The 144,179-nt window shown below is 33.6% G+C and overlaps 9 protein-coding genes, 1 long non-coding RNA gene and 2 pseudogenes across 18 annotated transcripts in view; 5 read left to right on the top strand and 7 right to left on the bottom strand.

Moving 5' to 3' along the window:
* Nucleotides 1-23,901: 23,901 nt before the first annotated feature.
* LOC106395605 (transcription factor bHLH19-like) lies at nt 23,902-25,454 on the bottom strand. Its single transcript, XM_013836009.3, has 3 exons — nt 24,932-25,454; nt 24,409-24,792; nt 23,902-24,276 (listed from the first exon to the last, which is right to left on the bottom strand). The coding sequence occupies exons 1-3, from the start codon at nt 25,367-25,369 to the stop codon at nt 24,208-24,210; spliced, it is 891 nt and encodes a 296-aa protein (XP_013691463.1). The 5' UTR covers nt 25,370-25,454; the 3' UTR covers nt 23,902-24,207.
* Nucleotides 25,455-46,892: 21,438 nt separating this feature from the next.
* LOC111203041 lies at nt 46,893-48,218 on the bottom strand (annotated as a pseudogene).
* LOC125586326 lies at nt 48,133-49,159 on the bottom strand. The gene is made up of 2 exons (XM_048756332.1): nt 49,046-49,159; nt 48,133-48,951 (listed from the first exon to the last, which is right to left on the bottom strand). The coding sequence occupies exons 1-2, from the start codon at nt 49,085-49,087 to the stop codon at nt 48,268-48,270; spliced, it is 726 nt and encodes a 241-aa protein (XP_048612289.1). The 5' UTR covers nt 49,088-49,159; the 3' UTR covers nt 48,133-48,267.
* Nucleotides 49,160-56,666: 7,507 nt separating this feature from the next.
* LOC106394283 lies at nt 56,667-57,140 on the top strand. The gene has a single exon (XM_013834864.1). The coding sequence runs from the start codon at nt 56,667-56,669 to the stop codon at nt 57,138-57,140; it is 474 nt and encodes a 157-aa protein (XP_013690318.1).
* A 12,501-nt stretch (nt 57,141-69,641) lies between these two features.
* Nucleotides 69,642-73,178, bottom strand: LOC125586142. Its single transcript, XM_048755960.1, has 4 exons — nt 71,240-73,178; nt 70,563-71,119; nt 70,172-70,363; nt 69,642-69,890 (listed from the first exon to the last, which is right to left on the bottom strand). Exons 1-4 carry the CDS (start codon nt 71,466-71,468, stop codon nt 69,642-69,644), a joined length of 1,227 nt encoding a protein of 408 aa, XP_048611917.1. The 5' UTR covers nt 71,469-73,178.
* A 5,194-nt stretch (nt 73,179-78,372) lies between these two features.
* On the bottom strand, nt 78,373-80,483 carry LOC106392115 (transcription factor bHLH18). The gene is made up of 4 exons (XM_013832893.3): nt 80,341-80,483; nt 79,730-80,203; nt 79,049-79,426; nt 78,373-78,826 (listed from the first exon to the last, which is right to left on the bottom strand). The coding sequence occupies exons 1-4, from the start codon at nt 80,386-80,388 to the stop codon at nt 78,761-78,763; spliced, it is 966 nt and encodes a 321-aa protein (XP_013688347.1). The 5' UTR covers nt 80,389-80,483; the 3' UTR covers nt 78,373-78,760.
* Nucleotides 80,484-95,647: 15,164 nt separating this feature from the next.
* Nucleotides 95,648-101,773, top strand: LOC106392112 (histone-lysine N-methyltransferase, H3 lysine-9 specific SUVH6-like). Of its 3 annotated transcripts, XR_007322825.1 has the most exons (4): nt 95,648-95,907; nt 96,159-98,452; nt 101,041-101,441; nt 101,541-101,773. XR_007322825.1 is itself a non-coding variant. In XM_013832887.3 (2 exons), the coding sequence occupies exon 2, from the start codon at nt 96,221-96,223 to the stop codon at nt 98,528-98,530; it is 2,310 nt and encodes a 769-aa protein (XP_013688341.2). In that variant the 5' UTR covers nt 95,648-95,907; nt 96,159-96,220; the 3' UTR covers nt 98,531-98,637. The 3 variants fall into 3 exon arrangements, 2 of the variants coding, with proteins under 2 accessions (XP_013688341.2, XP_048612284.1); XM_013832887.3 differs by lacking the exons at nt 101,041-101,441; nt 101,541-101,773 and having other exon boundaries at nt 96,159-98,637; XM_048756327.1 differs by lacking the exons at nt 101,041-101,441; nt 101,541-101,773 and having other exon boundaries at nt 95,706-95,907; nt 96,278-98,637.
* A 3,205-nt stretch (nt 101,774-104,978) lies between these two features.
* On the bottom strand, nt 104,979-107,989 carry LOC106392113 (probable sphingolipid transporter spinster homolog 3). 5 transcript variants are annotated; one of them, XM_013832888.3, is made up of 14 exons: nt 107,810-107,989; nt 107,478-107,609; nt 107,285-107,386; nt 107,088-107,192; nt 106,911-106,986; nt 106,767-106,841; nt 106,588-106,690; nt 106,460-106,504; nt 106,190-106,375; nt 106,041-106,117; nt 105,723-105,956; nt 105,510-105,638; nt 105,351-105,429; nt 104,979-105,273 (listed from the first exon to the last, which is right to left on the bottom strand). In XM_013832888.3, the coding sequence occupies exons 1-14, from the start codon at nt 107,950-107,952 to the stop codon at nt 105,176-105,178; spliced, it is 1,584 nt and encodes a 527-aa protein (XP_013688342.2). In that variant the 5' UTR covers nt 107,953-107,989; the 3' UTR covers nt 104,979-105,175. The 5 variants fall into 5 exon arrangements, with proteins under 5 accessions (XP_013688342.2, XP_048612285.1, XP_013688344.2 ...); XM_048756330.1 differs by having other exon boundaries at nt 105,243-105,273; nt 105,510-105,661; nt 105,712-105,956; XM_048756328.1 differs by having other exon boundaries at nt 106,767-106,986.
* Nucleotides 107,990-108,142: 153 nt separating this feature from the next.
* Nucleotides 108,143-111,358, bottom strand: LOC106392114 (protein spt2). Of its 2 annotated transcripts, none has more exons than XM_013832892.3 (9): nt 111,070-111,358; nt 110,513-110,566; nt 110,217-110,440; nt 110,021-110,123; nt 109,737-109,938; nt 108,929-109,635; nt 108,715-108,842; nt 108,540-108,623; nt 108,143-108,450 (listed from the first exon to the last, which is right to left on the bottom strand). In XM_013832892.3, the coding sequence occupies exons 2-9, from the start codon at nt 110,528-110,530 to the stop codon at nt 108,342-108,344; spliced, it is 1,575 nt and encodes a 524-aa protein (XP_013688346.2). In that variant the 5' UTR covers nt 110,531-110,566; nt 111,070-111,358; the 3' UTR covers nt 108,143-108,341. The 2 variants fall into 2 exon arrangements, with proteins under 2 accessions (XP_013688346.2, XP_013688345.2); XM_013832891.3 differs by having other exon boundaries at nt 108,715-108,845; nt 111,070-111,357.
* A 12,354-nt stretch (nt 111,359-123,712) lies between these two features.
* Nucleotides 123,713-127,992, top strand: LOC106391747 (annotated as a pseudogene).
* A 4,691-nt stretch (nt 127,993-132,683) lies between these two features.
* LOC106392111 (cytochrome P450 71B2-like) lies at nt 132,684-134,469 on the top strand. Of its 2 annotated transcripts, XM_013832886.2 has the most exons (3): nt 133,024-133,100; nt 133,174-133,630; nt 133,732-134,469. In XM_013832886.2, the coding sequence occupies exons 1-3, from the start codon at nt 133,024-133,026 to the stop codon at nt 134,341-134,343; spliced, it is 1,146 nt and encodes a 381-aa protein (XP_013688340.2). In that variant the 3' UTR covers nt 134,344-134,469. The 2 variants fall into 2 exon arrangements, with proteins under 2 accessions (XP_048612283.1, XP_013688340.2); XM_048756326.1 differs by having other exon boundaries at nt 132,684-133,630.
* A 9,393-nt stretch (nt 134,470-143,862) lies between these two features.
* The window catches only part of LOC125586325, an 851-nt gene continuing 534 nt past the window's right edge, over nt 143,863-144,179 (top strand). The window contains exon 1 of the long non-coding RNA XR_007322824.1: nt 143,863-144,179. This exon is cut by the window's right edge and continues 76 nt beyond it. This is a non-coding gene — a long non-coding RNA (uncharacterized LOC125586325).

Here is a 144,179-nt window from a genome sequence, read left to right as displayed (position 1 = left end):
ATAGTATAAGGTGATTGTGACCACGTGATAGACTAACCACGTGATATATGTGAGTTACCAAAATCAATTATATTTAAAATATCGTGGATTATTACTGTTTCAGTAGTAGTTTATTCAGTGCGGAGGGAGGAAGGGAGTACGGGTGCTTACTAAATTATATTAAATTTCTTTAACCAACTATATGAAAAATATGAATATTCAAACAATTCTTAATTCTTATATATTCTGTTAAATAATATTCTGTGCATTTTCCCACATCAATTATATAGTGACCCAAATTAATAAAAGTTTAAAGTAAAAATTTAATTATATAATTTATTTCAAAATTAAAATTGTTCACTTTAATTCTTGCAATGGTTAATTACATAAGTATATTTAATAAAATAAATATATGTAATTGCCATTATTAAAAAAAAAAAAATTTCGCTTTAAAAAATGAATATTTACTAGAAAAGTAATATTGTTTATATTTTAACAAAATACATGTATGATAAAAAGGAATATCTACTAGAAACGTAATATTTTTAAATAAATGTGTAGTTTCATTAAAACAGAGGAAAATGCACAAAATAAAATTTATACATAATTATTAAATATCTACTACATTATTATATTAAATTTTTTCAAACAAATGTATGAAAATATTAATATCCGAACAAATCTGAATTCTTATATTTTGGTTAAATAATACTTTGTGCATTTTCATACATCAAAATGATATAATGATCTGAATTGATAAAAAAATAAAAGCAGAGAAATTAATTTTTTTTTTGAAATATTTGTATCCTCGTGTGAACTCTTAAAATATTATTAGTAAAATTCGTTTATACATCTTCAAATCGATAATAAATGAAATATTAACCAGTTATTATATAAGTTAGCTCCTTTACAAATTATAAATGTTAATAATATTCCGAAGAATAAATATAATCTAATATATCCAAATTATAAAGAAGCCGACTATATATGTTACCTAAAATTACATGTATAACTAAAATAATATTATAATACTATTTAAAATAATATTTAATTTTTATATGTAAATCATATTTTTTATAATTTATAAATAAATGAAAGAAAAATAGAAATAAATTAATATAATTTATTTATTTTGTAAAATATTTAAAGCCGCACATATGCACAAGAATATTATCTAGTAAAAATCTATTTGTACTGAAACGGTTTATATAACCAACTTGATTAGCTGAAAATTTATTAGATAGATTCCAGTTCCACCGTTTATATTTTATATACTCAGACGTAAATTATAACTAAAGAACTTAGTTTTCCTTTGTAAGAAAAAAAAGAACTTAGTTTTTGATACTAAAATAACATTTTCTAAATCTTTGATTATTTAGCAGATCTAAAATAACTTAGCTACCAAGTATCCCTTTGAATCTATAATTTTTTCAGTCATTCTATTTTCGTAAATATGGATCATTTGTTTTGGAGAGTCGTACACACATGGATAATCATCAATTTGCATGGATACCCTGATATATTTGAAAAAGTCGGAACAATATAGTTTTCGGTAATATAGCCATTGATCACAAATATACTCTTCAATTTGCAGAAACTAAAGCAATACAATGGTTTGAGCCACAATCATCGATTTATCAAAGACTTACCCATATTAGGGAAATATAGCCTACACCACTACTCTCGGTTCCGGTACAATGGTTTTTTTACGGATGGATCATGGAAAATTCAAGATAATTTTCCAGGACAAAGATGGTATATCACTCTAGAAGGTTTTGATTGATTAATAGGGGAGAGGGCTAGTATGTCACCCTTCCATGCCGAAATATATGTCCTCATCTAAGCAATAAAAAGCATGAGGAATTTACGACAATTTTAGATGACGTTTGTAACAGGCTGTTTTGAAATTGTAAGATGGTTTTTGAACCAACATAATAGCCCGCATACGCAAGTTATTTGGAAGATATCTGGATCGATGAGAGTTTCATTTAGTCAGAGATCATACATGTATCCCGAACATAGACTACAAGAGTGCACAGTCTTACACGTAGTGCTCGAAAACAATCATCTTTCGACGTTCACATGGATGCAGAGCTACTAAGATGGTTCACATAGTTTTAGTTGAGTATGTATGTTGATGATAAAAAAAATCTTTGATTATTTCTACTGGGGAAAAATAAACTAAAAATTCTTTTCTTTTTCTCTCTATTTCTCCGATCTGCTAAAAGGGTTGTTTCAGAAAAAAACTGACTTAGCAAAAGAAAAAAACTAAATAAAAAGTATTTTTATCAAATAAAGTGGTAGACAGAAAGAAGTCGAGTTGGTTTTGACTTTTGATAAATTGAATTGGTTAGAGACAAAGTTATAACCAGTCGTTTTTAAACGTTAAATGCCTCGACTAAGCTTCTTTCTGGGTAAGGATTTTTAAGCTAAATATTTAAAATTTCGTAACTAATTTTATTTAATATAATTGAGGAACCTTAGCATTAAAAATCCAAAATTAATAAAATATGTAAAAATAACAATTCAAATTTTCAAAAATTAGTACTTCAAATAAAACTATGCAAATATAAGTTAGATTTGTTTAAGAATCCCCACCACAAAATAGATTGTTATTGTTTTTCTAAAATACATGTTGTTTCTAATGATCTTAACTGAATACGAACCAAAAATGCATGAATGAGCTTTTTAACATATGCTCCGGAAAACCCAAACAAACTAAAATCTTGAGATGAAATGTCAGGGTGCTCAAAGCCGGTCAATCCAAGTGACTAGATAAAGCACAACCCGATTAATTGAAAGTTGTGTCCAGAAAAATCCTTGACGGAGAAAATTTATATTTTCAAGGGGCCTAATTGGTTAAAGAATTCATAAAGATTTTTATAATTGTAAGATTTCATAGTTATTGGTTTATGGATTCTTAAAATGTTGATAAAATATATTGTTATTACGTTGAGAATTACCTTATATTGCTACTACAGCATTGAAGATTTCTTTATATATATATTATGTTTGGATCATAGTTTTATGTTGTTAGTTTTAAATCCTGAGAATTGTTGTAATGTTGACCACTGGTTCTTTGCATGTTCGGTTCAGATTGACTGGCCCTTATCTTGTACTCTGACATTTCATCTTAAAGTTTTACTTGTATGTTTATAAATAGAAGATCATGTTTTGTTCAAATCATAAAAAAATATTTTAGAGAAATAATACCAATTTATATTGTACATAGTGTGAATTTTTTAGAAAATCGAACTCATATATTTTCATTTTTTTTATTTGAAGTGCAAATTTTGAAAATTTAAATTATAATTATACATATTTTACTGTGTTGGATTTTAATAGCAAAACCCTTTAACTAAGTTTTATTTGGGTTAAATTTCTAAACTATAGATTAATCGGTAAGAACAGATTGTTTTATTGGTACTATAAATAGAGGGTCTATTTGTTAAATAAAACTATTTTGAAAAATTTAGTGTTAAATATTTAATATAAAGGTTTTTACCCAAACTATTTTGTCGAAGGTGTTTAAGGACATTTCTAACTCCACTCTATTTTTTACTCTAAAATAAAATTTAGAAAAAATGCTCTAACGGTGCAATATTTTTCATTCTATAATAGAGTAAGAAATGAGTTTACTCTATATATAAAGTAAGTTATTTTTTTTGTTTATCACTCAACTTTATTATAGAATTACTCTAATTTATAGTGAAAAATAGAATGAACTATTAGAGATGCTCTTAAAGTGAAAACTAGAGTGAACCATCTCCAATGGTCTTGGGTGTTTGGGTATTGTTCCAGTTGAACTGGTTTTGATTCTATTGTAATTATGATTACTGATGCATTAAGATATTTCAATTGGGTTCAGAACGGTTATAGTATTTTAAATAAGTATGTTTACTTGAAATTTGGACTTGGATCGATTCTATATTTTGTTCCTGAATAATCACATGCATAAAGTACATAAACTGACCAGATGTATCCCAAAATCAGAAACCGTGTATGTTTAAAACCAGAACTGATAAATACATTCATAAAAAAAAAACTAACCACACATGGATGATCTAGTGATAGGCGAATTCCGGTGAGTTAATCGATCCAAGTTCGAAACAACCCTACAACACTAGACATGTGTGTCCACGTGATGTGAAGCTCTAATTTCCATTGTGATCAATCAGGTTTGTATGATGCTGATGGACAGACTCCAAGGGACTAGTCGGTTAGGTCTCGGCCGGCCGAATACCCCAAATTACAAAAAAAAACAATGCAATCATCTGGAACAAATTTTAAAAATCAATTACAAAGTGAAAATTTAATGAAAAATTTCAAAACGTAACTCCAAGTATGAGTTTATCTTTTGTAAAATTTGGAATATTATCATTTTAAGTTTGCAATATTTATTTTCAAGAGAAACTTAGAAAAAGATACAACTATTTTTGAATTTGGAAGATTATATGACTTTGATTTTTTTTTAATTAATAAATGTATTACTTTATTAAAAAACCTTTTTTTTGTAAAACTTTTATATTTTCTCAATAGATTTTTTATAATTTAAAATAAACAAATTTATATCAAAATTGATTTATCATCAATATCTTTAATGAATTATTAAAATTTCAACATGAACTAAATGTTAGTTATATAGTATTATATTTTGTATATAACCATTTTAGATATTATATTGTTGTGAGTTTCAAAATAAATGAATAATAATATATGATTGTATATATGAGAATTTAACATATGCAGTTTTATGTTTCTGTATAAAAATATTAACTAGTTTTCGATTTTTAACTAGTTTTAATGGTGAATGATATTCTATTTATCTTTAACTATAATAGGTTAATTGTTTAATTCAATATAATTTTGTTATATTTAATTTATATATCACTTCTATTTTAATTTATTATAGGTTATAGTTATGAGGAAATTTTATGTTTTTTTCTTAATGATCCTGGTATCCGGAGCCTCGAGAGAATCCGACTAGCGCCAATGACCATCCACCGGAGCTTAGCCGGAGAGCTCGCCGAGGCATCCAGAAGGGATGGTGATCACCCCATGAAAGTTCCACCAGTGGCCACACGTTAGCAGACTTCTCCGTATTGGGCCCGAAGGTCTCTTAAGATAATCACCTCCCAGCGGCACTCGAACCCATGACTTCCCAGGTTGAGTTTAACCACTGGACATCTAACACGTGATTGAAATTTTATGTTTACCACTTTCATGGTATCACTTTTTATCTTTACCAACACTAAAATGACATTTTCAAAAATATCTTCTTCATTAAGTGGCAAAAAACTCTTATACCCTTGTTATCTATATATATAACAAATAATTATTTAAATAAATAATTAAATATTTTTTTTCTGTTTTCGTATTATACTTTTTCAAATTCGAAATTTTTTATAATTTTTTTTTGAATTTTTTTTCGAAATTTTTTTTAGTTATTTTTTTCAAATTTGTTTTTTTGAAAATCGAAAATTATGTTTGAAGCTTTTTAAAAATATTTTATATTTTTAAGTACTTAATTATATATTTATGTGAATCCTAAATATCACATTCCAAAAACCTTACCCCACCCCTAAACTCTAAATCCTAAGTCTAGATTAGTTAACCCTAGGGGTATAAGTATCTTTTACTATTCATTAAAAGTGAGAGTAAAAGTGATTAGTGTAACTGTAAACATGAAAAGTGATACTATGAATGTGGTATTTGTGACAATTTTTCTATAGTTCTTAAAATTATTAAAAAATAGCACAATTTTTTTATATAATAAAATTTTAATTGATTTTTAATTTATAATAATTTTATATTACTAATTAGAAAATTAATTAATGCATTAATTTATAAAAAGTATTTAAAATTTAGTAAAATTTTCTTATAGTTTTCTCAACAGATTTTATTATAACTAAAACTAAAATTTAAATATATATAGTTAACATTGATTTACTATTAAAATCCGTATGAATTATTAACAATTTATAGAAATATTATATATTTTATTGATTAATGTAAATAATTAAATATAATTAATTTAGTAGTTTTATCATTTAATTAATGCTATATATAAGATTTTCTTCTTATGTGCTATTTTATCATAAATACTTATTTGTGATATCTAAAAGATTTACTGATTTGATTTTAAATGATAAAAAATAATATAAAACGGTAAAAATATTTTTTTTTGTATTTTAATAATTATTATTTTAATTGCATTTTATTCTCTTCTTGTTCTTCCAAAATGAGCGTAATTTACTCCATCCATTTTATATTAAGTGTCGTTATAAAGCCACTTAATCTAAAAGGACATTTAAAATGAAATAGAAAAAGTATATATCAGAGAAGAAAATTAGAGGAACTTGATAAAAACACATATAAGCAACCTAATAAAGATGAATTTGGCGAGACTATAAATGAATGAAAACGAGGTGTGGAGGTATGACTATGCTTTTGCAGATGGAGAAAGGAGAGAAGGAGCAACTGGTTTTCACAAAATAAGATTGATGCAAAGAGGAATGAACACTGGATCATGAGAATTTCGCTTACCACTAAATCAACAGACCTACTAGAAGAGCAATACTGGAGTTCCGCTCTTTTCAAATTATGTACCCCACAACATGAAAAATGAGGAGGTAAATCAACTTGAGCTTTTTGTTAGAAGATGGTCTTTGTATCCAAGTAGTGACTGCAGCAAGTGATGGTGGAGTGAGAGATCTATGCTGAAAAAAATCAATTTGATATCACTCAAATTATTTTAAAGAGTGAATTTACTTTCTTAAATAAGAGATTTAATTATAGTACTTAGAGATCGAATCCACAAGGAGCTGGGGCATACAATAGATCGAAACAGTTAGTGATTAAGCTAGGTAAATAATGTAAATAGTAAATTGCAAGGTGAACAAGGCAATTGTTCAGTTGATTGGTTTGGGGTTTTGTAAATCGTTATTAGAAAGTATTAGATCTAGGGTTTATATTCATGTAGTTGGGATTATAGAGGTATATAATATTTAGGTGTCAATCCTAGAACTCGACTTCATATGTAAGGATATCCAGCTTTCGCATGCGAGTCTTATGTTTTGAGTAAGTCCAATATCTCAGTTGTCGCTTGTTGTTACGGATCAAACGTCGATCGATGTTATGGTAAGAACGTCGATCGATGTTCTATTAGACAGGCGTTAGCAAGTTGATCGATAGGTTCACTAGTATTGTCTAAATCAGCTTCCGTTTGTTTCAAGCAGTACTAGCTCAAAGGAAACAATTCTGGTGCAAAACCTACCGTCGTAGTTGTCCACGATCCTAAGTTCAGGGTTCTAGTTAGCTACATTAGAACACATGCATTAACCACAATTCTCTGAAAGATATTTATCACCTTAGCAGTTCTATATTTTGGGCTAATTCCTTTTAACCTATTTGAACCCTAAATCTAACAAGATAATTACTCAGATATAGTAAAACAATTCATAAGCATAAACTGAATAAAAACATAAATAGATTAAGGTTATAAATACTGGAGTTCCAGTACAAATCTTTGAAGGAGTCTTGGATCTTCTCTCCAAATCTGCTAAAAACTCTAAGTGTTGTTTGCTGTGAAAAAATAGAAAATAAGAAAGCGTTTGTTGCCTATAACAATGGCAGATCACATAAATATTAGGATAAAAGTCGGCCAGGGGTATTTCTGTAAATATATCTTCACTTGGGTTTTAAGCCGGCTGGAAACATAGCTGGGTTTTGCGCACTTCGCTGTCGACCGACGACACAAGGTGTGCATCGATCGATGTTCGTCTCTGATCGTCGACTTTCAGACAGGTTCGATGGTCAGCTACAAGCTTCCTCTTATTTTATCTCTAAAATGCACCCAAATCATCACTTTTCTTCAAAACACTCATGAACCTGTAAATGTGCTAAAAATACTCCAAAACATAGTAAATAGTTTCTAAAACATCTATATACCATGACTAAAAATGGGTAAAATCCATGGTATATCAACTTTTCCATACTTAACCTTTTGCTTGTCCTCAAGCAAAACAAAGAGTAATCTTTATGAAAGAAGTTTGAAAACAGCAGGGGTTCACACAATTCAAGAACTCACTATCATCACCTCTACAATGTTGCGAGCCACATCAAATCAATTCTAACTTTAGAGATATTTTATACACCATATCCTAGCTTAGCAACTAAATTCATCTAACCAGCAACTTAACTAATACTGTTTGAATTGCCCCTCTATTGATCTCATTTAGTACATATATAAAATGTGTAGCCTTTACCTTGGGAGTATCGATCAAAAGACACATGAACTCTTACTCAAACAAGTTTTTGAACACACAAGTAGTCTTATCTGATCTCTTTCTTCCCTCATTCTCTCTTCTCTCAATCTCAATTCTAATGAACAATGATGCTGATACAGTCCATCTTTATTCATCTTCTTTTCGATTTTATCTTTTATCTTTCTCTTTTTCTTTGTTTTTCTTGACAAAGTGTAGGCGAATAATAGGGTCACAGAAGACACTTCTACCCCTCGCTTCCAACGATGTGTGATCATTCCAATAGAGTAGAATAATAGGGTCGCATGAGACACTCCTACCACCTTAAACCGTAGAAAATCATTTCAATCTTTTATACTTATAGATGCTGAAGAGAGAGAGAGAGAAGGGAATCAGAAACACACAGACTTTTTACCTTTCAGACTTGCAGGAAGAATCCGACCTAATGTATACAAAACCCCAAAACAAGCAGATTAAGCTCATTTAGGTTGGAGATCAGCTTTGGTTCCTTCAATCATTCTCAGCAAGTGTGAATAATTGGCAGGTGATCCACTTTAGTATCTCAAATACACTATGCAGTTAATAAATACACTATGCTAAAGAGTGGTTAGATAATAAGTGAAATTGTAAAGTTCATTATCCCCTTCTTGACTCAATAACATTTTTTTGAAAAACATTTTATAAGGCTCAGAAATAAAATAAATATCAGTAAACCTCTCTACAGGCTTAAATTACATTGTCCCCAGTGTATATCTGATAGTCGATCTTCAGACAGGTTCGATGGTCAGCTACGAACTTCTTCTCATTTTATCTATAAAATGCATCTAAATCATCATTTTTTTTCCAAATCACTTTTAAACCTGTAAATGTGCTAAAAAGACTCCAAAATAAATAAATAGTTCATAAAATATCTATATATCTTATCCAAAAATAAGTAAAATTCATGGTATATCAGAACCTTACAAGAAAACGCCGATAATTCTTAGCAAAACCAATCAATAAGTCTATTTTACTGGCGAATGACATACTATAAAATAGGTAGAGCATTGACACGTGTTATGGTACACGTGATTCTTGTGAGCTCGCCTTTCTCGATAACAAGCGGAGTTTTATTCAAAAATTTATTTGGAAGAAGAAAGATACATTTTTGTTTTTTTTTTTTTCAAATATGACTCAAAATAAAAGGCCAAACACAAAACTAATCCATGATTTTTTTTGAAATTTTCTTTTCCCTATTCATCCTAAAAGTTCGGATTATTCACAAAAATATCATTATTTTTTTTCGAAAATGAGTGTTTTACTCTATTATCCTCATCTTCATCAAGTATTTACAATATTGTCATTGCCATCGATACACCAATCTACCATGAACAACCAATTTGAATCTCTTAATGCACCAAAGTTTTAATTTTTACTCTTCATAACTCATTATTTAAGCATATAAACTACATATCTTTCACTTTCTCTCTATATTCATAAAAAAAAAATCAAGATTTTGATTCTAAATTTTGTAGGTTCAAACTCATGATTATTTGTCATTAACAAGTGGATCTGTTTCGTGGTGAAGTTCAGTGTGATAAGAAAAGCTAATCAAGTAATCTCACCGGTTAAAAGTATGAAGTTGATATTTTTTTTCCAGATTTGTTCGTCAGAAGACTTCCGTGTAAGTCATCTGGTCTTAGAAGACTTATACGAAAGTCTTCTGGTCAATACAGAGGTTAGTTTTGCAATTGAATTTATGTGTGTTTTTAGAGACGACTTCTCTGGAAGTCTTCCAACTTTTCTTTGTTAACAAAAAAATCTCGAAAATACCAGAAAGAACTTCCTGGTAAGTCGTCTAAGTTACACAAGTTAGTTTTGCAATTGACCGGATTGTGTTAGAAGTTTGACTTTCTCTAGATGACTTACACGGAAGTCTTCTGTCGGAAGACTTCCGAGTAAGTCTTTCGAACTCTTGGTGGAAGTCTTCTCATTATCGGTGAAAGTCGTCCCGGGTTACTTTTGCAATTGAAAAATAAATTTTTAATATTTAGTTTTAATTAGACGACTTCATGTTTGTCTTCTGGAAGATGACTTACACATAAGTCTTCTGGAAGACGACTTATACGGAAGTCTTCCAAAATTTTATTCGGAGATTCTGGTCAAACCGTGGTTATCACAGAAGACTTTCATGTAAGTCTTCTGCCGGAAGACTTACATAGAAGTCGTCTAGTTAAACTTAAATATTTAAGTTTTATTTTTCAGTTGCAAAAGTAACCAGAGACGACTTACATGGAAGTCGTCTAGTTAAATGTAATATTTAAATTTTATTTTTCTGGTGGAAGACTTCCATGTAAGTCTTATAGAAAAAGTCAAATTTTTGACACAGTTCGATCAATTACAAAACTAATATGTTTATCCTAGAAGACTTATCGGTAAGTCTTCTTTGATATTTTCGAGATTTTTTCAAAAACAAAAGTAAACTGATATCTACAAAGTAAGACTTCCAAAGACGTCTGCTGTAGTGTAGACTTCTATGGATGTCTTCCTTTGTACATTTTCAATTGCAAAAATGACCTAAATGGAAGTCATCTAGAGAAAGTCAACATTTTCTTGTTAATTCATGTATATTAATTGACATTGGGGTTAGTATCATTCATGTTTATTAATATTTCTAGCTAATTCGAGAAGACTTTCGTGGAAGTCATCTACTTTAGTTTTTGTAATCTTGTTAAGTCACTTTAAGATATTTTTTTTAACTTTCAAAAGTGTTAAGTAACTTCAAGATTATCAAGTTATATGGTTTAATATGTCTTCTTATATCATAAGATATACTTTTGAATTTTCATGAGATTTAAAATTTTAATTTTCGCTTAAAATTTAAGTTCTCTGCCTAAATTTAAATTTCCCGCTTAAATTTTCCGGTTATATTTTATTTTCCCGCTTAAAATTTAAGTCTTCTGAGAAGACTTCTTGAAAGAATTCTGAAGACTTCCCAGAAGACTTCACAAAAGACTTTTAGTGAAAGTGTTATATGTTTGAAATTATGTAATGTTTGATATTTTGTGAATTTTACTAAGTTTTCTTTGAAGTTTTTTCCCTTAATTTTAGTGAATTTGATTAAATTTTTGTGTTATTTTGTTTTGCTATTGAAGTTGTATCAATAACTTCAATAAATTCAAGTATTTTTGGCAAGACAATATTTTAAACATGAACATATTTACTAAAAAATTCATTAATATCTCTTCAAATTTACAAAGTAATTCACAACTACAAGAGTACACACATAAATCACAAAACATGGCATAAATAAAACTATTACACATAGAGTTAGAGATTATTCCTCCACAAAGATAAGCTTGGACTCCACTTGATATGCAAGAAGACTCTGTCAGAAGACTTCCAGAAAGTCTCCTAGGGAAATAATGTTTTAGAAAAATCTATCAGAAGACTTCCAGGAAGTCTTCTAAAGCATTATATTTTAGAAAAATTCTCAGAATACTTCCAAAATCTGAGTCACATCTTAAAACCTGAATATCCAAAAACGTTCAAATGAGTTTAAAACAGGGAAAATGAATGGAAATTAGATAGATCTATCTTTATAGAACACAAAAAATAGATAGAAAGAATTACGCTGTAAAACAGTTTTTAAGTTCTTAATAACACTATAAGACACTTCATGCTACCCAGACACTTTTTCTTTTCCCAATACGCGAATTACTCTTCCCAATTCATAAAACAATTGAAACCTAACTAAAGTCTAACTAAATAATAAAATATTAATTTTTCTATTATTATATGTTTTTTTGTCTCTCTCCTTCTTCTCTTTCTTTTCAAACTTTCTGTTTCTTTCTAAATTAAAATCTGATTCTTCAGATTATTTTTTCAAAAGAATTTGCACTTAATTATTATCTCTGTTTCTTAATCTATATTTTAAGATAAGTCAAGACATATCTTCCGATGATGATGTAATAGTGACATATATGATAACGACATCAATGGCAGAGTAGTAATCGACTTTAGCGTAGCTACAATGGAGACGTAGACGACGGTGGAGACGTTGGCGAAGACGATGCGGAAGACCCATCATCCAACGGTGGAGATACAATTAACGTCACGCACCTTCCTCATGTGTGGTATTATGCTTTGTTTTCTGTTGTTTTTCACGTGTCTCTTCCACCGTTCTCTACCATCTCCACCACCGTTCTTCGACATCTCAACAACTGTTCTTTGTCGTCTCAACCACCGTTCTCTTGCTTCTTATGAGTTTTCTCTACCATTCTACGGCATCTCATCGGAACCCAGTGTACACGTGGACATCGAACTCTCATATACATGTGGATATTGAATCTTGGTGTACATGTGGATAGTGTACTCCAGTGTTTTAAGATGAATTGTGTTGTACATGTATATATCTTAATACATGTATAGCTTCATACATGTAAATATCTTGATACATTGATTGTTTGATGTATGTATAAACAAAGACTTCTCAAATTACAAAGCTTCTCCTACCAAAATTTCTCACTACATCCACATGCGTAAAAACTCACCACAAACATTGATGTGTTGTTCATATCTCACATACAACTACTATTATTTTGATTCATTTACATGTACACATGTACACCTCACATTGTGTACACCGCCAAGTCATATAGCCTCATACATACACATCACCCAACCCCATGAACCTTATGTAGTATCAGTGTATCCATCACACTCTATCAATTAATTATATGCTCTAGTGTATAATTACGTTTTAAATGGTTTTCTAAATATAGAAAAAAGCTTTATATTTTGTTTTGGTGTCCACGAACTTAGGTTGTACACATGTACATTAAATTCATATGTTGTCCACAGTTTTGATGTTTACATGTACACTAAATCTATATATATATGTGGCCATGTTTTAGGGTCAAAAATTTGCTTTAGGTTTAAGTGGTTAAGATTTAGTTTATTGGGTTTATGGTTTATGCTTAGGGTTTATTATAAGAGGGGTATTGAGTTGTAAATCTGAACTGTCTTGTTCATTTATACGTAATATAGTGTTTTTGTGAATGTGTACAATTAAGTTTTATAATACAATTAAGTTTTCCTGTATAATTAAGTGAATGTGTACAATTAATATATTGTTTATGTGAGAGTGTACAAGTAAGTGCAATGGTAAAGGGCTTGTTTCTAGTCTTCTTAGTCTCTGGTTCAATTAACGTTTGTATCATTTAAATTTTACTTAAGTTTTTTCTCAATGAGCGGCAATTTTGTAATAATATCATCCTCTTCGTATTAGGGATTCTGATTTTCCTGGAAATATATCTCAAGGCCACCATTGATTTTTAACATGCAATCTTCATTATATTTTGTATTTTTACCTCCAAGAGTTACAAATATTATAAATATTATATGATTTTTAACATGCAATCTTCATTACTGTGTGACTCATGATTTACTGGGTTTTTTTTATAACTGACTTATCTAAATTGGGAGAAGAAAACAGATGAAAAAAAATCAAAAGATCGGAAATTTATGTTTTAGAGGGGTTGAGGAACATTAAGTTTTCTAAAATCAATTTTCTGTTTAAAAAAAAAAAAGAACGAGATGAATGGAGAAGAAAGTCAGGAAAGAGAAGATGATAGGTCCCACTAGTTAGAAAATGTAACTTGATTTGGTTTTAGTTGAGGACATCCAAGTAAACAATCAAAATAAACTGTCCTAGTAGCTGAAATTGCCCTATTATGTAATTAAAACTTAGAAACTGTCTTATGGTGTAAAAAACTCAAATAGATATCCAACATTTTGGAAAAAAAGTAAGAGTTGTGCAACAAAAGGTTACCTAATGAAGAAAAATTAGACATGGAGACTTACCAAAACACTCAAATCTATTATGAAGGAAGAGACATGAGAGAAGACTCTGTTAGAAGACTTCCATGAAGTCAGAAGACTTCCAAGAAATCTTCTGGTGCATTATATTTTAGAAGACTTTCGAGAAGACTTTCCAGAATTCTTCGAGAGTCAGATCCAGATCTGCAAAACCTGCACATCCAAACCCAGAAATGAAAAACCTGCATATCCAAAAACGTTTTAATGGCTTCAAAATAGATAAAATGAGTGGAAGATTATATTGATTTACCTTTATAAATCACACAAAAATAGATATCCAAAATTTATAAATTTACTTTTAAATGAGTGGAAGATGAGAATCATGTGATAAAAATCTGCAAAAACAAGATAAATTAGTGAGAAATACATGAGACAAAAAATGAAAATTTGATAAAAAAAAAAGTTTGGTGTTTTTAAGTTCAAAGAGCTTAGAAAGAGATTAGAAAGTGTTAGTTTGAAAAAAAAGTAAAAGCTTTATGCAACAAGAATGTTACCAAATAAAAAAAAAATCAGACATGAAGATTTCTAGGAAGTCTTCCAAAACGCTCATATCTGTTGAAAGAGGAGACTCCGTGAGAAGACTTCTAGAAAGACTTCCATGAAGTCACAAGACTTCCAGGAAGTCTTCCATGATGTCAAGTCTTCTGGCGCATAATATTTTAGAAGACTGCGAGAAGTCTTCTAGAGTTTGACCCAGATTTGAAAAACCTTTGTATCCAAACCTTAACTTAAGAAACATGGAAAATGTTGTAACCATTCCAAAAATCACAAGACTTGTTTGAAAAAAATTCTGAAGTAAAAATTTTGTGTAAAACGCTCACAGAAAAAAATACTCCCCAAAGAAAATTTGTTGTAGCAACTTTGGGCTACATTCTCACCTCTGCTCGGCTCAGCAAGCGGAGAGCCAGATCCTCCCACTTTCAGCCTTCAAATTTATGATTGTGCAGAAGTGGTTTTCAGGAATCTTGGCGACTATCTTAACTTAAGAAACATGGAAGAGGTTGTAACCACTCCAATAATCACAATATTTGTTTAAAAAAGTTCTTGAAATAAAAAAAATTGTATAAAACGATCACAGTAAAAGATACTCCCCAAAAAAAATTTGTTGTAGCAACCCTTTGTTACATTCTCACATCTCAGCTCACCTCAGCAAGCGGGGAGAGCCAGATCCTCCCATTTCCGGCCTTTAAATTGATTATTGTGCAGAAGCGGTTTTCAAGAATCTTTGTGACTACCTTAACTTAAGAAACATAGAAGAGGTTGTAACCATTCCAAAAATCACAATATTTGTTTAAAAAATTTCCTGAAATAAGAAAAAATTGTATAAGACGCTCACAGAAAAAGATACTCCCCAACAAAAATTTGTTGTAGCAACCCTTTGCTACATTCTCACACCTCTGCTTGGCTCAGTAAGCCGGGAGCCAGACCCTCCCACTTTTGGGCTTTAAATTGATTATTGTGCAGAAGCGGTTTACAAGAATCTTGGCGACTACCTTAACTTAAGAAACATATAAGAGGTTGTAACCATTCCAAACATCACAATATTTGTTCTAAAAAGTTCATGAAATAAAAAAAAATTGAATAAAACACTCAAAGAAAAAGATACTCCCCAAAGAAAATTTGTTGTATAAAACCCTTTTTTTTTATCGTCTAACTCTTATTATATTTGTCGGTTGCCCATCGTTAAACCCTTTTATTCTTTTCCCGAAATGATTCTCTAAGTCTTCTATCGTTATACACTTATTATTTTCTAATTCCTTTATTTTCTCGTTTAACTCTCTTATCTCTTCTAATTGCTTGTCGTTTAATTGTTTGTAATTTTTTATCTTTTCTTCAAGTTCTTTATTCTATTATTTTAGTTGTTCTAATACGTTATCCTGTTTTTCTTCTATTTTTTGTATTTTTTCTACTATTATTTTTATTTGGTCTCCAAGTTTTTCTATCATAATTTTTCAGCTAATTTATTTACGGTTTTTGTTAGGTTTTTTACTGTTATTAATACGTCATCCAGTCCCTGTAATTTGTCAAGTTCATCTAGTATTTTTATATTATTTTTTATTTCAGAAATATCTTTTTGTATTTTTTCAATATGTTCAATTGAATCTATTATTTTAACTAATTTTTCTTGAACTTTTCTATTGATTTTAACTTGGTTTATTGATATGTTACCGATTATTTCTGTTTGATTGTTTAGTATTCCACGTATTATTCTCAACGAATGACTTATTTTATGATCTTCTCTTATATTTGCTCCCATCGTATATTCAGTATTTTCCATCTTATTTCTTTCTAAAGGTATAATTTTTTCTTTATAGGGTATTCCTGGTATAGAGTATAATTCTGGGTGATATTCGATACTTTGATCTATAAATTCGTCCATTTTTATAAATTTATCAGACTTTCTATTATTTTGAATTCTTCAATTTTTTTGTTTATTAACTTTCCTTCCTCTTCTGAGTATTCTAATGCTCGTCATTTATTCTTATTTATAACTGCACAAAATAATTTTATATGTTCTCGTTTCTGTTCATTAATTTTTTCAATTTTATTATTTTATTTTTTGAGTTTTGATGGCTCTGATACCAATTTTTTCTCTACTTTTTTCTTATAATTCTGAATTTTCTTTTTCATAGTTTAATATCTAGTGTTGTTATAGTTCGATCTAATTTTTTTAGTTTATGATTAATTTGTTGTAACTCATGTGAACTACTAATTGATTTTTTTTCTTTCGTTGACGGTTCTGTTTCTAGCTATTCTTGATGCACTACAACTAGGTTCTAAAAATTTTAATTGTGGAGTATATGCCTTATTTATTTGATCGCTTATATTTTTATTTTGTACAAACTTAACAGTAGTTGTTTTTTATACAAGTTTTCAAGATAGATATCATTCTTGTTTACAAATTCAATACTATGTGCGGATGAGGATAAGACATATCCAACATCATACGTAATTGATAGCGGATGATCTCCGTCTTCCATAAGATCATGTCTTTGAAAATCGTTGATAATTCCGATTGAATTGTTAAGGTTTTTTGTTGTTAATGGGATGTCATATTGACAGACCACGTTAAATTTAACAACTGAGTGTTTTAAATTGCTATCTACTATTCCGATTATTTTATCATTTTTGTCTTGAATTCTATTGTCAGTTACTACTAGTCTAATTGGGGAATTGATGTTCTTTTTAAATGTTGACCTTACTATTATTTGGATTGTTCCTATGTGTATATACGATATTTTTTCTTGATGACTCAGTTTCATTGTACTTATCTTTTCGTTTATGGCTTCAGCCGAAATTGCTGGTAATGTGAATTCACCGCGAGTTGATTCAATTGCTAAGGGAAATTCTCTTATGAGTTTTCATAAGTATAATACTTTTTTTCTTTTTAATATTTCTGATAATCTATTTCTATGTACATCTTGATCATTCTTTAATGTTATTTTTGCTTTCTTTTCAAGGTTTTTGATTTTTGATCCTTGGATTAATATATCTTTTTCAAAGAAATTATTTGTATCAATACTACTAATATAATCTAATAAGTTATTTTGTACTATGTTCTGAGTTTCTTCGTTATCAAACATACCTGAAATGAACTATAATTGAAATTTTGTTGGTTGTAATGGTCGCCCAGATTTGATTGAACTTCTTTGATTCTTGGGTGTTTTAATTTTAACTTGTGTTTATGAGTTTTGTCAAGTGAAAAACTGTTATTCAGAAGGTCTAAGCCTTCAACAGTTAGAGCTTTTCAGAGAAAAGTTTTCTCAACTCTTAAAACGAAACTTGTTCGATTTTTATTTCACTATCCCCCCTACAAGGAGGTTTACACACCTATTTATATTACATATGAGATAAGGACAGGACTATTTTACAGACTAAAGATAGACGCATGGTTCATTTTCATCCACTCTTACAAAGATAGTGTGAAATCTTATTTTTCCACTTTATTTATGTAGGTAGCTATATTAGGTCTTCATTTTTTCACGTGATTCTTGTTGGATGTCTACATTTTGTTGATTGATTCTTCAACTATTGTTTCTTCAGTCTCTTCAATCACTTCATCTTCTGGTTCTTCATCTCTGGTTCCACAAGTATGTGGCTCTCCAAGCCTAACTTCGAACTGTGTTTTTCTAAGTAGCTCACACATTAGATAATGATATCTTGGGCATTTGATGAAAGTATTGTCCCATATTCTGAAAACAAATGTGCTTGTTTCTTCTTTAATTTTTGTTTCTTCAGTTGCTCTGGTGAGTAGTAACGTCGAATCACTTTTGTAATTAAGGCGATGGTTGTTACTTAGGTACATGATTTTTCTGAGCATTCCAATTGTTAACTCGGCATCTACTCGAATCCTATCTTCGCTGGTATATTCAATGTTTGCTGGGTTGTCCTTTGTTAGATATTGTCCATTTCTTATTCCCATGATAATTACCTTCGATGCTGGACAGCTGACTCCTGATTCTCATGTTTCTGTTATTTGGAACTCCGGGTAATTGCTGTAATACTGCATGACTACTTCTTTATTTGTTCTTCATCTTCATTAGTTTGTTCTTTCCCTAGTAGGTTTATTCTGCCTAAGAACTGTGTAAAATAAAGAAGTATTCATGCAGTATTACATCAATTACCCGAAGTTCCAAATAACAGAAATATGAGAATCAGGTGTCAGCTGTCCAGCATCAAAGGTAATTATCATGGGAATAAGCAATGGACAATATCCAACAAAGGATGACCCATCAAACATTGAATATACCAGCGAAGATATGACTCGAGTAGATGCCGAGTTAACAATTGGAATGCTCAGAAAAATCCTTTACCTAAGTAACAACCATCGCCTTAATTACAAAAGTGACTCGACGTTACTACTCACCAGAGAAACTGAAGAAACAAAAAATAAAGAAGAAACAAGCCCATTTGTTTTCAGAATATGAGAAAATACTTTCATCAAATGCCCAAGATATCATTATCTAATGTGTGAGCTACTTAGAAAAACACAGCTCGAAGTTAGGCTTGGAGAGCCACATACACGCGCAATTTGCGGAACCTGAGACAAAAAACCAGAATATGAAGTGATTGAAGAGACTTAAGAACCAATAATTTAAGAATCAATCAACAAAATGTAGACATCCGGCAAGAATCACGTGAAAAAATGAAGACCTAATATAGCTAGCTACCTACATAAATAAAGTGGAAAAATTAGATTCCAAACTATCTTTGTAAGAGTGGAAAAAATGAGCCACTCGTCTATCTTTGGTCTGTAAAATGGTCATGTTCTTATCTCATATGTAGTATAAATAGGTGTGTAAACCTCCTTGTAGGGGGCAGAGTGAAATAAAAATCGAACACGTTTCGTTTTAAGAGTTGAGAAAACTTTTCTCTGAAAAGCTCTAACTGTTGAAAGCTTAGACCTTCTGATAACAGTTTTTCACTTGACAAAAGTCATAAACACAAATTAAAAACACCCAAGAATCAAAGAAGTTCAATCAAATTCGGGCGACCATTAAAAACCAACAAAATTTCAACTATAGCTCATTTCAGGTATGTCCGATAACGAAGAAACTCAGAACATAGTACAAAATAACTTATTACATTATATTAGTAGTATTGATACAAATAATTTCTTTGAAAAATATATATTAATCCAATGATCAAAAATCAAAAACCTTGAAAATGAAGCAAAAATAACATTAAAGAATGATCAAGATGTACATAGAAATAGATTATCAGAAATACTAAAAAGAAAAAATGTATTATACTTCGGAAAACTCATAAGAGAATTTCCCTTACCAATTGAATCAACTCGCGGTGAGTTCACATTACCAACAATTTCGTCTGAAGCCATAAACGAAAAGATAAGTACAACGAAACCGAGTCATCAAGAAAAACTATCGTATATACACATAGGAACAATCCAAATAATAGTAAGGTAAACATTTAAAAAGAACATTGATTCCCCAATTAGACTAGTAGTAACTGACAATAGAATACAAGACGAAAACGATAAAATAATCAGAATAGTAGACAGCAATTTAAAACACTCAGTTGTTAAATTCAATGTGGTCTGTCAATATGGCATCCCATTAACAACAAACAACCTTAACAATTCAATCGGAATTATCTACGATTTTCAAAGACATGATCTTATGGAAGACGGAGATCATCCGCTATCAATTACGTATGATGTTGGATATGCCTTATCCTCATCCGTACATAGTATTGAATTTACAAAAAGAATGATATCTATCTTGAAACCTTGTTTAAAGAAACAACTACTGTTAAGTTTGTACCAAAGAAAAATATTAGCGATCAAATAAATAAGACATATACTCCACAATTAAATTTTTTAAAACCTAGTTCTAGTGCATCAAGAATAGCTAGAAACAGAACCGTGAACGAAAGAAGAAATCAATTAGTAGTTCATATGAGTTACAACAAATTAATCATAAACTAAATAAATTAGATCGAACTATAACAACACTAGATAATAAACTATGAAAAAGCAAGGTCAGAAATATAAGAAAAAGGTAGAGGAAAAAATTGAGAAAAAATTGGTATCAGAGCCATCAAAACTCAAAAAAGAAAATAATAAAATTGAAAAAATTAATGAACAGAAACAAGAGCATATAAAATTATTATGTGCGGTTATAAATAAGAATAAAGGACGAGCATTAGAATACTCAGAAGAGGAAGGAAAGTTAATAAACAAAAAAAAATGAAGAAATCAAAATAATAGAAAGTCTGATAAATTTATAAAAATAGACGAATTTGTAGATCAAACTATCGAATATCACCCATAATTATACTCTATACCAGGAATACCCTATAAAGAAATAATTATACCTTTAGAAAGAAATATGATGGAAAATACTGAATATACGATGAGAGAAAATATAAGAGAAGATCATAAAATGAGTCATTCGTTGAGAATAATATGTGGAATACTAAACAATCAAACCGAAATAATCGGTAACATATCAATAAACCAAGTTAAAATAAATAGAAAAGTGCAAGAAAAATTAGATAAAATAATAGATTCAATTGAACATACTGAAAAAATACAAAAACATATTTCTGAAATGAAAAATAATATAGAAATACTAGATGAACTTGACAAATTACAAGGACTGGATGACGTATTAATAACAGTAAAAAACCTAACAGAAACCGTAAATAAATTAACTGAAAAATTATGATAGAAAAACTTGGAGACCAAATAAAAATAGTACTAGAAAAAATACAAAAAAATAGAAGAAAAGATAAAAAAATTACAAACAATTAAACGACAAGCAATTAGAAGAGATAAGAGAGTTAAACGAGAAAATAAAGGAATTAGAAAATAATAAGTGTATAACGATAGAAGACTTAGAAAATCATTTCGGAAAAAGAATAAAAGGGTTTAACGATGGGCAACCGACAAATATAATAAGAGTTAGACGATAAAAAGGGGGGGGGGAATAGCAATATCAACAAAAAATGGACGAACATACGGAAGAATTAAGAGAGATGTTAAAAAATATTACTCTAATTGACAACCCTCAACAACTTGAACAAAATGAAATAATAATTGATCACTCATCTTCATCGGAAGAGGAACCATATGTTCCTTTCGTAAACCCTGTAGAAGGAGAACGAACAAGTAAACAAAAAGAACTTATTGATCAAAAACCAACCATAAAAATTGACGATAGTTACAAAAATAAATGAGGATATTTTAGATCCGAAACAAGAAAGCTCGAAAAATATCAACAATTTAAACCAAAACCAGTCAAATATAACGACTTCTTGGATCTTTATTGCGTTAATCACCAAGAAGGGAAAATTAGATTACACAATTGGGTCTCTGAACAAGAAATGCAGCTACAGTTAAACGAAACAATTCAAAAAATGAACACCAAAAATTATTTAAATCTCTTAATATATAACACAACCGGAATAGTATTCACATACCTTGCCGGAATGAAAAATGCTAATAAAATTCAACTACAAAATTTTAGAGATCATCAAAAAATCCTTGTCACCTTAACTTAAGAAACATATAAGAGGTTGAACCATTCCAAACATCACAATATTTGTTTTCAAAAGTTCATGAAATAAAAAAAAATTGTATTAAACACACACAGAAATAGATATTCTCCAAAGAAGATTTGTTGTGTGGCAACCCCTCGCTACATTCTCACACCTTTGCCGGGAGCCAGACCCTCCCACTTTCGGTCTTTGAATTGTCGATTGTGTTAAAATATATATACTATTATTTTTCTTTCTTCATAACCGATGTGGGAGTCTTCCCATTTGAACTGTTTTTGGGCTTTAGAACATGTAGCCCAAGTCATTTTTCTTTTACATTTTAATAAAAGCCGATGGGCTTTTAATAGATTTCACAGATCTCTTGTACTCAAATATGTAAACGAACAAAAAATGACTTGTTTTCTTCGTAAACATACTTAGAACATCCGCATTAAAGGTTTATGGGAAAAATTCACACATAAATCAAAAAAAAAATAATAAAATAATAAAATCACATGAATCCTTCTCTCCTAAAGCTCTCTTGGATGAACTCCTCTCTCCTAAAATTCATCACTGTAGCGCGGGCCCCACGTGTCGTGGCTGCCCGCAATTGGTCTAGTTTTTTTTTTTTTTTTTTAAAAAAAATCAAAAAGAAAAAAAAAATTTAATAATAAAAAATTTAAAAAATGAACTCCAAGAGAGGGTTCATTGATGTGGATGCTCTTACATAAAATCCAATTCTAAATAACTAATACAAATCTACATCTTTCCATCTGTTTCAATATGCTGTGCTTTCGTGTGATTAAATCAACAAACTTCGGTTCCTTAAAACTTACATAAACAAACTCGATTGTGCATATCCAACTTCCGCATTATCTTCATCAATTCCTAACAATAACAAACACCACATCTAGTAATTGAAGAATCTTCATATATTATACAGCTCAGTCTGCTCAGATCAGAGCTTGGCATTATGCATGCAAAGATGAGAGGTTTCGTTATATATGAGAGGTTTCGTTATATATTTTTTACTCTCATCAGTACTCATTTCATGTAAAACCATCTTGTCCCCAAAATATGTTGTTTCAAGTTCCATCGACGTGACACCGCAAATTATTGTTTGGTAGTTTACTTCTTTGAGATCAATCGAGTGACTTTTCTATCATTTTGAATATGTGCTTCTTCCTACGCTATATTTCAAATTTCAATGTATATAAATCAATATATGGATGGCCATTTATTTGCTATCACTTTTGATTACTTTATTTAATGGGAAAATTTGGTACCACTTTTCATCTTTACCACCAATAAATGGATATTTTCAAAAATACATTGTTCATTAAGTGGCAAAATACTCTTATGCTTTTGTTATCTATATATATATATATAATAAATTATTATTTAAATAAATAAAAAATAATTAAAAAATATTTAAAAAAATAAATTTTATTTTTTATGTTTTCGAATTATACTTTTTCAAATTCGAACTTAAAAAAGAAAAAAAAATTGAATTTCTTTTTTTGAAATTTTTTTTTATTTTTTTTTCAAAATTTCCTTTTGAAAATTGAAAATTATGTTTGAAACTATTTATTAAATTTTTTTTTATATTTTTAAAGTATTTATTTATATATTTATTAGAATCCTAAATTTCACGTTCCAAAAATTCTGTCACACCCTTCAACTTTAAACCCTAAGTTAAGATTAGTTAACTTTAAGGGTATAATTGTTTTTTACCCATCATTAAAAGTAATGGTAAAAATGATTAGTATAAACATGAAAATTGGAAGTATGAATGTGATATTTGCGGCAATTTCCTTTTATTTAATTTACAGATGGGAAGGCAATATTCAACAACAAGTATTAATTTACATTAATGCTCAACGTTCATTCTCGAAAATAACCCCTTTAGTTTCAACCAATGAGGAAGGCGATAACTTCACCTAGAAAATACACCAAACAGACGTGATACTGCACATGTGAAAAAGACTATAAAGAGTGAAATTACAAGAAAACGGCAGCAAATCGAGGTAAATGGGTCGTTTCAATCTCCACAGCCAAACCATTGGCATTGGTGTATAGTCAGGTACTAAAACTTCAAAGAAGACTAAACCATTGAGAGTCTCAAGTTCCTTACAAGATCCTTAACTGCACACACTGAAAAATCTTTCCCCATCTGAAATATAAAAAAATTCAAATATTTTTTAGTATTTTCACATAGACATCAATTTAGATGAGTAAAAAATATATCCACTATGATAATGAATATATATCATTTGCAAATGAGAACTGTTAGTAAATGGATCACCTGGGCAAGGACTGTAATGTCAAGGGTAGAGTCTCCAAATGGTAAAACAATACTATTTTCTATGCGCAAATGTAGATTTTCAATCGTGTTTAGTATGTTAATCATGCACCCTTTTCTCTTCTCGCAGTGGATTCGGATTAAAACTTCTTTTTGGACTACTTTAGCCTCAATTTCAGGCAACAGTTGATCAAATTTAGCATGAGATGAAGAGGAAGAAGATGATGATAGGTATGGTTCCTCATCGAAAAGCACTTTAGATTTCTTCACAAGAATCATGGATTCCATTTCTCTTCTTGCTTCTTTCTCTTCATTGAGCTTTCTTATTTGTTCTTGGAGTTGTTTCACACGTGAAATCGCGTCATCAAGAACCGTAATCTTGTCCGCCTGAAAGAAAATAAAAGATGTTGATATCCTCAAAAGTCAATTAACAATAACTTATGATTTTAAACTTTTCACAGTGAAAATTTTTAGTAAACACGAAAGTACAATATTTATCATTAATATTATTGTTACTAGATAGTACCTTCTTAAGACCAGGAAGAAGTGCTGAGAGGGCAATGAATTTTTCGGAAAGCTTCTCACGACGCTTTCTCTCGGCTATAACATGTTCTTTGGCGAGAGTCGGAGATCTTGTGGAAGAAGAACATGCTTTTCTTTTGCTTCCACATCTAACCAATCGATCCATGAGAATATCTTCCTCAGCTAGAGAAGAAGAAACATTACTAGAGAAATCGAAAGAAATCACTCGTGGCTTGTCGTTGATCATCATCTCCTTCACCGCAGGCTTCGGCTTCTCTGTGAGCTGATCAAGGTTCATTTGATGATCGAAACTTGATGAAAACTGACCTCTTTGTGTATGCATGCTCGCTTCAACAGGTGATACATTCATCTCTTCGTAAATATTAAAGTCGAAATCGATGTTTTCGAGTGAGAAGTCGGTTAAGAAGAAGTCTGCATCCATGTCGGAATTGAGCAAGAACTGAAGTCAAGACAAGATTGTAAAGACAAATCGAGAGATGTGTTTGTTGTTTTTGTCCTAAAGGGTTTGTGAAAAGAAACTGTTTTCAGGTACTACTTTATATATTGACAACTAGACGCGGCATAGCTTTTTATTTTTTCCACTCCGTTACTACGTTGACCAGACATATAATGCATAACACGTGATGTAACTGATCGAAATAAATTACTATAGGCTATGATCGAATTTATAAGTAGTCTTATTATTGTTCGCATAATTTGTTTACTTCTAGAGGTCATGAGATGTTTGCCGCGTCAACAAGTAAAGAAAAAACGGCGCCATAATATAAAAAAATTATTGAATAAAAAAATTATTTAAGAATTTAAAAGTAGATTTGGTTTTATTTTATTTTCATAAATACGAACACATGCATAACGCACGTATAGTGGATGATATATTTTCCGCTGATAACATAATTTTTTTGGTATAATCCAGATACTGGACGTGTTAAATTTTAAGGGAAGCTCCTGACTAGAATACATACTTATTACAGTAAGATTTAAGATTCGAAATTTTAGTTAATTTAAGAGGGGGCGGTGTCCATATGAACGGAATTGTAGAAACCAAAACCGAATAAAATTAATCAAGTTTAACCAAACACATAAACCGCGCGCATGCGCGGAATGGGTTTTTTTAATAATTTTTGTTGTAAATGGTTTTGACATTTTGCAACATTATAATCTTTATCGATTATAAAATGACGAATACAAATGTTGGTATCTTAAATAAATCATCGTTGTTAAAGAGTTAACATATTACGTCTCATTTTAATTATTTTTAAGACTTCATATGCACAAAAAGAAATTAAGTTTTCCGCGCGACACGAATCACCAAAACCAAATAGACAGCATCGATTGTATAATGACGAAAGGAGACTAGGTTTTCTGCTCTCAATTTGTTTACTATTGACTTTCCATAAATGATTTCAATTTTCACATCTATAAAATTGTGTTTTCGTTCTCGTCTTTGTTTCGTTGATATGAGTTAAGTTTCTTTTCTTAACTTCTTATAAATTCGGTGAATACATAAGTGTCAATTTAAAAAAATAGACATCTATAAAAATTAGTTTCACTCCAGATACATATCTAAGAATCAAAATTTTGAAAAAAACACCGGCAAACTAGATTAACAGGTTAGTGTTCAAATCTAATATATCAAACTGTTATAGAATATAAGTGCAGACTCGAAATATAAATGTCTGTCTAGTATATATTCACCTGCTCGGTCTAAAAATCATATAATTCTAGAACAACAACAAAAATTACGTATTTCACCAGTTCGGTAATATCTGAATCCGAACGGGTAATATCCGAATCCGAATAAATATATGAAGATAACCAAACATAATTATACTTAACCCTATGTTTCTAGTTTACTTCTCTCATTTTATTCAAAATATTTATATTAATGATTCTTATTGCTCAAAATAATATACATGCTCAAAATAATATACATATAATTATGGACAAAATCATTTGCTACTCACTTAAAATACATATCAAGCTTTTGTTTCTTGCATTAATAAAATTGCATCTAAAATTTCAAAACAACAACTAAATTTCTGTTTTTCTATTTTTAAAGTTTTATCTCCAAATCTATTAATAGATCATTCTTTCAAAAATTAGAAAAGTTAAAATATATTTTAAATACAAAAAACTTAAACAATGAATAATTTATTATTTTTTCTTTAAAATTTAAATATTCGAACTCTACCCAAAATATCCGAACCCGAACATAAAATACCCGAACCCGACTCGAAGTGTAGAATGACCAAACGAGTTCTATACCTTTATAATGAAATACCCGATACGAACACAAACGTGTATCTGAACGCCCACTCCTACGATATGTCATTATTTGTATCTTGCTTGAACAAAAAAAGTTAAACTATTGATCACAAAATTTTCAATGTGAGACTTTTAGCATTTTTAGTAATTTATAGTAGTTTTAAAAAATTCACAATATAACATGTAAGAAAAAATCTAATTTTTTTTAATTATATGCTTAATATGATTGTTTAATTTCTTTTAATAATATAAAATTAAACCAAAAAGAGATAGGTTGGAATTTTTTTATTAAATATGTATTATTCATAATCATTAATTGTCATATATATGTTAATCATATTAGGTAATTCCGCAGCTTTTATTTAAGGAAAGAAAAAATATTCTTTTGTACACTAATAATTAATTTGATAGCTTGTTTAATAAAAAACAAAGTATATGTTTATATGAACCAACTTAATTTTCTAACAATTCTAAGAATCATTCTCGTGATGACACGTAGATACGAAAACATGCTGTAATGCTCGATGATTAATATATAGGGGATGACTTAACAAAAAAACAAAACAAAAACCAAGGCTTTTGCATTAATGTATCATCGTTTCTGCGCAGGGAACTTGAAGATGTAAACTAAATAACTAATACGCCATTCACTTTAAGAAATGAGAAATTGTAACAAATACCGCATTCATAATACCATTTTTCATGTTTACACTAACCACTTTTACCCTCACCTTTAATAAATAGTAAAAGAAATTTATACCCCTAGGGTTATCTAATCTAGACTTAGGGTTTAGAGTTGAGGGGTGAATTAGAATTTTTGGAATGTGAAATTTAAGATTCTAATAAATATATAAATAAATACTTAAAAAAAATAAAAATTTTTAAAAAATAGTTTCAAACATAATTTTCGATTTTTAAAAAGAAATTAAAAAAAATAAAATAACAAAAATAAAAAAAAAAAACATTTATAAAAAAATTCGAATTTGAAAAAGTATAATTCGAAAACATAAAAAAAACTTCTTTTTTAGTTTTTTAATTTTTATTTATTTAAATAATGATTTATTATATATAGATAACAAGGACATAAGAGTTTTTTGTCACTTAATGATATTTTTGAAAATGTCACTTTAGTGGTGGTAAAGATGAAAAGTGATACCATGAAAGTTTTTTGTAATTGATGTAACACTACAAAAAAACGCAATTATAACGACGACGGTTTTCGTAGTTATTTCGTCGTAAAATAGTGTTTATGAGGAATTAACTACGAAAGCCATTTTGCCGTTAAACATTTGTCGTAACATATAGTTCTTACCTAATTCGTCGTAACTTTACGAGGAAAGCTTTTATCGTAAAGTGGGGTCAACAATTTCCTCGTAAAAGCCACGTAAACTGTTTCGTCGTAAAGAACCCATAAATCATTATCTCGTAAAGTACACATAAAGGTTATCCTCGTAAAGTACACGTAAACTATTTCCTCGTAAAGTAGACGCTCGTCGTTATTTAAACGTATATTTATGACGAATCTGCGTGTCTTTCATGGTAAATTCCTCGGTAACAATTTTCAGTTTCCTCGTTAATTAGATGTGAATTAGCTACAAATTTGTTTCGATTCTTTTATTTTTTACAAAAACAAAAATATAATCAAAAATATTTTTAAATTTATTTCAAAATTTTTTAAAATTCAAATAATGTAAATAAATACGAAAATGTTTTATAAATATTTAAGTTTCAAATTTATAATACAAATAAAAAGAAGAAAAAGAAAACTAAGGGTTGTTGGAGTGGAGCTCGTCGAAGAACTCCTGACTCCTCCTCTGCACATCTTCTTCATTGTGGGATGGCTCTGGAACGGGATTTTGTGTCCGCATCTCCGCCAACATGGTCTACAACTGAGGATTTCCAGCCGCTATAACGTCTAGAAAGCCCTCGACTGAAGTCATACGAGCTGTGAACATAGACCGCGTCGAGTTCAACTCGGAACGCAGCTGAGTGACTTCATCAGCCCGTCTCTGACCATAAGATGATGTCGCTCTTGGGACATCGTTGACGGAACCAATCCCCAACGTACGTCCCTTTTTCTTAGGGACAACCTTAAAAAAAAAATGTTGGTAATAAAAAAATAGATTAAATGAATAATAATAATAATAATAAATTTAATTTTTTTTACCTTCTCGTAAACTAATCCACTTCAAGTGTGGATAAGATGACCGGTATTCCATCAGGAGACTACTGGGTCAGCTGAGTTTGGCAGTCTTCAATCCGAGCAACCACCTCGTTGTAGATTTGCTCTGACCTAGGATCTACAAATTGCCCAGCCTTGTTCTTGTGGGTTCTCCCGTCTCTTTGGCCTCGAAATATTTAAGAAGTTAGAATATATTAAAAAAAATTAATTAATTAAAATATTTACCATATCCATACGGACACCGGCGTGGGGCTTTGAACCTGTGGTGTGAAGCATCGGCCCGTTGCCCTGCTCATCTTTCGTCAGACGGGAGGCGAAGCAACTGTTGGAGACTTTAATGGACGATGGCTGGTTCCAATAACGGATGAGGCCATCCCACACAGCCGTGGTGAGCTCAGCGGGTTTTCCTTGCTCATAACCCTTCAAGATCCAATCATCCTTCCTGTTGGATACCGTGTCCAACAATCGAACTTTCGCCTTCCCTTGAAACGTTTTCTTCACCCTCTCGTTCACCCGTATGGACCAATGATATTTTTGCTGTTAAAAGAAAAATTAGATTAATAATTAGTTTAAAAATAATAAAAATTCGTAAAGTCAATATAATTAATTAATAGTAACTTACGGCGAACATTTTGAACCACGTCTTTCTAACGTGGACCGGCGTCAATTTCCAATTCGGATGAGCGTCGGGGAAGTAGCCTTTGATCACCTCGGTTACGTTCCGAGCGACAGAACCGTCAACCCCAAACCTGAAAAAAACAAAAAAAATATTTAAATTATTTATTTTTTTAATAAAATAATTGCACAATAAAAATGTAACGTACCACAAAGTTCCGTCCGGCTGGTCGGGGTCTAAGACTGGTAAACCTCCTCTGCCTGTCTGAGCGGGAAGGTCCTCGACGGTGTACATAGCATAAGGAGCACTCTGCGGCACCAGCAAATCGAGATGAATCTCGGCCGCCATCAGAGGTGGTGCCTCCTCTGGAACATGATCATGATGCGCGGGTGGCACATCAAATCGAAGAACCTGTGGCGGAAAATACGGAGGAACCCGTGGTGCACCAAAAGGAGGCGACTGAGAGACTCTCTAAGAAGACTGAGAGTCGGGGACAGTCTCCGAAACGAAGAACTGGGAGCTGAAGAAGAAGATGCGCCTGTACGAGTACCAGGCTCACTAAACATCTGACTGTAATGCTGTGTACGGTTGCTCTTGCGAACTATCTGAAAAAAAATTTAATTGTCATTATTAACCATATAAAACATATAAATAGATTATTAATTAACATTTAAAAATCATCATCCTATATTATTAACAAATTCCATAAACCTATATACAAATTCCATAAACCTATCTACAAATTCCCTACACTAACTACATAATCAACACTAATTACCCTAAACTAACCACCTAAGCTACAAATTAGAGAGGAAGAAGAGAGGAGTACCTTGTTAAGAGGAGGAGAGGAAATGACTACGAAATGAGAAGTGATTTGGTTTGAGTATATATAGACCTATATTTCGTCGTAAAACCCTAATATCACTCAAATTACCCTAAGGAGTGATTTATACTCTCTCAGATAAGAGGTCGAGTTGTAGTACTTAGGGATCGAATTCACATGGAGCAAGAGAACCAAATAAATCTTATCAGATTGATTTAGCTAAGTTGATTTAATGATTAAATGTAAAGTTGCAAGTTTGTGAGCAAGGCAATTGCTCGATTGATTTGATTGGGGTTTTGGTGGAAGGATGGTTGCTAGACTTAGGGTTTCTATTCAGGTAATCATGATTATAAGCCTACAGATGCCTAACAAGTTGTATGCATGATATTATAGAGCTCAACACTTATAAATAAACCATTAGTCTTTCGCTTTCTAGGTTGTCTATTGACCAGTGTCGATAGATGATTCTATAGGAATATCGATCGATACACTTGTTGAAACGTCGACCGATTATTTGATTGGAATATCGATCGACGCGTTCGGTCAAGCTTTAACGCGCGGGTTGAATGTGCTCACTAAGCTTCCTAAATCAGCTCTCGCTTACTCTAGCAATCTTAGCTCAATTAGGATGGATTCAGGGTGAGATGCAAGTGATGTTCTTTACCTCAAACTCCTAGATCAAATTCTAGGTAGTTAAGCTTGAAACAAGCTTTAATGACAATCCTAATGATGAATATCACAACTTAGCAATATATAGTTGGGGCTAATCCCTTATAACCTATTTAATTCTTAAACCTAACAGGTGGATCTATTCAAGCATGAAGTTTGTCACAAAAATCATAGATGAATAGATGAATAGAATAGATAAAAGGAATGATAAAACCAATGTAGTTCCAGGAGGACTCTGAAGGAGTTCCTCCCTTCTCTCCTAACTACGAGAAACAATGAATAAAATAAAGCTTAGCCGTTAATAATGGCTTAGAAAACACATAAATAGGGTTTTAGGTCGTCCAATGGTATTTTGGTAATTTGTGGTTGCTTATGGGCTTCAGTCGGTCATAAAATATGCTCAGCCCATATTCTGGCATTACCGTCGACCGACGGCAAGGGTGCGCCGTCGATCGACAATCCTTTATCTCCTCGACAGCAAGGGTGCGCCGTCGATCGACAATCCTTTCACTACAAGAAAACACAAATTTAACGACGGCCAAAATCGTCGTTATTTCCTCGGAAAAGAAGGCTTACGAGGAAATGGCGATGAAAGGCGTTTCGTCGTTATATGATTGTCGTAAGAGAAGATTCGTCGCCATTTCCTCGTTAATTAGCGAGGTTATATTTTCCTCGTAAAGAAGAATTAAGTTTTCGTCGTAAAGACCACGTGGGGTTTCCACGTAACGCGGTCGTTGTGCTTCCTCGTAAGAAACTCGTAAATGATTCGTCGTAAAAGACCCGCAAAAACCTCTAAATAAATTCGTCGTAATAAAAACGTAAGGAACACGGAAACAATTCGTCGTAATAGAATCGTAACTAAATCCACGTAAAATCCTCGTTAATTGTTCCTCGATATTTCGTCGTTAATTTTCCTCGTTAATACATCGGGAATTAGCGACGCAATTACTTTGTTTTCTATTTACTGAATTTATAAATAAAAATTATATTTATTTAATTTATTAATAAAATTTTAATTGAAATTAAATCGAATAGAAAATTTTTTTTTGCCGAATTAAAATGAAATTATATAATATATAAATAAGTTTTGAATTTTAAAATACAATAACAAAAAAAAAACTAATGCTGCATTGCCGCGTCGTAGAATTCCTCGCTCCTTCTCGAGAGATCTTCCTCGTTGACTTGCACGGATGTCTCGCCTGGAATGGGGTTTTGTTGTCTCATGGTCCTGAACATGGCCTCCCATTCCGGATTTGTGGCCGCTATGACGTCCAAGAAGTTCTCGAGACCAGTCATACGAGCTGTGAACGACGATTTTGTCGAGGCCAACTCGTTTTGTGTCGACGACAGCTGATGTTGTGTCGTCTCCAACACGTCGCGCAGCTGAGAGACTTCATCATCCCGTCTCTGGCCATAAGAGGAAGTCGCTCTCGGAACATCGTTGACGGAACCAATCCCCAACACACGTCCCTTTTTCTTGGGAGCGACCTTAAAAAACAATAAAATATATATTAAAATTTAAATTTTAAAGTAAAATGGAATTAATAAAAAATTTATATAAAATTTACCTCCTCGTAAATTCTATCCACTTCTATTGTGGATAAGACGACGGGTGATCCGTCGGCGGACTCCTGCGCCAGCTGGGTCTCACGCTCGTCAATACGAGCTGCCACATCATTGTAGATCTTCTCAGACTTCTCATCTACAAATGCGCCCGCCTTGTTCTTGTGGGTCCGATCGAAAAGTTCCATAAGAGTCGGTAAACGTCCCAACTCCTTGGCCTAAAAATAGTTAAGAAAGTTTTTATTATATATATATATATATATATATATATATATAAAAATCAAAAAGTTAAATATTTAAATTACGTACCATTTCCAAACGGACGCGGGCGTGTGGCTTTTGGCCCGTACTATGTTGCATCGCCCTGTGGCCGTGCTCATCTACCGAGTTACGGGAGGCGGAGCAAGACTGGGCGACTCTCATGGCATCAGGATCCCTCCAGTAACGGATGAGGCCATCCCACACGTCCGTGGTGATGGTTGTGGGTTTGCCCCGCTCATAGCCCTTCACGATCCAGTCACCCTTCCAGTTGGAGACCGTGTCCAACAAACGTTTCTTCGCCTTGTCGATAAACTCTTTCCGCACCTTCTCAGTGACCCCCATGGACCAATTAAATTTTTGCTGCAAAAAAAAAAATATTAATAATTAGTTTAGAAAAATAAAATTTAAAAAAATATAAATCAGGAATAAATTGTAAAAACTTACAGCGTAAATCTTGAACCACGTCCTTCTGATGTAGATCGGAGTGGATTTCCAGTTGGGATGTGCCATGGAGAAGTAACCTTTAATCGTCTCGGTTACTTCTGTTGCAAGGCAGTTATCAACCCCAAACCTGGAAAAAAAAAACAAATTCAAAGTTTTAAATATTTATTAAAGTCACAAATGAATTTTAAAAAATAAATGTAACATACATACCAAAGTGTTCCTTCAGGTCGGTCGGGGTCTATGATCGGTAAGCCTTCTCTGCCTGGCAAACCGAGAATGTCCTCAACAGTGTACTGAGAGTAAGGACAACTCGCTGGCACCATCAAATCAGCATGAACCTGATGGGCGGGCATCTGAGGAGGCACATGAGGAGCTGGCATCGGAGGAGGAGCTACCGGAGGAGGCACATGAGGAACTGATGGCGATGCCGTAGAAGAAGGCGAGACTCTCTGAGAAGATTGAGTCTCGGGGACGGTCTCCTGCTGACCCGAAGAACCGGGAGCTGAAGAAGAACCGGGAAGTGAAGGCGGGTCTAACCGACTACCCGGTGGACCGAACATCTGCGAGTAGTGAGCACTACGCTGGTGTCTACGAATAGTCTGCAAAATTTAAATTTCTAAATTAAAGTCAAGAGTAAATAAAAAATTATGAACAGTATTAACTACGTAATTAATAAAATGAGGAAACCTAAATTTTGTAAACTAATTTCGTAAACTAAATTCCCTAAACTAACCACCTAATCTAAATTCCCTAAACTACTTAGAGAGGAAAGAGAGTTACCATGTTGAGAGGAAATGGAGAGGCTGTAGAGAGGAATTAGAGAGGAAATGAAGAGGGCTGCGGTTTCGCCTATATATAGGATTAGTGTTCGTCGAAAATTCGTCGCAAAATAACGAGGAAAGACAGAGGCCCGTCTTTCGTTTTGTCGCAAGGCCCAAGCAAATTAACGAGGATATACAGAGGCCCGTCTTTTATTTAACGTCGTTCTTGCGATGATTTTTGTTTTATCATCGATTTTACGTGGGCCCGTCTTTCGTTTCGTCGCAAGGCCCAAGCAAATTAACGAGGATATACAGAGGCCCGTGTTTTATTTAACGTCGTTCTTGCGACGATTTTTGTTTTTATCATCGATTTTACGTGCAAATAGCGAGGCTTTTTTTGCTAACCCCTAAAATCTTAAACCCCAAACCTCAAACCCTATCTTTCTTATCTCCAAACCTCAAACCCTATCTTTCTTATATTTCTTATCTAATACTTCATATATTTCTAACCCTTTAACTTCAATATATATATTTTTTTGAATTTGAAAGGTTTAATACGTTGGAAAACAATTTTACAAATTTTGAATTTGACGTATCACACAACAAATCAAACACACGCTACAAATCATATATGAAAGGTTTAAAAACAAAAAAAAAAGAGAAGAAGATATTTGAATACAAATGATGTAGATTTATGTGGGCTACACTTACGTATCTCGTCATATGTGTTTCAATATCTTTCTTCTTTTTTTTTTTTAAGTTTATATAAAATTGAAAATTAATTTTTTTTTAGTTTATATGAAGTAGGATGGGGAGTTTTAGGGTTTGCACATTTGGGGTTTAGGGATTTGGGTTTCATTTTAGTTTAGGGTTTATATTTACCGACGAATTAACGACGAAAAGTAAAATAAAAAAGCTAACCTCGCTCATTCCACGTAAGTTAACGAGGCTCTTACGACGTTTTGGTCTTACGTGGAATAAGCGAGGTCCGCTTTTTTAATTATAAATCGTCGCTTAGTCCACGTAAGTTACGAGGCTCTTACGACGTTTACTGTTACCGTGGAATATGCGAGGTAATGTATTATTAATCGTCGTAAAATTCCCGTGAGATAACGTGGAAAGTACGACGACTGTCTCTAAACCCCTAAAACGAAACCCCAAATCCCAAACCACATCTTCTTTATCTTCTACTTCATATATCAAACACTTCTATCCTTTAACCTCAAGCAATTCATTCTAATCCAAACCGAAAATTATAAAAACACAATTCCTTTACTTATAATTAATGTCGATATCTTATTTATAAATAAACTCCCATTATCTTTAATTATATATAATAAATCAAACTCATACAAATATGAAATACATTAATCGGATTCATCGACATTCTCGTCATCACTTGAAACATCATCATTTACATGAAACTCGTCTTCAACAGCTTCCTCCGTGGGATCTTCGGTAAGATCTTCATACTCGTGATTATGCGGATCAATGAGAAGGATGTCATCAATTTCTTGTTCAGGTTCATGAACTTCATTTATTTGTTCTTCTTGCAATGGTGGTTCTTCTCCTACGATGATTCGTCCTCGAGGTGTAACTTTGATCACGGCTAACCAATTTATACCCGACTCTCTCATCCGTGGGTATGGAAGGAAGCTAACTTGGTCTGCTTGTGAAGCTAAGATGAAGGGCTCGAATTTGTTGTACCTCCGGCCACCGTTGACATCTACTACACCGAATTTGTTCAACCGAACACCTCTATTGACGACGGGGTCGAACCATTCACACTTGAAGAGGACGCATTTTAGCTTCAATATCCCTGGGAATTCGACTTCAATAATCTCCGTCAAGATTCCGTAGAAATCTGTTTCTCCTTTCACACAAATTCCATAGTTACTGGTTGCCCGCTGTTTACCATACTCATATGTGTGAAAAGTATAGCCTCGTGTGAAATACATCTGTGATGTGGTGACCTTTACAAGTGGAGATTGAATTACTTCGTGTAACCACTTAGGATAATCTGCATCGTCGTCATAATCAACCTATTTAAAAATAAAAAGAACGTTGAAATACAAATCATTCATGTATGAAAATTTTAAAAGTATTTGATTAATACCTGATTCTTCAACCACTTAACAAAGTGTTGATCTTTTCTTTTGTCTACGTCACTTGTGGATATACCAGGAAATGTTTCTTTGACTTGTGAAACAAACATGCTGTAAATTCACATTTTACATGAATTAATCTCTCTCAATTATATAATGTATACTCAATTTAAGTTACCTTTCAAAATAACGCATCAATGGATCCTCGCAATTGAGTAGAATATAGGTGTGTGCACTATGAGCGTCTTCTTCACTCGACCACCAAACCTGTTTTGATTTCCCACCAAGTCGTCCAATCTGGCTAAAGATTTCTGGAACACCAACAACTGCATATGTGGGCGCAACGCCACCATCATCATATCTTCTTGGAGCTCTTCTTCGGGTACGTACTTTTGACGCAAAGTAGTACGATGTGAAGTGAGAAACTTCTTCTGTCAAACTTCCAGCAATTATAGAACCTTCAACTTTGGCGAGGTTCTTTGCTTTTCCCTTCAAATATTTCATGGCTCGCTCGTACTGATACATCCATCCGTAATGTACCGGTCCACGAAGCAATGCCTCATATGGGAGGTGGATAGCTAGATGCTCCATCACGTCAAAAAAGCCTGGAGGAAATATCTTCTCCAAGTTGCACAATAAGATAGGAATGTTCTCCTGAAGCTGTTCTACGACTTCTTCTTTAAGAGTGCGTGTGCTCAAATCCCTGAAAAATGCTCCAATGCCTATTCCAAAAACAATTAAACACATTGTTAGTCAAATACTATTATTGTAAACTAAACCAATTTAATATTATTGTCCTATTGTAAACTACCTGCAAGTGCTTCATGTACGTTTGTTGCAAGTAGCTCCGCAAATGCAAATGGCAGAAGTCGTTGCATAAAGACATGACAATCATGACTCTTCATCCCGGAGAACTTTTGACCCTTTTCAACACATCTTGAAAGATTTGAAACATACCCATCAGGGAACTTCACTTCTGATGCCACCCAATTGAACAAAACCGACTTTTTTTCTGAAGACAATCTAAAAATTGGAACGGGAACTTGGCCATTGCTTTTTATATGTAACTCACTTCTTGAGCAAATATCCGGCAAGTCCAACCTCGATTTTATGTTGTCTTTTGTCTTCCCTGGGACATTCAATATTGTATTCATGATGTTCTCAAAGAAATTCTTCTCTATATGCATCACATCAAGGTTGTGGCGCAGAAGAAGATCCTTCCAATATGGTAACTCCCAAAATATACTCTTCTTGTGCCAGTTGTGATGAACACCGTAAGAATCAGGCATATTACGAGGGACATGCCAATTACCACCCCAGCGAACTGTTTCGTTAGCTCCGTAGTAGTCGATTTGCGCTTCAATTTGTTCTCCAGTTAGATATGGAGGAGGAGTGTCTCTCACAACCTTTTTGTGCCTAAACAAATTCTTGTTTCTTCGGTACGGATGGCCAACTGGAAGAAATCGACGGTGACAATCGAACCAACTTGTCTTTCTACCATTCTTCAGTTGAAATGCATCTGTCGTTCCATTACAATATGGACAAGCTAATCTCCCATGTGTAGTCCATCCAGACAACATCCCATAGGCAGGAAAGTCACTTATGGTCCACAAAAGCATAGCTCGCATCGTAAAATTCTTCTTCGTTGAGCAGTCATACGTCCTCACCCCTGTTGACCACAAATCCTTCAACTCTTTTATCAGTGGTTGTAGGAAAACATCAAGTGACCTTTTTGGATGCTTCGGACCGGGTATTAATATGGTCAAGAATAAAAACTCCTGTTGCATGCACATCTCCGGTGGCAGGTTGTATGGCGTAAGAAAGACAGGCCACAATGAATATTGTCTCCCTGACATTCCAAATGGACTAAATCCATCTGTGCATAATCCGAGGTACACATTCCGGCTATTGCTAGCGAAATTCGGATGTACTTTGTTAAAATGTTTCCAGGCTCTTGCATCTGATGGATGAGTCATCTCACCATCCGTCTGAGTATGCTCGGCATGCCACCTCATCTTTCCAGCAGTCTGCTCCGATTGGTACAATCTTTTCAATCTATCTGTAATTGGTAGGTACCACATCCTTTGGTACGGTACCCTATTACGTCCCCTTCCTTGCGGCTTGAATCGTGGTTTCTTGCAGAATCGACATTCTTCCAACTTCTCATCATCTCCCCAGTAGATCATGCAGTTGTCGATGCAAACATCTATCATCTCCGAAGGCAACCCAAGACTATAAACCAGTTTCTGAATCTCATAATAAGAATCAGCAGACTCATTGTCTTCCGGCAAATACTCTTTAAATAAATCTGCCCATTCGTTCATGCAACTTTCAGGTAGATTGTGATCAGTTTTAATATTCATCATTCTAGCAGCCAATGACAATTTAGAGAGACCTTCTCTACAACCACTGTAAAGTGGTTGATTTGCCGCATCTAACATTTCATAAAACTTTTTTGAATCTATGTTAGGTTCTTCATCTTCATCATCATGAGCTACGAATGCATCAGTTACCATATCATGAACCCTATCATAATCTACCATCGGCTGATCCTCCTGATGGTAACTATGTGCATTATGCAATTGATGATCAACCGGTTCTTCTTGAAAGTTGCTATTACTACTACTAGCTTCATTCTGATCATAACTATAACCTTCTCCATGTTGAAACCAGATATAATAATTTGGCGTGAAACCTCTATTTACTAAATGCTTCCAAACATTTTCACGATTTGCCAACTTTGAATTGTTACATTTCCTACAAGGACAGAATATTTTACCGCTTTCTTGGGCGAGCGGTGTAGAATCTGCTTGATGCATAAAACGCTCCAACCCAGCAAGATATTCTTTCGTCACTCTCCCGTTAGCATCTCTATGCATATACATCCACCTCCGCAACTCGAAAATATTTCCCAAGCCCGACATTTTTTTCACGTTTTTTTTCTTGTTGGTGTGCTTAAAATTATGTTCAAACCTCCATATATATAGAAAATTTTCGAATCTGGTAGTTGAATTTTGCTAGGAATTTACGACGAAAAATTAGGTTGGTGGCAAAAAAAACGTGTTAAGTTGGTGGATTTCTCGTTCTTTCCTCGTAAGTTATTTCCTCGTAAAAATCATGCTAAAATTACGACGAATTTGCGACGAAACACATTTTTCTCGGAAAAACCACGTCAACTTACGACGATTCTACGAGGAAAAGCTTTACTCGGTATTTTACAAGGCCATTACGAGGAAACTTTATTTCCTCGCAATTTCATCGTTAAGTCATCGTAATTTCACGAGGAATAGTTTTCCTCGTTAAATTTCCTTGCTAAAACTGTGTTTTCTTGTAGTGTTTATCTCCTCGACAGATTTCTCTCGTGAGGCAGACAGACCACTATTCAGTAAAACGGGCATAACGTCTGCTATAGGATGCTGATTGCCCTCAAACCGGTGGCGTTGGAAAGCTAACTCAAAGCTCTATCTTGTGTCAAACGATGCGCTCAATCTAATGGTAGGAAGGTCTCCATACATAGCTAGACATCTGACGTGTCTGTGCAGCTCTGCACTCAAAAGGCTCCAAAAGATACCAAAATCACCTCTTTCCTCCAAATCGTCCCTGAACCTGTAAACTCTCAAAATAGACAGTATATCGTAGTAAATATATCATAAAACACCTATATACCCTGACTAATAATGGGTGAAATCCATGGTATATCAACTCCCCCAGACTTACCTTTTTGCTTGTCCTCAAGCAAAACATACAGGCAGTCTCTCTGAAAGAGGTTTGAAAACAGCAGGGACTCACATGATTTAAAACTTAGAATCATCACCTCTGCAATATTGCAATCCACATCAAAGAAGTCCTAATCACAAAAGCACATTATACCATATCCTAGCTTAGCAACTAAATTCACATAGCCAACAACTTAGCAAATCATGTCTGACATTCCCCTCTACCAACGTCATTTCTTAACATAAATAAAAGTGCATGCTTTACCTTGGAAGTATCGATCACAGGAAGCAAGGATTTTCAAACAAGTATCTGGATCTGCAGGTAAAAGTTAGTTTCTATTTTTTCTCTCTACTAATTTCTCTCTTTAGCCAAAGTCTGATTCTATTGTAGGATCATTGACAAAGATTGGACATGCTTCCATGAATCAAGCCTTAATGGTGGTTGCCACCAAGTCCTGTTCACTTATTTTTGACCTATATCCAAGAATTCATGTGAATCGAACCTTGATGATTGCTGCCCACCAAGTCTTGTTCGAATTCTTTTTGTTGGAATCCTTATGAAGAAACCTTAATGGTTGTAGACACCAAGTCATGTTCAGATTCCACCTAACTAATACCTATTATATATATATATATATATATTTTTTTTTCTTTTTCTTTTTTTCTTTTTCGTTTTTTTTCTTTTTTTATTTTGAAAGTAAATATCTCTACTTATAAATCTAGGGTCAAAATAGAGAGAGAAAATGTTATAAATCTACACAAGGTTTTACCTTCCAGACTTGTTTGAAGAATCCGATCCCATGTATACCAAGCCTCAAGACAAGCAGTTGTGTCAAGTTTAGTGTTGGAGGTCAGCTTTGGTTCCTTCAAACAATCTCAGCAAGTGTGAATAGTTGAAAGGTTGATCCACTTTAGTATCTTTAGTACTATCTGCAATCAGTAAGTCCAGAATGGTGCTAAAGAGTGGTTAAATAACAAGCAAAAATCTAATAAGTTAATTATCCCCTTTTTGACTTAATAAAACTCTTTTTAAAACATTTTGATAAGACTCATGAACACATTAATATCAGTAAACATCCCCCCAGATTTAAATTACACTGTCCCCAGTGTATATCTAGTCGGAGTTATGGTGAGAAATAATCATAAGTACATAGTTTAACAAGTAAGAACGATGACCTGCTCGCTGATGTCAGTGTCGATCGATATAATTAAGTGACAATCGATTGTTGTTTCTGAAGTGTTGTCGATCGATATCAAGTTAGTCTCATCGGTCGATGTGCTGAGGAATCGTCTTCTCGGATCTCTTTTTTTGTCTTTTTCTAAATAGCTAACTAAAACACAATATTAGTAGAAACTCCCCCAGACTTAAACAACACTTTCTCCAGTGTTATTCAGTCTAAGAACGGTGGGGAAATAAATCATAAGGACAATATTTAACAAGGAAAAACGGTATACCTGACTTTGATGTCAGTGTCGACCAACACAGTTAAGTGGCGATCAATACTCTTGAAGCTCTGTCATCGACACAGTTAAGTGGTGATCGATCGATGCTAGTGATGCTCTGTCGATCGATGCTGAAGCCATCGTCGATCGATGCTGCGCAGCCATCATCGATCGATGCTGCGCAGCCATCATCGATCGATGCTCATGCAAACTCGTTTTCCTCGGGGCTTTTCCTATTCCCTAACATAAATAAAACACTAAAAGTCAGTAATAAATAATAAAACCAATTATCTAAAATTATTTTTTTTTCTCGATGAACAGTGACTGCTACAGTAGCCTGATACATTATCGCAACTACAGTAACTCCCGATTTTCTGCTACAGTGTCGGTCGATGTTCTTGCTACAATGTCGCACGATTTTCTTGCTACAGTGTCGCTTGATTTACTTGCTGCAGTGTCGCTTGGCGCTGCTACCGTCGTTACTGTTCACTTTTTTTTTTGACCTGCATAACAATAAAACAAAAATCAGTAACAATCTAACCTAAACTGAATGAAATTACCTAATGGTGGTTGCCTCCCACTCCGTGCTTATTTTCAGTCATTAGCTTGACTTTGGAGATCTGATTTAGTACGGATGAGAATGAGAACTTGCTCCAAAACAAGTCTCAATGTCTACTCTATGAAGCTTTATCATTCTTGTGTGAAAGCCTCCTCCATAGACTCTTCTCCTTTGTCTATTATCTCAGCAATAAGGAGTGCTCGAAGCTTTGCAAATGGCTGTGAGAAGCATCTGCTGCACACTCTAGATTCCTGACACCATCTGAAAAGCGAAGAATCAATGATAACTGAGAACCTCCCTTGGTCCTTTTCCTCTTCTTCCAATTCCTCCTCTTCTTTCCCCAAACTTATCTGATCGCGTGGTGGTTTCTTCATCAAAAAGATTTCCACACACATCGAACTCCTTCTGCTCTGATACGTGTCCAGTCTCGATCAATGGAGAAGTGGTGGCGTCGCTCGATACCGGTTTGTTGGTGTCGTTCGATGGTATTCGGTCGATGTCGATCGATGTTGCTTCTGCTGAGACCTTATCGAATCATCTCTAAATCGTAACCCTATCTTAGAATCTTCTACATGCTGATGATCATCCAACACCTCAACGTAAGAACTCAGATGCACACCTTTATTTGGTGGGATAGGAAATTCAACTTCAAATACTGCGCAAGGAACCACAATCTTCACAGGGTCATGTATCATTTTCACTCTTTTGTGAAACCCAACAGCTTCTTCTACACAGATAAGTGGTCTCTGATGTTGGTGGACAGCAGGGTATGAGGCCTTAGACATGTAAATCCTTCCCTCAACTTGTTCCAGCTCGACTATGTATCCTGGCAGTTCATCCAACCATGGGTGTCGATCGATGCAATCGGGTGGGTGTCGATCGATGATGGAATATGGGTGTAGATCAATGCTATATGCTGATTGTCGATCAATGATATAGGGTGGGCGTTGATCGATGGCGTAGGGTGGTTGTCTATCGATCTCATCAGGTTGGTGTCGATCGATGCTAGCTTTTGGCGAAGTTTCTAGATCTCCTCTCGAACTATGTTGATCGTCATCAAGCTTCTTCTTCGAATTATGATCCATATCTTCAAGCCATTCCTCCAGCTCTAAGAAGTCTTCCATAGCGACTTCTCTACTCGAATCCAAGTCTTCAAGCTTTTCTCCATCCTCCAACTCCAAGAACTCTTCTAGCTCCAAGAAATCTTCCATGGTGATCTCTTTTTCTACATCTGGGGAAGGAGAACAACTTGATACATTAGTGCTCTTATGGGTCGAGTCTGCAATGTCCTGAGGACAACTCGATCTTTCAAGGATTTTGAGTGGTATCGATCGATGACAAAAGTTCGTGTCGATCGTTGCTGAGGTGCTGTGGTCGATCAATGTTGCGGTGCTTGTGTCGATCGATGTTGAGGTAGTGGTGGTGATCGATGCTGAGGTCGGATAACTAGTATCAGCTTCTTCAGCTCTTCAGATCCGTGTTGTTTATCACCCTCTACCATAATGTAGTCGAGCATCTGTCTCGGAATCTGATCTTTCCTCTTTATCTGCCAACTTTCAACAAGCTTGTCCCACCTATCATTCTTCTCCTTTTCTCGAGTTGCTTCAGCATCATCAAAAAAATTGTAAAGGAAATCTCTTTCAATGTCCTCCCAGCTGGTTAGAGATCATGACTGTAGTTGATTGAACCAGCTGAATGCATCCCCAGAGATAGAATAGGGGAAGATCTTGCAGAGCATGTGGTATTCAGACACTTCATTCTGCTCACTCCTTGACAAGAGATCCTAGAGATCTTCGATGTGGTTTCTAGGATCTTGGTGAGGAAGTCCTTGGAAGGGGTCTTGACCTACCAATTCATACCACTCTTGGCTCAGGTCAAAGTCATTCATCTCAGCAACAACAATCACATCAGGGATCACAGCACCCTGAGCATTAATTAATTGTGTTGCGCTGTTGCGAGTGCGATCTTCTTCGTCTCTTAGCATCCCATTCCCTTCAACTTTAAGTATGAGAACTTCGGTCTTCTCTGTTACCCCGAAAGTGGTGTCGTTTTTCACCGGATGAACAGTGTCGGGATGAACAATGCCCAGATGAACAGTGTCATGATGAACAGTGTCACGATGAACAGTGTCGATCGACTCAGGATGAATAGTGTCAAAATGAACAGTACCTTGATGAATAGTGCTGATAATGAACAGTCCCGTGATGAACAGTACTGTGGTGAACAGTGTTGTCCGACACAAGTTGAATAGTGTTGTTCGATGCTTGGTTCACGTTGTCGATTGATGCTGCTTGGAGGGTGTCGATCGATTCTTCCCTCGTAGACTTACAGATCGTGTGTGAATCAGCAGGCTCCTTCTTTGAAGAACCCATAAATCCTCTCTTCATTGTTGTTTCTGGTACTAAGATGTATGTACCTGAAACAGAAGAAAATGTTTTTTCAGTTTTTATGAACAATTGTAAAAACTAGACTAAATCTAACCAAACAAGATCTAATGGCGATCATAGCTCCCCGGCAACGGCGCCAAATTTGATATCACTCAAATTACCCTAATGAGTGATTTATACTCTCTCAAATAAGAGGTCGAGTTGTAGTACTTAGGGATCGAATTCACAGGGAGCTAGGGAACCAAATAAATCTAATCAGATTGATTTAGCTAGGTTGATTTAATGATTAAATGTAAAGTTGCAAGTTTGTGAGAAAGGCAATTGCTCGATTGATTTGATTGGGGTTTTGGTGGAAGGATGGTTGCTAGACTTAGGGTTTCTATTCAGGTAATCAGGATTATAATCCTACAGATGCCTAACAAGTTGTATGCATGATGTTATAGAGCTCAACACTTATAAACAAACCATTAGGCTTTTGCTTTATAGGTTTGTCTATTAACCAGTGTCGATCGATACACTTGTTGAAACGTCGACCGATTATTCGATTGGAATATCGATCGACGCGTTCGGTCAAGCTTTAACGCGTAGGTTGAATGTGCTCACTAAGCTACCTAGATCAGCTCTCGCTTACTCTAGCAATCTTAGCTCAATTAGGATGGATTCAGGGTGAGATGCAAGTGATGTTCTTTACCTCAAACTCCTAGATCAAGTTCTAGGTAGCTAAGCTAGAAACAAGCTTTAATGACAATCCTAATGATTGTTGGGGTCAAAAACGGTTACGACAAATTTAACATTCAAAACGTCCGAGGAAGAAAATAAGAATTTCTCCGAAGAGTACTTTTCGAAATAGATTCTTCCTTACGAAAAAGCTTTACGGAAGAAAGAATCGAGATGTCCGACGAAAGCTCAAAACAGGTCGTTACGCAGCGACCGAACGTCCGTCCCGCTCGGTCGCTACGTAGCGACCGAGCGATCGTCCCACTCGGTCGCTACGTAGCGACCAAGCTCGAGCCCCAGCTCGATCGCTACGTAGCGACCGAGCGCTCGTCCCTCTTGGTCGTTACGTAGCGACCGAGCTCGAGCCAAAGCTTGGTCGTTACGTAGCGACCGAGCCGAGCCAAAGCTCGGTCGCTACGTAGCGACCGAGCGATCATCCCGCTCGGTCGCTACGTAGCAACCGAACGATCGTCCCGCTCGGTCGCTACGTAGCGACCGAGCTCAAGCCAAGGCTCGGTCGCTACATAGCGACCGAATAAAGATAAATTTCTAACTTCAGTGTTTTTAATATTTCAAAAATGCATTCAAAACTATGAACGCCAATATCTAATTACTCTAATTCTTTAACAATTCGTAAATATTATAAGTTTTATCTTTATAAATGAATAATTTTTCTACCGATTTTAATTAACTTTTTATAGAGCTTTCCTATATATTAAAAATACTGTTAATTTAGTATGTATATATACTAAATATTTTCGCAGTAATTCAATATAATTATTTTTTAATTAACATTTATTAATAATTTCATATTTTTTTATTTTATCCATAGCTATTAAAAATACATAGAAAGCTAAAAATCTATTTTAAAAAATTAAAACTAACAAACAGTCAAAAAGATCTTTTTAGAAAAGAAAAAGTTTACCTCCTACAAAGTCTTACGAATCTCTAACGCGCACTTATTGGGCTTTCTTTGTGTGTGTCAAACAAATAACGTGTAAATCAGCACGTGTTTTCGGTGTTGATTTCTGGTGTCTATGGAGCTTCATTATTATTCTCCACTCGGAAACAACACAGACCAAGAAAAAGTCCCTAAGCCTGGAAACTTACACTGTCCTTCTATTCATTCCTTCCACCTAACAACAACTCAAGTACTATTTTTAGGAAAAGTTTATTTTTTAACTACTACGGCTCCGAATGGTAACAGCGGATTGAGCGGTGCGGGACAAGCGGATTGGATAGTGCGGTACGGTTTAACTGCGGTTTTGTAAACTGCGGATTATTAGCGGTTAAACAAAAAAAACGGTACAAAATAAAATGTGAATGGTAACAAAAAGCAAGTGCGGTACATAACCAAAAGTAGAATGGTAAAAGTAGAATAAGCGGTGCGGATAAAACTTAAATTTAAATATATTTTAATAAAACAAAAAATATAATTATTATTAATAAATATATAAAATTTAAATTCTTCTTATTACACCACATAGACAAATATACAATCAAGAATTTAAATTTTCCCACAACATATTTGCAATATTATCCCTTATTCGAGCCATATATTCTCCATCTATTGTATTTGTAGCATTTAATGCTTCCGTGTCGTCTAAATCGTTCTCCGAGTTTGTGTCGTTTATTCTCGTCTCTATCATCACTTCAGCAAAATCTGCATCTGCAAAATTTGAAATTTTGATAAAATTATGTAGTCTCATAGTTGCCATTATCACTCTTTTTTGTATATCAATATCATATCTTGGAAAATCAGAAAGAATCCTCCATTTTTTCTTCCAAACCCTGAAAGTCCTCTCGATTACAGAACGTATAGAAGCATGACGCTGATTGAAGAGTTCTTCTTTATTTTTTGGAGGGGGACCATAGTTAAATTGTGACATATGATACCTCACAACTCTATTACGTGATGACCTATAGGGAGCTAGAAACCCTTGTTTATCGGGATAGCCGGAATCGACAAGATAATACTTGTCAAGTGGAGGCATAGGAAACTCATAATCACTTCTTTTGCCATGGTTAGAACAGCTGTGTCGTGACATGATCCTGGAGCTCCATTCCAAATATAAGTGAATAACATATTGAAGTCACATATTGCCATGATGTTCAATGATGCATTATCATGTCGATTCCAATACATTCCTTGTAACTCAGGAGTGACTTTGACACAAACATGCGTTCCATCCGTCGCTCCAACACAACCGCTAAAATACGGATAATTTACTCGGTCTACTAGAAGTCTTTCAGGAATTCGCTGTAGTTCTTGTGTTGTTGGAGTTCTAATATAATCACATGCAAGAAGTTCAGTTGCTGTCAAAACTTCACTAAATTTTCTCATCACAGTCTCCTGATTTCGTCCAAACCTCAAACCGACATCTCTCTGAACTTCATTGTGTCCACATATCACTAGAAATATAGCCACACTTTCTTCAATGCTTATATTGGATGTCGGTTGTAGACCGTAATTTGTTTGTAGAATGTTACACAGTGCTGTGAAACATGGAAGTGACATTCTTAGTAACTGAAGACAAGCTGCATCATCTTCTTGTAACCGATTCCAAATATTTCTCCATCCCAAACCTCTGCCAGTTCGTTGCGGCGCTCTTTGGAAATTTTGATCAGAATAATTCAAACTTGGTTGAATTACTAACTCCTCAAATTGTTCATTTTCCAAATTCCACAACTCAACTCTCTCTTCGTAGCTTAGATTGTGAACACCTTGTGACCGCAGTTGGCATATACGAAACGCCTGAAAATTTTAAAAGCAAAAATAAAACCATAAGCAACATTTCAATTTAAATTTTACAATGACATGACACTGAAAACATAAACATACAAAACATATTTTAACTCTTGGAGTGTATTAAGACATTTCCAATAAAATTTAGTATGTTTTGTAACTTGTAGATCAAGGAATAACGCTTCCGCCTTTTTCCATTCATCGTAATCATCTTGATCAAACGCACCAGGAAGAAGTTGTTGTAGACTTTGTCGTTGAAAATCTCTAAACCCAGTAATAGTTTCTTGCATTGTTGTCTCAAATGATTGTTTTCGCTGACTTCCTCGTGAACCACTTCCAACATTAGCTCCTGAGCTTCCACCTGATCTATCCAAACTACCCCCTCGTCTGCCACTAGAGTGTGAACTACTTCCACGTCTCCCACGTTGTTCACCTCTTCCAATATTGATTCCAACTGCATCATGGGTAAATTCATTTGAAGGATGTGAATCATCATCTAGGTTGACCCGATACACTTCTTCATTTTCTTGTGTGTCTGGAACTTCAGTGTCTAGCATCTCATTCCCATCAAAATCTGAGTATCCATGTGTGGAGTCATCACCTCGTCTCTCATTCATTATCTCTTGTCTTCTTTGTCGTGCAGAATGTTGGGGTTGCGAGTATACATCATGTAACGCAAAACATCGTACCATTATATCCCAAAATTTTGGCGGCTCTCGGTTGAACGATTTTGTTAATCTACATCCCTATTCAAAATATATATATATGTATAATTATGTTAATTTTGTAATATGTATCTTAATAGTTGATAATGTAAATATAATATTTAGTGGTTATTACCGCTTCGTGATTATCCCACCACTCCGGAGATGCGTAAATCATTGATGTGAGCAAACTTGAAATGGTGTGAGCAATTCAATTGCTTCCAATGTAGAACTTGATGAACTTAATATAAATGTTTTAAAAAACACTTTGAGAAAACAACCACCAACTAGAAAATTAACATTAATATATTTTACGCAATTAAAAAATTTCTATAATAATTTAACTTAAATAATTAAGTTTTGATATATAAATATATAGTAGTTTATATTGTATTATTATATTTTTAAAATAACAGTTTTTGTTTCATATATGAAAATAAAATTAAAATATATATTTTAAACTTAATTATTAATATTTATAAACTAAAAATGTGAAAAAAAATGAAATACGTTTAAGATTCATGGGTGTACCTTTCCAAAATTCAAATGTGATTTCAAGGTGCACCTGCAAAAAAAAATGAAATGACAAAAAATTGTTAATGAAATTAAATAAAAAAATAAACTGAAATAAAGAAAACCCCAGATATATTGTCATACCTTTGCTCGTTGCTTTGAAGTTGTGTCTGCAAAATTTTCCTCTTTCATATCTATTTATACACGAACAAAATTTCTGAAAGAAGAAAAAAAAAATTAAACCACTCAACCACTTAACAAACCACACCTACTTTGCTACTTCTGTGGTTCACGTGCGTATTCTAAAACGCAATTCCTGTTTCTTTTTTTATTATTTTTTTTTTACTTTTAAACCACATCATGTGTTTTGTATAGTTATTAGAGATGAATGGTACCATGATTTCTGTTCCGCCATGCGTTTTCGTTGTTCCACTCATAACATTCAATACCTACTTCTTTTTAACAAAGTATCATCAGATCTATAACATACTACTCTCTCAGTTGTTTTATAAGTGATGTTTTAGCATTTTAATTTTGTTCCAAAATACTAGTTATTTCCAGAAATCTAGTCAAATGATAACTAAAGGTGACATCATTTAGCTTTGTAAAAATTTGTTTCACAAAAAAATATATTTTGTGTTTTCTATTCAAAATTGTAAATTTTAAGAAAATTAATTGATTTTATTGAATTACTATTGGTTAAAGATATTGAAAATTAAAAATTACAGAGAATGATACTTTTATTATAGTGATTTAATGTGTTTTTTAATATGTGTGAAAATACTAAAAAAACTATCTTCGTGAAACAGACAGAGTATATAAAACGTTAGAATATGTATTATTAGTCTCCTAAATTTGTGTGAAAGACTGTAAAACGTCATTTCAACAAATACAGAGGAAGTATTAACAAAGATAAGAAAAAGCTGAATTATTTATCATGAGGGCTTTTATAAAGTAGTATCTAAACTATAAAATGGGAATTCTAGAAAATACGTGTAGAAAACAACTTAATTATCTTACAATTGAAGATATCCATTTTCCAAACCATGGAATAATTCTAGAGGGGGCATATAACCACACTTATTTTATTAAGAAATAGCTTTGTTTAATGTACGTAAAATAATCATTAAAGGCTATTAGTTCCACACTATCTTTGGATAGTAACGTAAACCAAATTTGAGTTAGTAGTTAGAGTTAGCTAGAGGTATGAGTTTCACATTGGTTGACGTAGCGATGTTGACAAGTTGTCATGCAAGATTTCGATGATTAGTCTGATTTTATTTAATTATAGTCCACACCAAATACTTGCATATGTAGGCTGAAAGTTGAACCTCATATGATCATACTTAAAGGTGTCAAGTTTTTTTGTTCTGAAATTAATAGAATCACTGATCAAATATATATTTACTGGTATTGCGTTAAGATTAAATCATTGTTTTCCGTTCAAATGTAGGCTCGAAATGGTCGGGCACTTTTGAAAATCCATTTAAAAGAAATCAAGAAACAAGACAAAAGATTGTGGGATGTCAAAAAAAAAGATTGTGGTTTAAAGTTCAAACATCGAACCTTAAGATCATTGTTAATCAATGTAAAATCAAACCAATATAAGAATATTCTTAGAATACGATCGTTAAACTTTCCATCTATCTTTTGGGTTGCGCTAGTCAAAAAGAAAGAGGGATAAGAAAATAAAGAAAAGGGAAATAAGTATTTTTTTTTTTTTTTGTCAACAGGGAAATAAGTATTTAAAAGGAAAAACTTCAACTTTGTAAAAGAAAACTCTTTTTTTTCTTTCCTAAAATTCCATTTCTTACAGAGTAAATCTGAGTAGAAATTATTTCTCAGTTTTTTTTAAAAAATTTGCAAACAGTTAGTTAGAGTAAAACAATTCCTTACCTTATAATATCTTTCATATGGTGCAAATGATCATCTCAAATGTCATCTGCCAGACGTGGATATGAATACGAGGGATATATTACTTCAAATGCAGAAGAAGTTATGATGCCATGTCGATGTCGACATCTATATGTTTTTAAAAACTGTGTGTTGGATAAATTACATATATACCATACTGTCTTGTCAAGTCAATTTGGTTCAGAGAACGACCCAGAACGGTTCCCAAAGTATGTCCCCATCGAACTGGTTATTAAGTCTCAACTCTCAACTGCTATAAGAAAGAAGGGAAACAGTCATATATATCATAGGGTCGAACAATAGAGTTTTTAGGTTTAAATTGTGGCGTCAAAGAGACACACGGCCCAGAAAAGTAGGGCAACAATGGGCCATGCTTGACCATTTTCTATAAAAGCAAAAGTCTTTCACATATATATATATATATATTTTTTTTTTTTTTGAAAAAGGGCTTATATATTTTTTATCAAAAGCCTTAATTTTTTTTTCCTTCATAAAAAAAAGTCTTTATATAATTAAAGTAAACCATCATGTAAACTTATTTTAACTGAAGTTTTTATAGAAAAAGAAAAACTGAAAAAAACAACTAACTTTTAGATATGGAAAAACGGTTATTGGCGACACAAAGGCGATTTTTTTCTCTACGGCGGTTTTTGTATTTTTCCGATCTTATCTCCACTTCCCAGCGATGGTTTTCTATTTTCTCGGTAATGATAGATCATGGGGGAGCCCACGAAGCCATTACTTGACGGTTATCTCCACGATTTACATAATCATTCGTGATGATTTTTATCTTCAGTTGATCTCCCTCTTTCCTATTTAAAGGAGATTAGGGTTCTCCTAACATATTCCTTTTTCATCAGTCTCTTTCTAGCAAATTTCTGATGGCGGAAAATTTAAGGAGAGGAATGCAAGATATCAATTTGGGAGCCGATGAACCATCGATTCTGTTACCGGTGAATGTGGTTAATGAGGCCATGGCAGCAAACCATTTCATCCTAATTGGGCGACCCGTCATGCCGAGAAGACAGAACATCCACTTGATCATTGCAACTCTTCCCCCATAATTGGGGCCACGTGGGTGTTTATGGGAGGATGATTGAAGGAAGGCAATTTCAGTTCCTGTTTCCCTCTGAAGAATCTCTGGAGGTGGTCTTGCGAAGTGGTCCCTGGGCTTTTTCAGACCGGATGCTGATCTTAGAGCGATGGACGCCATCTTTCAATCTGTTGATGCTGAACTTCATCCCTTTCTGGATTCAGATACGTGGCATACCAATCCAATTCAAGAGCCAAGACATCGTGATGCATATTGGGCGCGCTCTTGGGATGTATTTGGATGTTGACTACATTCCAGAGGTGGCAGCGAGACGTGATTATGCAAGGGTCCACATTAATTGGAATGTTGATGAACCACTCCAATTTCAAAGGCATTTCCAGTTTACTGCAGGCGTTAATACTCTCTTGCGCTTCACTTTTGAAAGACTTTGTTGCTTCTGTGAAGTTTGTGGACGACTTACACATGATTTGGGCGCCTGCTTGGTTCAGAATGGGAACTTAAATCATGATGGAGATGATGAGGACAGTGATGGAAACAATGGAGGAGAGCATGATGTACCAAACCGTGGGGTGATCATTGAAGAAATTCATGAAGTGGAGCCTAATGGTGATGCAAATGTTGTCCAAGAAGAGAATGTACAAGAGAAAGTTGAAGAAGAAGAAGATGATCTCCATGAGGAGAATGCAAATGAGTATGATGAGTTGTGGAGTAATCAAGCTATGCAAACGATGTATTCCGATGAGTTGAATAATGAGAAAATGAACAATCCTATAAACCCGTTTGGTACGCGACGTGATGGCAAGGAACTGCTGAAGAGGAAAAGCTGGATGGAATCCGTTGAGGGCAACAAGCTCATGTTCAACCGTTTGGAAAGAGGTGAATCTAGTGGCCCGAAGAGGAGTAAGAGACAGAAGGAAGAATGCAGTGATCCGGATACCTCTGAAGCATCAGCTGAAGCGAAAGAGGATAACACCACAGTGAGAGGCGCGGTGGGCCCTGAACCACCAAAGCCACCATGAGGATAACCTGTTGAAACTGTAGGTCTAGGCATTGACTTGACAGTTCGACGCCTTAAGGAGATCAACAGGTTGTATCTCCTGGACATCATATGCCTTTCAGAGATGAAGCAAGCTAATAATTATGTTCGTGACGTTGGTGCTCAATTGAATTTCCCTTCTTGTGTTTCAGTTCCTCCCATAGGTTCTAGTAGTGGTTTGTCCATCTTTTGGAAATCACATGTACAGTTGTCTGTTTTAAGTTAATCTCCTAATATCATCGATTGTACTGTCAGTTGCAATGAAGGTGATTTCTATTTTTCTTTGGTGTATGGTAATCCCAACCTTACTCTCAGAAATCAAGTTTGGGAGAGAATTGAAAGAATATGACTAAATAGACGGAATCAACCATGGCTTATAGTTGGAGATTTCAATGAAATCCTTGGCAATAATGAGAAGATAGGAGGACGAGTTAGAGCAGAGGCTTCTTTCCATGACTTCCATACCTTGGTGATAAATAATGATATGATGGACCTCAATTCAGTGGGAGACAGGTTTTTGTGGATTGGTCAAAGAGGAACTCATAAGTTTCAATGCTGTGTAGATAGGAAAATGGCAAATACGGAGTGGTTAGAAGCTTACCCTGCTTCTAAAACAAAGTTTCTTGAAATAGGAGAATCAGACCATCGACCTCTTGTGACTTATATTGCTGCGGAAAAAGAAGAACCAAGACGAAATTTTCGTTTTGATTATAGAATGGCAGACAAAGATGGTTTCTCAAATACAGTGTATAGAGGCTGGAATGGTATGGGACAAGCTCAATTGATCCATACCTTTTTATACTCTGTGCAGAAGTTCTATCACACTTAATGAATAGAGCAATGGCGGATCGGTCTTTACTCGGAATTAAGATCTCCAATCAAGCACCATCAGTCAATCATCTTTTATTTGCTGATGACTCCATATTTTTCTCACTGGCTAATCCACGAGCAGACAAAAGTTGAAGAAGATCATTGAATTATATGAGGCTGTTTCGGGACAGGCAGCTAATATGAACAAATCTTCTATTACATTTGGTCATAAGGTGTCTGCTACAGTTCGTACACGTATGAGAAATATTTTGGGAATTCACAATGAAGTAGGCATTGGTAAATATCTAGGTATGCCAGAACAATTCACCAATAAAAAAAGTGATATGTTTGCGTATATCATAGATAAGGTCAAGGCAGTGATGCAGGGCTGGAGTCAAAAATACTTATCACCTGGAGGAAAAGAGGTTCTACTTAAGGTGGTGGCGTTGGCGATGCCTATTTTCTCTATGAATGTGTTTAGATTACCAAAAGAGGTTTGTGAGGAAATTAATAGAGTGCTTGCAAGGTTCTGGTGGGGGAAAGAAGACAACAAGGGTATGCATTGGTATGCATGGAAAAGAGTGAGTATACCGAAGGGAGAAGGTGGACTGGGTTTTAGAGATTTAGAGAAATTTAATCAAGCTCTTCTAGGAAAACAAGTCTGGCGGATAATGCAAAACCTAGGATGTCTGATGGCTCGAATTTTGAAAGCTCGTTATTTTCATGATGGTGATATTCTAACAGTAGTTCAGAAGAAAAAAAGCATCATATGCATGGAAGTCAATTCTATATGGGAGAGATCTGGTTAAACAAGGATTGAGATATGTTATTGGAGATGGCAGTTATGTTAATACCTGGACAGATTCCTGGATACCGGATCACCCACCATGAGCTCCAAGGGCAGGGATTGCAGGAGCAGTAGTTGGTAAAGTACATCAGCTATTTGGACACAGAGGCAATGAATGGGATGAACAAAAAGTGAGAGAATCTGTAGCAGATGAAGATATTCCAAAGGTTTTAGCTATTAAGCTATCAGCAATGGCTAAGCAAGATCTTCTTGGATGGCATTATAATGATAGTGGCATCTATACGGTGAAATCAGGATACTGGTTGGCTACTCATTTGCCAAATCAAGAGATTATTCAACCCACTTATGGAAACACCACCATCAAGAAGAAGCTGTGGAAAACACAAATGCCTTCGAAGATTCATCATTTTCTTTGGAAAGCTAGTTCGAGAAGTCTACCCAAGGGGTCTAATCTGAAGCGACGACATGTAACAAACCAAGATCAATGTTGCAGATGCTGTAGTAGTGAAGAAACAGAGAAACATATATTGTTTGATTGTCCATATGCTCAACAGATATGGAGGGCCTCTGGTATCTCAAATATGATATTGACAGACACAAGTGCTACTCTGGAAGAGATGATGGAAGCTTGCTTACAATGATGTACATCAGTTCGATTGAGACATATGGTTAACCTCCCGTTCTGGTTACTTTGGAGGATTTGGAAGAGTCGAAATATGATTATTTTTTAGCAGAAATATGTGGATGGACGAAAAGTATTACAACAAGCGTGTAAAGATGCAGAGGAGTGGGCTAAACAATAAACAAGTACTTATTCAAAGCGGAGAGGCATCAATGATTATGGAGGAGCTATACCACATATAAGACAATGGAAGCGACCACCATCAGGGTGGATTAAATGTAATGTTGATGCATCTTTTGTGAATTCAGAAGTTCCTAGTAAGGCTGGTTGGATTTTAAGAGATGATCGGGATACATACAGAGGAGTAGGACATGCGATAGGAAGATGTGTTGATACTTTGGAGAGTGAGTTGCATGGAATCCTTATGGTGATGCAACAATGCTGGTTTAAAGGATATAAAATGGTAATCATTGAGGGAGACTATAAAAAAGACATGGATCTACTTAATTGAAAATCTTTATACTTCTCTGGATATAACTGGATTCGTGAAGTATTTTGGTGGAAGGAGAAGTTTGAAGCAAATGAGTTCGTCTGGATAAGAAGAGAAGCAAACAGAGCTGCTGATACCTTAGCGAAGATGAATATTCCTTTTAACAATTCTTATTGGTTTATAATTATGTACCAAGGTCAATCTCATCAGACCTTCATCTTGACTATGTTTCATCCATTTAATGAATAAAGCATACATTATAAAAAAAACTGAAAAGTAGTTAATCTCGAGCAGTTAGCGGAATGTCTTTTAATTAAGTGTCGCGTAACAATGTACCGACATTCAAATTTCGCACATTCATACGATTGTTGTTAACTCAACAACGAGTTTAGAGTTTGTAAGGAAACGTCCAAAACTCATTTTCGAACAGTACTAGTTGTTATGACATATAATGAATAGATGCAGAATGAATAAACAATAATATATAATATAATATTGCTCTCCAATACCATGTGCCCTCGTTGTGGAGATTTGGAATATATCTCTCACATTCTCTTCCACTGCCCCTTTGCAACCGAAGTCTGGGATCTCGGACCATGGGAATACAAGTTGGACACTTCGCCGCAAACTTCGTTCTTCGACAAGCTACAATACTCCATGACCCAAGCTCCTCTACCCCCGTTTGGATTTACAGGTAATGCTCTCCCGTGGATCTGCTGGACCTTATGGACCTTAAGGAATCAACTCATGTTTGAAAACCGGCACCAATCAGCAATAGAAGTATTTACAAGAGCCCTAGGAGCCCTCAAAGAATGGGAATCGGCGCAACCAATCAAACAAAACCCAAATCCTAAAAGCTTACCCATCACTCGTGATGCTGTCGGTTACCCTTTCGAAATCATATGTAACACAGACGCTTCGTGGAAGGGAGGAACCCGATCGGCGGGATTGGCCTGGATCTTCATTGATTTCGCCTCGGAATAGCTTCATAGAGGCTCCTCGGCACAGAACTTTGTCTCCTCTCCTTGTATGGCAGAAGCTCTAGCCATCCGAGAAGCCCTCCTCCAAGCGGCCTCACTCAACTACCGTCATATCTGTATCAAATCAGACTCTCAAGTACTCGTTCATACGATCTCTTCTCGCCGACGATCATCGGAACTCTTCGGGGTTCTCGCCGATATCGACGACCTAGCTTTTTCATCTTCCTCTTCGTTTCTGTCTTGTCATTATACTTTCATTCCACGATCCCTTAATGGACCTGCGGATGGGCTCGCGAAGAGTTGTCTACCGGCCCACTTAATCAGCAGTCCATCTATTGTAACCTAAACCCTTATTTAATTAAATTATCTTGTTGTTCAGAAAAAAAAAAACAATATAAAAACGACACAAAAATATAAAGTGGTTCACTAAATTAACTAACGTCCTGTTTGGTTTTTATGCCGGATATTGTATCTACATACAAATGTTCAGATGTTATTCGTATCGTATCATCATCTAGATGCAGCATCTTGATATATAATCCATAACATATAGAAAATCTAATTGTTTGAGATCCAAAAATTGTAGAGTTTAGATATATCATTTACATCTCAAAATTCAAAAATACTTAAACATCTTTCACTACAGTATAAAATAACTAATTTATATTAATACTAAGTATTATTATTCTATATATATATATTAAAATATAAAATTTATTTTTTTAAAAAATAACTGTGAAAATTTCAAAAATCATAAAATTGGATTTTCTCACCAAAATCGTAAAATCACATTTTCTTACCAAAACCGCAAAATATGTTTCCCCACAAAACCCGGAAAATCAATTTTTTCGTCTGCCAAAACTGTAAAATTAACTTTTCCACCAAAATTGGAAAATCACATTTTCTTGATAAAATTTACAAAATAATGTTTCCCATAAAAAATGAAAGATTACGGTTCCCGTCAATACCGCAAAAACGTTTTTTCTTGCTAAAATCGTAAAACATGTTTTCCTGCAAAATGTATTTTAAACGCATATGCCTGCCAAAACTATAAAAAAAAAAATTCTCCTTCAAAAACATATTTTCTGCCAAAAACGAAACCACATTTTCCAGCAAAAATGTGTTTCACCTAAAAATGTGCTCCCTCTCCAAAATTTATTTTCCTATCAAAACCGTAAAATCAGATTTTTTGTCAAGACCATAGGTTTTATGTCAAACACATAAAATCAGGCTTTACCGCCAAGCCTCATAATCTAATTTCCCCAGCAAAATTGCAAATTATGCTTGACATAATCTTAATATCGAGTTTCTCGTCAAAACCGTAAAATCAGTATTTTCAAAATTTATTTAAATATAATAATTATTTTTTACTAATATAATTTAGACATAGTTATTTAAATACAATAATTAATTATTAATTATATAAATTTAAATAATATCTTTTCAATGTTTTTAACCAATAGTACTTAAATGTTATTATAAAAAAAAGAACAACTTAGCATATAGATAGTGTATGGAAAATTGCCACAAATACCATATTCATAGTACCACTTTTTATGTTTACACTGATCAATTTTATCTTCCATTTTAATGAAGGGTAAAAGATATTTTAACCCTAGAGTTAACTAATCTAGACTTAGGGTTTAGAGTTGAGGGATGAGGTATGATTTTTGGAATGTGAAATTTAGGATTCTAATAAATATATAAATAAATACTTAAAAAATATAAAAAAAAATTTTAAAAATAGTTGCAAGCAAAATTTTTGATTTTCAAAGGGGAATTTTGAAGAAAAAAAAATTGAAAAAAAAAAATTCGATTTTGAAAAAGTATAATTCGGAAACATACAAATATTTTTTTTTTTAATTTATTTATTTATTTTATTTATTTAAATAATTATTGGGCTTATTTGCGAACTAGCTATATTTTCAATACAAATTAGGTAAATGTCATTGATTTTGACATAATGTAGTTTCTAACATTTATGCCATAAAGTACCTGGTTTTCTCCTTTCTCTTTACAGGTATCAGGTAAGTGTGTGGGGGAAATAACGTGGCCAATAGAATATAAGGTCAAGAACACTTGAAAACTATTCCAAATAAAAGAAAGAGGAGTCATCCACATCCACGTAGACATTTATTGATCACATGCATATGCACCGAGTGTTCTATACCATATTATTAATGTAGTCCTACGACCTCTAAATACTAAACATATCTCAACCCCAATCTTTAGATACTAAACCGTCTCTCAATCCCACCCCAACTCCTAAATACAAAACCCGAACCCAAATCAGTAAACCCTAAACCCAAACATAAAACTCTAAACCCAAATTGAATGGAACAAAAGAAATAACATAGTACATATTAATAAAATTATTAAATGTTTATGATTGCATGGAAGAAGTTAATATTGAGCCCAACCATACTCCCTCACTTTCTAAATACTAAACCCTAAACCCAAATCACTAAACCCTAACCCAAATATAAAACTCTAAACCCATATATCAAAATCTAAAAAGTACATAATATTATGTAATATTAAATTCTAACCCCAAACACAACTCCTAAATACCAAACCCAACCCCAACTTTTAAACACTAAACCCTAAATCATTATCAATAAACCCAAACAAAAATGTAAACTACTACATATTCATATTTTTAAAATAGTATAGGAAATCAACTCTATCTCAACCCCTATAATCTAGATATTAAACTTTATCCCAACCTCATCCAATCGCTAAATACTAAATCCTAAAACATAATCACTAAACCCTAAACCCAAATACAAACCATAAACCCAAATATAAATCCTAAACCCAAATTAAATAGAACAAAATAAATAACATAGTACATACTGGTGACATTATGAAATGTCTATAATTGTATGAAAAAAGTTAATGATGACTCCAACCATACCCCTCACCTTCTAAAACTAAACCCTAAACCGTAATTTCTAAACCCTAAACCCAAATATCAAAATATAAAAATATACACATTATTATGTAATATTAAATTATATTATATAATATTAAACTATACAATATAGATCATAGTACGAATTTTACAGATTCAAAAACAAGTAACGATAGTTAGACATTAAGAAAATTACAAACTATATTTCTAAACAAAATAGAACTCTCTTTATTAATCGTCAAATGGAATGGAACATGATAAAATAGTATAGTAACAAAGAGGTAGAAAACAACAAGACGCATCTAGGAAGAAGAATTGGCCGATGTTACTTCACGTTTCCGCCTCTCCTCTTCTGTCAGACAAGACACCATCGATTTCACAATCAGAGAAACCCTCCCTTCAGTCACCCACCAAGAATGTGAAGACGCTATACTGCTGCAAAAATAAACTTTGATAATCGTATCCGTCTCACTGCGCTCTCCCAAATATGAGAATCAAACGATTCAACTTCTCAAGAAAGAAGAAAAGTAAAAATTACGGAGACAATGACGGAGCGAATACGGTGGCGACGATGAAACAAATGATGCCGATGGATGTGCTGGTTGTACATGTAGAGGTGATTGAAGCTATGTGATGGAGATTTATGTGTTCGTCGTATAAAAAAACCAGAAATTTGAGAGAGAGACAAAGACATAAAAGAAGATGAAGAAACAGAGAAGAAACAATGTGTGGATGTGTGACTTTCTGGTGGACACGAAATATTTTTAAAATATAATGATTATTAATTTATTTCTTTTTCTGCAGGTTTTGCCGGTTACAATAGAGGGCAATATGACAATATTACATAAAAGACACATGATACAGTGAAAAAATATGGTTTTTAGCAATAGATTGAATTATAATTTTTTTGGTGGTTATACAGTCCAATTTCCCATAATTATTTATTATATATAAAACAAGGGTATAAAAGTCTTTTGTCACATTGCTCAAAAAAAAAAAATCTTTTGTCGCTTAATGAAAAATGATATTTTTGAAAATATTGTGGTAAAAATAAATAATGGTACAACGAAAATGGTAACATGAAATTACCTCTCAGATACAAACTACAAAAACAAACATATTTAGATGTAACATCAAGATGATGTATTCAAATATCATCTAAATGCTGCAACCAAATTCAAAAACGAACATACTCTAAATCTACAAATACAAAAAAAAAATCTTGGAAATGTTTTCAATTACAGAGTGCAAAACTTAAAACACAAGATCAATATATGAGTATCTCGTACCTAAACCTATCGGTGACCAATACATAGGAAGATCCTCGTCTTGTCTAATGCTATTGTTTAATGCTACAAGGTCAGAAAAATTCAAGACATATATCACCACTAGTATATATGGATTAAAACATAAAATTAGGTACCACTTAACATTTCTATTAGACCAACGCATACTTTGCTCTGCATAATCTATTGTGAAAAACTAGTCCGAAATCCTTAGAAATTTAAATAAAATTTGTGTAAGTTGCTCAGGGAATTGAAAACAATATTATCAAAATATATATAATTTCATGGATCTTTTTATATTGTACAAACATAAGATTTTTGATCACTTTAAAAATTTGTAACTTTAACCATCAGTCCATCAGATTCCTAATTCACATCCAACCTTTGTGAAATTTAGAAACTTGATCTACGTAGACCACACACATTATTATGTTATCATTATGAAATATCGTGAACAAAGATTGAACTGAAGCTGGGTGGAAAATAGAAGTTATGATTTATTTCATTTGTGATGTTCTAAATTCACTTTCCCTTAAAAAGTTATTTATATTATTTTCAATATTTTCATAATAAAATCATAACAATATATTTCTTATGAGTAGGAATCAGATGGGGGTAGATATGGATGACATTTTACTAATAATGGGAAATACACGATTCAATCAGGGTATCAAATAGAAAGGATCTATCCGGATAAGGAAAAACCACCAGAATTTTATGGACCCAACGTGGACATACTTAAGGCATTATGTTGGACAGTGAAGTGCCCTCCGAAGTTAAAACATTTCTTATGGCAGCTACTGACAGGCTGTATAGCGGTCACAAAAAATCTAAAAGCGCGAGGAATACAAGGAGATACATGGTCTGCACGGTGTGGAGATCCTGAGGAATCAATAAATCATGTGTTCTTTGAATGTCCCCCGACACGTCAAGTGTGGGCACTATCTAAGATTCCGTCGAACCCAAACCTTTTTCCTATTAGTTCTCTATTTGCTAATATGGACTATCTGTTTTAGAGAGTTATTCCAAAAATGGAGGATCATCAGTTTGCATGGATATTATGGTATATATGGAAGGCCCGGAATAATAAAGTGTTTAGTAATCTTGATATTGATCCGAGAGACACACTTAACTTAGCAGAATTGGAATCAACTCTTTGGGCTGAGGCACAGGTTATCAATACTTCCAGGCTGGTACATGAAATACATAACAAATTTAATTCAAGGACTACAGAAAGATGGTGTTACACAGACGGTTCTTGGAAAGATAAGGATGTATTTTTAGGGCAAGACTGGTTCAGTACTCTACCGGGGTTTCAGGGTTTGTTAGGGGCAAGGAATGTAAGGGCATGTCTTTCACCTCTTCATGCAGAGATAGATGCACTAATTTGGGCAATAGAAAGTATGAAAAATCTAAGACAGTTTTGGGTTACGTTTGCTACGGATTGTTCTCAATTGGTGAAGATGGTTTCGGAACCAGAGGAATGGTCAGCATTTGAAAGTTACCTGGAAGATATTAAGCTTTTAAGAAGAAGCTTTACCAACTCAGATATTGTTCATGTACCCAGGACGGAAAACATAAAGGCGGATCTCTTGGCACACAGTGCTCGGAAACAACCGTCTTTCGTCGTACACATGGATGCAGAGTTGCCACCTTGGTTTACAGAGTCTACATGAATATGTGAATGTTTGCTGTCAAAAAGAAAAAAAAACAATATATTTGATTCCTTTATTTATTCTTATCCATGAATTTAGGAAGTGTTTATTCCTTTATTTATTCACTTTGGTAACCAAATTTTAACTAATTTAATGTTATCCATTATATTTTAAACCTACGTGTTTTAACCACAAAAAAAAACTAAATACATAAGTGAGTGGCGTATGTTTTGGTTACCAAATGATACTCATATTTATCATTCAAATGACTAATTCGTTTATATACATCAAAACCTAATTAACTATTTCTAAACAAATTCATATAAGAACCTGACTTGTCTGACCATTACACTCTTTGGTCGCCAGTGGTCCATTTCGTTCTATAAAAAATGTAGTAATACTCAGCTTCATTGTTTCACTATTGCTCTCTTTTTTCCTACACAGTTTTTCATGACAACCATCATCTAAGGGATGAATCAAAAATGTATCAATAAAATGATGTGAATTTTGTTTTCAAATGTTAAATTGAACCAAAACTAGAAAAGTAAGATATAATTAACCAAATTCTATTTTGAAAGGGACTTAAAATCGATTGATCACATTTGGTATAAGAAGATATAGCAAAATCAACTTTTGACTAAAAACAGAATATATCAATATAACAAACTTCACCAATAAAATATATATAACAGTGACAAATAAAACTGAAGTACCCTTTTTAAACACTGGATAGCTTACATTAAATCATCATATAATCTCTAATTCTATTACATATGATGATCAACTACCTGCAACATGTGATGAACAATTCCATGGATAATGATTCAGCGATGAAGCTCTCTCCGAAACACTTGGATCGACAGAAGATTCTGCATGTACGACATCTTCAATGGACATGCACTCTACGCAGTAGATGACCAGAAAGAACGGCCCTGCCTACATTACTATGGAAACCCTTAAAGCTTGCATCATATAATCTGCAAGAAATTGCATAGTCTGAAAATCGAACTTCAGACCTAGGTGTAGAAACCTTAACCACTAGGCTAAAGTGCTTCCACAAATTGAAGTACCTTTTAAAAATAAGTTTTTCCATCATAATAATTACAACTTGTGCCACTAAATTAATAACTATTAATTAATTAACCACAAATCATTTATTTTGTAGTATACTCTAACCAACTATATGATTATTTTAATCAGATTATTCTCTAATCTGGTTATTCTCTAACCAATTTTTACATTAAAATTAAATAGATTTATTAAAAATATGACATAAAAACTTGAAATCTATATATTCATGTATAAATATAAACTAGAAATGCTTTATTAAAACATATAAAGTTATTTTCAAATATATGTTAAATAATTTGACGATTAATATAATTCACACAAAAATATTTGAGTTATAAGAATACAACAAAGAAATTTTAATTTAATAGTTTCCCCAAAAGTAAACATATAAGTGGAATTTATTTGGCATATAAAAATCTTAGAGACATATCTATCAATCTTATTAAAACATAAGTATATTTTATTTGACATAAAATGTTTTATTTTGGAAAGACAGATTTATTAATATACATAAACATACTAATAGGACTTTTAATTTATAAATAAATACATCAAAAATGGTTAACGTAGTTAAATTATATGACCTATATGTTAAACCTATCATTCTGATTGTTTTAATATCCAATCATAATACGAATAGCCAACAAGTTGCATAGGTTCCGATTGGTGTATAGGCTTTAGAGGCTTTAGAGGCTGTGTAGTTTTGTAAAGCCATTAAAGCTAAAATTTTGCCAATCACTTTTTGAAAGCTTTAGAAGTTTCTAAAGTCTTAAAAGCCACTTTAGAAAATTAAATCTTTCTTCATTTTGCTCATATCTTTCTAAAGCCACTTTCTAAGGCCAACAGTATTTATGTCTACACCAGTAAATCTAAAGCAATCAAGCTTTATTTAGTTTCTGGTCTCCACAGCAATTTTGAAAACTAATGTGTGTGTAAGTGCTTTAGAAAGTTAAATTTCTGCAACTCAGTTTTGTGTGCTTTCCAAAGAAAAAAAGTAATATTTTATTTAACTTTTAATAAAAGAATAAGATAAAAGAAGCAAAATGTATGTACGCATCTATTTCTCTCTTCTATATTATTATTCTTAACTTATAAACTGATTAATGAACTAGTTTTTCTGTCATATTAATTTGATTGCGAACTAGTTTATAAGTTGTATACTAGATTGTTTGTCGTAGTAATTTTTTTTTTTTTTTTTTTTTGTTGTCAACTATTACAGACTCATACGGACTCTGTAAACCAAACCGGGTGATCTGCATTTATGTGAACGACAAAAGACGGTTGCTTCCTAGCACTGCGTGCTAGTCTATCTGCCATTGTATTTTGCGTCCTTGGTACATAGATGATCTCTGATCTGGTGAAGCTCTCTTTTAGGGTCTTGACATCCTCTAAGTAATTTGCAAAAGCTGGTCATTCATCTGGTTCCGAAACCATCTTCACCAATTGAGAACAATCCGTTGCAAACGTAACGTGAAACTGACGTAAATTCCTCATACATTCCATTGCCCAAAGAAGCGCTTCCATCTCTGCATGAAGGGGAGAGATACTAGCCCTCACATTCTTTGCCCCCAACAATCCCTCAAATCCTTCTAAGGTGCTGAGCCAACCTTGTCCTGAAAAAATATCCCCTTCTTTCCATGAACCATCTGTGAAACACCATCTTCCTGGAATTGACGGCAATGTCGTATCCACTTGTTGTGGTATCATCCTCTATTCATTCAATATTTGTGCTTCAGTCCATAGTGTTGATTCTGTTTCCGCTAATTTAAGTGTATCCATGGGATCCATATCCAAATTACTGAAGACTTTATTATTCCTAGCTTTCCAGATGTACCATAGTATCCATGCAAACTGATGATCTTCCAGCTACGGAAAAACTCTCCAAAATAGATGATCCATGTTTGTGAAGAGAGAACTTATTGGGAAAATATTTGGATTTGATGGTATCTTCGAGAGAGCCCAGACCTGGAGTGCCGGAGGACATTCAAAAAACACATGGTTTATTGATTCCTCATGGGCTCCACATCTTGCACAACAAAGATCCCCTTGAATCCCCCTTGCCTGTAAATTCTTCCTTACTGATATACATCCTGTCACCAATTGCCATAGAAAATGTTTTAACTTTGGTGGACACCTTATCTTCCAACAGAACGCCTTCAGAACATTCACTATGGAGGCCAATCAGCAATGGTGGTCTCTTCCTATCTGGATAAATCCGTTCTACCTGATAACCCGATTTGACCGTGTATTTCCCATTTTTTGTGAAGTGCCACCCATCTCTGTCTACCCTCTGAATCCTGCTCAGTGGTAAACTTTCTATAAGTTTCGCATCCTGTGGATCCACCAATAACCGAATTGCCTGTGAGTTCCAAGTACGTGAGGTAGAGTCAATGAGAGACTCCACTGTAAGATCCGGGTATAAATTGTGTTGATTTTTATTTGCTGGTCTCGGGCGAGTGGTTGGGAGCCATGGATCATTCCATACAGATATGGAAGAACCTGATCCCACCCTTTTGATTAGTCCTTTGCTTACCAGAGATCTAGCAGAGACGATACTCCGCCAGCCATATGACGGAGAATATGAACGAATCGGTTCCAGAGGTGAAGCATTCCTGTAATACCGACCTTTGAAAACTCGAGAGAATAATGTGTTTGGCTTCTCTATTAGACGCCATAACTGTTTACCAAGCATCGCTGTGTTGAAATCAGTGATGTCCTTAAACCCTATACCACCTTCATCCTTATCTAAACATACTTTGTCCCATGATTTCCAATGCATGCCTCTTGTGGTTCCCCCTGAACTCCACCAAAATTGTGATACCGCACTCGTTAGTTTTTTCACAGTTGCCTTAGGTAAACGATAGCACGACATCGTATGATTTGGTAATGCCGTAATCACTGATTTAATGATCACTTCCTTTCCTCCTTTTGTGAAGAACTTGAAAGTCCATCCATTGACTCTACTATTTAATCGATCCTGAACAAAGCTAAACACTTGGATCTTTGAACCCCCCATATTTTCTGGCAAACCAAGAAAAGATCTCATTCCTCCAAGATTCTGAATACCCAAAATATCCCTTAAATCCTGTCGTACTGATTCTTCAATCTTATGTCCAAATTGAATTGAAGACTTTTCAAAATTTATTAACTGCCCCGAAACTGCCTCATATTCCTTTAAAATCCTAAGAATAGTTTGACACTCTTCTTTTTGGGCTTTACAAAAAAAGAGGCTATCGTCCGCAAAAAGCAAATGGGATATCGATGGACAAGCTCTTGCCACCTTCATTCCCATCAGTTGTTTCCCCCTCTCTGCCCTTTTTATATTTGCAATTAAGGCCTCAGTGCAAAGAATGAATAAATAAGGCGATAAAGGATCCCCTTGACGTAAACCCCTATGTGGAATAATGAGTCCACATGGTTGACCATTAAGAAGTACCCTATATTGAACCGACGATATACATTCCATCATCAATTTAATCCAATGGATGTCAAAACCCAGTTTTTGTAGTAGGGCCTTGATGAAGTCCCATTCTACTCTATCATATGCTTTGCTCATATCCGTTTTAATTGCCATAAACTTTCCCTGACATGCCTTGTTTGTTCGTAGTCCATGGAACATTTCCTGAGCTATAAGAATAATATCGGAAATCAGCCTTCCTGCCACGAAAGCCGATTGGGTTTCAGATATAAGTAAGGGAAGATAGATTTTTAGTCGCTGACACAAAACCTTGGAAATAATCTTATATCCAACATTACAAAGACTGATTGGCCGCAATTCCGTCATCCTTGTGGGTCTTTCCGTTTTTGGAATCATACAGATATTAGTAATATTTAATCGTTGATCCATTTTTCCCGTAATCAAAAAATTATTCACCATCTCTACCAAATCATTCTTAATAATATGCCAGGAGTGTTGGAAAAAAAGAGCAGTCATGCCATCCGGCCCGGGCGCCTTCTCCGGATGCATCATAAACAAAGTCTCTTTGACTTCCTCTTCCGTCGCTAATCTCAACAACCGTTGATTCATCTGGGGAGTAATACTCGGTGTAACCTCTGCCAGAAAACTATTGAAATCCGATGGGGAAGTGGTAGTAAACAATTTGTCAAAATAGTCAATAGCTACCTTTTCCACACCCTTATCCCCTGTAATCCAAGTCCCATCCTCATCATGTAACCCAACAATTCTATTACGAACCCTTCGTTGCTTGGTTAAAGCATGATAAAACTTCGTGTTAAGATCCCCAGAGGAATACCACATATTCCTACTTTTCTGGTGCCAATACTCCTCTTCATCCTTATATGCATCTTGTAACTTCCTTGACACCTCGAGAATATCCTCCTGAGACCTAGTATTATCTGTTTGTACTTCCTCAAGTGCTTGTTGTAAATCATTTATTTTTTCTTTTCCATAGGGTGGATTATTTTTCCTCCATTTAGCAATTTCATGACGACAATTGCTAATGCGTGCCACTATACTCTCTGTTCCCCCTTCTACACCTCCTTCGCTATGGTCTAGCCAACCCATTGTAATTGATTCCATAAGTCCTTTTTGTCCAATCCACCTCTTATTGAACCGAAATTGTCCCTTCCTTCTGGGAATTTTATCTTCTAGATAAGCCACCACCGGTCGATGATCCGAAGCCACCATCCGTAAATACTCTGTAAAAGAACATGGTAATAAAGTATGCCACTCTTCATTTGCTAAAGCACGATCTAATCGACATTTAACCAGCACTGCCCCTTTCCCTTTTCCTCTTCTTCCTTGCCAAGACATTTTATTTCCCCGAGCAGGAAATTCTAGTAAACCACTATTTCTTATCATGTTATTAAAAGGAATAAACGAATCCGCGCTCCGTATAGATCCTCCGTCTTTCTCATGATTACCAGTGATTTCATTAAGGTCACCTATAATGAACCAGGGTTCAGATCGCGATAGTCCATATCTAGTTAATCGCTCCCATACTTGTTCTCGCATCTTTTGAACTGGATCTCCATATACAAAAGTAAGATAAACCATTTTGCCAAGGATCTCCGCTTCCACATCAATCATACGGTTACTAGAATATAATACCTTGACCTGATAATCATTATTATAAAAAAGCGTTAATCCTCCACTTTTCCCCACTGGATCCACTGTGACCAGATTATCATAACCAATATGTGCTTGAAAATTTTGAACAAACTCTGAATTTTGCTTCGTTTCTGCTAAAAATAAAAAATCTGGTTTATGTTTATGCCTTATCTCCTTCAAATAGCTTATGGTCCACTTACTTTCCATTCCTCGACAATTCCAACTTAATACTCTCATTTAAAATATTGTTATTTACTATGCTCCTAAAAGCCAAATTGACGGGTGTAAAGATACCCTATTTCCATGAACCTCCTATTGTTCTTTGTTTTTTTGCTAAACTGTAAATATTCATTAATAAAAATGAAAAGCCATACAAGTTGATTAAGTCCCAAAAAAAAGTGGAAAAAGACTTAAAGAACAATACCATAAGACTAAAATTGAAACAATTTCAGTTCTTATATAATCTGATCATCAACCACATAAGCGGGTAGGAAATCCGACGACGCCATTAAGCACGAACCCTAGACTCTCGACGACGCTTCAAGGTACGAACCCTGATCCCCCGACGACGCTTTGAGCCGAAGCTCTCCACACGAACCCAGCAAGGATCGACGACACCTATCCTTAGCACGAACCCAGCAAAGCCTGACGACACTTCATGACACGAACCCAGCGAAATCCTAAGACAGTTAATTCTAGATCCTAAAGTGAGCGAGTAACCTAACTCGGCACTACCAAGAACAAAATACAAATCGGGCTGAAAGGCAACCGCATTAAAGCTTCAAACAAACGTCATGACCTGCACAAAGACGGTTTGAATACAACCGCAAGAGACGTCCGATGGAACGGCTCCGGCGCTGGGATGTTGCATTCAACACATGAAGAACCGAGTCTCGAGCATTCCAAATGACCAAGTGGAACAACATAAGGACTCGCCCATGTGCCACCTCTGAGAACCAGAGGCACGACTCGCCTCAACACAGTTTCAAGCTCAGTTGAACTAAAGCTTTAGACCGTGAGCAGAAGCCAACAACGAACTCCAATCTGAACCGTCGCGATCGATTCATCAAGAGTGCAGAAACCAGAATGCCGTGACCGGAGAAGACAAAGAGGAATAGCCTGCAACTCGAGACAAGCCGGAGCCATAGACGACACTACGCCGTCAACGAGAAGCGAGAGCACACGCGCCGGAACCAAAACAAAGAAACCGACACACGACAACTTCTTCACCTTGAACGCGCCAACGACCAAACACCAACCGTTGAAACCTCTTGAGCATAAGCGACGTGAGACATCTCCGACGAGACACCAAGCCAAAGTGAAACCCACGCGCCGCCGCTCCACTCCGCCGGGAAAACACCGTCGGAATAAGAAACACCCATATTTGCCCTTTTCTTTTTTTCACGTAGAATGCAGAAAATATAACTACTTGTAATAGAAAAGAAAACTCCTCCCTCTGAGCTATCAACATGGGCGAGAAGATTCCATTCCTTACGTATATGTTACGTACCCTCCAATCCAAAGATTCCCATATCCCAACAAAGACCCTGAAAAATACATCCATCTCCTTGCCCCAATCTATATAAAACGGTAACATATACACAAGAAAAATGAAAGTGTCTTCTTTATAACTCCAATACCCCGAAAACATGAACATACTCAACCCAATATCACCAACACGATCATTTGCTAACAAAACTAGAATAAAAAAACGTGAGCTCTCTCTCCTTTCCACGCCACATATCCCTTCCAAAGATCCTTGGCACCTTGAATTTGTATTTTTAAGAAAAACGAGCAGCAGTGATGCAATTCTAGAAAAAACGCCGAACTCCTCGACGTGCCAGATAAGCCTCCTTACATCAGCTCCAGCCAAAATGTGATTCCCCTTAAGGTCCGTTTCTATGATCAACTCTGTTTTCTGTGGTTGGTTTAATGAGACCAACCAGAGAACCCATTTCCCTGTTAACCACTCCAAGCCCCCAGTCCCTGTTAAGCCACCGCAAATCACCAATCTCCATATCTCCATCAAATCAAATCCATTATTGAATCCTCCATTTTCTTTATAATAGATTAGATTCCTTATACTTGAGTAATCAAAAATAATACCTAAGTAATCATGCGAATTCACCGGTATAATTGCCAATATCGAGATCCATTTCGCAGATGTCCTTGATTTCCAAAAAATCCGTTTAAACCAATTTCCTGTACCCGATCCACAACATCGGAGATTTGAAGAAGATCCCCTGAATGAAATTCCTTTACTCCGCCCTTTATGATTCCTCTTTCCTAACACAACCCCGCCGTCAATTCCTGGATCCCATCGGTGAGAAGGCATCAAGAGCGTGAAACCCTAGATCGCCTATTCTATCGCATTTTTCAAAGTGTCGTAGTAATTAAAGTTGTATTAATTGAGTATGAAATATATATTTTTCTATCGTAATACTTTGAATATGCACTGGTTTTAAAATTAGATAGTTTAGGGCATATAGGCAAATTCGATACACAAAATCAGCTTCCAAATTGCAATAGATTTATAGAATACTCGTGGGTAAACCTAACTATTGATTTATTGTTGTACCAATTTTTTTTTAAAGATGAACAATCTACTTTATGGGATTTTTTAGGATTACTATTTTTTATTTGTTCAATAATATTATAATTATTATAAAAAATTGTATATATTAATATGATGTTTAATATATTTATGTTTAATATATTTATAAATATTAATCTACAGCCAGTTTATACCAATCATATTTTAAAAAAAATAATCTACAGCTAAAATTCTACAGTCAAAGATCTCCAACAATAAGGTCTACAGCTAAAATTCTACAGCATTAATTCTACAGCAAACAAATTAAAGCTACAATATTTACCAATCGTTTTTTTTTCTTTCCCATTTTCTTAAAAACTGACGTGATCACATTTGCATTTTTTTTCTAGCAAATAAAAAAAAATAACAAACAAACTAATTGGATAATCGATTTTCATTAAGTAATTAGTTCTTTGTTACCAAAAAAAGTCATAACCTATTATTATTAGACGTTAATTTGTGAAAGATTTAAAGTCACTATATAGATAATTGAAAATCATTATTTGATGGTTAAAAAAAAATCAAATATTATTTTAATAAATTGTAGTATAATTAAATTTTAATAATAAATGAAATCATTGTTATTTATTTTCCTTTGGTAATAAATAATTAAATACTTTTACTGATAACTTTTAGTATTTCCAGTTTTAATTTATCCAATATATTTTATGTGTTTCAATAAGTAAAAAAGTAAACGGAATGAAATATTCATTACAAAAATCTAGCAACATCTTTTACTAGTACATTTAGCCAATAGCTTTTTTTTGTTCTGAATATTCTTCTCATATTAGTTTTTGTACATAATTCAGGATATAAATATATGTTTTTATAATAATCAGATTTTGTAAAGCTTTTGAGACCACTCAGACTTTTAAAAGTATTTAAAATAACAACTACAGCCTTTAAAGTCAAAATTTTTACAGCCAAAATTTTAAAGCCAAAGACTAAAATGAAAGTCCTTACCAATCGGAACCATACAATTATAAACCGTCGATTTATCATAAATGTTATATATTACAAATCTAACAAAGATCCATACGGACACATGTTTGTACAACCATTACATCTTGTGTTGTAAAGAATTTCGTGTGTTTATTATATTAAAATAAAAATCATCCGTGTGAAGGCGCACGTATCAAACTCTAGTTACTTTTCGCATTTTTTGCATGCAAACCTGATTAGACCTTAAACAACCATATAATAAACGGCATTTTTAAACTGGTGCAACAGAGTTGAATATTTCTACTAAGTTCTTTTTGTGCGAAAATTTTGACAACTTTGTATAACTTTGTAAATTTCTACAAAGTTATATATCTATTGATCGTATATTTTTGGAAGCTAATTCTTGAAGAATACGTTCAATTATGATATGTATGTGTGTACATGTCTATCTTCTCGTTTGAAACGATATATTTGTTAAATGATTGGTACGTGATCTTGAAATGAAGGCATAATTTTAAGTAGATTTTTCGAAGTTCAATTGATATATAAATGGAGTTTTGTCAGCAAGTTGCTGGATCTGAAACCTGGATAATATAATATTTTTTTCTACCAAAGCTGGATAAATTATAGAAAGTGGGACAAATGTGTATGCATGGCTACGGACCTTACGGTTGGTGGTGCGGTGTGGACGGGATATGCGGCCGAAAATATCAGAAATAATGGTGATCAATCAATATCTACAATTACTCCTTAACTAATACTAGAAAAGTTTAGCTGACATCATCATAAAATTCACCCTTTTCTATATACAACATCTTGTTTTTGCTATTTAAACAAATATAATTCTTGTAAAGTTTGGTTAACTAAAAAAAAAGTTTAGTTTACTAGGGAATTAATCCGAGACCTAAAGATTTTCAAGTCCAAAAATTGACTAAATCTCTTCCCAAAATTTACAAAATAATAAACTTGGAAGTAAGATCAAACAATTTGAAAGAAATTTTTAATAACGATTTTTAGTTAAAAAGGTTAACCTGGTAGATAACTGAATTATCTAGTTTTTTTTTGGTAAAACTGAATTATCTAGTTAAGAATATAGTCATGTAATTGCATATATGTTGCAAGTTATTTATTGCTTTTTCGACTAGATTTTCCATTTTTTTGGACAACCGAGTTCATTAATATGAAACCTCAAACTACAAACTAGAATGGGAGTTCATGAGAGCTCCATTTGCCAAAATGTTTCCTAGAAAATTACTAGAGCGAGGAACAAAAGAAAAGGAGATAGAGGTGAAACAGTTTGCAAGCACGATGATATCTTGGATGATTTCAAAGGCTTCGTTTAACATGTTCCTTCCGGTGATTTCTCAGACAAGGTCATGGGCGTCTGATTTTAACTGGATATGAGTCCAATTTTTGTCCACTGCTATATTTAGCACTGATCTTATAGCGAGGGTCTCTGCCACCAAAGCCGACGTGACAAAACATTCCGTAGTGTTTCCCTGCAACACAATTGATTTCGTATGGTTGTAGACAAACCACCCAAGTCCTGCTCTTTTATAGGTCACATTCCATGCTGCATCCGTGGGACTAGCTTTTCCATTATATCATCTATTTCTTCAAGCCAAGGTGACACTTGCACATATTTCATGTTGAAATCAAATATTGCTTTTAGAGGTTTCTGGCTAAATTTAGTTAATGTAAAACAAAATTATTTGTTATTTTCTTCTTTTTTTGTCTTTTATGTTAATTAAGGTAGATCTCCATTTGATTTTTTCATTTTTGTCCACTTGAGGTGACACTATCTTTTGTAGTGAATTAAAACTTCGTTTCAACTTTCAACAATCTAATAAAATAACAGGTGGATCAAAATAAAAACAATTTGATGTTTATTAGAAGAATAAATTAGTTTACAAAACAGTATGGATGTCCGTGTACTTTCATAAATTTTATTACTGATTCGTTATTGTCCTTACATTAGTTGATTCGTTATTGTCCTTACATTAATTGATTCGTTATTATTTTTTGTCTGTCTATATAACAGAATGTTTTTAAATTCTATCTTATCAATCCACATCATTTTCTATTAGTTTACTGAACAACACCAATAATCATAAAAGAATATTACCAATTATCTTATACACGCACTTGCATTTTCATATTTGAATCCATGTTATACCACATGGCCAACAAATATAATAAAATACTACCAATAATCTTCAATCAATCACTTATTATGAATATAATATTAATATTTCAATCCAACAAAAGAATAAACTACTTTCTCCGTTTTTAAATAGATGATGTTTTAGAGAGCTTTTGATGTTTCAGAATAGATGATGTTTTCGTATATCAATGCACTTTTCAACTTTATCAAAAACTGTGTAACCAATGATATTTTGCAGTCTATTTTGTGATTAGTTGAATAACTTTTAATTTATATTTTAATACTCCTTATGTTTCTAAATGTAAGTAGTTTTAGCAAAAAGAGTTTGTTTCACAATATAAGTAGTTTACATATTTCAATACATTATTTTTATTTATTGGATATTGTGTGATCAATGAAATAATGTTAGATTTTTAATAATTGGTTGAATTAATTGGTTAAATGGTATATTCTTTTAAATAACAATTTTCTAAATATTCGTTCTTTTAAACAAAACTAGTTACAATTAAAAATGGAGGGAGTAATAATTTTAAGATAAAAAACAAGTTTTTTAATAGTTGTGCACAATTTTAAGTATTTTGAAACAGAGGCAGTATTTCATTATTGAGTTTGGATTAATTGGACCAATCATTTCCTTTCTTGGATTATGTTAATCATGTCGCCCTAATCAGACTCACTATCAAGGGGCCTTCTCCCAGGGGTGTATTTTTATTGTTTCCCAGTTTTGTCTTCTTCCTTGTCATAATTCCAATATATATATATATATATATATATATATATATATATCTGAATTTTGTTAGTGTTTTATTGATTAACTAATCTTGGAAAACAATAAAAATACACCCAATATAAAAAACGTTTGATAAACAATACTTCAATTTATGAAAATAAGGTAATAAATATATTTCAACTCACAGACACAAACAAATCATTTAAATTTCCAACTAATATTAAATTTTCATTGAACAAACCAATTTAGCTACGCCGTAATTAACAGTTAAAACGTTGTTAATGTCATACGGAGAAATTTGTAAAACATATTTCAACTTTCAAATTAGCAAAATAGCTCCTCCGTTAACTATTTCAATCCCTAAATATTGTTCCAAAACAAAATAAATCATTTACTTTAATTTCTTTAAGTTATTATATACCTATGTTTAATCGACCGCTAAAACTCTGTTAACAGACATTGAACATTAAATCAATATCGTTCCGCAGAAATAAGCATCCACAAAATAATTAACCTAATTTTCCAAATCTATAAATCTATATTGTCTTCTCCAAATCTATAAATTCATATTGTTTTCTCCAAAAAAATTTCAAATAATTTTTCTATCTATTTGTCGATCTCAAATAACAAGGGTATATAGACTAAACTTATAACATTGTCACATAGTACCGATGAAGGGTTATATCAAATGTGAAATGAATATAATAACATGTGGCTGTATCAAATGGCAGTTAAATGTCTAATACATTTTGAAAAGAAGATTTGAAAAAGGAATATTGATTAAGAGATTTGGGCAGGGGAATAAGCCAGTTGTATTAGTGATGTGTATTATACATGTTTGTTAACGAGATTTTAACAATTGACTAAACATGTGTATGGAATGGATTGGCCGTATAAATAAAGTATTTATTTGTATCTAAATGCTAATTACAGATTAAAATAGTTTACTAAAAAGTGAAATTTTTGCTTGAATTTGAAAACTGAAATTTTCTTCTTTTTGTGTTAATTTCTTCTTCTGATGTTAACGCTATGATATGTTACATGTTATATGTTAATGATGTTTTGACTAACCACATAGGTAAATTAATTTGGTCGTTTTAGATTTATGCATACAAATTAAGAGAATCTTAGTTTTGTATAATTTCTAAATAAAAAAACATAATTATTTATACATTTAATCATATTTCAACTAATAAAAAACTGAAGAAAAATGAAATTTTAAAACAACTCTTATGTTGCAACAAATTTTTTATTTTATAACGATACAACAATATTTTTATTTTATAACGATGCTTAATACGGAGCAGAGGGAGTAGTTCATTTATTTCCGTAAGTTAAGATATTGGTTGCCCAATGTATCATCTTCCTCAATTTTTTTGACAAACCTCTCTTTTTTGTTGACCAAAGACAAAGCATATTCTCCTCCCAATATTTAGGAAATTATTTGGTCTATGCAATTATGAATCTAAGATTGGTGTTAGGTTAATGACTTTTTGGTAGTCACATTTATTTGACCTCCTTACGGTTTCCAAGAACATGATAAAATCCCACGTTTTCAATTCAATTTAATAACCCATGAATTCACCTTTGCTCGCCTGTTTTCAAAGAATATTCCACTCAACTGTTACTTTTGCCTTTCACTTTTTAAATTTTCTCGTTAATTAGGATTTGAATTCAAAAAGTCATGGGAGTTGAAAATTTGGAATTACTATTAACTGAAATCGATTCCTATATATGTATAGAGTAAAAATTATTCCCTTCGTTTCGTAATATAAGTAGTTTTGGCTAAAAGCACGATGATTAAGAAAATTATTATGTTTTTAAAAAATATTTTATAATAAATAGGTTAGATATAATTTAACCAATAAAAAATAAGTCTATTTAATTTGATTGGTAACATTGTATTCAATAAATGTAAAAGTTACCTAGAAATACGAAAACTACTTACATTTTAAAACAAAAACATTTTCCTAAAACTACTTACAATATGAAACGGAGGGAGTAATATATTTATATATACCATATGTTCTATAATATAAGATATTTTGGTTAAATGAACAAGATTTTTTTTTAAATTACTTTTTAAAAGATAATGTTATTAGTAATATACTGTAAGGAAGTTAACCGACACAAATAATCCAGTAAAATGTTATTGGTTAACCAATTTTTAATAAAGTTAACGTATTTTAAAATTATCAAAACATTTTATATTTTGAAAAACATCAAACTTCTCCATAACATTAACTTTGGTAATTTTAAAGTTGAATAGATCAAAACTTTAAAATCTACATCATTTTCTATTAATTTATAGAAACACACCAAAAGTTGAATAGATTAAATTTTTGACGTGGGGTTTGAATGTTACAAACCGCCCCGCACCGCACCGAGTTAACAGTAACAAAAATCTTTACATATATCATATATTTATACGTTTTTAAACTGTGAAAACCGCACCGCAGTTGAACCGTTTGTCCCGCACCGTTCAACCCGCAGTTACCATTCGGAGCCGTGAATCGATAAGATAGACTTAGTAACATTCCCTCATGAGTTGAGTATATATTTTTAAGATTATTACTGGTGTCTTAGAGAAGAAGTTAAGATCATTACATTCTTGCTCCAACAAACAAACAAACAAAAAAACAGGAGGGATCCTCAAACTATCCTTCCAAGATCTAGTTCAAGTTGTCTACTTTATGACTTTTAATATTGCCAACTTAAATTTTATAATGTTATATGGTGTATAGTCATGAAAACGTAAATCCATATTCTTAATATAACTTTATATATGTCGGGATAACTTATTGGTTGTAGCTTTTGAAAAATAAAATTTGTAAGCTACTGAACTAAATTTTACAGTAATAATTAGCATATAAAATTTGTAACTAAATACGTTTGGTTAATAAGAACACTGATCAAGTATTCCAAAAACATGACATTCATAAAATTAACGGAATGCTTTACATCGCAAGAAATAATCAAGTAGCTGCGAAAAAATTCTGTCTACCACACATTGATGACATTGATATGTGTTAAGAACATTTAAACAACAAGAACAAGTTTCTACAAATGACTTAGGGACCTTCATACAAATCAATCAACTAAAAAACCACTTTCATGGAAAAATCAATTTAGATTATTGGGTCGAAGAAATCGTTGAGGAATGTGAATAGATATGCAATATGGAACCAATCACATCAACTATGATAAACAACAACTCAAGCTCTTCACAACGTCCTCAACTTTCATATCAAAATCGCTCGTCTTCTGCAAAAGCATACATAATATAATTTAGATATTTGGAATAATGGGATTTTTAAGTCGAAAAGTTATACTTCTTTTGAAACATGCTTCAGCCATAAAGTAGTACTCTATAAAACCATATTCATGATCATTTCAACTAACAAAACTAAACAAGTTCAACCTATTTTCTCCAAAACACATATAACTACTAATTAGTTACTAGCTATTGGATGAGAATATAGTTACCTGAGCGATGATGGAGATGTCGAAAGTGGGTCCAAATGGCAAGACACTGCTGTTGGTGATAGACAAACCAAGCCTCTCAATCTCAGCCATAATCTTGATCAGATTACTCTTTTGCTTCTCGCATAGGATCTTAATAAGAACATCTTTTCCCGAAACCTTAACTTCCATCTCAGGAAGATTTGAGCTCGAGCAGTCACGATTTCCTTCTGAGGAAGATGATGATAATTGATGATTTTCATCCAAAACCAACTGAGATTTCTTCACAAGAACCATTGATTCCATTGTTCTTTCTTTCTTTTGTTCTTCATACTCTTTCACACTCTCTTGGAGGTACTTTATATGCTTTATTGCATCTCCCAACACTGAAGCCTTGTCCATCTATAAACACATATATGAAAAATAAGTCAATAGCAGGTAAACATGTAAAAAGATTCATTGACAATGAATATCCATGATCAAGCTGAACCTCCAATGATTTTTTAGTAAAAATCCTTTATTAAATGTGTTGGATTGTTATGTATTTCAATTTTTAGATAGTCAATTCTGACCAAAGAATTTAGTTTAATAACTGGGAGATCCCAAGAAAATCTCAAACAAAGTTTATTATCTGGTTAAAAATAGCAAATGTCCAGTGAAAATAGACTTCTTGCATCACTAAATAGAACAGTTATGTATATGTACCTTCTTTAGACCAGGAATCAGGGCGGAAAGAGCTACGAATCTTTGAGTAAGTTTTTCTCTCCGTTTTCTCTCGGCGAGTATGTGATCTTGAGCATTTGAATGGCTTCGAGCTAAGGGTTGAGCCCTCTTTGTCCCTCTTGCTATCAGATCTGGTGATCCAGCTTCTTGCTTGGGGCTAAATATTAAGTTTGGAGAGTTGTGATTCATTACTTTCAATCCCGTCTTTTCGAAAGAAAGAATTCTAGAAGATGGCTGAGATTGTGGAGGAGGATTGTAAGAAGGATATGGATGTAACTTTGGTAATACTTGAGTGGTCTTGAGGATCTTAGAAGGTTTCTCTTCGACCAAATCATCATCACAAGAAGCATCAAAGTTGTAACAAGTGGTAGTATCATCAAGAGAGAGAGATTGTGGGAAATCTCCTAAGAATGAGTTCATGTGGGATTGGTGGATGATGCTATACTCCTCTGTATCCTATAGAATGAACAAATAATTAAGATTCATGAACCGAGAAAGAGGGAAGAAAGAATATGAATATAAATTATATATAAACTCATAAGATAAAAGAGAGACATGTATAAATCTTTATGTATTTATGGGTAGAAATATACCATTTCAGAGGACCATTTTGTAGAGAATACGTTCATCGTTGTGGCCATGTTCGCTAGCTGCTTAACTCTGTGTGTGTGTGTGTGTGTGTGTGTGTGTGAGAGAGAGAGAGAGAGAGAGAGAGAGAGAGAGAGAGAGAGAGAGAGAGAGAGAGAGAGAGAGAGAGAGAGAGAGATGCTAATGGCTGACCAAGATGATACAGCTAAATATATACAATTCTGAAGTCATGCGTACGTGTGAAAAGCAATCAAATACAGTTAGATATTGGTCGTGATATTACTTAAAAAAACATAATTGATATTCTTAATACTCAAAAAGATCTTGATACCAAATACGTATCTTACAAAATTTGAAGATTAAAGATTGGAAAATACGAGATATAGTGGATAAATTGTGCGAATTTTGTAAGATTTGAAAAAGCTCTTATTATTATTGTTAGTTATATATTAACACAAAAAAATGATTTACATACTGAGTAGTACACGGGTAGGAACACGGGATATAGGATATATCTTAAAATCATGGGATCTGAGTTTTAATTTTTTTAACTAAGAAACTCTATCTAAACATCATAAAATCACCTGAAAACTTTAAAATTCCACAACTTAAAATATTTTCAATAACAGTGGATTTTAGAGTACTCTACGAAACGTTAAGTTCAATAACAGTGAATTTTAAATGAATTTTTAAAATTCATGTTTGAATAACAATATATTTATCATTTTAATACAAATCACCTAAAACTCTCAGTTGAATAGAGTCTCCTAAGGGTTTGAGCTGTAGCGAAGCAAACAACTTTGATATACATATTTCAAGAGATGACTAATTATGTTATAAATAAATTAAAACCAAATTCAAACCAACAAAATCAAGAAAAATTGTTGTATATATACATTATATATATTATATATATACTGGGATCAACCATACATCTTGTTAATATTTAATTTAGCGCCAACTATAATAAGATAATATATATTTTTGTCGCATACTAATATTAATGTAGGGTTAAGAAAAAGATTACGAAATCTTCAAGGAGACTTAATAATACACCTTCTAATTTATCTCCCAAATGTATTGCCAACAAGAATGTATTCAACAATTAAATCTTGAATATTTGTAAACAACGCTCGCTATTTAATTCATTATTAGCGATAAACAAAGATTTTACTCTTCATCCACAATAGATGAGAGTCCAATCATTGTTCATAGAGAACAAAGTTCATTAGTTTTTTTGTTGCTTTTTAAAATTAAGTGTGGCGCCAACCTAAGATCTCCCCTTGATTTTTTCTGTATTTTCTTTAGTACAAACTAGGCATGGACATAAATCCGAAGGGAGCCCAAACCGAAAAATCTGATATGTATCCGGTATGAAATGTAAAAAAAATATTCGAATGAGTCTTGTAGAGTGTTACAAAACATATCCAAACCCGAAGTATTATTAACCGAACCCCAATGGATAATCCGAAAAACTCGAAATAATATCTAAAGAAACCGATCTGAATGTCCAAATTAGTAAGCAATATAAATATTTGAAACATAAATATATACTTCAATCAATTCCATATTTATTTTGATATGATATCTAAAAATAAGTATTTAAAATTTGAATAAGTATCTTAAACACCTAACTCTATATAAATAAGTATATGTTTATTACGTTTTGCTTTTAAATTTTAGATTTTACTTCGGGTTATCCAAACCGGTCCGATATAATCCAAATGTGAGTGATATATGGTTACTTTATAAGTTTATTATGTGATACAAATTAGATCTAAAATCTAAAAAACCCGATCTGAACTCTAACGGGGACGTGAATGGTTATGCCTAGTACATATTGTCCTTATGGCATTGTTACTACATTTATTTTGTTACCTGTCAAGTTCAGTTTCACACCCATCATTTTACTGGGTCGATTTTAAGTTTTTTTTTTTTTAAGTTAAGAATTAGGTTTTAAGTTTGTTTAATATTTTTACTTTTCTTTGCCTTAAGAAAATGTGCCTTTGTAAACCATATCCTCTTTCAAGGTTTGTGACTACCGTTTTATTTCGGTTTAGTGAAGTGGAAAAAATGCATAGTCTTATCTAAATATCTAGGCATAAATCGACAAAAATGAAGTGCTTGTAAATAGTTATTCGAGAGACACAGCTGACTCTTTTGAGGGTATAGTGTCTTGTGCAACCGTGGTATTCTATACATATAGCTAGAGTCTCGCTAAGTTAACAAAACTCGTTATATATGGGGCACATAAAGAAATATTGGAAGTGTTTAAGTATTCAACCTTTCAAAAAGAAGAAAAAAAACATGTGCGTTAATGTAATAATCTATGTGAGAAATGACAGGCAGGAGACAACTAATTTTCGGTCCCTCTATTACCTCGCCCCATGATAGAAGATTGGAAGGCAACTTGAAACCAAGATTCAAATATAAATGACTAGGTTATTTAACTATTTAATTCATTGTTGAAAACTTTTGTATATATGTATATTGTGCACATGATTAGGGTATAAGAACATTTTTTATTGTTCTAGATCCAAAATCTCTATTGTGAAATAATTTGTTGGATCCGTATCTCCGGTGTAACGTGAGAATAAAAAAACGATTGCAATTTGTAATTATCTTCTAATATTTACAGAAAGTAACATGTACCTACTGCTGCATAATCAATTTATATTCCTCCATTATCCAATCATTGTTGGTTTAGTGATTAGGAAAAACTATTTTCTAATTTTCACTTGGATTATTTTGTCAAATGATTTTCACTTGTATTATCTTTGGATATTATATTTCTTTCTCCTCATTTGTTTTTCAAAAGCTCATATGGATTCACTCCGAAAACGGGCAACGTTCCGTTGACTATCTTGCAAAAACATCTCTACTTATCGATGATTGAACGAAAAAATGAACCAAGAAAAATAATCTTTGGATAAAAATAAGTATGTTTTTTTGGATTCGGAAATCTATTTTTTCTTCTTCTTTTAATATGGTTAATAAATACATTTCTTGTTTTGGGACTACGTTTTGGATGTCATACACGAAACTGGCAACGAAAAAGAACAAACAGAAGTAGACAAAAGGGTCTATTACGATAAGCATCTGCCGTTGTTACGTTACAAGGGAATATAGTTAAGTCTATTTTTTACAATTATGTGCATATTTTTGCTTGTCACTACGTGTTGGTTGATGGATTTGGGATCAAGGTGGCCTATTATTTCATCTGAAATTCTCAGCTCTTGACTTAACAAAGAAATAATCATTAACCAATACAAAGTCTTCAAGACCGAGTTTCAAACCCCAAGTACAAGAAAATAAGACATAGTTGGACCTTATCTTTTATAACTCAGATCTTTATTATGTATCAATTAACGAACCGTATCAAAAGAGGAGCAAGTGACTTATCTACTTGTAATTTGTAAAGGGAATTTAATTTTATGGTTTTGGATTTCTTAAGGCTTAGTTTCTAAGTCTCAGGATTTAGTTTTTACAGTTTATATTTTTAACTTTTTTAAAAAAAGTAGTATATACTATGTTATTGATGTTGGGTATATGTTATTTTCTTAAGAACCTAGCTGGTTTATTCAGTGCAAACCCAGCTTCTTCCCAATAAGAGTGCTGTTCTTATCATCTTTTGATGCGTCGACCTTTCCACTTCAGCTAAGCTCTGACTTCGCTACAAACTCTACATTTGCTCTATCTCATCGTCATCATATCACTACAAGTCTACAACCACAGATATTTATTTATTTTTATCAACATGGTGCAATATGCGAGTTTGAACTTTGAACTTACGTGGTGAACATCGCACAAACACAACAATAACCACGTTTCATATCAAATAAACCACTAACATTAAACAAAAAATAATCTGTCTTTTTCTCGGATAACTTCAAAACCTTAACGGGAATAAATAGAAGCCTGTTAATTGAGAACAACATTGTCTTTCTTTTTTGGTTTCACAAAATAACACTTTAACGTATTGGTATACATTTCCAGTAATAATCAACCAAAGCACTGATCAAGAAGCTTCTGGATCAGAACCAAGTTTAATACGTTAGGAAATTTTGTCTTGAGCATATTTGTATATTAGTATCAAATATGTGGTTGTGTGTATTTTTATAGATAAATAGGTGAATTTTTTTTTTTTTGAACAAAAATAGGTGAATTTTTCATTATCATATTTGTGAAGAACTTGTTAAAAAATTATAAGTTTTAAGGGGAATCAACGTTATGCGTTTGAACATCATTATAGACTCGCATCACCATAATATGTTATTACACTCATGAAACTTCACTAATTGGTTTTAACGGGACTCAGCATTAGATATTGTTGTAATTAGAGAGTTTAAAGACCGAAAATTTCTGTGTTATTATTAATGAATAATGGGGGTTCCTTTATATAAGGATTACAAGATAAAAAGAAAAAGAAAGTGTACATATCCTAATCCAACAGAAAATAGGAAAACTAGTAAAACATAATAATGGAAAGATTACATCTACTAAGAAAAAGAAAGTGTTTCCTTTTCTCTAAACTTTGTGGCCGTCTTTCTCTCTCTTGAAGTCGGCTCACTCTCTCCTCTCTCTAGGCTTCGGCCGTCCCTCCATCTTCTAGGTATTGGGCCGGTCTTGGACCGGGCCTGGTTAATGGCAATCCACTCCATGATTTATAACACTCCCCCTTGGATACCATAACCATACATGATTCGTAGTACGCTTCATGTTGCCTCATTAAAACCTTATCAGGAAAACCCAGTGGGACAAAACCATGATGAAGGAAAAAGAGTACAACACGCACTACTCCCCCTGATGTGAACCTCACTGTAGGTTCTACATTCTACGCATCTTGGTGCGTGATATTTCCTGTATGTATAGGATGAGAGTAATCGGTCGGTATCATTACTGAACCGTAATTAGACCACTTCGACTTCTTAGGTCGTTTCTCATGTCCTTTGACATTGAGTGTCCCGGTAAAGCATGTGTGCTAAACAATGTGAACCATATTGTTCTCGGGGATCACTATTGGGTCTTTGCAAATCGTGTTTACACATGTCCATAGTCTAGACGTGATCGTCTACTCTTAAATCTTTACTATGGTCGGATAAACCAAGTACTCATGGACAATGTACTATACATGGTTATCATGAACCTATGTCTCGGTGTATCTTCTATACACAGATGTATATCAATGGCTTTATAATTTTACCATACTATGGCTTATTGGCCAGAACATATTCATGATCCATACATATGGTCATCGATCTTTCTTGCTTTAGGCAATACCAAATGTATTTATCTCGGACATTGTAGTCCTTTATCCATCTCTTGATGGTGTCTCATGACCTATGTTGCTGTGGATTATATCACACACTGAAATATATATTATTAGCTCATAGATCTCGGCTCTCACAAGCTTATGGACTACAATACATTTGTATCTGGTTGATCTTTTGTCTCTACTAGCCCGTGATCAAGAAGGAGGGCCAGACGCCTTTTAGTCTTAAAAGCCGGACGCGTATAGTAGAAGAGCCAGACGTTCTTTGCTGAAGAGTCGGACGCCCTTAGACGGACAGAGTCGGACATCTTTAGCTTGAAGGGCCGGGGCCGGACGCTTATGGTCGGACACCCACATAGATTTATTCTATGCCTACTAACCTCTTTTAGGTTTAGTATAATCACAAGAAATTTCAAATATATGGACTGTATTGGATTGTCTTTTATACAACTCCAAGATCAATTTCTTTTACATACTATATGCAGCTGCTTTATGTTTCAGTCCATGAATCAACTTAGGAACGAAGCTGTTCTTTTATCTTATCCAGTGATCCATATGCTGCTTACTACATCATTTGTATCTAATTTCATTCTTATGACCAGACCATTTTCAATTTCGAAAATCTGTAGCAGCATCCACCACATAGGAGTTTATCTCCTTATAATCTGTTCCTTTGATCTCTGTGAGTACCTTGTGTAACAAGCTATAATCTAATGTTGTTAAATAGGAAGATATGAACACTCTTAGACCTCGTGATCATGTGCCTTCTCTCACGGTTTCTTTATCTCACAAGATCCATCTATTTCACTGGTTTATCAGATGGCGTTTATGTATATGTATATGGCCAATACGCCCATCTCTCTTTTAGATACTTTGAACCTCCATGTTTCATCTTTACTAATCTCTATGATCTTTTATGATTGTATGAGTACTCATTCGCGGATTCATGATCCTCGTTCATCTCTTTATGTTCAAGTGCTATAACTTTATGTATCTTTATACAAATGTGTGTGTGTGTCGACACTTTCATGTGGTTCCATTATGTTCCAGACATGATCTATAGATTTGAGATCTTATTATCCAGGACCTTTGTTACATAGTAGCTTGGCGTCCCAAGACTACATGGTTTGGTACCTTAGATGTGTAGCTGCGCAGCCTTTTCTCAATGTCTGGTATGGTTTCTCTTATAATTTCGGATCTGTATTCTATGCACCATTCTTTTCTATCCGAGATTCCTTTATCTTATGGAACACTTGGTCTATCTTGTATAGACTCTATAGCAACTTGATTATGTCTCTTCTAGAACATTCATTTGGTGCTAAGCTGGTTAGTCATTTCTCGGGTCAATGTCTGGCATTTCGATTAGCTTCTCAATTAGCTAGCTTTATATAATCTTTCTTTGGACGTCTTAAATTATAATCTCTAGTCCGAGGATCTTTGCCAAGACAATGATGGTTTAAAACCATTCTTATCATTCTTTATCCAGCTTATAATCTTTCTCCTTTATTGTTTGGATAGACGGATGCAATCCGTGTACTTGGCCACAATCTGATCACCCATGTTTGGCTCAAGTTTTCTTTATAAATCGTGGGAGAAAGTAATACTCCTATCCAACATATATTTCCAATCCTCTTTTGAGGTTCCATCTTTAGACGGCACATTTATGTATGCGGTGGTTTATTCAAAATCTCTTAAGATGGTGTATGTCTGGTTTTATGACCCGTATATAATCTGAGATGGGAATATCTATGCTTACTTTATATGGCCTGATGCATATGATCATATTATCATTCTATACATGTAAAATCATAATGTTCCAAGCTTATAGACTTTAGAATCTTAGTCTTATAGATAATGGCTTACTTGGTCGAACCTTTTATGGTAATGGCCTCTCTGGCCGGTTATGGCCCTTGCGGCCGACCTGTTCATAACATGGTCTCTTTGGCCGAGTAATGGCCTTATGGTTTGGCCGTTTTAAAACATGTCCTTTTATGGCTGAGCCATTTAGAACATGGTCTTTAGACCATAATGGTACACGAGGCTGGTTATTTCCTTTGCGGCCGAAGGCCGTTGTCTCTCATGGCCTTTATTGTTTGGCCGTTATAGTAGTACACGAACTTGTAGTATTGATCATGGGTTTATCCTCTCTCCCCCTCATGACCATACTATAAGGTCGTGGTGCTTGGGACAATTAAGCCTAATGAGTTTCCCTTTTGTGTACATGTTTCACAACGTGAGTTCTTTTACGGGATAACTCTGTGCCTTTTTAATCTTTGCATCGAGTTTAGACTTTAGGATGGCTAATCCTATCATGCCATATAGTGTAAAATTTCGTGGTGTATCTCAATATGGTCACCACGGTTCTTGCCTCTCATCATACTGATCTTATAGCATAGTTTAAATCAGTAAAGATCATTAGGTATAGTCTCGACCACTTTCTTATAAGGTCTTAGGCGATTTTTCTTTCAAAATCTGAAGGAACTTGTTTCTTTTTGTTTGCCCATTGTTTCTATTTAGAAACCATATTATCATAATTCAATGGGTCACATATTATTGGGTGTATCTAATGTCCTTTAGACAATGCCTTAGCCATAGTTTCTTTACTAGGCTCACTATTCTACTTTCACGATTTCTTACTTGGATATTATGCCCTTTAGGCAATTCTTTATCAGTAAAAACATTCATATGTTCAAGTAAGATCAGGCAAGATATAATGAAATCAAAGCAAACTCTTTTATATATATATATAAAAATCGTGAATCATCAAGTAGGTCAAAAGCAAATCACAAAATCATAGACTTAAAATAAAATTATCATGTCGAGATCTTTCTTTAGTCAATGTATAAGCCGGCCTCACAATCTATATTACCCCACACGGATTTCTTGGATTCATCCTGATCCAATGCCTCAGGATATTTCATCTCACTGTTTTGTTGCTCAATGCATATTTTCTGAAGTTTCTCAAATCTGTCAATGGTATCTTTAACTTTCTGCTTTCGTTGCTCAGTTGCCAATAGGTATGACAATAGGTCATTATAGGTTGTGAAAACCTTAGTTGTATATGATAGCAACCGATCCTTTGGATGGAATGTGGAATATGTTTTATACAGTAGATCATTATCAGTAACCACTTCATCACATAGTTCAAGACTATGGGCGATTTTCATTAGAGCAGAATCATATTATTCCACGGATTTAAAATCCTGGAACCTGAGTATCTTCCAATCATTCATGGCTTTTCGTCATAATTCCATTGAGTATATGGATTTTTAGTTTTATCCAAAGATCATAAGGATCCTCAATATCTTTATACTTATTTCTCAGTTCCTCAGTGAGATGATAGCGCATAATTGTTATGGCTCTATGCTTTTCACTTTTAATTTCATCATTTCTTTCAATGATACATTTCCCGAGTCCTCTAGACTTCAGGGCAATTGAAGTGTTCATTTCCCATTCTGGATAATTATCTCCAGAGATATCTAGGGCAGCATAATCCGAAGGCTCAAATCTCGACATCTGAAATCATCAATAAATTCATGATTTAGAATTCTTGCAACTAATCAGTGCATATGATTTCATAAGTCTTATCTATAATACTTTAGGCCACACGGCTTTTCAATATGATGCTTAGGCCATATGGCTTTGCATTGTGATGTTTATACCTCACGACTATTATGTGATACAACGATCTTAAGGATCGGATCATAATGTAATCCGGTTTATATAACCATCCGGATACTAGACCACACGGTCACTTTGATATTCACTAAGCCACACGGCTTTTAATCAATCAAGGGCACAAGGCCGCAAGTGTGAGCAATGCATTAGGCCACACAGCCATATACAAAACAAGATCTAGATTCAATTCTATTTCTTAGTTGTATATCTATTAAGTTTTAGAATTAAACGATCTAGCAACCTAACTCTCATTCAATATGTAAATTCTTTAAATCAATCTTTCAATCTTTAAGTAATGAGAGATTTAAAGTTTCAAGGCCTTTAGGAATATCAATCAAGATTAAGGGTTTCAAGGCCTTAAGGATTTTGAATCTTGAGATTAAATCTATTAATCAATCTATCCTAACATCTCAGATCATCAATCATCAAACAAAGACATTTTAAAAACCAAATTTAAACTTTTTAGGGTTTCAGTTTGAGTGATTTAGATTCGAATTTAAACAATCCTATCAATATCTCTAGGTGATCAAACAATCAAAGTTCAAATCAAACAATTTAAAACCGATTTTCCAAAATTAGGGTTTTTAGGGGATTTCGAAAAACTTTGATCTTTGATCAAGGAGATTTGATTTGAGATTCAAAATCATTAAGACTTTGATTTTAATTGATCAATGGATCAATCTCGAATTATGGTTTAGGAGATCGGACTTATTCGAGCTCCGATTTACTCTTTAGGATTTGATTTATTTTTCTTAGGGCTTTCATCTTTAGAGTTCTGATTTTAGGGTTTCAATCTTTACAAAACAACCATGTTCAATTCATGTTCTCAGAATTAGGATTACCTTTGTTTTGCAGATTGTAGAACCCGGACCACCAAGAGAACCTCGAACGGACACGAGATGGGACGACCTGGAACGGTCGCATGCTGAGGCGAGACGCGTCTGATCGGGATCGGATGGTTTGGTGTCTGGTCGCGGATGTGCGCCGAGGACGTCGGACGTGTCTTCTTCTTGAGTTCGCGAGCGGGTTGATTGGGAACTCAAGTTGGCTGTGATATGAACTGGAAATTGAGGTCGTCTAGGATCATGAACACCTTAGGGCTGGAGCTGATCGGGTGTTTGTAAGCCGGAACGCAAGCAAGAACAAATTGGGGTTTTTCCGGAATTAGGGTTTCCAAAAGACCAAGACGGCGCCGTGTATTGTTTCTGCGAGTGTGGGTGCGTCTGAGATCGGATCGACAAACGGTTTTCGCTGATGGATTCGTCTCGTCAAGAGCTTCAATTTGATATGTGGCTAGTCATATGGTTCCTCGGGGTTGGAGAGATAGATTGATTTTAAGTTGCGCCTGATTTAGGGTTTATGTGTGACGGATTTTAGGTTAGGTTTTGTCTCAAGGTTTTGGAGTCTATCGTGCTGATAACGTGTTGTAATTAGAGAGTTTAGAGACTGAATATTTCTGTGTTATTATTAATGAACAATGGGGTTTTTTTATATAAGGATTACAAGATAAAGAGAAAAGGAAAGTGTACATATCCTAATCCAACAGGAAATAGGAAAACTACTAAAGCATAATAATGGAAAGATTACATCTACTAAGAAAAGGAAACTTCCTTTTCTCTAAGCTTTGTGACCGTCTTTCTCTCTCCTGAAGTCGGCTCTCTCTCTCCTCTCTCTAGGCTTCGGCCGTCCCTCCATCTTCTAGGTATTGAGCCGGTCTTGGACCGGGCCTGGTTAATGGCAATCCACTCCATGATTTATAACAGTTATGCGTTTGACATCAATATAGACTCGCATCACCATTATTGCCCATCCGGTTTATTTCCTGTTTACATCCTGACTTGCAAACGTACGGTTCGGGAATCTCAAAACCGTGTCATCTTATTAGACCATAGTTTATCAGACTATGTTTTAGTACCGGCTCTACGCTTCACAATGCTTAACTTACACAGAGTTTCATTATAAATCAAATTGGCGCCAAATATTTCTATCAATGATGAAAATGATTTCTTTTCTCTTAAACTTACACGTGAATTTAAATAGTTGATGACTATATGTTTGGTGGTTTTACTGTTCTTTTTCGATTGATTAATTGGAAAGCATGAAGCTAGAGTGAAATAGGATTGTTTGGGTTTGTTAATGTTGGTTCTAAGGTTTTTTTTTTCTGAATGCACAGGTGCATACATAATCTTTTTGAATCTTAGCTTTTTGGTTCAAGATTTGAATGAAACTGTGAGATGTAACAATCTTTGTTTCTCTTCTTGGGTAGGATCGGATTTGGATCAAGTCCAATGAAACATTGACTTTGGTTTCCAAAAATTTTGAAGGTTTTTTTATATGAGCATAGATCCCTAAATTATATAGAATAAATCTTTTTATTAAAAATTCTTAAAACATGTTTTTAGTCCATAAATTCTCAATTTCGGCCCTCCTCTTGACAAGATGAGTTGTTATCCCTCTGGTGAAAAATATATGCAGAATGCAGCCAAGGCCATATACCACAAGTTGTTCCTAAAAATAAATCGATTAAGCAGTCAGTTAGCTTTTGTGTATTATACTCTATATAAAGTTGAAAAGGAGAGAGTTGGTGTACCTGTTAAGCATGGGTATACGAAGTATCATAGTTCTTTGCAGTGTTTTAGAATTTTCATGTGAAATGTTAACATGTTGAACCTTTAGAGTCTTTATATACAATCTATGATTCTGACCAAGGAACCAGAATATTGTTGGTGAACTCGAGGAGGAGGCATTGTCAGAGGCCACAAACTGTTACGAACAATTGGAGTTTCCATATCATAACAAGGTTAGATGTCTTTCGCTGGAGTAAACATGGACTTATGACCAGATTTATTCATAAATAAGCTACGTTCTGTCTTCTTTTCTGTTTCCTACTCTCTTTTTTGTTGTTGAAAATTTCTGAAAGTCTTAACCGAGGAGGGTGATACTGGAAAGCTTGGCTTAATGTGAATCCCCTCTTTACTCCCCACTACTAGGACTTTTTGCAATGTTCGATTATTATCACAAGCAAAAAAATTAGAACTTTTGTCTGGGTAAACTCTAACCAAACTTTTAAAATATGTGGATGGGTTTAAATGTCTCTTATTAAAATAGAAACATACATTGGACCCAACTTTATTGGTAGGATTTAAAATTAAACACACTCCTCTATTATAAAGTAGTTATGGAAACAATATTTAAAGTAGTTATGGAAACAATATTAGACTAATATCTATGTTTTCAAATAACATAATAATTAATCTTGTGTTCAAACAATACACAAATTAGTTTTAATATTTTTTTTTATCAATTTTCTTTTAAATTATTTTATAAATCAAATAATTTATTAAAACATTCAAATAATATATGAAAAAACCAAAAATAAGTTCAACTTATTTTCTTGCACGTTTAGATATTACAAATAATTTCAATCAATATCAAATCAACTAAACTAATGGATTATTTATTTATGTTTTCATACAAAATTACATTCATTTAAATTTTAATTAATTTTCATATTAATTAAATACCATATATAAATAAAATGCAATAAATTGACATCATATAACTTTTACAACTAAAACTTTATCAAAATATATCATACAATTAATCAAATAAATTACACATATTTTATTAAATTCATACCAAAAATAGTTATAATAACCAAAAATTAAATTAAATAATATCTTATATATATTATTATCTGAAGATACATTAAAAATGACTATATTGTACAATAAATATAATAACAAAAATAGTTATGCAAATTCTCAAAATATATATTATCTCAAGATAAATGCTTAACCCTAATTATAAACAACAATTTTAAACTGATTATAATATGAACCAAATTATTAGCAAAATAAATTACACAAAACAGTTATAATAATGTTAACTAAGCCACATAAAATATATATTATGCAACTAAAATCTCTTTTATCAGTAAACAACATTCAATTAATTAAAAACATTCAATCAATTTTTAAAAATTTATTTAATCAATTTAAAATAAAGAGAAATTCCTTAAAATAGCCCTAAAAATATTTTGTCACAAATATAGCTTCCAATATTCAAAATGACCAAAATATTTCATTAAAGAAGTAAATATACACGTATACCCCTAAGTTAGTTAATCTAGACTCAATATTTAAAGTTAAGGGGTGAAGTTTTGGGAGATGTTTAAAAATTTTAAAAATTAAAAAATAAACATTAAAAATTTAAAATAAAAATAAAATATTTTCAAAAGGAATTTTCGAATTTTAAAAAGAAATTTTGAAGAAATTTTTTTTTGAAATTTTGTTTTCTGAAAAGTATTTTTTTTATAAAAATAAATAAATTTGAAAACGTATAACTCGACATTATAAAATTTTTTATTTATAAAACATATATAAAAATTAAATTAATATTTTAAACTATAAAACTTCCAAATTCATGTTGGTAATCGATATATTAAATTATGCTATTTTATTTTATTAATTATAGGGTGTAAATTATAGTCAAGTTAGGAAGTTTAGATTTGAAACTAAATATTTATTATATTTATTGGACAGAAAAAAAATCCACTGGCGTTGAAAGGATTATAAACAATCACAATCCATAAAACATCGATAAAATAACAATAGCTAATAAATATTATATATCCTCAACAATTTATATTTTAAAAACAGTGAGTCAAAAACAAAAATTAAAAAACATTATCTATATATTCTCTTAGATTATATCTATATTATGGTTATTATTTATAAAAACATTATTTATAAATTTTTAATGTTACTTAATGTTTTATCCTAATTTTTCATTATTCCATATGTTTTTAATATTTGAGGAATTTTCATGTTTACCGCTTTATTGATATCATCGTTCATGTGTACCACCACTATAGAGACATTTTCAAAAATATTTTTTTCAATAAGAGGCAAAAGACTCTTATACCCTTATTATATATATATATATATAATAAATAAATATTTAAATTGATAATAACTAATAAATAATAAATAAATAAAGAAATTTTTATTTTTATGTTTTCAAATTATATTTTTTCAAATTAGGATTTTTTATAAATTTTCTTTCTGAATTTTTTTCGATTTTTTTGTTTTTCAAAATTTCTTTTTGAAAACCAAACTTTAAAAAAAAAACTATTTTAATATTTTTTAAATATTTTTAAGTATTTAGTTATATATTTATTAGAATCTCAAATTTCACATTCCAAAAATCCTATCATATCTTACCCCTCAATTCTAAACACTAAGTCTAGATTAGTTAATCTTAGGGTTAGACTACTATATGAAAAATTGGTTAGTGTAAACATGAAAAGTAGCATTATGAATGTGATATTTTTGGCAATTTCCCTTAATATTTTGGTTAATTTTCCGTTTTTTGTTTATATAATATTTATTATTTTAATTTTAAATATATTATTTTGATAACGTTTGTAATTTTACGAATAAATAATTTAATGTTCTTCATATTCAAATATTTATTTATTTCAGGTTAGGAATATAATTGTTTAATAATTAAAATATATAAAATATTTAACATAAGTATACAATTTATATTTTACGGCATATTTTTAATGATACTTTACTTTTAATCTTAACTTTAATATGGTATAATATGTATCTAGATCAATATTCTTGGTAAGACAAACGTAATTACGATATTATCGGTATAATTTGTTTAATATCTATTGTCAATATATATTTATTAATTAAATCCTAAATGTCATGATAAGTATATATATTATAATATTTTTTTAAAAATAATAGTATATGTATATCGGCAGAATTAGTTAATATTTTTTTTAGTTATCTCAAATATATCAAAAAGTAATAATTAAAATAATAGTGTATGTATATCGGCAGAATTAGTTTGGACCGGTTCAAAATCTGACATAAATCGATAAAATAATAAAATAATAATATTTTAAAAAATTCTATGTAAATATATGATCCCATTAAAATTATAAATTAATAATTTATATGTATATATTTTTTATATAAGTAAGAACCTATTATGGTATTGTTTGTTTTATATTCACAATGGAATTATCTTTATATTTTCTTACCACTTTATATATTTTTAATGATATTTAGTAATATTATATATAAAACCACATTTAACTTCTGTGCAATATATACTATATATAGAAAATAATATAATAAAATTAATATAAATATCAAATTTCAAAAAATAATGATTAATGTCTATACACTAAAATTAAACATTTTTATTATCTTAGAATATATATATATATCTTAAAATAATAAATATAAATAAGGAAACTTTTATAAATTAATATCTATATAAATTAATAAAATTTCAAAATCTCAACATTTTAATTTATAGAGGTTCTAGTGTATATTTTACCCAAAAAAACATACTACCAATATATATATTTTTTCCAAATACCATTGAAAGGGAACTATAAACTCGACCAAGATCTCTTCTTCCCATGGCTCAACGTGACGTGACACTGGGCGTGTCCGTTCCCTTTCTCCTCAAACGTTAAAACGTTTTTATTTACTTTGTTTTAAAATACAAGGAAACAAATCAAATCGCTAATTCTGACTATAAACTTCGAATTCATCATCATCTTCTTCTTCTTTGGATCTCGCTCTTTCAATCGGTAAGCTTTCCCTCTCTCTTCTCTTGTTGTAAGATACCCAATTCGATCTCTTAACCTATTCCTCACCTTTTGAGATCGTGTTGTTTCGCCAAAAAATCTGGGTTTCGTGTTTCCGCAAGCTTAGAATCTATCAGATTCGATAGATTTTTCTCTGCTATGATTCCAAAGTTGGTGAATAGATATTATGTTGATTCAATTGATGTAAAGAGATGAGTTTTGTTTGTTTGATGAGGTTTTGTTCATTGTTGTAGAACAAGTCCTGGTGATTTTTGGTTCATAGAGTCTTAGTCCATTGTCTCGTTTAGTGGAGGATATGGTGCATGCAGAGTCAGTGAAACTTAGTTCCTTGAGCAATGGTCATGTTCCTCAGGAGAAACTAGGAGGAGACGTTTTGCAGAATAGTACTAATGTTCGTGTAACCGCTTCTACTAAGACGCTTAAGTTCAAGCGCCGCAAGGTTTTTGCTCATAGAGACTTCCCTCCTGGCTGTGGAACCCCTTCCATGAGGCTTAAGGCGAGAATCGCAGAGAATGTGAATGTTGTTGGTGCTGATGATCACCACCCTAGTGCTCCGTCTTCTGAAGCTAACATGAATGACCCTTGTAAAGAGGAAAAAAAGTCTGAACAGCATCCGCCTAACGACATGGAACTAGTGGTATTTGAATCTCATGTTGCTAAACAGGAACCGGAACCAAAGAAAGAGGAGTCTGGTGAATTGACGGTGTATACAAGTGATCGACATGTTGAGCCGGTGGCGGTTAAGCCGTTGAGGATCTGTTTGCCAGATGGAAATGATAAAACCGCGGTTAAGTCATCGTCATCGGAACCAAAACGAACTCATGGTGCAGTTAAAAGAAAGGCAACGAAAAGCGTTGCGTTTCATGAACCGTTGAAGGTTGCCAAAAAGATGAATATAGATTATGGTGAAGGGTCTAAAACGAAGAAGAATTTGTATTCGCGCGAGAGAGGAAGAAGTCCAGATAGAGGGGAGCTACATCGCCAGCCTCGGACATTACAAGTTGGGCTTCCTCCTTCGCGTCCCAGTGGCTCAAGCGGCGGTGGTGATAGCCGGACAAAAGTCAAGGAAACACTACGTCTTTTCTACGGAGCTTGTAGAAAGCTTTTACAAGAGGAAGAAGCAAAGCCTGTGAAGCAAAAGAGGTTCAGAGTAGACTGCGAGGCGGCCAAGATTCTCAGGGAGAAAGGGAAGTATCTCAACACCGGGAAACATATAATGGGAGCTGTCCCTGGGATTGAAGTAGGTGACGAGTTTCAGTACAGGATGGAGCTGAACATTCTCGGCATACATAAACCGAGTCAAGGAGGTATTGACTATATGAAGATCGGTGATGAAGTATTTGCAACGAGTATTGTAGCCTCCGGAGGGTACGATGACGAGCTTGACAACACTGATGTCTTGACCTACACGGGTCAAGGCGGAAACGTGATAAAGAACAAGAAAGGAAAGGAAGTACCGATGCCTGAAGACCAGAAGCTTGTAACTGGGAACCTCGCGTTAGCAAACAGCGTGAAGAAGAAGAACCCTGTGCGCGTCATAAGAGGGAACAAGAAGGCGGTTTTGGAATCATCAGGCGATAAGAAAGGTAGAAGCTACGTTTACGATGGGTTATACTTTGTGGAGACGTTTTGGCAAGAGACTGGTTCGCACGGGAAGCTTGTCTTCAAGTTTAAGCTTAGGCGCATGCCTGGACAACCCGAGCTCGCGTGGAAAGTGGTGAAGAACACAAAGAAGGCAGAGGAGCGCGTGGGTCTGTGCAGGATCGACATCTCGGAAGGGCATGAGAGGCTTCCCATCTGCGCTGTGAACGAGATCGACGACGAGGAGCCTCCTTCTTTCATCTACACGGTTAAGATGATTTACCCTGACTGGTGCAGACCGATACCTCCGAAGGGATGCCGCTGCACCAGACGCTGTGCAGAAGCGAAGGACTGCGCTTGCGTGGCGAAGAACGGAGGAGAGATACCGTATAACTACGATGGAGCTATAGTCAGTGCGAAGAATCTGATCTACGAGTGTGGCCCGCTCTGTAAATGCCCTGCTTCTTGCTACCTAAGAGTCACGCAGAGAGGGATCAAGTTCCCGCTCGAGATCTTCAAAACCGAGTCGAGAGGATGGGGAGTGAGATCTCTCAGCTCGATCCCTTCAGGTAGCTTCATATGCGAGTACGTAGGTGAGCTTTTAGAGGATAAAGAAGCGGAGAGAAGAACAGGGAACGACGAGTATCTCTTTGACATTGGAAACAGATACGACAACTCTTTAGCTGAAGGGATGTCGAAGCTAATGCCTGAGACGCAGCCGGCCATGGGAGGAGATGATGATGAGATGAGCGGCTTCACCATTGATGCAGCGAAGAAAGGTAACATAGGGAGGTTCATAAACCACAGCTGCTCGCCGAACCTGTACGCGCAGAACGTGTTGTATGATCATGAAGACACGAGGATCCCTCACGTGATGTTCTTCGCAATGGACAATGTACCTCCGCTTCAAGAACTCACGTACCACTACAATTACATGATCGATCAGGTACGTGACTCTAATGGTAATATCAAGAAGAAAATATGCTACTGTGGTTCTTCTGATTGTACCGGTAGGCTTTACTAATCGAACTTGTGTCCCTGTTTATGTCGGATTCTTCTTGTTTTATGTTTAGCTGAAGCGACAGTATATGTTACAGTTAGTGTTTTTATTCAGATCATTGTTGTTTAATGTTTTACTGAATCAACATTTTATGTTACATTGACTTGAAATGTTCGAATTTAGATGAAACTAAGTCCCTCTTTTTGGTATCAAAGAAACTGGCCAGCTGTAGGTAGGCATGGGCATTTTATCTTGTCTGGACACCCAAACCGAAACCAACCCGGAAAAATATAGGTTTGGTTCGGATCCGGTTTGTGCTTAAGATTGCGGTTCTTAGTTTGGGTCTGGATCCTACCCGAGACCTGATCAGGTACCTGAAATACTTGAAATATTTTGTACATGTTAGGTATATTTGCATTTTTATTATGGATATTTTTTAAGTTTTGGGATGTTGGTAAAATTTCAAATTTTTAGAAATATATTTTGGCTATTCGGATAAAATTTTGGATATTTTTTGGTCTTTGGTTCGGGTTTCAAGTAAAATTTCACGTGTTGTGGGGGTATTTGAATATTTAAAGGGTCTTTTTGGGGTTTTATGTATTCTTTTTGTGTCTTCGGTCCATTCTGATACCTGAGGTCCATTCTGGATATTTCAAATATTTTCTGGTTTTAAATAACATGAACCGATCCGAATTCGTTACGTACTTGAAAAGTAGTTTACACATGTTTTAGTTATGGACCCAAAACCGTCTCAGATTCGAAAGAACCAACCCGAATCCAAACTTAATAATTTTAAGCACCTTGTTGAATTTCAATGCCATGACCCGAAAGATCCAGATTTGGTAGGAACTGACCCAAAGACCTGTGTTGCGGTCTTGAAATCTATGGTTCAACCAGAGTCTCGCCAAACTTTCCAAACTGGCCATATAGGAAATTCCAGAGACAGAGGTTCAATCCAAGGGCGAATATCTCAACAACCAGAAAGTTTATTTCCATGAAACCAACTTTAAAACTTTAACTCATCAATTCATTATTGAGGCGTGGAATTACCGGAAAAACTCCATAGATCTAGAAGTTATGGGTTTTACAAACTCGAGGTTTTCCAGTCCGTCAATTTGCAAGTAAAAGAATCTAGAAGTGGATTCAAACCCAATGAAAGAGAGGTTTAAACCAGAGCCAATCATAGAATTCAAGATGGATTTATCAGCTTTCCAGAAAGCCCAATATAAAAAGAAATGACCACGAAAATATGGAGTTATGAGCAATTTTCCAAAACCGGCCAAACCAAACAGATTGTGGAATCTTTCGGTTCAATCATTTACCAGCCAAGAAATTCCGACCATAAGACTTTATGATCAAACCAAGACTACTAGAAAACAAATCCAACCAATCAGGAGTTCATGCCATCATCTTACCATGCACCAGAGACTAGGATCAGGAGGATCCTTGTCAACATCAACTTGCCTTATTTGGAAATTCTTGGAACTTGGAATAGAACTCCAACAGCTCTTTTCCTTTCAGTTGGGGCATGACATCAGCACCTTCTAGACCGTAAAGAAGATTCCCATGAAGCTCATTTGCCCCCTCAACCCGTCCAAATACAAAAAGAACACCATCTACATTCATTTGGCCAAGATTCTCATCATTAAGCCTCCAACAGCTTGTTCTCATGGAGTCATCAAAGCCTTCTCATCCAAGACTTTTATTTCAATTTTATTTGTTTCCTTCAGTCATTTTTAGACTGTTAGAAAGTCCTAAAGTCGAGCCTATGTAAACTCAATTTGTTTCTCTTTGTAAAGTACCCTTGAACTTTTATGAATGAATTTTCTTAGTTTTCTCCAGAACTATTGTCTCAAAGTTTTTAGAATGTGTGTGAATCAGCTCCAGAGCACCTTGACTTATCAAGGCTCCTTTCCATAGTCTTGTGGCGTCATCAATCCACCATCACTTCCATCCATTCGTTTTCCTTCCTTGAGAGTGATACACATCCAACAAACAAAGCACCACTTCGATCCACTTCGATCATCTTCTGATCAGACTGAGAGTGACACATGTTTAAAGGTCGGATTCCATTCATATCGCCAATCGAGATCGATCTGTTTTGAGCTTCTTAGACCTGAATGGCACAAGCCTTGCTGTAGATGTTGGGGTATCCATTCAAATTTGGTTTAGATATTTTGAGTGTAAACACTTTTCACCCATTTGGATATGTTTCGGGTTTGGATATCCATTTGGGCTCTGTTTTTTTTTAGGGAAATTTTCTGAGTCATTCGAATTAGTGTTTTAAAAATTGGAGTAAACTACATTTGAAACATCTTCAACTCATTACTGTTTTTATCTTTATAATAATATTTATCTTGATTTTGGACTAAGGAAGCTTTCTTATTAAAGAAGTGAGATTTTTGTGTTACCCATAAACCATATTGCAGCAACTAAGAACAGAACCGATGTAAGAATCAACGCTGTTTTTCTCCAACTGTCGATATGATCCTGCGTATAACAACAATGTAACATTTTGGTTTGCTTTCTTCCAGGATTGGAGATGAGAAGGAAGAAGGGTTGTTTACTACCTGAACCACACCGAAAAGAGGCGAAGATGGAACATTGCCAAATATGTGAATTGCTACAGTGGAGATAGCCATTGATAATGGTCTTAAACTTGGTTCCACGCAATGCAAACACACATAATTCACAGAAGCCTGAAGAAGAAAGAAAGACAAAGCTCTTCTTGATGAGTGATAGGAAGAGTATATTGTTTCAAAGATCACATATCAGCAGGAGAAACTAAAGGATGAAGGTGAGAGTTGAGGAGTTAGAGGTGCAGGCCCAACAACAGTGCCCATGACAAATACTCCGACACCACCTAGACCTGTAGATGGTGTTGCTGGAAATGGAGAATTTTGATGATGACAGGACGTTTGATCCATCCGCCGAGGTCAGTACTAACCACAAAAAAATCATTGGTGCGCTATGTTTTTCTAACTAAGACTAAAAAAGTCCATGTTATATTATTTCTTCTTCTGGTCAAAACCAGGGACTGAACACTTGAACAGCATTCCAGAAGCAGTTTGTGGTCCAAGAAAGCTTAGAATGGAAGAAGATGTGGCTGTAAACTTTGAGTGAAGACAACTTAACATGCAATGAAAGCATTGAAGCATCTGTCTCTTTGAAATCAGTTTTCTCTCTGCTTCCTGGAAAGTTACTTTGAATTTTCCGGGAATAAATAATTTCAATCTCTGAGTGTTTCACTTGATTGTAATTCAAAAAAAAAAAAAAAAAAAGACATGTTCATCTTTGTGCACTACTTGGCTTTGTCTTTTGTCTGTTGTGGTCACTCTGTTTTGCTTGGCTCAAGTCTAAAACAACTGTTGTAAAATATCAGCTGATGATTACCATGGTCTGCTTGCATATGCTTTTGTCATGGTTTTTCAAGCTCCATTTATTTTCTTCTAAATCCTTATATATACCTATTATTATATGTAACCGTGGTTGTTTATCGTAAATGAGCCTGGAAAAGCTTATAACATTAGAAGACTAGAAGCTTGATACATGCAGATTTCTCGATCTGGCAATGAGTTCTGTTTGTGGTGGTCTGGTCACTCTGTTTTGTCTGGCTCAAGGTCGGAACAACTGTTACAAATAATATATCTTTTGGTAGTTACCATTTTCAGCAAATAAATATTCTCATAATATCCCGTTATTACCTCCAAATAAATGGGATTTCTGAGCTATATATATCTAAGCTTCTCTGCAGTTTTGCGCCTTACAAAATAATTTACCCTAGGGTACTAGTGCACGATGGTGAGGAGAGATCGCAGCTGCAGAGGTGGTGGTCTTGGCGGAGGAATTACTGATAGAGTTTTGAGTCGAGCTATGGATTCGTGCGGGAAGGATTTATCCACGGCGGAGGAAATCGTCGACGACCTCCGTTCCAGGTACGGTACTTATGCGAGGCGGACTCGTCAAGTACTTCTCCTCAGCGTCAGACGTGTCCTTAATGCCCGAAAAAACAACAACAAGCTTGCGAAAGACGACAACAACGGCGATGATGGTGGTAAGATGAAGAAACAGAAATGTGTTGATGAGAAAGAAGAAGAGAAGTTGCAGCTAGCTGAACAAACATCACATCTCAAGAAGAGAAAAACCAAGGAGAAGTCAGTTTCTTCTTCTTCTTCCTCGTCTGATATCTCGACTTGGGAGGACGAGAAGCCGAGCCCAAGGTTTGATTTGATGAATAATAGCCCCTCCGCCAAGAAACCAATTGTTGTGGAGAAGAATGTCGAAGTTGAGACTGTTTCCAGAAGCAAGATGACTACAATGGGTAGGGTTTGTTTGACGACTGATCTGTGGAAAGCAATAACCATTGAAAGTTATCTTTGTCTTGTTGATCACTACATTGATGCTAACTAGAACCTTAAATCTAAGATTATATCGTTTTGCGCTTTCCCTCCACCCCATTCTGGTCCCGCAAAAACTGATTGAGTTGATTAAAGCATGGGGTTTAGATAGGAAGGTCTTCACAATAACTGTAGATAATGCTTCCTCTAATGACAACGTGCAAGGAGTTCTAAAGAAGTAACTTAGAAAGCATTTAGTTTGCAGCAGAGAGTTCTTCACATAAGATGTGTTGCACATATTCTAAACCTTATTGTCCAAGATGGATTAGCTGTGATAAGTGAGGCCTTGGAGAAAATCAGAGACATCGTTAAATTTGTCAAAGTTACAAATTCTAGAGAGCTGTTGTTTCAAGGCTGCATGGAGACTGTTGGGATTGTTAAGAAAGAGGGTTTAGTTTTGGATGTTATTATGCGGTGGAACTCAACCTTTCTGATGTTGTCTTGGGCTCTTTACTTCAAAGAGGCGTTTAGGAATCTTGCGGAAATTAAGACAAGTTACCAGAGTTTACCTACAGAGTTATAATGGTTAATAGCTGAGCTGATTTGTGGTTTGTTAGAGCCGCTTGATCTGATGACAAAGCTTATTTTCGACTCTTCTTGCCCTATAGTGAATCTGTACTTATAGAGGTATGAAAAATTCAAATTTGGTTAGGAACAAACGAGTTCTATGAACAGGAAGTGATTAGTGAAATGGTGGCTTCCATGAGGTTGAAGTTCGATAAGTACTATGAAAAGTACAGTGATATTCTAGCCATTGCAGCATTATTTGATCTTAGGTTAAAGTTTAAGGTTTTGGAGTAATGCTGCCACAGTCTAGATCCAACAAGTTGTAAATTCAAAATGGATCACATACGCAAAAAATGATGAAGCTGTATGGAGTTTACAAGAAGAAGAATACTAGTTTACAGAGTTCACAAAAAGCCAAATCATATAATCTACCACCTGGTTACGGTGTAAGTTATTTTAAATCAATGCTTTGGATGTGTATTTTTTAATCAATCAACTAATAATTTCTTTCTGTGCAGGGCTTCTATGTGTTCCTCTCTCAACAAGTAGGAACAGAAAAATCTGCTTTGGATGTGTATTTAAGTGAACCGGTGCTGGATATGGTAGCATTTAAAAGCTTAAATGTCATCAAGTATTAGAATGACAATTCAAGCCGGTTTAAAGAGCTATCTCGAATGGCCTGCGATGTCATATGCATCCCAATAACAACAGTGTCGCATGAGTCATCTTTTAGTGTGGGAAGTCCGGTTCTTAGCAAGTACAAGAGACTCTTTCTTCCATCAAATGTTCAAGTTTTGATATGTGCTAGAAACTGCCTTTGTGGTTTAGAACTGATTGGTGAATTTATTGAATTTATAATCGAGTTTTTGATATGTGAAACTATTGAGTAACTTCTCTTGTTTTGTAGGTGGATGCGATTTGGATGAAGAAGATAAGGAAAATGGCTTAGATGAGGAAGCAGAAGAAAGTGGAAGGAAGAAAATCTGACTCAATTAAAGGTATAATCACTTAGAATTTATGCTTGTGTCACTTCTTGTTTTATATGGACGAAGAAGAAACTAATGATTGGTTTAATATCATTAAGAGAAACTGAATGATGGGTTTAGTATCTTTAAGAAAAACGGCCGTGTTATGTGATTTAATGTCATATAAACACGTTCTTCATATCTTATTCTCTATAATCTTATTGTCTGTGATTTGAATCATTTTGAAGTTCTACTTGGGTTTCTGTTAAGTGTTTCCATACCCTATTTTGATAGGAGAGGTCCCAGAAAATAAGCATATCAAGTGTGCAGTTTAATTTGTTATGTATGCTATTATTACTCTACTGTTTGTAACATCAATCTCTATTGTTTAAGACTCTTTTCTGCGGTTGGTTTCTGTTAAACTGCAACTTTTTAACATTATTGGTCTCTTGTTTCATTTTGATAGGAGAAGATGAAAAAGATGAGGAAGGACTAAAGAGTAAATGAATAATCCATTTGGGTTTAGTACAATTTGGACTCGGTGCGATTTGGACTTTAGCAAATAATATCCAATTGACAGCCTAATTGACATCTATATACAGAAGGCTTAAAAACTAATTCTTTTAATTTTGAAATCTTGAACACAGTTTTTTTTTTTGTTCAACATCTTGAACACAGTTAAAAGTAGTGAAATCACTTTTTGAAAACGTGTAAAACTAAATCGCGTTTTGAGAAGTGTACTCGTTCATCACCATTCACCAGTGTTATGTAACTGTATAACAACGCACGAACTAAAGTATTTATGAATTCATCACCATAATCGATTGTTCTTGCCTGCTTCTCGGGTTCTCACTTTCAGCTTCTTCGTTAAAGCGATCTACAATGTTTATGAACATCCCTGGCAAAAGAAACAGGCTCTTAATTTTGGATTAAGAAAGCTTTCTCGAGTTAAAGAATTGAGATATGTGTGTTTACCTATAAACCATATTGCAGCAGCTAAGAACAGAACCGATGTAAGAATCAGCGCTGTTTTTCTCCAACTGTCGATATGATCCTGCATATACAACAACAATGTAACATTTTGGTTTGCTCTCTTCCAGGACTGGAGATGAAAAGAAGGGTGTTGTTTACTACCTGAACAATACCGACAAGTGGCGAAGATGGAACATCGCCAAATATGTGAATTGCCACAGTGGAGATAGCCATTGATAGTGGTCTTAAACTTGGTTCCACACAATGCAAACACACATAATTCACAGGAGCCTGAAAGACAAAAAAAAGGTAATCTTTTGATGAGTGATATACATTACAAACCACAATGCTAAAAGTTCAAAACTTTTTCTTTACCTGTGTAGCAAACACAAGAAGCTCTCCTATGGCGAAAAGAGCTACGAAACCGTATAAACTCTTCAAGGTGAATGCAGTAAAGCAACATGTCGCCCCGATAAATGTTGCTCCGGATAAGAGCTTGAAAGCATTTGGAATTGTAGAAGTGACATGATCTAGTATTAAGCCACCTGATAATGTTCCAACGATCCCACAAATGATAGTTACTGCCCCAAAGATCATATCAGCGTTTTTCTGTCAACACAGAACAAAGTTTGAGAATCTTTCATGAAGTCTCTCTCCAAAGATGAAAGATTGACAGAATAATAAGTGTTTTACCATTTTATAAATGTTATAACCGGCCTTTGGTCCCCAATATGAATATGCACCAATAACAAAATTGTATGCTACATAACCTGTTGAAGGCAAAGTGTGGCTCAATCAAAGAAGGGTCGGAAGAAATGGTGAGAGTGGAGGAAAACAACTACCTAAGACATTAACAACAAAGACCCTTTCTTTGCATAGGACTTTCATGTCTCTCGCAAATTGAGTTATTGATTTCCAAACTGTGTTAGCGTAACTTGACCTGCCAATCTCAATAGAGACCTCAACTTCATCATGCTTAATCTCATTACCAGCTTGAAGATGGTTGTTGTTTTTCGATACCTCTGCACCTGCAAAAGGCAAAAGTCTCACTGCACAGTTGTATAAAACAGAGCATATTAAACATTAACATTAGAAGAGATAGAAGACTTTACCTAGTGATGAAGCCATTACTTCAACTGAATCAGTAGAAGGGAACCCTGTTATTTTCTCTCTCTGTGTCAGATCATATAATCTCACACAGGTCATGCAGAATAACAGAAGAAAGATAATGTTTTCTAACCTTTTAACTGCAAAGGTTTTATCAAGAAACCAAGAACAGCGAATGGAGCCATTAAAACCGCTTCTCCCCAAAATGCATAGCGCCAGCTAAAATGTTTTCCGACCTAAATAAGCAACAAGAAGAAGTCAAGGAAAGCTTATTAGAAGCTAAAATGGTTTGTGACATCAAAGAGTACATACGTATCCGCCATAGACATAACCAAGAGCAACACCACTTGGTATACACATGTAAAACAGTCCAAGCCATGCAGCTTTCTGAAGAAACCATTTAGAAGTCAGAAATGGTGCATATGAAGTGCAAAACAAAAAAGAGAAAACAGAAACCTGTTTATGAGGAGCATTATCATCTATAAATGGAGCTGCAAGACTAATGAAAGAAGCTTCACCTACACCAACAAACCTACAAATATAATCAACTCAATTTCTGTAGATTTAGGAGCCGCCAAAAAAAACTCAATTTCTTAATCAATCATAAACACACAAAAAAAAAAACTGACTTACATGCGACATAAGACGATAAACCAAAAGGCAAAGGAACTGCCACAGCCGACAACTGCAACAGTCCAAACAGTTAAACCTACTCCAATAAGTCTAAATGGATTGAAGCTGTACTAGAAACAAATAAACCACTTCAATAAGCTTAATCTTGCTTAGGCATTAAAAGAGGGAGAGAAACAGAAATGAAAAGCTTTTCTAACCTCTTTGCCAATGAAGCAAAGACTGGGGATGCAATAAGAAGCCCAACCATGAAGGAAGATGACAATACACCATCTTCAAAATTACTTAGGTTATAATGTCCCCTAAGAGAAGCAATGTTTACATCAGGACAAAGTAGTAAAATCTTATTACCATATGACATGAATAAAATACAAAACATTGAATAGGTCTTACTGAATTCCAGTTGCAGGAATGCATTTGCCCTTATCATTACAACTCTTGGTACTTCCATTAACACCATTGCTTGCTATCGCACCTCGATCCATGTAGTTTAATAAGTTAATGATGCAAAAGATCACTAGTAACCTGGAAAGTTCAATTTGGAGTACATAAACGATCCAGCAAGCTACAAGAATCTGTTTGAATTGAAAGTCCAACCTATTAATAGAAACTAAACAAAAATAGTAACTTTTTAACGCAAAAGAGGGCTCAAATCATGGTAAGAGCGTTGTTTTCTTCAGACAGAGAGCGCTCAAAACTAAAGAGCAAGTAAAGAATGAAAATACCAAACGGGAGAGAGAAAGGATGATTCCACGATTTCTAAGCTTCGAATAGTCTCTAGCTCTGCAGGAGGAGTCGTAGAAGAAGGAGAACAACATCTCGACGGCTCTGCCGCTGGAGGAAGACAATCATCTTCTTTGGTCACCATCTGATTCCTCAAACAAAGATTTTTGAGAGAAACTATGATAAAGAATCTCCAAAAATCATGTTATTGGGACTCGTAAGAAGGTGAAAATGTATCATCTAAACTAAAGCAACTCCACGTGAATAAAGATAATATTCTTTTTCTCTTTATCATTCTCTGGTTTTGCACAAAGAAGAATCAACATTTCACCAACTTGGAAGGGTTACCGACAAATATATTATTATCTAATTGTACAATTTCAAGAACAAAAAATTCTTAATTTGAAAAACAAAAAAAAAGTTAAAACTCTTTTGCCTCAAGCGGCCAAAGAGATTTGAATGAGAGAAGCACTAACATTAAACTTAAAGTCATATATAAAAAAGAAGACAAAGATGAAAGGTTTCTGCTAACTTTCAACGTCTCAGCTTCCTCAGCTTCCTCAGCTTCCTCCGTCTCTCCCGCTCTTCTTCTTCTGCGATCAACCGCGCTTCCTTCTCATCTTCCTCCCTTGCGATTCTCGCACTGCATTGCGCAAATATAACACAGACCGTTTTAGGAATATATATAAGAAAGAAATGAATGAAACTCATGATCAAGATTTTGATGTTTACCTTCTTCTCTCTTCTTTCATGATATCGTCAAAGCCCGCTTCCATGTCTCGGTCATCATAGTCACGCCCCGCATAACGATCGGTACTGAGAGATTGAAACAACACAAAACTCATAAGTGCCAGAAGAATAACTTTTAAAATGGACTTGAGAGTAGGAGAACAGTTAGAAGCAGTACTTGAACATTTGTCTAATCATGCTCAATGCCTTAGCATCCTCTGACATTACTGCAGGCTTCTTCTTCTTCAGTGGCCTCCGGTCATCTAAATCACGTTGTGGAGGTCTCTTGGGCGCCGGTTTACTCATCTTCTGTACAAGTTAGTTCACAAATTAGAGCCTTTGCTAGCTTTTTGTTCTTGGCTAAAAGGAGATAAGAGAAAAAATCATGATACCTGGTGTTTTGAAGTAGGCGCTGATTGTTTTGGGATCATACGGGATGTGCTAGGGTCACGAGAAACCTTTCTCTGTTGTTCTGCAAGCCGTTGTTGCCTGGGATCAGATGACATTGGTCTTGAGGACGGTCGCTGAGCACTTTGGAGAGAGCTCTTTCCCGCCGAGCTGGAGGGCTTTCTCTCCAATGCCGTCCTCGAAGGTAAAGGTTTAGACGTAGACACCGACCTAGCAGGACCAACTCCATGGCCGCTGCTGCTCATCTGCCTCCTATGATCCATTGGCACCTTGGCAGGAGCTGATCTCGAACTTGGCTGGCCATTTCGGTTAGCTGATTGGCCATTCATCGAGGAACCTTGTGGTCTTGTGGGTGCTTGGCGGTTTATTGAGGAACCAGGTCTTTGGCTGCCGGAGGGTGCAGCCCTTTGCTGCATTTGGCTACCAGAGGGAGTCGGTCTTGAATGCTGCAGTTGGCTGCTACCAGAGGAAGCTGGTCTCCCTGAGACAGGTCTCGACTGCATTTTGCTTCCCGAGGAAGCACCCGGTCTTGAATGATTCATTTGACTGCCTGAGGAAGATGGTCTTGAATGCCCATTTGCTGAAACAACGGGTCTCTTCTCCTCACGAGGAGGGGGACCGTGAGCAGCTCTACCATTGATACCTGATGACTGTTGTTTAGGCCTCGCTGACAATTGAGCAGATTGAGACTCTTCAACATCAGCAAAAAACCTGTATTAAGTTATCTCCATGAAAATGGTATGCTTTAAAACATCACTTATAACAAATAAAGTAGTAGCAGACACAACTTACCAGAGTTACGAAAGGAGCCGCTTCGAGACAGAGGTTCCCTCTTCGGAACAGGAAGCTCCGCATCATCGGATAACAAGAAGGAATAGTCTCTTGTATCCTTAAGAGTCTCAACTTTCCTTCTCACGGCACTCACAGGTTTAGGACGCTTCTCCTGGGAAACATTTCTAACGCCCGAACTGCTCGTTGGAGCAGGTCTTTTCTTCTGTACACCACAAACAATCCCATTAGCACAAAAACAACAACAAAAAATGTAAAGAGAAGAAGAAGACCAAGGCACAACATACAGGTTGGTTGGAGTTCTTTATCTCATTCTCTAGCAAGGATTTGCTTTCTTGTATAACCCTCGAGGATATTACAGGCCGTGAAGGTCCAAAGAAGGAACCAAAGCTGCAGGTGAAAAGAAAACGCAAATCAAATCAGAGTCCATGAGATGTTGTAATAACTTGTAAAAAGAAAAGGTGATTAATTGCTACCACGTACTCGTTGTAAGGGAGTTTTTTCCTTCTGTCTTGTGAAGATTGAGGAGGAACACTTCCTTTGCCCTGTTTTTTCCTGATAGACTCCTTAATCTTTTGGCGCAACTCAAGATACTCCAACTCTTCCTTTGGGGGCACTTCTTGTTGTTCCTCCTCATCGTCCTCATACTCATCCAATCCATTATCATCACTGTAATAGTCGTCATACCCAGCTTCCTCGTCAAGGTCCTGCAATTAAAAATAGTTGTTAAACAAATGTACCATCATGTAAAAGCAAATTAGAAGGGAAAAGATTATTACTTCTTCATAGCCATGCATCTTTGCTGGAAGATTTGCTACCAATCAACAAAACTCCTGTGAACAAAAACAAAAATCTGCTTAACATATAAAATTGGGCTTTCTGATAGAAAAAATAAATAAATGAGATTTTATGATAATGAAAAAAGATTAAACGAATCATGCCTTATGATGTTAAGAAAATGGATTCATCCCAAATCAAAAGATATCGAGATCAAAGCTAATAGATAAATAAAATTGGATAAGAAAACAATTTTCACGATGAATCCAAAGTTAAGAACCAAAATTCATCACAAAATCGACAGAAATAATCCAACTATAATCGATATACGGAAAACCCACAAAACTCGATTCCAGATCTAACAGATCTAAAGATGAATCCGAGGTTAATGACATGAATCGATACAAATCGAAAGAGATGGAGATCGGACTGATTGTCAAAAAAGAGAAAACCTTTAGATTCGATCTCAAATTTGTCGATACCAAATGAATCGAATTCAAAAATACATAAACCAATCACCAGATCTGATGAGAAAACGACGGATCTGATCGAAAATTACCTGGATCTGGTCTGGAATCGGCGAAAAACAGAGAAATCGATAAGATCTGACGAACCCGAATTGAGAGGAGGAGAAGAGAAAAAAACGAAAGAGAGCGTAAGATCTGCGAGAAGAGACGGAAGCTGCGAGAAGAGATATAGAAGAAGAGAGGAGACTCTCTGGTGGGATGGATGGGCTTTTTAGGTTTTCGGAGGGATAAAGAGGGAAACAACTGAAGTCGAAGGACCCAGAAACAAAAAAAGAGAGGAGGGGTGTTGCTAAAATGCGCCATCTCGCGCCTCTCATGCAATCTCAATCTCTTTCTCCCTCGCATATCTCCCCCTTAAATGGCCAAAAATATTATTTTAATTAGTTTTCTTTTTTTTTTTGGGTTAAAGTTCTCATCTTGAGCCTGGAGCTGTTCCTCCGTCGGCGACTCTCTGTCCACCAGTAATTTTAGATTTTTTGTAAAAAAGTTAAATAAATATTTGGAATTGAAATAAACGTTTTTTTAAATTAATTATTTTGGTTAGGAAAACATATATTTTTAATACATTTGCATGGCATTATAATCCATAATTGTTATTTAAAAATGTCTATTATTAAAATTTTAGTTATATACAGATGTTGAGGCTATCTTTTTTTTAGGACAGCTAAGATTCATTTGCTTTTGGAATTTCCAGTGTGTGGTATATTTCATAATTTATAAAATGTGTTTACAAAAAAAGGGTAAAAATAATAGTACATCGCCAGGTATCTCTATGCTATAATTTGCATTTGATTAGACCAATCCGACCTAAACAAGAAAAAATAATTGGAAGTTGAGTTCGCCCTAAGTGAAACTCTCCCTGGTTCAGTTCCCAACGTGCCGCCTCCATGGATCTCTGCAATTTCAGCACGGTTGCGCAACTTTCCCTCATATGAAGCAGCTAACCCTTCTCATGGCTCCGTTGGTGATTTCGTCTTCTCTGTCGTGGTTCCGTCCTCCGCCTTCTCCGTCGCAGTTTCGTCCTCCTCCCGACCAGCCGCCTCGTACGTCTCCTTATGTGCCGCCAGAACCGCCTTTTGAAACTCTCTCTCCGTTAGAACCGCCACTTGAAGCTCTCTCTCCGCCAGAATCGTCGCCTGAAACTCTCTCTCCGCCAGAACCACCAGATCCTCCTGACGCACCTTTCAGTCTCGTGTTTCTTCTGCTTTTTGACACATCCTGCGCCTTTTCTCAACCGGTTTCAAAAGCTCCAGATCTAGAATCTTGTTTGTTGAATATGGCTTTTGTGTTCTGTGATGAGGTTGCTTCTCTTGTGCATGTTGGTGATACAAGCTTTGTCTCCGAATATTGGTATCCTGCAGATTGTAGTGTGGTTCTTTGCTGGTGTGATTTCATACATTCTACTCTCCCGTTGAGTATGATTGTCATTGTGTATGTTGATTCAACAATGGGTTGGTCGATCCCCATCACCATCTCTGTCTCTCTTCCTCGTCCATTTATCCAGGTTTTATCAGAAAGATTCTCTAAATTAATGTTGGATGATGAGTTGATATCTTTGGTTTGGTATTTTGAACTCTCTCGTGGTCCCTTTACTGCAGTATGCAGTCTATTTACTGCAGTATGCAGTCTATTTACTGCAGTATGCAGTTCCATCTTTGTGGTATTCAAGTCTTTTCAGTTGTGGCAGCTTAATGGATTGATGCATCACATATCTATTCATTGTCCGGTTTCCTCCGTTATGAAGTTTGTTCATCTCCCAATTTCATCATCTACTTTATGTGGTTTTGTTGCAGGGAGTGTAATGTTGAAGATTAGAGATACTTCTAACACTGAAGTTCTAATCAAAGGCTTTGTAGCCATGTTGAAGATTGTTGATTGTGCACTTGTTGCTGCTTCAATCTTGGGAATTATATCACTGATTGTGGTTTCTAATTTCCAAGGCGTCGTCTCACTTTACAGCTCGATGGTCGTTGAGATTAGAGGACTTCTCGATGTCATTAGTTGTTTAAGCGTTTTGTATGCCCCTATCCTTCTATGTTGTATTTGCTTCTTTGTATTAGCTGTTTGTTTAGCTTATGTGGCATTGTTTTCATGTTTCATGAACACTTTCTCCATTCATGGAGAGTAGGAATCTATAAAATTTCAGTTTGACCAGAAAAAAAAAATTTTGCATTTGATTTTTTCAAGCATAAATGATACGTTGTATACCACAAAAATCTCTTTTATCGGTTGAGAAAATGCATTTCTATTTCTAGGGAAGATTATTCCAGAATTAGAGTTTCAAATAGTGAAACCATTTAGGCCAGGAACTAAACTAAATTTAGTTAATATTTATGTATTATAAAATATAAGATTCAATTTTCATTAAAAATATAAAAAATAATAATGTATATTTTTAATAAATATAAACAGGAGCATTTGCTATGGTATTACGTAGGTAAATTATAATTAACTTTGGACATAATGTAATTTAATCAACCAAGAAAACTCATGAGTTATCCTTACGTGCATAATTTTAATAATAGAGATTTTAAAAAACGTGCATCATTAAAACGTTACCTAAAACATGCAGCACTCATATATAACATGCATCAATAAAAGTAGAATTTGACTCATACAATTGTACGGATATTATTTTCAGTTGATTAAATTTAAAAATAATTATTTATTCAAAAAATATTTAAGAATGACTATGCTTTTAAAAATTATATGGTATTATTTGCTCATAACTCATTTGTCATTTGCTAAATTGTTAGAAAGAAAATTTTAGCATAATATAACTCAGTTGTCATTTGCTAAATTTATGGTTTTTATTTATATTTTTTATTAATTAATTATAAAATTTTCATTTTATATTTGAAAGATAAATGAATTTTCTTTCAAACAATATTTTTTTTTAATGTATTTTTTTTAAAAAATAATCAATTTAAATTGTTATTATCATTGAATATAATTATTTTTGACATAATTTGAGTTTTCGTTTACATCAAAACTTATCATATTTTAGGATAATTTTAATTTAAAATGTAATTTTCGTATTTTTCAAACAAATTCTAAAAATATTTTTTAAATATTTTGTTATAATTTTTTAAAAAATATTGAGTTGCATTTCAAATAAAAAAGTAAAGATATTAAAAATATTCTAATTAAAATATGTAAAATTTAATATAGTTTTAAGGAAATAGTCAAAATAAAAAAAAAATACACATATAAAAATCATGATTTTTGTTAAATGGACGGATCATTATTTATATGATATCGCACACGAAATTTTTTTTCTGTTTTTACAATTATCTAATTAACTCTATATACTCATTTTTTTATATTCTTTATATGATATCACATATTCGTAAAAAAATAGATAGTTTAAGATGCAAAAAAATATTTACTTAATGAATATAATATGAACGAATATTACAAATACTTCATTTAATAAAATAAATAATTAAAAACTGAAAATTCATACCCGCGCTCAGGGTCTAGTAAACTTTTAAAGCATCTCCGAAACAAACAACTAAATGGGGTGATTGGACCTATGATATTTTAGTCTTTGTTTAGGTTTCACAATTTCTAATAAAAAAAGGATCCGGTCCATCGGACCCTGAAAATCTATTTGACTTAAACATTTGGAGACACTGCCATATAAAATTGTCAATACGATCAAATATAAAAATTAAGTAATATTGAAATCTTAATTTGTTGTCGAGCTGAACTTATATAGTAACAAAAAAAAAATTTTATAGGTACAAAAATGATCAAAATATAAAATTAATGTCAATACTATATATTTTAAATATTTATCAAATAAATTCATCATACGTAAAGCGTATGTCTAATCCTAGTGGAATAATATAAAAGATGCATTAGTAAAAAAGGATATAATAGATGCGTATGAGGATAGGTATTTGGTGTCGAGCCAAATTGATATTCAAGAGCCAGTTTAGAAATGAACAAATAATAGTAGACTATTCAAATTAGTTTCACTAAAATCAGCAATGCATGGTCTGAATCTGAGGTTAATATCTCTAGATCTCATATTCATCGAAGTCGTGATCTAAATCAGAGAGCCAAATTAGTTAACATAGATACCATGAAATACATTATGAATTAGATATTATTAACATTTGGTTCAGTTACAACAACTGTAGCTCAAAGCTCAAAGAACAGAAACAATTACTATAACTCCATAAGTCTATTAAATATAGTATTAACTAGTGATATTTCGGCGCTGCGCCGGGATCGTATGTTTTATCCTCTAATAAATTTAAAATTGTATTTTTGATCTATTTGATAGTGTTGAGTGATTGTAGTGTATTACTTTGTTTTGAAGTCGATTAGGTCAAAGAGGAATACATTGAGTGATTTTTACTGATCGATTCAATAAAAAAAAAAAAAAATAGTTGATAGTTGTACCAAAGTAAATACAATCTTCTCTGTTAAAAGATAAGTACCATTTTTATCAACCATAAAAAAAGTCATACTAACCTTATTAGGTCTATTTTATCAATTACATTTATTTAATTATTTACATTAATCTATTAAATATATAAAGATATTAATAATAAATCAATTTTAAATGTCAATTTAAATTTTAGTTTTAGTTATAACAAAATGTTGAAAAAATCTAACAAAATCTTCCTAAAAATTTAAAATATTTTATTTAAATTAATACCATTGATTAATTTCGTAACTAATAATATATACTATTAGAAATTAATTTAAATAAAATTTTATTATAAAAAAAAATAAAATAAAAGTGTATGCTATTTTTTTCAAATTTTATAATTATATTCTATATCTTCTTTATTAAAAGATATACCATAAAAATTCATACTAGGTCTATTTCATCAATTATATATATTTGATTATTTAAATTAATTATTGTTTAAAAAATATTATTTAAATTATTCTATTTAATATATATAAATTATATAGATATTAAAAAAAAAAAATTTAACAGTAAATTTAAATTTTACTTTTACTTATAACAAAATCTGCTAGAAAGAAATCTAACATAATCTTAATAAAATTTTAAAATATTTTTAAATTAATACAGCGATTGATTTCATAATTAATAATATAGTATTATTATAATGTATTTACTTATAAAATCCCACAATATACTAAAATAAATAACACAGAAATAAAAATTATGTTAAAAAATATCATCTCTATAGTATAACTAAATAAGCTTTTAAAATGTATTGTATTCAAACTGTTAAATTAAAAAAAAATGAAGGAGATTCTCAATTTGATTATTTCATACTATGAATTTCTTTTACGAAACTCGAAAATATATTAGTATATAATAACAATTAATAATAAAGTAAAATGTATAAAACAAATCATTTTACATTAATAATATCGAATAAGAAACATAACCAATAATATTATAGATTTATACAATATATAACACTAAAATGTAAATCATATGTTTTAAATATTTGTGAAGATATATGTTATATATTTATAAAATGATAATCTACCCGCACGGAAGTGTGGGTGAAAATCTAGTTGACCTTAAAACATAAACCAAAATCTATGTTCCAAAAGGAAAATATATAAATGCATGTGTTTATTTTGTAAATATCTTGTTTGAATGAAGATAACAAATTCTTTCATCTTCTTAAAATGGTAACAATCCTCGCATGTTTTATCCATATCATGGATGTGACATTCTGTTAGGGGCTTCATTGTAGACGTATTGGTTAAATGGTAACAATCCTCGCATGTTTTATCCATATCATGGATGTGACATTCTGTTAGGGGCTTCATTGTAGACGTATTGGTTAAATACTTTGTCTTTAAAATGATATTGAATCCATGATTATTTTGTTCCATATTTTTATTTTTTTTTGTTTGTAAATGGAGCATGTATATTGTAAATTAAGACTTGAACTTCTTCTTTCCAGATTATTTCATTTAGTTTACTGTTGTGATTGATTAAATTATCGTGAGCCCGTGATGGAGTGCAGTTTCCAGATTAATGGAAAGATTTCGCAATTGTTTTTAAAAGATGTGTATATAAGTCTATTAAAAAGTAGGTTCACAATTTTGTGCTGGAGTTGTGAGCGACATAACTATAGTTTACTTGTTAAAGTACATGCATCAATGCTACAGTGTTAGCTGCACTCTTACAAAAAATCTCACTGACATCTCATATAACAACCATTGTTACAGTTTTTTTTTTTTTTAATTGATGTTATTTCCCAGTACGTATACGACGTTTTCCATGGAGGAGCCAGCCTATCGCTTCTCCTAAATTTTTTTATTCAACTACATAGAGGCAGAGTATGTATTAAAGATTAAACGAAATATTTTTCCTTGTTACGACGACAACCTAAAGGAAAGATTAAAGAAACAACCGGTAGAAGATTTAAATTCAGGAAACTGTTTCCTTAATTTTTTTTTTAGTCAAAAATTCAGGAAACAGTATACAAAGTGAAAGTGAAACATTAAAAAAGCAGAAATGCGACATGAGGTTTCCAATTTGAAGTTAGGTTCTTCTTAGGCAGTGAAGTTAAACAATGTATGGCTTCTATCAGATATATTATTGTATATGGTTATACATGTAAATGAGTAGTTAGTTAGAGTAGTGAGAGTAGTAATTAACAAGTGTATATATAGTTCATATTGTACACACATTATTCTTGAATGAAGATATTTCCATATTATTCTGTTTCTATTATGGTATCAGAGCGCGTGAGCTGAGCTCACAGCCTTTCTCGATCCAAACCTCCGATCATCGTCTTCATTCAACTTCAATTTCTGCTTTCTTCTCCGATCATCGTCTTTCATCATCTCTGATCATCTCCGTTCTCACCGATCTACTTATCCATCGTCTAGTTCGATCGATTTCACTCCTTATCTCGATTGATCCTTCGATTCATCTTCCGCGTTCTCTCTGATTCAGATTCATCTTCTTCTTCAACTCGATTGCTGATCTCTCTTCTCTCGGCTCTCACCATGGGAAAGAGAAAGTGCAACTCGAAATATCGTAGCTCCACTCCGGAACTCGACTCTCCAGCTTCCGATCTTCGTCGTGAAGCTTCTGGATCTTTTAATCGAGCTGTCAATCAACCAAATCTGGCCGTTCCAGCTGTGATTCGCTCGACTAAACCGTTTGAGGTATCTAACTCTCCAGATAATATGCATAGTCCTTATCATCGTCATAGTTCAGATCATCCTGGCTTAGTCTTGACTACGGAAGCTTTAGATGGATCGAACTATAGCATTTGGACTATGGCTATGACCACTAGCTTAGAGGCGAAGAATAAGCTAGGTTTCATTGATGGATCCATTGCTATGCCGGTTGAGACTGATCCTTTCCACAAGATTTGGTGCCGCTGTAACAGTATGGTCAAGTTGTGGCTGCTTAACAGTGTTTCGAAGCAAATCTACACGAGTATTCTTTACTTCAAAGCAGCTGCTGAGATCTGGAATGATCTTCACACTCGTTTCCACAAGTCAAATCTTCCACGACTATACAAACTTCGACATCAACTTCATTCTCTCCGTCAAGGCAGCATGGACCTCTCTTCATATCATACCAAAACACAATCACTGTGGGAAGAACTCAACAGCCTCAACGCTCCAGCTCGTACTATTGAAGGTCTTATAGCACAAAATGAGAGTAACAAAGTCATTGATTTCCTCATGGGACTCAATGACAGTTATGATCATGTTCGTAGCCAAATTCTCATGAAGAAGTCTCTGCCTACATTGTCTGAGGTCTACAACATTCTTGATCAAGAAAACAGTCAGCGTTCTGCAAGAACATCTTCTCAGACTCCTGTTGATGCTATCACTTTCCAAGTCTCGGCTTATGGACGACCTCTTCCAGTTTGCACATATTGCAAAGGCGTTGGCCATGTTGTTGATCGTTGCTACAAGATCCACGGTTATCCACCAGGACTTAAAGCACGAAGCAAAATTTATCCCTCGAAGAACACTTCTTCTTCTCAACACGGCCAAGCTTCTGCAAATGCTCTTCTCTCTGAGCTTCCTAACGAGAAACAGTCATCTTTGACATCTCCAATACCTTCTTCCCTCAGCTCAGAACAACTGCAACAGTTCATCGCGTACTTTAGTGCTCAACTCCAAGATCAGAATCTTACATCAACATCAAACGGACTTCTTCCTTCTCCTTCAGCTGTGCCAGAGGCTTGCAAAGCGACTGGTACGTTCCTACCACTTTATACTTTTTCTCTCACTGGCATGCCTTCAGCTCTCTCTTCCGGAAATGCTTTAGTTTCAAGTGATTCATGGGTAATAGATTCGGGGGCTACGCATCATGTCTGTCATAATAGGTCCTTATTCACCACCATTAAACCCCTCCTAAACACCTTTGTTACTTTACCAACTGGTAATTCAGTGAGCATTATTGGTATAGGTCCAATTACTCTTAGCGATAATATCACTTTGAAAAACATATTATTCATTCCTCAATTCCGCTTTAATTTTCTCAGTGTTAGTTCCTTCGCTAAAGACACAGAATCAATGGTTGGTTTCACTTCCCGTCATTGTTTTATACAGGATCTTACACGGGAATTGATGATTGGCAAGGGTAGACAAATTTACAACCTATATGTTCTTGATTCAGGTTCTTTGATTCATGTTCCTTTACAAAATAATTCAAACAATGTAGTTTGTGCTTCTGCTATAGATAATCATACTTGGCATTCTCGGCTAGGTCATCCTGCTATGGATAAGATAGATAGCTTGTCTAGACTTTTATCTTTGAATAAGAATAAGAAAATTGAACCTTTTCATTGTGCAATTTGTCATTATGCTAAACAAAAGCGTCTTTCTTTCCCTTCTGATAATCATATTAGTGATGCTTGTTTTGATTTGATTCACATTGACGTATGGGGTCCGTTTTCTGTTCAAACTTATGAAGGTTATAAATATTTTTTAACCATTGTCGATGATCATAGTCGTGCCACTTGGATTTACATGTTAAAAGCTAAGTCTGATGTTTTCAATGTCTTCCCTGTCTTCATCAAAATGATAGAAACTCAATTTGGTAAAACAATTAAATCTGTTAGGACTAATAATGCTCCTGAGTTATCTTTTGCTGCACTTTTCAAAGAAAAAAGAATCCTTTCTTTCCATTCTTGTCCTGAAACCCCTCAACAGAATTCTGTTGTTGAAAGAAAACATCAACACATTCTAAATGTTGCTAGAGCCCTATTATTTCAATCCAATATACCTTTAGTTTACTGGGGGGAATGCATTATGTCAGCAGTTTTTCTTATAAATAGGATACCTTCTCATGTCCTTAATAACAAATCTCCTTATCAAATCCTTATGAACAAGTTACCCGATTATCATTCTCTTAGGAGTTTTGGTTGTCTCTGTTATAAAAGTACATCACCCAAAGGTAGAACCAAATTTGATCCTAGAGCCAAAGCCTGTATTTTTCTAGGTTATCCTATATGCTACAAAGGTTATAGACTCCTTGATCTTGAAACTAATGGCATTTCCATTTCCCGGCATGTCATATTTCATGAAACAATTTTTCCTTTTACGGATTCTTCAATTTTCGACACCGCAAAAGCTTTCTTTCCTCGTCTTGCACATCTTGATGACTCGGTACCTTCTGTACCTTCATCCTCTGGTGAAACATCGAGCCCTGCTCCTTCACCTTCTGATGTAGGTTTGCCTTTTGCAACTACATCTCGTCTGAAAAAGAAACCATCTTACTTGCAAGACTATTTGTGCAATTCGGTTCACTCTCTTTATCCTCTCTCAAATTTTCTATCTTATCATAAACTCTCTCCATCTCATTTTTATTTTATAAACTCCTATGTTCTTACCACACCTTCCACTTTTAAAGAAGCGAAGAATTCTGAATTCTGGAGTAAGGCTGTGGACGACGAGTTTGACTCTTTAGAAAACCTTGATACTTGGTCAGTTTGTTCTTTGCCTGATGGTAAGTCTACTATTGGATGTCGTTGGATTTTCAAGCTTAAACTCAACGCTGATGGAACCGTTGAACGTCCTAAAGGGCGAGTTGTGGCTAAAGGTTACACGCAACAAGAGGGAGTTGATTTCGTTGATACCTTTTCCCCAGTTGCTAAAATGGTTACTGTCAAGATGTTGTTTGCTTTGGCAGCTAAGAAGAAATGGTTCCTCCATCAGCTTGATATATCCAGTGATTTTCTTAACGATGACCTTTTCGAAGAGATTTATATGGATTTTCCAGAAGGTTATGCAGAGAGAAAGGGGAACAATCACCAAACGCTGTTCTTCGACTCAAGAAATCTATATATGGTCTTAAACAGGCTTCGCGTCAGTGGTTCCTGAAATTCTCCTCTACTCTGCTTAATATGGGTTTTGAGAAGATCAACGGTGATCACACTTTGTTCTGGTCTTCATCTGCTGGAGTTTTTCTCATGATTTTAGTCTATGTAGACGATATTTTCATTGCCAGCAACTCCGAGCCATCTGTGACTTCTCTGATCCGACAGCTTTCATCTTGTTTCAAGCTTCGTGATCTTGGTCAACCGAAATACTACCTTGGTCTCAAAATAGCTCGCTCAGCTTCTGGAATTTCTATATGTCAGCACAAGTATATTCTTGAACTTCTCACTAATGCTGGTTTGCTTGAGTGTCGGCCTTCTTCTATTCCAATGGATCCAAGCATTAAGCTCTCGGCTGAAGATGGTGATCTTCTCCCTGATGTTGAATCCTATCGACGCCTTGTTGGAAAATTGCTTTATCTTACAATCACGCGTGCTGATATCTGCTTTACTGTTCACAAGCTATGTCAATATTCCTCAGCACCGCGTGTTCCTCATTTCAAAGCAGCTCTCAAGATTCTTCATTATCTCAAAGGCACTATTGGTCACAGTCTTTTCTACCCTGTTGATGATGACTTTCAGGTTAAAGTGTTTTGTGATTTAGATTGGTCAAACTGCCTTGATTCTCGTTGATCTATCTCTGGTTTTTGCATCTTCATTGGCAACTCTTTAGTCTCTTGGAAGTCCAAGAAACAAGACGTGGTTTCACATTCTTCAGCTGATGCTGAATATAGATCGATGGCTTACACTTCTAAAGAGATTATGTGGATCTCGCGCATTGTTAATGACTTGCAGGTTGCTACTCCGACTGTTCTAGTTCTCTACTATGACAGCACCGCGGCTTTGCACATTGCGAAGAACCCAGTCTTCCACGAACGTACAAAACACATTGAACGTGATTGCCATTCCATCCGCGAGAAGATTATCGCTGGTTAGCTCAAGACATTGCACGTACGCTCCAAGAACCAGCTTGCTGATCCTTTTACCAAAGCTCTCTATCCTACTCTATTCCATAAGCTCATGTCCAAGATGGGTTTTCACAGTCTTCTAACGCCATCTTGAGGGGGACTATCAGATATATTATTGTATATGGTTATACATGTAAATGGGTAGTTAGTTAGAGTAGTGGGAGTAGTAATTAACAAGTGTATATATAGTTCATACTGTACCCACATTATTCTTGAATGAAGATATTTCCATATTATTTTGTTTCTATTAGCTTCTTCCCTTCGCGCTTATCCTCTCCACCTGAGAAAGGTTCAACAGGTGGAAGACCAGGCTCAACAGCACTTCCGTCAAGCATTCCAACATCATCTCCCGCAGCTGTTTTCTCAGGGGATCCAATTATAAACCCATCAGCAGGGTTAATTTTCACCGCTCCAGCTGCAAACATGTCATCACCATGATGGTTATTATCTCCATGTAGATTAACAAAATATAGGCAGGGACACGTAAATGACTTACAAAGCAGGGGATGAGTTCTATTGCGCTCTCTGTGGCTATGAATTTAGAACGTGTGCATTAAGCTCAGCCACGGTTAGACTATCAAATTTCTGGACACCCCCATATTTGGTTGCAGAACAACTTGAGGCCCTTCTTATCTTATTGATGCACTTAGTAATGAAAATAAATGGTGAACTGCCAGGGACGTTAAAATGATAACAGGCTGCTTGAAAATTTTGAGACATAAATATGTAGTACTCAATGATGTTTTGGCTAGCTACAGTCTTTGTTGATATAAAAATGTCACAGATGTAGCTTTTAGGAAAAGACAACATTAAAGCAAAATAAACCCAAAGTATGAAGGGTATAAACCACAATCATATATATATATATATATATATATATATATATTGCATATCAATCAATGTGTACATTTTTCACCAATCTCTCACATTCCTCATGATCCATTGAATCATCTAAATATAATAAAGCTGATAGCTAAATATCAGTTTTGTGTTTATAAATGAACAATCAACTTGAACTGCTTTTTTCTGTGTTGTATGAATTTTCAGCTCTAGATGAAGCCACTAAAGGAAACCGATATTATATAGGAACCACCTATTAGACCAAGTGCAATGGCGTGTTGAAAAAATTAATTCAACAGTTGACCAAATGCAGTGGTGTGTTTAATCAAACGTTTAAAATGATTTGGCACACAACTAGCTGAAAAAATTAAACCCGTTGAGAGGGAGAGAGACAGTCTGATGTGGCATAGTTCCATTGGCCAAAGAGAAAGTGGTTCTGCCGACTTTTCTTTGATTGGCTGTGTTTTAGTTTTTTTTTTTTTTTTCCTCTTCTACATTATTTCATTCAATTATTGTATATTAAAATATTTATTTTAAAAAAATATATATCAAAATTTATCATATTTCATACTCTATAAATAGAGACTTGTTTCATTAGATTTGGACACAGAAAAAAAAACCATCTTTAGCCTCTCATAACTCTCGTTTCTATATTTTTTCTATCTTCTTTGAAAAAATGGATCCCAACCAAAACTCTTCTAATAATATCCAAAACCCTTCAAACAACCCTTTTAACTATCCGAATCCCAACAACTATCCGAATCCCAACAACTATTCATTCCAAAATCCGTTTCCTAACCCCAACCAACCCCAAAACATACCAAATTATGGTTTTCCACCAAGTTTTTTCACGCCAACGGCTGTTCCAAACTACCATCCATATTATGGTTCGCCAATGTCATATTCATCTCAACCACCCACTTATTCTTCTACTCCAACGGATAAGGAAATTGCTTCGAATGTTGGAGCAACTGAATTTCCCGAGTTTTCTACACAAATGACTCTTGGTGGTATAAGTGGGGTTAATGAAGCAACTCTTGGAGCAGACAGTTCAGCCTCTGCTACCCGAAAAAGCGTCAAATGGACAACTGAGCAAAATTTGGTGCTATTGAGTGGGTGGATCAAATACGGAACAAACAGCGTTGTTGGCAGAAACCAGAAAAGTGAATCATTTTGGGGCAAAATTGCTGAGTATTGTAATGAACATTGCTCATTTGATCCTCCGCGCAGTGGAGTTTCATGCAGAAATCATTACAACTACATGAACCAAAAATTGTCAAAATGGATTGGCGCTTACGATAACGCTAAGCGTATGCAACAAAGTGGGTGGTCGGAGCAAGATGTATTGGCGAAAGCGCAAGAAATCTATTCAGGTGGTGGTACCGGAAATTTCAATTTAATGAAAGAATGGATCGCTGTCCGTGATCAACCACGTTATGGTAGTCAAGTTGGAGGGAATAGTGGCTCTAAAAGCAGTGGATCTAAGAGAGCCCACGATAGTGATGCTAGTGACTCTAACTCTGTTAGATCCACTGCTCGTCCAATGGGAAGGGATGCAGCAAAGAAAAAAGCTAAAAAGAAAGGCAAGAGCGTAGCCCTGGAAGTGGTCAACGGAGATTTTAATGAATTCAAACAAATCAAGGCTCAAGAGTTTGAACGCTTGGAAAAATTAGCCATGTTGCAAGAGGAGGCAAACGAAAGGCGAAAGGAGGCAATCCAAAGGCAAGAGGAGGCAAACCAAAGGCAAGAGGAGGCAAATCAATTGATGAAAGAAAAAACTCGGGCTAAGAAGATGAAGATGTGGCTGAAGCTAAGTGAAAAGGAACATCTCAATGACTAGAGCAACGAGTTGTTCCAACAGTTGAGCTACGAATTATTTGGAAAATAATTGTAGTCACAAGTGGTTTCTGCATCATCCCACTCCATGCTTGTCTGCACCATGTCACTTCATGCTTTTGTAATGTTTGTTGTAATTTTCTCCTTTAATAATGTTGTTGTCTGTTGATGCTTTAATAATGTATTGTTATGTTATGGTTTAATAATATAAAATCTTATCCGTCAATTTCGGTTTTAAATGGGAGAATCTTATCTTATAATCACTCAACATGGTTAATAAAGCTGTCGAGTGCCCGTGACTTTTCAATCAATGCTATCCGTCAATTTCGGCTTTAAATGGGAGAATCTTATCTTCTAACCACTCAACACGATTTAATAATGTTGTCGAGTGCCCGTGACTTTTCAATCAATGCTATCCGTCAATTTCAGTTTTAAATGGGAGAATCTTATCTTCTAACCACTCAACACGATTTAATAATGCTGTCGAGTGCCCATGACTTTTTCTTCAATGTAAAAATCTTATCCTCCAACCACTGAACATGATCTATCGATTTCATTGTCTTATAAATAAAGACTCATTCTTTCATTGATGTACCAATACCACAATGGATCCATCGGAAATTCCTTTTGATATGGATCCTTCAGAACTTCTTTTTGATATCGAAGCTTACAAAAGACAATCTGAAATTGAAGAAAGGTATATCCTCAACCAGTTTAGAGAGCGTCGAAAGAAAATCGAGGAAGACTATCCACCTCGTAGCAAGAGGAGATACCACAAGAGAGATCATGCAGCGGCAAATCAAAGATTGATTGACGACTACTTTTCCAATCAACCTACATATGATGATACAATGTTTCGTCGACGATTTCGGATGCGGAAACATGTCTTTCTCCGAATTGTAGAGGACCTATCAAGAAGTGACGATTACTTCACTCAACGATTTGATGCAGCTAATAAAGAAGGTATATCTCCACTAGCGAAATGTACCACAGCCATGCGGATGTTAGCATATGGTATGGCAGCCGACGCAGTTGATGAATACATCAAAATTGGAGGTACAACAGCTTTGGAGTGCTTGCGTAGGTTTTGTAAGGGAATCATACAATTGTACGAGCAAGTGTATCTGAGAGCCCCAACTGAAGATGACCTACAAAGAATTTTGCATGTTAGTGAAATGCGAGGGTTCCCGGGAATGATTGGGAGTATTGATTGCATGCACTGGGAATGGAAAAATTGTCCTAAAGCGTGGGAAGGACAATATACTCGGGGAGACAAGGGAACTACCACAGTTATTCTTGAAGCGGTCGCAACCCATGATCTATGGATCTGGCATGCTTTTTTTGGATGTCCAGGCACATTGAACGATATAAACGTTCTAGATCGTTCACCAGTGTTCGATGATGTTGAACAAGGAAATACTCCAAGAGTGAACTTCTTCGTGAACCAACGACCTTACAATATGGCGTACTATCTAGCTGACGGTATATATCCTTCTTATCCTACTTTCGTCAAATCGATTAGGCTTCCACAGAGTGAACAAGACAAGTTATTTGCACAAGTTCAGGAGGGATGTCGGAAGGACATTGAACGTGCATTCGGAGTGCTGCAGGCTCGATTTAAAATCATTCGGGAACCAGCTCGCTTGTGGGAAATTTCTGATTTGGCTATCATAATGAGGTCATGTATCATATTGCATAATATGATTGTTGAGGATGAACGAGATACATATGCTCAACTCTGGACCGATTATGATCAATCTGAGGCAAGTGGATCTAATGCCCCACAACCATTCTCGACCGAAGTGTTACCTTCATTTGCAAATCACGTGCGTGCTAGATCTGAGTTGCGGGATTCCAATGTGCATCACGAACTGCAAGCAGATCTAGTCAAACACATATGGCAAAAATTCAGCATGTTCCATGGTTAGAAAGATTTCCAAGTTTGTGAGTTGTGTTTATTGTATTAATTATGTTATGTGTTTTATTATTTGTGTTGTGTGCTTATTAATGTATTGTATTAAATTTTAAATTTTCGTAATTCTACTTTTTAATAATAATTCTTTATATTTCATGTCTTAAATAATTGATATTTTTATTAAAATTATAAAATTAAACATAAATTATTTAATCATTTATATAGCTCTTAAGTATTGTAATTTAATTTAAACTAATAATAATTATTAATATGTAATTACAAAATAAAAGATGTAAAACAAAACAAAAAAATGGAAAATAAAAATTGTAGGGTAGGGTGTTGAATTTTATTTTAAACAAACCATTGTAGAGTATAAAAAATGAGTGTGTGTTGAATTATTAGTTAGAAGAGAGAGAAACCGATGTGGAAGAAAGAGAAGATGATGTGGAGGGCGTTGTGTGTTGAATCTATTGTATATAGTCTTACACACCATGATATGTACTACACTAGTACTTGTAAAGGACGTCGAGAGCAAATAGAGATCAATTACAGTTTTTTCTTTAGTTTTTTTTACCCTTTCGTTTGTCTACTTTCATAAACCAAAGAATTATCTATTTATCTTCCCCGGAGTGAGATTGAAAGTTTATCCATCTGCGAAATGGAGAATTTACAGCCGCTAGAACGTATGTTTGATGTTGGTGAAGAACGCGCCGGCGATAGGGTTAACACCTACCACAAACTGAAGATGATTGAATCTACCACAAACTGAAGATGATTGAATCTATTATCGACGCTCTAAATCCAGAAGAAGTTGAGTTCTTGCGGAACACGACGTTTGGGAGGATCATATCTTGAGCATGGGTTCATCGATGCGATTCAGCTCATATTCTTGGCTGCTTTTCCACTAGGGATGTTAATATGGGCTCAACGTGATAGGGTTAGCCCTAACCCTGCAAACCCATTTGTAACCCTAACCCTCATTTTTTAAACAGGGTTTAAATAGGGTTGGCCCTAATAGGACCAGGGTTTAAATTCTAACCCTTTTATTTTGATTCACACAACTATTATACAATATTTAATAATGTTTTTCATCAAAAAAAACTTAAAGTAGAGTTTTCTCGCCAAAAACTGAACAACGAAATTTTCCGTCGAAACCGCAAAATCGAGTTTTCAACTAAAACAACAAAATCGAGTTTTCCTTCCAAAAACGCAAAATCGAGTTTTTCGTCAAAACTTCGAAATCGAGTTTTCCCGCCAAAAAATCAAAATCGAGTTTTTCGCCAAAACCTCAAAATCGAATTTTCCCGTGAAAACGTAAAATTAAATTAAGTTTTTTTGGAAAACCCGTAAAACTCAATTTCACGGTTTTGGCGGGAAAACTCGATTTGCCGGTTTTGTAGGGAAAACTCGATATTGCGGTTTTAGTTTTGGCGGAAAAACTCGATTTTGCGGTTTCAGCGGAAAAACTCGATTTTGCAGTTTTGGCGGGAAAACCTGATTTGTCGGTTTCGGCGGAAAACTCGTTTTTGCTGTTTCGGCGGGAAAACACGATTTTGTAGTTTTTGGCGGGGAAACTCGATTTGCCGGTTTCGGCGGAAAAACTCGATTTGCCGGTTTCGGCGGAAAAACTCGATTTGCCGGTTTCGGCGGAAAAACTCGTTTTTGTGGTTTTGGCGGGAAAACTCGATTTTGCGGTTTTGGCGGGAAAACTCGATTTTGCGGTTTTGGCGGAAAAACTAGATTTTACGGTTTCTGCGGGAAAACCCGATTTGCCGGTTTCGGCGGAAAACTTGATTTTGCTGTTTTGGCGGGAAAACGCGATTTTACAGTTTTGGCGGGAAAACTTGATTTGCCGGTTTTGACAGGAAAACTCGATTTTGCGGTTTTTGCTGTTTTTGCGGGAAAACTCGATTTTGCGGTTTTGGCGGGAAAACTTGATTTTGTGGTTTTGGTGAAAAACTCAAATTAGGTTTTGGCGGAAAAAAGCACAATTTTTTTTTTGACGGAAAAAATTTTATTCTTAGTTGTGGAGCAAAAACTCGATTTTGCGATTTTGGGAGGAAAACTTTTGATTTTGATGCTCAACAAATTGGAGGAAAGAATCATATGATATCTTAATTTTTCTAGTTTTATCTTTAAAATTTAAGAACAAAAATAAATGAAATATTTTTTTCAATTAAATGAGTTAACCCTGGTACCAGCCCTAACCCTTGATTATAATAGGGTCAAAATAGGGTTGGGTTAAAATAGGGCTGGGCTTATAATAAACAAAAGAGGGCTGAGCCCTAACCCTGTAGTTAACATCCCTATTTTCCACATAATAAAGAGGTTGTCCCCCAGGTTGAATCCTTACTATCTATCTAATTTGGTTTGTGTTATTAATATTCCTTGTTGCTAACAGTCTAGATTATCTTTAAAGTAAATTTTGTAGAGGGTAAGTCTATTTATGGAGAGCCGAAGTAACATGTGATGTCTGGTAGCTGCTACTAATAATCACCCTTTCTAATACATGAGAATGAAGTTTTGTAAATTATACGTTTGATATTAGTAACTAAGTACAAACTTAACAGATAATATCATTTGTAACGCTTAACAGTATATATCAAACAATACGATTAAGAGATAAAGCATTAATGTTGATGTTATTTGTAGGGGATAAGAGCATCATTAATGGGGGTGCTTAGAGGGGAGAGCTTAGCAAAAAATTATTATAATAGTGGGTGAGATCCACACAAAAATTAAGCACATATGCTTCTTCTGCTTAATTAAGCGCCGGTGTTAGCCCCGTTTCGTGGGCTCCACGGACACGTGATGGTCCGCGATTGGTTCGTTTTTAATTTTTTAATTTTTTTTTAAATCAGAGAAAAAACCAAAAAAAAAAAATTAAGCACCCATTTGAGGTGTTAGGGTTAATGGTGCTCTAAAGGATATTCTATGGCTGCTTCTACCCGAAGTAACATGTACTATGTCTGGTAGCTGCTAATAATAATGATCCCTTTCTAATACATGAAAATGAAATTTAGTAATCTATACCATTGATATTAGTAACTAAGTATAAACCTAAGTATAAACTTAACAAATAATATTATCTGTAACGCTTAAAAGTATATATCAAACAATACGATTGAGAGATAAAGCATTGTTGATGTTGTTAGTGTACGTTCACCAAAACACCAAGCGTATAATACCCTGCTAAATAGTTGTTTGTATTATGCAGACTGAGGTGATATCCATGATAGAGGATCACTACACACTCTTCTAACGAACTCTTGTGGGAGATGAGGTCGATGACGAGGCTGTGGACAACCTTGTCCGCCTTTTCCAAGAAGTTCATGTATTCAAGGACAACCTGGTGCGGTTGAGAGCTGAAAAGAAACAAAAAGAAAAAGAGGTGAAAGAGGAGAAGTTGACTTAAGATGCTTTTCATTCCGAAATGGCTTTAGGGTTTTGTTCCACAATCATAAATTAACCAGTTTTCATCGATGCTTGTATATGTTTAGCTTTAATGTATACACTTCATCGCTAACCCTTTTCCAGGTAGTAAAAATTTGTTGTGGAGATTGTACATCCAACAAAGAGGTCTATCTCTAATAATCAAACTATCGCACAATTTTTCTATTTGCAAGTAATAATCAAAGCTGTCACTAACCTACCTAGCAACTGCCAGTTGATGATGTAAAGTTCTTCATATTAAATTATGCACATATGTACGAGTGTTGTTAACTGAAATCATCGCACACTGATAGCTAAATATTTTGTTTACCATCTAACAATAAAACATAATTGTGCACATAATTTGGTTCTCGTGAACCATGATGTCGTATTTCCGCTCAGTTGGATCTTCTATGTACAGCCACCCCCAATTTCCAACTTGCTCCCATACACCAACAACCAGTTTAACCAACTGACCAGTACAACTAAATTATCTGCAGAACATGGGAAAGCACATCAACAAATGGACCATACATTCAAAAGTTAAACTATAAAATTGTTTATTTCAGGTACGCATATGCAGTAAATGGTAATGATATTCTTCACACGTATGTCCAATAAAGGATTGACTTTAAATCTCAGCATTCTCTGTTACAATTAGATATTCCCTCGATATTATGTAAATTTCTTTCTGTATTTTAAACGAGTATCAAACAAAATGAGTGGACGGAGAAGAAGATAGCTGGAGGCCTATTTTTCACTAGAAACCTATGAAGTACCATAAAAGATCTAACAAAATCTATACATGCTCACCTTTTTTTTGGCATACGTGTCCTTTCCTAGGGGTAAAACGGGCAAGTGATATACAATTTGCTACAGTCTCCTTCGGTTTATATTAGAATCGGGTAGATTCCTAATTTCATCTCCACTAAGATATATTTGGCCAATAATTTCTAAAGTAAAAATTAATCGAAAGTCGAGAACATTAACCTGCCACGTGTCTTTATTTGCCCATATATTTCTGATGATATGGCACTCTAAGTAGAAAGCAAAACAACTTTATTATGATATATATATAAGAGTTCACAGCAGGAGTGAACTCAAGTTTTGTTCATGATATCCCCTATATATTATTTGAGAAGCATTACAACTTCTTTTTGTAGCCACATGTCATCACTAGAATGATTCTTAGAATCATTAGAGAAATATGTTGGTCCATCTAATTATATAATAAGTTTTTTATTAAACTAACAATAAATTCATCATTAATGTACTTTATTATGTCCTTAAATAAAATTTATGGAATTGCCTAATGTGGCTAAAGAGTATATGTCAATTAATGATTTTGAATAATAAAGATTTGATAAAAAATAGTGTATCTTCTATCATATTTGTTTAATTCTAAACCATTAAATAAATTAAACAACCACAATAACCATATAATAAAAATTTAGATTTTTATGTATATGTTATATTTTGAATTTTACAAACGGCTATAAATTACTAAAACTGTTAAAAATCTCACATTCAAATTTTATGATCCATGGTTTAAAATTTTTGTTATGACAAAATACAAATGATTACAAAAATTACATAAGTAAAAAGTTTAATTTAATTAATTATTAAGATTAATATATATATCATTTTAAATTAAACTATAAACCATATAAAATACAATATTTTAGTTTCAAAATTTACTTTGAACAATTTTTTTGATAAAAGTTTTGAACGATCATGGACAACTTATTTTTTTTTAAATTATAAATTACTAAAACTATTAATCCCACAATGAAAATTTTGTTATCAGTAATTTAAATTTTTTTCTATTAAAGATACAAATGATTAAAAAAACTATATGAGTAGAATTCATCATTTAATAGACATTAATATTAAAAATATACTAAAATATATTATCTATGTTAGTATCATTTAAATTTAATAACATACCCTATCAAATATAAAAAAAATATATTTTTGGATTAATAAAATTGATTTATATGTTCGCACCAATTTAATTATATATTTAATAGTTATTGACTTTTAATTATTTAAAATATATTTATTATTTCATAATATGTAAAAATATTTAATACATAAAATAATATATATATATATATATAATATTGATTCCGTGCAAGTCGTGGATCTTATGCTAATCTAGTAGATAGATATTTGGTACAATTCTTTGGAAGAGACAAAATGTCAAAAGTGTGCGCACCAAACACGTTTGCTAGAACATTATACATATTATACTATTTAAATATAAATATCATATTGTCGGGCCTCTATCGAGTAGGCCTACTCGATAGCCCTCTATTATTATTATTTTGGTATAATATCGAGTCCTTTATTATATACAAGGCTCATCGGAAGCGTCGGTCATCACTCTAATAAACAAAGTTTTCTAAAAATGGGGATCTTGCTCTGTTTCTTCTTGGTTTTGGTTTTTACTCTCGTATCATCAAACTTTCTTAAAAAGATTACAAACTCAAAGTTTAACCTTCCTCCAAGCCCTTCAAGTCTTCCAGTCATTGGAAACTTAAACCATCTTGCAGGATTGCCTCACAGATGTTTTCATAACCTCTCCATGAAATACGGACCAGTGATGCTTCTCCGTCTCGGGTTGGTTCCAGTGGTTGTTATCTCATCGAGTGAAGCAGCTGAAGCAGTTCTCAAAACTCACGACCTGGAATGTTGCAGCCGACCAAAGACGGTAGGGACCGGAAAATTCACTTACGGTTTCAAAGATATCGCAATTTCGGAATACGGTGCGTACTGGCGGGAAATGCGGAAACTCGCGGTGATCGAGCTTCTTAGCCTCAAGAGGGTTCAATCGTTTAGGTATATCAGAGAGGAAGAGGTTGGACTTGTGGTGAAGAAAGTGTCTGAATCTGCTTTGAGACAATCTCCTCTAGATTTAAGCAAAACCATTTTCTCACTCACCGCAAGCATCATTTGCAGAGTAGCTTTAGGACAGAACTTCAACGAAGATGGCTTTGTTATCGATCAAGAAAGGATCGAAGAACTTGTCACCGAAGCAGCAGAAGCTATAGGGACTTTCAATTTCTCTGATTTCTTCCCTGGTGCACTTGGAAGATTCCTAGATTGGTTCTTTCAACGGTACAAGAAGATGAACAAAGTCTTTGAAGAGCTTGATGCTTTTTATCAGCATGTGATTGATGACCACTTGAAACTAGAAGGAAGGAAAGACCCGGATATCGTTTCCTTGTTGTTGGATTTGATCGGAAATGAAGATTCTTTCAAACTCAATATTGATAATATCAAGGCTATCCTCATGGTAAAACCCTCAAAGTCTTGGTTTTGTGTTCAACCACGTGATTAGATTAACAGATAATATTAATTAAACTCGATCTTATGTGTGTTGTTATGTGATTTTAGGATCTATTTCTCGCGGGGGTAGATACTAGTGCTGTAACAATGATTTGGGCGATGTCAGAACTCGTTAGAAACCCTAGAGCAATGAAGAAAGCTCAGGAAACGATTCGAACCACCCTTGGGGACAAAAAGGAAATAATCACTGAAGATGATCTAGGCAAAGTTGATTACTTGACGCTCATAATCAAGGAAACATTCAGACTACATCCACCACTTCCATTTATACTCCCAAGAGAAACAATGTCTCATGTCAAGATCCAAGGCTACGATATTCCCCCGAAAACGCAAATTCAAATTAACGTATGGACAATCGGACGTGACCCAGAGCGTTGGACTGGCCCTGAAGATTTCATCCCTGAACGGTTTACTGATAGTTCTGTAGATTTCAGAGGACAACATTTTGAGTTGTTACCGTTTGGTTCTGGTCGGAGGATGTGTCCCGCGATGCCAATGGGGGTTGCTACTGTGGAACTAGGATTGATGAATTTGCTTTACTTTTTCGATTGGGCATTGCCTGATGGAATGAATTTTGGAGACATTGATATGGAAGAAACAGGTAATATCTCCATTGTCAAAAAAGTACCTCTTCAACTTGTGCCCCTTCAACGTTATTGATATGGAGACCAAAAAAAACTTGATACCATGGAAAGTCCACGTATGATTTTCCGGTATTGTTGCGTTATGTAAGAATTGATATTTGAACCAAAAAAATCTCAGGAAATAATAAAGTTTGTTCATCAATCTTATCTATTAAAATAAAACTCATGACTTTTTTCATGTGTGATTTTTTTTTAAAATTTGGACCATCTCTTATGAATAATTATTTCATGTGTTTATCATAAAAATTTCATTAAAACCTTTAGGTCTTTCCTCAAAGTTCGTCGTCATTGTCATTTGAACCAAAAACCATGAGCAGTGAAATCGATGATTGCGTAATATTCTTGATCTCACTAAACTTGACCTTATGGTCGTCATACGGCAAGACGATGTTGGGATTAAATTCGAGCTTTGGGATGGAGTTATATTCTAGAAATCTGTTCCAGTCAATGATCATATTAGTGAAGATGGAAAGAAAGAGAGTTTGATCAAAAAAAAGAAAGAATAGCACATGCTGTTCTAGAAGAACTCCATGCGCTCCTCATATACAAATGTGATTCTTTTCTTACGAAGAAATTATTTTTTTGATAACCAGGTCTCGTGGTCTGGTTGTATAGGAACCTCGGCTGAGGTGCCCGCCATCACGAGTTCGAGCTCCGGTCACAGCGGATTTAACATCCCTTCCGTTGGGGCGCTGGATTCCCTACGGGGATAGTTGGGAATGTGGCTGCCCAGATACCAGAGTTACCAAAAAAAAAAAAAAAAAAATTATTTTTTTGATTTTCTAAGAATTTTTATCATATCCAGTCTCAACAATTATTGCTGAGAATCTACCACCACTCTTTGTTTTCTCAAATTATCAATGTTATGTTTCTTACTGATGGTTGATTTAGCCGAGAAAGAAATAAAGTCTCATAGATTTTCAGATTATATATAAAAATATATATTTTTAAAAATCTAGCAAATCTGTTTGAAAAGATTTTAACAAGATCTTGATTTTCAAAAATTATATATAAATATTTTCACTAATTTCATAATTAGTTTTGAAATATTATTATACATTGATAAATTCAGTTATCATTTATAAAATAAAAAATAAAAATTATATCCTATTTTTTATCTATTATACAATCATAATCAAGCATATTAAAATAAAATTATTATATTGAGCTAAAGTAAAATTATTTTAAATTAATAAATTTATATATAATTTATTTTCATAATTATAAATATTTATGTTCAAAAATATAATATGTTGGTAAGACGGATTAACACTAGCAAACTATATAATACATGTATAAAAATTAACATGTATTTCGTTAAAGCAAATATATATATTTAAAGCTTATTATAAAAATCTGTTGATAAATATTTTAACAATATTTTAATTTTAAAAAATTTTATGTAAATATTTTCACTAATTTTGTAATTGGCAATGAACTATTATATATATATATATATATATATATTCAATTATTGTTTATAAAATGAAAAATTTTATTCTATTTTTATCTATTAAATTGATATTTATAAATTTTAGTTGTGTATTGATATATCAAACATCTAAATTTGCACCCAAAAAAAAGGAATAATTGGCCTCTATGCCCATAAGACACACGTCACACACCTTAATTAGGAGACTACACCTGAAGTGATCGATGTTATTTTGATTGAGTGAATGTATGGAATATACTCAATTAAGGTCCAAATTAGCTGAATGTCCATAATTATGGATAACCCAAAAAGGAGTAACTTTTTGATACTGTGCGGACGAAAATACCCTCATGTTTTATCGAAAACAAGTAACTCTAGATTTATCAGCTAAATATTTACATAGCAGGTAACAATCTACATATCAACTAACATATGAGCTAATAATTTCAGTATCATCTAACAATCTATGTATCAAACAAATGTATCGACTAACAAATCATATATCAGTTAATGAAACTATTAACAATTAATTAGTTATCTATCAAATAGCCCCAAAACTATTTGTAACAACTAACACTTCATGTATCAATTAAGAATCCATTAAAATCTAAATAATAGCAGGTAAGTAATAAAATACCTACTAACGTATATATTATCTAAAAGTTGACTGTGAGTCGAAATTAGAAACATTAGAATTGGGATGAGATAATAAGATTAGCATTATGGATGTCAAAAGAATTAGAATAAAAAAATAAAGATTTGTGTTGAATTAGAAGATGATTTGAAGAATCTATACGAGAGATAAAAAGATTAGAACACATAAAAGGGAAAAGAGAGAGATATAGAGATAAGGGTATTATAGTCATAAAAAATATTAAAAAGAAACAAGGATATATGACAAATTATATGGACTTTTGGGTGCATTCTTACCAATTATTCATTTTGATTCCCGTTTTACCTCGATTGTAGCCTATCCAACCTACCTCCATAGCCATGCGTCTGCATCAGACTACTGACACATTCCTCTCTTTTTTATATTGTTTTTCTATTTTTTTTCTCTCATCTTCTCCCCTCCCGTTTCTTATCAACTCTTCTCTATTTCTTAATTTGTTTTTTTTTTTATGTTTTCTCCTTTCCTCTCTACTTTCTGTAATTGTAATCTTCATCAAACTAAATTCTCTTTTTAAATATATATTTGCTACCGTTTACACAATATTATTGTTCATCCTCATATATCACAAAAGCATTGATTTCAACTCTACTCATCTTCCATCAATTCTTTCTATCATCAAAAAATTACATATACCACTATAGTTACTGTCTGCAAGAGATGAGTATGTTCACAAAGTTTTTTTGTTCGCTTTAGGTAACATTTAACTTATTCGTTATTTGCTCAATTACTCCATATTATTTAATTTAGCAGAACCTTAATTTTATATTACATATGAGGTACATGTTTTGTTAGCAGTTACAATCATGGTGCCACTAATTGATAAATGGATGGTAAGCTGTTAAAAGTAATTAGCTTTAGTTGATACATTGTCAGTTAACTGGTAAATGGATAAATATTTAGTAAGAAGTTATAAGATATTTGTCGTTAAACGATACATAGTTTGTTAGTTGATAAATGTTTTGATTAATGGTTTATCAGCTGATACATTATCAGTTAAATTAGAAAGTCTCATTTAATAAATGGTTTAAATCCGTATATTAAACAGTTAAGTAAATGAACCATTATCAACTGATAAACCATTAAACCAATAAATGGTTTAAATCCGTATATTAGACAGTTAAGTAAATGAACGAATAATAATGTAAACATCTTACAATTTATTAAATACTAAATTTTAATTCATGTTTTTAAATCGCGAGATATTTTTTGGGATGAAAATTTAATAAAAATGCATCAAATGTTTTGTTAGAGATGTTAAAATAGGTAGATCTGTTCTATCTAAATCCGCCTTATCTACGATTCATCCCATTTAAACTTCAAACTATTTTCATATATTAAACGAAATTCTTTGAAAAAAAAAATAATATATGATATAACAAAGGAAACAATAAAATTTTAGTTAAGATACATAGTATAAATTGAGATTGGTGAAAATTATAGTCAACAAATAATAATTTCATGAAATTCATATTATATTAATGTACAAAACATAAATTTAAGAGTAATTAAAGAAATTCATACGAACAAAAAGAGAAAATCCATTTATGAAATTATCTCATCAATTTCAAGTTTATAAAAATTAATAAAATGATGAAATACCAATCCAAAGATTAATATATAATCAAAACAGTGATTTCTTAAACTTAGCTTAGAAAAAGGTTAATATATAAAAAATAAAACAATAAAAAGTTAAGTAACAATATATAGTAAATATTTGGTAAAAACACACAATATAATCCAAAGAAAATAAATTTAAATAAACAGAAAATTTTGATAAGAACAAAAAAAATAGAGAAGTTTATTTACAATTTTAATAATTTAAAGTCGTTTTATAGAATTCAAAATATAACATATACAAAAAAAATAATTATTATTAATATGGTGAATATGTTTTTTATTTAGTTTAATAATATAAAATTAAAAAATGATGAATGATATAATATTTTTACCATATCTTTATCGTTCAAAATCATTAATTGTAATATATATTTTAATCATATTAGGTAATTTCGTTAGATTTATATAAGGAGGGAAGGAAAATATCATTTTGTACATTAATGATAATTTATGATTAATTTAATAAAAATGTATAGTGTATGTTTAGATGAACTAAATTAATTCTCTAGTGATTCTAAAAATCACTTTAGTGATAACACATGTCACAGGTAAAAGATTCTAATGATTTTTTTTAATATACTATGCTAAAACTTATGCCTTGTGTGGAATGAACATTATATATACAAATTATTATATATTTTTTACATATTATGAAATAATAAATATATATTGAATAATTTAAAATTCAGTAACTATTATGTATATAATTAAATTGGTGTAAACACATAAAAAATTATTAATCTAAACAATCACTTTTTCTATTTTATATGGTGTATAATTTAATTTAAATGATATCATCATAGATATATAACATATTTTTAATATTGATATGCTTTCTACTCATATGATTTTTTGATCAGAAAATTTTAATCACTGATAACAAAATTTCCATCGTGTGATGTTTAATAGTTTTAGTAATTTATAATTTTTCTAAAAACAAAATCAGTGCAAAGTTTAAAATTTAAATATTAAGTTTTTAATATTTGTTGAAAGGATTTATCAAAAAAAAAATCAAAGCAAATTTCGAAATTAAATATTTATGTATCTTTATATGGTATATAGTTTAATTTAATCGATATTAATATATATATATATATATATATATATATATATATATATATATCTTTTAATATTAATATTTATTAAATGAGACTTTCTAATTATATGATTTTGTAATCATTTGTATTTTTTCACAACAAAACCATGGATCAAAAAAAATTTAGATGTGAGACTTTTAACAGTGTTAGTAATTTATAGCCGTTTTAAAAAGTTTAAAATATAACTTATACGAAAATCTAAATTTTTATTATATGGTTAATGTGGTTATTTAATTTATTTTAATAATTTAAATTAAAATAAAATAGTAGAAGATACACTAATTTTTTTCATCAAATCTTTATTATTCGAAATCAATAATTATCATATATAATTTAATCACATTAGGCAATTCCATATTTAAAGAAACAATGAAAATCATTAATAATTAATTTATGATTAATTTAATAAAAACTTATTATATATTTAAATGAATCAATTTATTTTTCTAAAGATTCTAAAAATTATCGTGGAGATGACACGTAACTACCACAAATAATATATAAAAGATAATGGATAAATGGCAGTATATTTACATTCCCAACTGTCGCACATAGAAAAAAAAAACTCCCCACAAAATACAAGTGGACATCAGTCATTTCACCCATGACACTAATTTTTCCGAACAAGTGTTCGCAATATCATGGAATCAACATCGTTTTTAGCAGATGTCGCAGAAGACAACTGGGTTTACAAAAACTAAACAACACAACTGCATTTCTGAATATTATAATTCAAAAGCGTAACGCTTACAGAGCTATTACAGAAGTCTTTATACTAGACCATAGAACTTTTTAGATATATCTATTAGCTAAAAATAATAAGTGAGTAGCAAATCGGATTTGGATGAGAGTAGCTGGCTTTGTAGTCTTCATCTTCAGCTTTTCCGGATAGAGCCGTTGATGCTCTATTCTGTAGAGCGTGTTTCATACTTGGCCTCGTCCTTCTTTACTTCCAGAATCAGTCTGGGCTTGATTAGTGTTGAGTCCCATTGTCTTCTGTCTTACATTAACATCATTGTAAGCGGCAATTTAGAGGTTCAGTATGTCCAAGAAATACAAGAGTATAATTTTTTTAGAACAAAAACACGGACATACGACTACATCATCTTCACACAACAGTAAAAGGTTTGTATGACAATGGTATTTAATGTACGGTATAAGTCCGTGTAGGGGATAATTAGAGATGGGTCACTACAAGAAAAAGGTTAAATTACACCAGATAAATAGTATCACAAAAAGAACTGATACTTGTTTAAATTACTTATTTAGTAAATGATACAAAATATATTATTAAAGTCCATTAATAGTTTTATTCACTTGTTTAACATCATTTTAATAAAACTGATACAAATCTATATTAATTCACATCATTTTAAGTAATTGACACAGTAATGTAGATTCACATGTTTTTGTAATTTTTTGTTAGCATCAATTAAAAAAAGATGCAACATTTACATCAACAAAGAAAGTGATGTTAACTAAATTTTTTTTTTTTATCTATCTTATATATTAAAACAGAAGTCACAACCTTGATTTATGTGTGATTTTTTTTTTAATGGACCTAATGGACTTATTCCTAAAAAGTCATGTTACATTTAATATCTAATTTTATCATTTAAATTTTGGGCCTACCAGAAATTTTTATTGTACTATCAATAATTGGATTTAAACAATAGATGATCCATTGGATTTATAGATAGTATAAATTAAATAGATATAATTTAATATTGTAATACTATACCTCTATTTGCTAAATATTTAAATATTTGTCGACGTTAACTTTTAAATTATAAATATTTTTTTTTTAAAATAAAAAAAATTATATTATCTAACAATGATTAATCTTTACTACCTTAAACCAATGAAAACAAATTTTAAACTATATAGTTTATTTTAAAAATTTTAAACAAAAACTAAATGCTGAATTATTTACTCGATAATATAAATCTATGAAGTGAAAAGTTTATTTTTTTTTAAACTTTCTAAATTTGTGAAATGTTACAATATCTTTGAATATGACAATAAACCAATATTTTACTAATCTTTATATATATAGTTACGATTTTAATAATGAAATAATAATCTGAAAATATATATGTAGAAGAAGATACAAATACATGTGAAAGTTTGAAACAATCTATTCAATGAAAAAAATATACAGTAAACTTATTATGTTTTAAAAATTGATAGACACATATATATTATAATATATACCAATTTAGAATCGAAAACAAAATATTTATATAAAAATAAATGAAAACAAAAATCCGCGCAATTACAAGTGTCGAGAACTTTTATCACTTGAGTTGTGATTTATAGTTTTATATAATTTTTACAACAAAAAAAAATGGTAAAACCGGTTTAGATGCATGCATATGTGTGTATTTTATATTCCCTTTAGCATTAGTTGTTTTGAACTTAATAAGATGGTTAGGCGGAAATATCGAATTGCAAGAGTATGTTCTTTCTACATCACATCATATTCTGAACTATAGATTTAGTTTTTCTTTTTCCCACATATATTTCATATATAATTGATTTCGTTTAATATAAGTTGTACATGTGTTGCAGCGGTCGAAGCAACGAAAGTGTGCAATTTTCCGTGTTCACCAAGGTACGGAACTTTTGAATGCTTCCATGACTGTTTCCTCGAAGATTTCAAAGATGGAAATTGTATTAATGGGCGTTGTTGTTGCACAAAATGATAAAGCGGTCACGTTTCTAGAATACTGGCAATTTGAGCGGTTGAGTATGCTTTTCTAATATCAGATTTATGTATTCTGTTCAATAAAATAAAGCATTTTATTATTCTTTCGCTTCCGTAACTGTAGTTATTTTTCTTCACGGTTGTGATTTATATCCAAACTAATAAGTTGTGCGAAGCAAATGACAAACGATGATATTTACTAAATTAAACATTAATAAGAAGATGGTATTAAGATAATATTATAAATTTATAATAATAGCCACATATGGTTTTCTTATTTTTTCAGTCACATACATATACATTAAAGTTAATATATAACCATGGCTGTTAGAATATAGTATATTCCATGTAACAACCTTGGAATATCCTATTTTCTAACTCTGATCTGTGGTGGTGAAATCAGTTGCAAGCAATGGAAGTTGTGTACCACACGTAGTCTGATGGATCTGGATCCGGAACCATGAACTCAACTAGATCTGGCCCTTTCGGACAACATGTAGTTATTTTTCTGGACGATTGATTGTGTTTTATATCCAAACTAATAACTTGTGCAGTGCAAATGACAAACGATGAAAATTTACTAAATTAAACATTAATAAGAAGATGGTATTAAGACAGTATAATACAAATAATAGCCATATATCATTTACTTATCTTTTCAGTCACATATATATACATTAAAGTTAATATATAACAATGGCGACTCTGATCTGGGGTGGTGGAATCAATAGCAAGCGATGGAAGCTGTGTACAGTGTACCACACGTAGTCTGATGGATCTGGATCCGGGATCCACGAACTCAACTAGACATTGTCCTTTCGGACAACTTATCTAAGTGTCGGGAACAATTTGACCAAGGGTTCCAATGATTCTTGTATACATTTTCTAACGGATTTCGAGTTGATATAAATTTTAGATTTGAGTAAGACAAATATAATTGGATAAAAATTTCATCAAATGTTAATTAAGAATTTTATGAGTTAGAATTTCTTAACCTTAAAATGTGCTATTTTATGACAGTCTCAAACTTTTATGTTGTTTTGATCTTTGCTTTATGTTTTGCTATGTATGGTTGTTTTCAGTAGCTGGTGATGTTGGGAACTTTAAGTTGTTTTCTATTTTTTCTTTCTCTTGACTACGATCAGAGAGTTGGTTGACTGAGAGAAATATGAATTTCGTTGTAACCTGCATTTGAGTGATAGTGAAACATTGTAGCTTTAATACATACTTGTAGTTCAAAAGGTTTTGAAGTAATGTAGCAATTGCTGTGTTATGTGTCTTACTATAAAGTGTGTTATCTGACTTAGAATTGCTATCTGTAACAGAACAATCTGGAGATGAACTTCTTTCCTGTGACTATAGTGATGCCAATAGATTCAAAATTTAAGAAGTAATCGGAAAAGGCAGTTATGGAGTTGTTTGCTCAGTGAGAAAGTGGTAACAAAGAAATACATGATATTTTCGAGCATTTATCTGATGCTGCGAGGATTCTGCATGAGATAAAACTTCTCATACTCCTAAGGCATTCAGGTATAGATAGTTGAAATGAAGCACATTATGCTTCCTCCTTCAAGAAGAGAATTCAAATTTATATATGTTGTGTTTGGGCTCATGGAATCTGATCCTTCATCAAGTTAAATAAAGACAATGATGATTTTGACTAGAGAGCATTACCAGTTTTTTCAAGTATCGGTTATTGAATTGTTAGATTAGTCGTATACATATGTGATATGCCTTGACATAATCAGAGCCTAAACTACACTTATCAGTGGTTCTGACTCTGCGTTTGGATGCTTTCAGATCAACAGTTATACACTCAACCGCAGTTACTCGAGGAGGACAACCAATTTTTTTTGAATAACACAAACATATCAAACCCCTAAAACTACTCTAATCATTTATTTTAAACCATCATGCAACGTTACAAGCATCTCAAAGAAACCTCTCAGGTAATTTTAATAACTCATCCTGAATCCGGCAGCAATATTTCCAAACCAAATTCAAAAAAGCCGTAAACCATCTCTCTCTCTCTCTCTTCAAGCAGCTGTCAAACCAAACACTTTCATGGGCCCGGTGGCGTCTATCATGTTTCTCTAACTGCTCAATCATAGTTTAAACCCATTTTTATTTTCATGATAAGCTATATTTTTTCTCCCTCACTCTCTCTGTATAAAAAACATGTTCACGGTGAAACATGTGGTTCATCACCTAGCAATACCAAGACGATGATCTGGATCTTATAATTGTGTTTTCTTTTAATTTGGATCTTATAATTGTGTTTGTGCTTCATTGATTTTTTTGAATTATGTATAAATGTACAAACATT

This window comes from Brassica napus, chromosome C4, assembly GCF_020379485.1.
Source record: "Brassica napus cultivar Da-Ae chromosome C4, Da-Ae, whole genome shotgun sequence".
Lineage (NCBI taxonomy): Eukaryota > Viridiplantae > Streptophyta > Magnoliopsida > Brassicales > Brassicaceae > Brassica > Brassica napus.
Note: the sequence above shows the minus strand (reverse complement) of the source record. Positions and strands in the feature narration are given on the sequence as shown.

Excerpts from the sequence above, each read along its gene's own strand:
- LOC125586326 (XM_048756332.1), bottom strand. The coding sequence starts at position 49,087 with ATGATTTACGCATCTCCGGAGTGGTGGGATAATCACGAAGCG. Across the intron at positions 48,952-49,045 it reads GGTGGGATAATCACGAAGCG|GGATGTAGATTAACAAAATC; the intron begins GTAATAACCACT and ends TATTTTGAATAG.
- LOC106392114 (XM_013832891.3), bottom strand. Across the intron at positions 110,124-110,216 it reads AAAAAACTCCCTTACAACGA|CTTTGGTTCCTTCTTTGGAC; the intron begins GTACGTGGTAGC and ends TTTCACCTGCAG. Across the intron at positions 108,624-108,714 it reads ATGATTAGACAAATGTTCAA|TACCGATCGTTATGCGGGGC; the intron begins GTACTGCTTCTA and ends TCAATCTCTCAG.
- LOC125586142 (XM_048755960.1), bottom strand. The coding sequence starts at position 71,468 with ATGCCTTCTCACCGATGGGATCCAGGAATTGACGGCGGGGTTGTGTTA. Across the intron at positions 71,120-71,239 it reads GAATTCGCATGATTACTTAG|GGACTGGGGGCTTGGAGTGG; the intron begins GTATTATTTTTG and ends GTGGCTTAACAG. Across the intron at positions 69,891-70,171 it reads TCGCGACGGTTCAGATTGGA|CCCGATTTGTATTTTGTTCT; the intron begins GTTCGTTGTTGG and ends GTTGCCTTTCAG.
- LOC106395605 (XM_013836009.3), bottom strand. The coding sequence starts at position 25,369 with ATGGATGCAGACTTCTTCTTAACCGACTTCTCACTCGAAAACATCGAT. Across the intron at positions 24,793-24,931 it reads TTCTTCCTGGTCTTAAGAAG|GCGGACAAGATTACGGTTCT; the intron begins GTACTATCTAGT and ends ATTTTCTTTCAG. Across the intron at positions 24,277-24,408 it reads ACATTACAGTCCTTGCCCAG|ATGGGGAAAGATTTTTCAGT; the intron begins GTGATCCATTTA and ends TTTATATTTCAG.
- LOC106394283 (XM_013834864.1), top strand. The coding sequence starts at position 56,667 with ATGTGCCCTCGTTGTGGAGATTTGGAATATATCTCTCACATTCTCTTC.
- LOC106392113 (XM_048756328.1), bottom strand. The coding sequence starts at position 107,952 with ATGGTGACCAAAGAAGATGATTGTCTTCCTCCAGCGGCAGAGCCGTCG. Across the intron at positions 106,376-106,459 it reads AGTAATGGCTTCATCACTAG|GTGCAGAGGTATCGAAAAAC; the intron begins GTAAAGTCTTCT and ends TGCCTTTTGCAG. Across the intron at positions 105,430-105,509 it reads CACTTGTCGGTATTGTTCAG|GATCATATCGACAGTTGGAG; the intron begins GTAGTAAACAAC and ends TTGTATATGCAG.
- LOC106392112 (XM_013832887.3), top strand. The coding sequence starts at position 96,221 with ATGGTGCATGCAGAGTCAGTGAAACTTAGTTCCTTGAGCAATGGTCAT.
- LOC106392111 (XM_048756326.1), top strand. The coding sequence starts at position 132,743 with ATGGGGATCTTGCTCTGTTTCTTCTTGGTTTTGGTTTTTACTCTCGTA. Across the intron at positions 133,631-133,731 it reads ATATCAAGGCTATCCTCATG|GATCTATTTCTCGCGGGGGT; the intron begins GTAAAACCCTCA and ends ATGTGATTTTAG.
- LOC106392115 (XM_013832893.3), bottom strand. The coding sequence starts at position 80,388 with ATGGCCACAACGATGAACGTATTCTCTACAAAATGGTCCTCTGAAATG. Across the intron at positions 80,204-80,340 it reads CAAAATGGTCCTCTGAAATG|GATACAGAGGAGTATAGCAT; the intron begins GTATATTTCTAC and ends TTCATTCTATAG. Across the intron at positions 78,827-79,048 it reads ACATCTCCATCATCGCTCAG|AAGACGAGCGATTTTGATAT; the intron begins GTAACTATATTC and ends ATGCTTTTGCAG.